The sequence below is a fragment of the Acomys minous genome (genome assembly GCF_964271855.1).
Source record: "Acomys minous genome assembly, chromosome: 2".
Lineage (NCBI taxonomy): Eukaryota > Metazoa > Chordata > Mammalia > Rodentia > Muridae > Acomys > Acomys minous.
Genome location: NC_140484.1, coordinates 85,765,798 through 85,900,095, shown reverse-complemented (window position 1 = coordinate 85,900,095; position 134,298 = coordinate 85,765,798). Strand labels below are relative to the sequence as shown.

The 134,298-nt window shown below is 51.6% G+C and overlaps 7 protein-coding genes and 3 long non-coding RNA genes across 21 annotated transcripts; 6 read left to right on the top strand and 4 right to left on the bottom strand.

Moving 5' to 3' along the window:
• Positions 1–12,004: 12,004 nt before the first annotated feature.
• On the top strand, positions 12,005–15,342 carry LOC311588495. Its single transcript, XR_014776222.1, has 3 exons — positions 12,005–12,193; positions 13,133–13,558; positions 14,824–15,342. It is a non-coding gene; the product is annotated as an uncharacterized lncRNA (long non-coding RNA).
• A 4,608-nt stretch (positions 15,343–19,950) lies between these two features.
• BCAT2 (branched chain amino acid transaminase 2) lies at positions 19,951–34,740 on the bottom strand. 2 transcript variants are annotated; one of them, XM_084765145.1, is made up of 11 exons: positions 34,344–34,740; positions 29,607–29,681; positions 29,132–29,335; positions 24,721–24,831; positions 24,518–24,637; positions 24,212–24,375; positions 21,684–21,826; positions 21,461–21,546; positions 21,121–21,261; positions 20,964–21,038; positions 19,951–20,344 (listed from the first exon to the last, which is right to left on the bottom strand). In XM_084765145.1, exons 1-11 carry the CDS (start codon positions 34,365–34,367, stop codon positions 20,306–20,308), a joined length of 1,182 nt encoding a protein of 393 aa, XP_084621271.1. In that variant the 5' UTR covers positions 34,368–34,740; the 3' UTR covers positions 19,951–20,305. The 2 variants fall into 2 exon arrangements, with proteins under 2 accessions (XP_084621271.1, XP_084621272.1); XM_084765146.1 differs by lacking the exon at positions 34,344–34,740 and adding an exon at positions 34,156–34,337.
• LOC311587903 lies at positions 29,890–34,246 on the top strand. Of its 2 annotated transcripts, XR_014775996.1 has the most exons (4): positions 29,890–29,973; positions 30,937–31,052; positions 33,463–33,753; positions 34,124–34,246. It is a non-coding gene; the product is annotated as an uncharacterized lncRNA (long non-coding RNA). The 2 variants fall into 2 exon arrangements; XR_014775997.1 differs by lacking the exon at positions 29,890–29,973 and having other exon boundaries at positions 29,991–31,052.
• A 1,318-nt stretch (positions 34,741–36,058) lies between the features above and the next one.
• Positions 36,059–49,173, bottom strand: HSD17B14 (hydroxysteroid 17-beta dehydrogenase 14; the record flags this gene model as incomplete). The annotated part of the gene is given in 9 exon segments (XM_084747836.1): positions 36,059–38,953; positions 39,391–39,469; positions 39,471–39,485; positions 39,588–39,655; positions 41,631–41,735; positions 45,867–45,958; positions 47,905–47,986; positions 48,754–48,990; positions 49,153–49,173. Coding segments are annotated over 9 exon segments (873 nt in total). The 3' UTR covers positions 36,059–38,779.
• Positions 49,174–50,755: 1,582 nt separating this feature from the next.
• PLEKHA4 (pleckstrin homology domain containing A4) lies at positions 50,756–74,047 on the bottom strand. Of its 5 annotated transcripts, none has more exons than XM_084758898.1 (20): positions 73,578–74,046; positions 73,016–73,105; positions 71,551–71,658; positions 69,188–69,260; positions 68,990–69,090; positions 68,739–68,848; positions 67,384–67,599; positions 66,769–67,036; positions 66,096–66,179; positions 61,771–61,818; positions 61,367–61,447; positions 61,079–61,228; positions 58,194–58,292; positions 57,483–57,623; positions 55,934–56,033; positions 55,390–55,466; positions 54,494–54,655; positions 51,765–51,814; positions 51,297–51,415; positions 50,756–51,196 (listed from the first exon to the last, which is right to left on the bottom strand). In XM_084758898.1, exons 2-20 carry the CDS (start codon positions 73,097–73,099, stop codon positions 50,934–50,936), a joined length of 2,334 nt encoding a protein of 777 aa, XP_084615024.1. In that variant the 5' UTR covers positions 73,100–73,105; positions 73,578–74,046; the 3' UTR covers positions 50,756–50,933. The 5 variants fall into 5 exon arrangements, 4 of the variants coding, with proteins under 4 accessions (XP_084615024.1, XP_084615023.1, XP_084615025.1 ...); XM_084758897.1 differs by having other exon boundaries at positions 66,757–67,036; positions 73,016–73,189; positions 73,578–74,045; XM_084758899.1 differs by lacking the exon at positions 73,016–73,105 and adding an exon at positions 70,024–70,183 and having other exon boundaries at positions 66,757–67,036; positions 73,578–74,045.
• On the top strand, positions 51,549–55,912 carry LOC311584878. Its single transcript, XR_014775026.1, has 3 exons — positions 51,549–51,831; positions 54,732–54,819; positions 55,332–55,912. It is a non-coding gene; the product is annotated as an uncharacterized lncRNA (long non-coding RNA).
• PPP1R15A (protein phosphatase 1 regulatory subunit 15A) lies at positions 70,210–79,866 on the top strand. Of its 2 annotated transcripts, XM_084759029.1 has the most exons (4): positions 70,210–70,363; positions 76,891–77,180; positions 77,666–79,033; positions 79,449–79,866. In XM_084759029.1, the coding sequence occupies exons 3-4, from the start codon at positions 77,675–77,677 to the stop codon at positions 79,800–79,802; spliced, it is 1,713 nt and encodes a 570-aa protein (XP_084615155.1). In that variant the 5' UTR covers positions 70,210–70,363; positions 76,891–77,180; positions 77,666–77,674; the 3' UTR covers positions 79,803–79,866. The 2 variants fall into 2 exon arrangements, with proteins under 2 accessions (XP_084615155.1, XP_084615154.1); XM_084759028.1 differs by lacking the exon at positions 70,210–70,363 and having other exon boundaries at positions 76,545–77,180.
• Positions 79,867–80,131: 265 nt separating this feature from the next.
• On the bottom strand, positions 80,132–91,389 carry TULP2 (TUB like protein 2). 4 transcript variants are annotated; one of them, XM_084758998.1, is made up of 14 exons: positions 91,278–91,389; positions 90,698–90,730; positions 90,201–90,252; positions 88,792–88,909; positions 87,823–87,960; positions 87,445–87,612; positions 85,732–85,892; positions 84,778–85,140; positions 83,952–84,064; positions 83,073–83,187; positions 82,897–82,995; positions 80,995–81,166; positions 80,633–80,758; positions 80,132–80,545 (listed from the first exon to the last, which is right to left on the bottom strand). In XM_084758998.1, exons 1-14 carry the CDS (start codon positions 91,310–91,312, stop codon positions 80,538–80,540), a joined length of 1,701 nt encoding a protein of 566 aa, XP_084615124.1. In that variant the 5' UTR covers positions 91,313–91,389; the 3' UTR covers positions 80,132–80,537. The 4 variants fall into 4 exon arrangements, with proteins under 4 accessions (XP_084615124.1, XP_084615121.1, XP_084615122.1 ...); XM_084758995.1 differs by having other exon boundaries at positions 80,134–80,545; positions 88,771–88,909; XM_084758996.1 differs by lacking the exon at positions 80,132–80,545 and having other exon boundaries at positions 80,603–80,758; positions 88,771–88,909.
• A 694-nt stretch (positions 91,390–92,083) lies between these two features.
• On the top strand, positions 92,084–113,356 carry NUCB1 (nucleobindin 1). Of its 2 annotated transcripts, none has more exons than XM_084759120.1 (13): positions 92,084–92,207; positions 92,572–92,713; positions 99,266–99,373; positions 100,829–100,961; positions 102,622–102,725; positions 106,900–107,085; positions 107,532–107,622; positions 110,147–110,205; positions 110,417–110,509; positions 110,585–110,677; positions 111,817–111,987; positions 112,330–112,420; positions 112,593–113,356. In XM_084759120.1, the coding sequence occupies exons 2-13, from the start codon at positions 92,582–92,584 to the stop codon at positions 112,703–112,705; spliced, it is 1,374 nt and encodes a 457-aa protein (XP_084615246.1). In that variant the 5' UTR covers positions 92,084–92,207; positions 92,572–92,581; the 3' UTR covers positions 112,706–113,356. The 2 variants fall into 2 exon arrangements, with proteins under 2 accessions (XP_084615246.1, XP_084615245.1); XM_084759119.1 differs by having other exon boundaries at positions 100,829–100,967.
• A 4,446-nt stretch (positions 113,357–117,802) lies between these two features.
• DHDH (dihydrodiol dehydrogenase) lies at positions 117,803–130,362 on the top strand. Its single transcript, XM_084759255.1, has 7 exons — positions 117,803–117,958; positions 118,573–118,684; positions 119,373–119,536; positions 122,337–122,589; positions 125,341–125,465; positions 129,461–129,608; positions 129,753–130,362. Exons 1-7 carry the CDS (start codon positions 117,863–117,865, stop codon positions 129,860–129,862), a joined length of 1,008 nt encoding a protein of 335 aa, XP_084615381.1. The 5' UTR covers positions 117,803–117,862; the 3' UTR covers positions 129,863–130,362.
• Positions 130,363–134,298: the final 3,936 nt, after the last annotated feature.

Sequence of the window (134,298 nt, the reverse complement as noted above, 5' to 3'; positions counted from 1 at the left end):
CTCCCAGAAACCCTTACTTCCTCCCTGTTACAGGGCCCTCCTGAATGGCATGCCCCGCCCCCTACCCTGGACTCTCCAGCCAGGAGGCTGGGCTGCTTTTCCTGATATAGTCAGGCTGGTTTTTTTGTTTGTTTGTTTTGTTTTGTTTTTTGTTTTGTTTTGTTTTATTTTTGGTAAGATTTCTTTGTGTATACAGTGTTCTGCCTACATGTACACATGCCGGCCAGAAGAGGGCACCAGATCACTTTATAGATGGCTGTGAGCCACCATGTGGTTGCTGGGAATTGAACTCAGGACCTCTGGAAGAGCAGTCAGTGTTCTTAACCTCTGAGCCATCTCTCCAGCCCTAGTCCAACCATTTTTGTTACTGCTCTCTCAGTACTTTTGGCCTCCTGGGTGTTGTACCTGCCTCTCCTCTTCCCCCTCCCCCTCCCTCCCCTCCGTCCCCCTCTGAGATTGGAACTACGGCCTTGTTCCTGCTAGGTAAAAGCTAAATCACTGCACTGCACCCCCAGCCTCTCCCTGGGGGATTCTAGGCAGGGCCTCTACCACCAGGCCAAGCACTGAGCTCTTTACTGAGGAACTCCAGGCAAGGCCTCTGTTCGGTCACACCTCAGCTTTCTGCTTTTGCTTTTTATTTTGAGACAGAATCTCACCATGCTCGCCTGGAGCTTGTGGTCCCCCTGCTTCCACCTCCCCAGTGCGTGGGCCACCAGGGTGTGCTCTACAGCAGTCCTGATGGAGCACATATGATGTCATAAAGACAGAGACACACAGACAAAATGACAATGCCATGGAAGACAGTCGGTGCCAGCCAGCCCTGTGGCGCATGATGCCTGGCGCACTGAGAAGCAAGGGTATGCATTCTCACCCAGAGTGCGGTGGTGTACCCAGTACAACCCAATAGCTGTAGCGTATAAATAGTTCTTTATATCATAGGACTGTTAAACTCTATCCTGGCAGATTTTCTCGACGTTGTGATTAAATACATTTCGTATGGCTGGGCACGCTGATGCATGAGTGTGATCCCAGAACTCAGGAAGTAGAGACGGCTGGAACTCTGTGTGTGAGGGTAGCCTGAAGGCGCAGCCACATAGTGCTACATAGTGGGATCTGTAACAAAGGAAAAGAGGAGGAGGAGGAGGGGGAGGAGGGGGAGGAGGAGGAGGGGGAGGAGGGGGAGGAGGGGGAGGAGGGGAAGGAGGGGGAGGAGGAGGGGGGAGAGAGGGAGAAGGAGGGGAAGGAGAAGACAAAAGGAAGGAGAAGGGGAAAGAGAAGGAGGAGAGGGAGAAGGAAGGGGGAGGAGGAGGACAAGAGGGAGGAGGAGGGGGAGGAGGGGGAGGAGGGGGAGCAGGAGGGAAGAAAAGTAATAAAAAGAAACAAAAGAAAGAAAAAACAAAATAGCAACAACAACAAAAACACTTCACATAAAATTCCCCATGTTAACCTTAAGTAGCTAGCACATTCATATTTTGTGTAATCTCTTTGTTTATTTGTTTTGAGGCAGGTTCTCAATAAGTAGTCCAGATGCTGCAGCCTCCTGGGTACTGGGGTTACAACTGTGAACCCCTAAACGGGGCAGACACATATCCCATCTTCAGCACGTTTTTGTCTCTTTTGATTTTGTTCTTTGAGGCAGAATCTTGTCAAATAGCTGACGCTGGCCTTGAACTCAGCGAAATCCTCCTGCCTCGGGACTTTAGAGTGCTAAGGTTACAGACATGTGCTACCACTGAAGGCAAGGACTGGCCTTTTTGGAAAAAGGACACTGTCTGCAGTGTGCTGTTATCTCAATCCCTTTCCTGTAAACTCTGAGCCAGTTTTCCCAATACTGTTTGTTGGAAAGACTGTGGTGAGACTTTTTCATGTCCAACTTACTGTTTTGTGTGTAGATGAGAAAAAAAAAAGCCATGACGATTTGGGATTTTGTTAATGATCAATTAATTTTTAAAGAATTAACTTTTCTGTCAACAGTCCACTGCCAAACTTCCACAACTAAAAATAGCAGTCCAAGACTTTCACAACTTTTATTTTTTTCAAATATTTGACCATTGTAAGTGTAATCAGGAGACCCATGGGCTGGCTCAGCGGACAGTGCTCACCTAGCAAGCACCAAGTACCCTCAGCACAGCTTAAGCTGGGAGCAGTTGCTTCTGGAAGGTAAAGGCCAGGCAAGGGGACATCACTGTCACTGTCTGCTGTGTCATTCAGGGCCAGCCTGAGGAAGGGAGTGGTGTGTTCTTTCTCAGTGTAAAGGTCAGAGGACACCTTGGGGGAGTCAGTTTCCTCCTCCTCCTGTGACCAGACTCGGGTTGTCAGGCTTGGCACAGCACCTAGTTCCACTGAGCCCTACCGCTAGCCCTGGGCATCTCTTACTCTTTGTCTTTGAACAGTTTGTTTCATCTTTATTTATATGTGTGTGTGTGTGCCTATGTGGTTTTGTATACAACTGTGCCTCTGAGGCCAGAAAAAGGTGTGAGATCTCCTGAAGACAGAGTTACAGGTGACTGTGAGCCCTCGACTCTGGTGCCGGGACCTGGACTCACCCTCCTGTTGGGGATGATAAGCCATATGACCAGTGTTCAGCCATCTTGTCCAAGTCTGCACCTTTAAGTCTCTGTCTTTCCCAGAGCTTACCTTTCACCAGAAACTAGCTGACCCTGTTGTGAGTCAGCAGCCAAAGACAGATAGGGATATAGCCACAGTGTGGGAATTGAACTCAGGACCTCTGGAGGAGCAGACAGTGCTCTTAACTGCTGAGCCATCTCTCCAGCCCTGCCTGCCTTTTTTCCTTTCCTTCCTTCCTTCCTTTTTCCCCTTCTTTCCTCTCTCTCTCTCTCTCTCTCTCTCTCTCTTTCTTTCTTTCTTTCTTTTTTTTTTTTTTTTGATATTTTGAAGCAGGGACTCACGCAGCCCAGGCTAGCCTTGAACCTGCTATAGAGCTGAGGATAGCCTTGAATTCCAGATCCCCCTGTGCCCACCTTCCAAATGCTGGGCTAGATTAGAGATGAGCATCACACTAGCCAGGTTTCTATAGTGCTGGGGAAGGAGCCGAGGCTTCATGCATGATAGACAAATGCTCTACCAACTACACTGCATCCATAGGACAAAAGAAACCATGCAGAGCTCCATGACCCTCCCACCAGCTGTGGACAGGAGAAGAGGGCACCCTCAGCAGACTTGGAATCTACTACACTTTGGTCTTCGCTCCCTGGGCCCTCAAAACAGCCCAGGGGATGCAGGGCCTGTTGACAGGGTTCCCTGGGTCTCTGAGGCACTGCGCAATTAGAGGACCACAAAGATTTGCCTTTCAGATATGCTCAGTTTATTCGCACAAACATCCCTCACGATATAACACGCATGTCGATTGTATTGCATCATATCAGAGCTGCCTTGTGGCCTGTTCCTTACATATCAGGGTGAGTTGTTTATGGTTGGATCCTTTCAGACATGCCTAGAGGCTGAGGCAAAAGCATCCGGAGTTGGAGGTCAGCCTAGGCAACTTCTCAAGACCAAGCAAGCAAGGAAAGAGAAAGCCAACCAGCTACCACAAGCTACATGCCATTTTGTGCTTGTTAGCACTTACTGCTGTGTTCTGGATCTGTCTTTAATACTGATTTAGTAAGTTTTTTTTTTTAGTTTTGCAAATCACAACTAGATACACCTGTTTCCTTTTTATTTCTTCTACCTGATCTGTTTCCACCTCTTGTTCTGCCACAGAATACTATAATGAATAAACATAAAATATTTACTGTGGCGGGGCTGTGTTGGCACAAGCCTTAAATCCCAGCTCTTGAGAGGCAACGGCAAGTAGATCTCTGAGTTCGAGGCCAGCCTGGTCTACAGAGTGAGTTCCAGGACAGCCAGGACTACACAGAGAAACACTTGTCTTGAAAAACCAAAAAGTAAGCTGGGTGTGGTGGTGCACGCCTGTAATCCCAGCACTCAGGAGGCAGAATCAGGCAGATATCTGTGAGTTTGAGGCCAGCCTGGTCTACAAAGAGAGTTCTAGAACAGCCAAGACTACTGGAGAACCCCTGTCTTGAAAAACCAAAACCAAAACAAAAAACAAACAAACAAAATAAATACAATAAAACAGACAAACTAACAAAAAAATTTAAAAAGTAATTACTAGGCCAGGTATGGTGGCGCACACCTTTAATCCCAGCACTGGGAGGCAAAGGCCAGCGAATCGATGTGAGTTCGAGGCCAGCCTGGTCTACCAAGTGAGTCCAGGACAGCCAAGGCTACAGAGAGAAACCCTGTCTCAAAGGGAAAAAAAATCCTGTCAGTTTAATCTTTCCTGCAATCCAAGCATTCATTTGCACAGAAAGCATATTACTAGATTTGAGATCTTTACCTATCTGATAAACTGACAATGGCATCGAATGCATTTCTGTCTATAAGTTAGGGTGCCTATTTATTCACAGATATAGAAAACATCTGGGGCTGGGGTGGGTTTCCTCAGAAGTAGAGCCTCTGCCTAGAGTACCCACCCCAAGTGAAAGGCTGGGACCATTGGTCGATAGTAGGGGGTTTGTCTAACATGGTTAAGGCCTTGGTTTCCAATCATAAAAAACAAAACTACCTGTATAAATGTTGTAGTGGCTTGGACAAGAAATGTTCCCCATAGGATCCTGTGTTTGAACACTTGGCTCCTAGTTGGTGGCCCTGTTGAGGGAGGGTGCCTCTGGGAAGTAGAGCATTCCTGTGTGTCCCTGAGCGCAGACTTTAGGACTTCACACCTCTTCCTATTTCCTATGTAAAGCCTGTGTAACCCCGTTTCTGAAAAGGAAACTCCATTTTTCAGCAACGTCTGACTAACTCCACTGTGTTAAAGGGCTACCAGACTCCATTGTGTGACAAAAGACCTCAAACTCTAGCCTAGAAGGAAAGCCCTGGATGAGGTCAACCTAAGAGCCAATGTTTATGTTCTAAGGGAAAAAAATGTTTATACCTCCAGCTCTGGGTAAAAAGCCCCTGCACCAGACTACTTCAACTATAAAACAAACCTGACCTTAACATTCCTTAGGTGCTCACCTAGCAACAGCCAATCAGCTCGCTTTGGGAAAGCACCCAGAGCCCAAATATACTTTCTGCTGGTCAAACTGACCTCAAATGGTCTGGCACATAACAACCACCAATCAGGGACAGACATGTCTGTCTGTTCAAATGTCGTCCAGTCATATACTGTAAAACCCATGTCTTTGTCTAAAACCTATTTTTAAAAACCACACGCTTGGAGCTCTCACTCCCAATTCTCTATGCTGGGAAGGGAGGGAGTCCCTGCCCGGGCTTGAATAAACAACTCTCATGCACTTGCATCGGAAGTAGCTCCTGAGTGGCCTTTGGGGAATCTCACAATCTGGGCATAACATTTGGGGGCTCGTCCGGGATCCCTAAGCGCCCCCTCCCCAAGACCCCCACCTGGAGGGTCCAAACCAGCTAGTAAAAAACTGTGTCTTTGTGTTTGTCTGTGTGCCTATGAAGGCCAGGGCCTGTTTCTGGTAGAACGGGCATTGACCTAAGCGGGTACGCTGGTGGGTTGTCGTTCTAGGGTACCAGAAGATATTCCAGACCCCAATCTGAAGGGGACGGAGTTCCCTAGTCTGAAGTAGATTAGGGGATTGGACGCCACCCCCACTCTGAAGAAGCAAAGTGGGCTACTTCCAAGGGTGTGGCGTGAGCCACCGCGGCTTGGCCTCTGGTTTTGCTTCCATTGGCCAGAAGGACTGAACATTTCTGTATCTGTGTTGTTCATCCTTGTTGTCCTTCTATGTCTCTCTGTAGTCTGTTACCTGACCGAGATGCTGGGACAGACTGTGACAACCCCCCCCCCCTTTTTCCCTCAATGACGGACAATTTTAAGGAAATTTATTTAGTTGATTAAGTGTTGTTTTATGTTTTATATTCTGGGCAGAATCTAAACTGCTACTAATCTACCAGTGAGCTAAAATTAACTACTCTAAACCTCACAGCCTACTACATCCCAATCACTCGACAATCTCTTCCTCCTCTCCACCAACTGTCCACTCCCAACTGTCCACTCCCAACTGTCCACTCCAGCTCCTCCTCCTCTCCTGGAAGCCCCGCCTTCCACTTCCTGTCCTTCTGCCCAGCCGATTAGCTAAACAGCACTTTATTGACAGCTGCTACATCCACTCAAGGCATTCCTCCACATTCTCTGTGTAGCTCTGGCTGGCCTTGAACTCAGAGATTCCCTCTCCTCTGCCTCCCAAGTGCTGGGATTAAAGGCGTGCACATCACACCCATCGCACACTGACTTTATTAACCAGAGCAATTTATACACATCTCAGGCATGGGAAACAAAGCAGAAGGTCACTCTCAAAACATGATGCTGACATTCACACAGGAAAAATGATGTGATCTCAAGAACCTATGTCTTCCTTCCTTGGGTCAAGGACCAATCCACCCTCAACCTAGAGGCCACAGTGTTGTTGAAATATTACCAATAGGGCCTAATAGTTGTTTATTATTAGGCCTATAGTTATTGTTACATCAGTATAATCCGCTAGCAATCAATCAAGACACAGATATCTGTTTTTTTGTTTTTTGTTTTTTTGGTTTTTTTTAAGACAGGGTTTCTCTGTGTAGCCTTGGCTGTCCTGGACTCGCTTTGTAGACCAGGCTGGCCTCGAACTCACAGCGATCCGCCTGCCTCTGCCTCCCGAGTGCTGGGATTAAAGGCGTGCGCCACCACGCCCGGCATATCTGTTATATTTTAAAATAGCCTTAGTTAACCTGGGGCACGGCAGATATCAATCCTGTAAACTACTTCCCGTAGTGGAGCAGGTGTCCCATATCTGCCCCAATCCCACGCCATCTGTTTCTAATAATGTCTATCAACCTACCTGCCATCCATAATCCCAAATACTTGTTAATGTTCTTCATCTGGGCCAAATCTCCATCCATGCTGGCCATGTGCTTCTCTTCCATCTAACCCATGGCAGCCTTCTTCTCTTCCCTTCTCCTGGGGTCTCCTTGTTCGGTCTCTCCTTCCCACCGTTCTCTGTGCCCCAAGCCTGGGAGCCTTAGCTACACCTATCTCATTTGCCCTGCCCAGGTGATGAACTTTTATTGGTCAAAAGGTGGGTCACTGAGACAGCAAGCAGTAGTTAGCATCAAAATATATCAGACCATCCTCCAGCAGCACAGTGTACTTTATCCAAGAGTCAGAGACCTTGACTGTATACTTGGTAGAATATCTTGTATATCACAGTCTCAGCCATTCATACAATTTGTACGCCAGAGCAGAGAGCACAAGAGCCGTCGCTAACAACGGGAGCCTTTGTATATGGCTCCCGACAGGTTGCTTTGTTTTTTGGTGTTTTTCATTTTTGTTTTGTTTTGTTTTGTTTTTCAAGACAGGGTTTCTCTGTGTAGCCCTGGATGTCCTGGACTCCCTTTGTAGACCAGGCTGGCCTGGAACTCACAGACGTCCACCCACCTCAGCCTCCCAAGCTCTGGGATTAAAGGTGAGTGCCACCACATCCAGCTCCTACAGGTTGTTTTAGGTACTAGTATTTTATCACAGAAACAGAAAGTTAATACAGATATTGTGCATATATAATTTATCATACATGTAGACTTCCCTAGGGCCTTGACACAGTCATATAATGTTCAGACACACAATGCTCAGAGCCTCACTCTAGTGTCAAGTGACATACAGGGTATACATAAATCCAAAAACAACCAACATATCTCACATGCTTTGGTGATGTGCAGTTTCAAGTTATCTGGCCTTCACATTTCTGTTATTTGCTGAGGGGAAAAGAGGAACTTGCCACAAAAAAAAAAAAAAAAAAAAAAAAAAGCATGGGCCGGTGCCACCAAATCTTGTGACAAAAATCAAACTTGACTGAGAGGAATGGACACAGGCAAATTGCTGAGTCACAAAATAAGCAGAATGTTGGCAATTTTGTAGCCAAAGAATGTGGCCATGAGGGAACATCAACATTGCACACACAGGCAGGCAGTGGTGTGCTCGTGTTTAATTCCAGAACTTGGGAAGCAGAGACGGGTGGATCTCTGTAAGTTCAAGGCTAGTCTGGTCTACAGAGTGAGTTCCAGGAAAGCCAAGGCTACACGGTGAAACCCTGCCTCAAAAAACCAAAAAAGAAAAGGATTGTGTGGCACTCTGCTTTTTAAGGTTGAAGTCTGGTGTCTCCAGGTAGCCAACTGAGCTCCATCTACTACAGTGGACTCTCCTCTTCTAGCTCATGGGCCTCGCCCTAATGTACTCTAGCCATTCTGGAGAGAGATGGGACCTTTGATCTCAAGATCCGTCTACTCTCATCGGGAAGCAAGCAGCAACTGAACCAAATCACTAATCACGGAACTCAGGCTGCCCTCCGGGCGATGAACCACACACACACACACACACACACACACACACACACACACACACATACACATACACACAAACACACACACATACACACAAACACACACACACATACACACATACACACAAACACACACACATACACACAAACACACACACATACACACAAACACACACACACACACATACACACACACACATACACACAAACACACACACACAAACACACACACACAAACACACACACACATACACACACACAAACACACACACACATACACACAAACACACATACACACAAACACACACACACACAAACACACAAACACACACACACATACACACAAACACACACACACATACACACAAACACACACACATACACACAAACACACACACACACAAACACACACACACACACACAAACACACACACACTAAAATAGCATAGTGGAACGTGGCGGCATATAACATTCCTAATTCTAGCACTCTAGACAGGAGTCCTGGAAACTCAGGAGACAGGAGGATAGCTAATTTGAAGCCAACATAGGATTCACAGAAACAATGGGCCAGTGACCCGGCACGGTTAGTAAACCACGTGTGAAAGTCTGCTGCCCACAATTTGGGACCCAGGGAAGCTGAGAACTAACTCCATAAAGTTGTCTTTGTCCTCCACATTGGTTCCATAGTGCACAAACTTATTTTTTGTCTTTGTTTTGTTTTGTTTTGAAACAGAATCTCATCTGGAGTTTACTATGTAGACTGGGATGGCCTCAGACTCAGAGACATCCGCCTGCTTGGCTCTTCTTCTTCCGGCTGGGACTAAAGGTGCTCACCACCATGCCCAGCCCTTGCATCAGCTTTTTAATTCCACTCTGGAGGGCTCATGAGACATCCTCCTTTTCACCAGACACTGTGGCGCACGCCTTTAATCCCAGCACTCTGGGAAGCAGAGGCAGGAAGATCCCTGTGAGTTCGAGGCCAGCCTGGTCTACAAAGCAAGTTTGGGACAGCCAACACTACACAGAGAAAACCCTGTCTCAGGAGAGGGGAAAAAAAGCCCCTTTTTGAAGTTCCTGGATCTCCCTGCTTTCATTTCAAGATGACATTTTTTGTTGTGTTTTTCTTTTTTGTTAATGATTTTATTTAATTTTTGTTTTATTTTATGTGCACAGGTGTTTTGCCTACACATATGTCTGTGTAAGAGGGCCAGAGCCCCTGGAACTGGAGTTACAGACAATTGTGAGCTGCCATGTGGGTGCAGGTCCTCTGGAAAAGCAGCCATTGCTCTTAACTGCTAAACCATCTTTTCAGGACACGGTTTCTCTGCGTAGCCCTGGCTGTCCCGGAACTTGCTCTGTTCCAGGCTGGCCTCGAACTCAGAGATCCAGCTGCCCCTGCCTCCCTGAGTGCTGGATTAAAGGTGTGTGCCAGCCTCACCTGGATTCCATACGGAAGATTATTGCTACAATGAGGATTGTTAAGCCAACAGCTCTGAGGAGTTCCATGCTGATGAGGTTAACTGAGGTGCGAGGAATCACGCTAACAATGGGCAGCACCATCCTCTGTCCCTGGTCCCGAACCAGACAAAAAGGAGAAAGCCAGCTGAGCATCCATTACTCTCCGCTCCTGACGGCCCACGTGGCGAGCAGCTGCTTCTGTCTCCTGCTTCTGTGACCTCTCTGCACCAATCCACACAGGCTGGCCTGGGACCTATTAGATAGCTGAGAATGACCTTGAACCTTTGACCTTTGCCCCAGGCCCTCAGTGCCCTGCTTTCAGGCATATGCTGTCACATCAGGTTAGGGCGGTGCTGGAGTTGGACCCAGGACTCCATGCACGCGAGGCAAGCGCTATACCAGACCGGGCCACACGTCTGTACTCAAAACATTGCTTTTACCACAGTGTCAACACGGAAGCTTACTGGGTCGCCAGCTGTGACACACACTCTTGAGGGACACTCCCCAGCCTCTGGACCCCCAGTGGTGTCCCCAGAGCTGTACAGTGAAGAGTGGAGGGAACCATTAGAGACTGGTGGGGCGTCCGTGTCTGTGCGCGCTGCGGAGAGGTTGCCTTTGTGCTATTCAAATGCTGGCGCCTGTACCAGCAGAGAGCTGAGTATTTAGTATTGTTATTTTTATGAAGCATCACCTAAATCACTGTTTTGGTTTTTTTTTTTTAATTAATTTCTTTATTTTTTATTTTTTCTTAATTTTTATTTTATGTGCCTTGGTGTTTTGCCTGTATGCATGTCTTGTGAAGGTGTCAGATCTTCGAGTTACAGGCAGTCGTGAGCTGCCATGTGGGTTCTGGGAATTGAACTCAGGTCCTCTGGAAGAGCCATCAGTGCTCTTAACCGCTGAGCCATCTCTCCAGCCCCTGTTTTGAGTTTTTTGTTTTGTTTTGTTTTTGTTTTCAGAGACAGGGTTTCTTTGTGTAGCCTTGGCTGTCCTGGACTTACTTTGTATACACCAGGCTGGCCATGAACTCACAGCGATCTGCCTGCCTCTGCCTCCCGAGTGCCAGGATTAAAGGCGTGCTCCACTCTGCAGGGCCCTAAATCACTGTTTTGTGATTGGTTTAGTAAAGAGCTGAAGGGCCAATAGCTAAGCAGAAGAGAATAGGCAGGGCTTCCGGACAGAGAAAGGAAGTCTTCTCTTCCGGTCCCCCCCCACCCCCCCACCCCCCCCACCCCCCCACCCCCCCCACCCCCGCCTTAGTCCCTATATGGGCTTATCCCATTAGGCTAGGCTGCTTTCTTGCCCTCTTGGTCAGTGGCTCGTCTCTTGCTCTCCCTCGCCGTCTTGTCTTTGCTCTCATGGTCCAGTTTAGTCTGCAGGCCAGGTGAGAAACCAAACAGAAACAATTTACCTGTCAAACTAATGGGAGATCGAAACAGGAAAAAATCTACTTTTATAGGTTAAGAGTTCTGCTCGCAGTTAAGACAGTTAAGAATAAGTACCTGGGCCTGGAGAGATGGCTCAGGGGTTAGGAGCGCTGACTGCTCTTCCAGAGGTCCTGAGTTCAATTCCCAGCAACTGCATGGTGGCTCACAACCATCTATGATGAGATCTGGCGCCCTCTTCTGGCCTGCAGGTGTACATGCAGACAGAGTACTGTATAGAAGATAAGATAGATAGATAGATAGATAGATAGATAGATAGATAGATAATAAATAAATAAAATAACATTCTCTAGTTTCATTTCTCTTGCTGTTCTACAACACCCTGACACAATTAACTCAGAGGAGAAAGGATCGTTCAGCTAACAACGCCAAGTCACAAGCCGCCTTTGTGGAGAAGTCAGGACAGGAACTCGGATAGCTGGGCTCGTCAAGAGCAGAGAGGAACCAATGGATGCGTGCTCTCTTTCTGCTTAGCTCAACTTCCACAGTTTGGGGGCCCCCTGCCTAGAGAATGGTGCCCCCCCCCCCCCGCCCGCAGGCTGCGTGCTTCCCACATCAGTTAACTGAGACTTTGCCCCTCACAGAGCAACCGAATACGTCCGTGGCTGAGATTCTGCCCTGGTGAGTCTGGGCTGTGTCAGGCTGTGAAAGTTAATCATCAAGCAATTCCTGTTTACCCTTTGTTGTTGAGATACTGGGAACCGAAACCCAGGGCTTCTAACATGCTATCTGAATATTCTTCCGTCAAGCCCGGCCATAGGCCCTCCACAGAGGGCTCAGGCAGGGCCTCACCCATTAGGCCACTCCCCCAGCCCCTCCCTGGGGGGGGGGGTGTTCTGACAAGCGGCCGTTTTGCTGAGCTGCATCCCAGCTCTCTGCTAGATTCCGCCTGTGTAAAATAGGTGCATATTCTTGTGCGCACAGGTGAGTTTATGTCGGGGTCAGAGGTCAGGGTTGGGTGCCTTTCTCAATAGTTCTCCATGTAAACGGTTTTTAATTTTTTTTTTCAAAGTCTTGCTTACTATTGTTGGATAATGTGTCTGTATGACAGGTGGGTGTGAGGGTAGGGACAGAGGTGTCCTAAGTGCATGGGCCCCTGAGATCAGACGGCTACTTTCAGCATTCAGTCCTCTCTTTCCAGCATGGTTGCCTGCGGATTGAACTCACACTGTCAGGCTTGCACGGCAAGGGCTGTTGTGTGCCGAATCACCACTCTCATTGGTTTCTCTTGGCTGCCTGACCAACGAGCACCCGGACTCTGCCAGTCTCCGTCCCCAGTGGTGCTGGGGTGACAGGCACTTGCCTCTGTGCCCAATGCTCTACACATGTGGTGGGGATCAGACTCAAGCCTTTGCCTGCATGCCAAGAACTTGACCCAGGGAGCTGTACCTGTAGCCTCACTCCTTTTTTCTTTTTTAAAGATTTATTCGGGGCTGGAGAGATGGCTCAGTGGTTAAGAGCACTGCCTGCTCTTCCAAAGGACCCTGGTTCGATTCCCAGCACCCACATGGCAGCTCACAACTGTCTGTAACTCCAAGATCTGACACCCCCCACACCAATGTACACAAATTAAAATTAAATGAATATTTAAAAAAAAAAATAAAGATTTATTCATTCTATGTAGAGGAGTGTCCTATCTGCATGTACACATGCAGGCCAGAAGAGGGCGCCAGAGCTCATTATAGATGGTTGTGAGCCACCATGTGGTTGCTGGGAATTGAACTCAGGACCTCTGGAAGAACAGACAGTGCTCTTAACCCCTGAGCCATCTCTCCACTTCACTGAGTTTCCCCCGGCTGGCAGGGGACTTGTAATCCGCCTGCTTCCATCAGACCCAGCTAAACGTTCTCTTCTGCCCCGCAGGTCTTGTGAACATGTGTCCTCTGCCTGCAAACACGGGTCTGGTAAGGCTTCTTTGTCCCCGATGCCAGGCATGAACCTTAAGTCTCTGTCCTGGATTCCACCATGGGCTCACCGTCAGCTCCTACACACAGGGGAACAGGCAAAGACTTGGCGTGGACTGTGTCTCTCTGGTCTCTGACGCCTGTCTCCTCTGTAGAGAGGACCTCAGAGTTACCCACGGTCTGTGGTCAAGCCTCACCCGCCTGGACTGTGGCTTCCTCATCTCTGCAGACCTCAGTCACACCTCCAGGAGGCCTTTACAGTGGCGCTCGGAGCCTTCCTCAACTGAGTCACATGGGAGCCTTCCTCAACTGAGTCACATGGGGGGATTGTTTGGCCGTGCTCACGGATGAAGCTGACCATCGCGCCGCCTGCCAAACCACCAAGGTAAACGTCGCCAGGATGCTGGCCTCAGAGCCCACGTTCTCCACCACTGAGCCTGGCTTGCCTCAGCTGAAAGTGCCAGTCACTCTGATCCTTGCTATGTTCATCTGTTGGCTTGGATAGTATTGTGTCCTATCCACAGCCGGGTGTGGCTGTGCACACCTTTAATCCAGCACTCGGGACACAGAGGCAGGCACACCTCTGAGTTCGAGGCCAGCCTGGTCTACAGAGCGAGTTTCAGGACAGAGAAATCCTGTCTCGAAAAACCAAAGCCAGACAAAAACCAAAACTAAATGACAAACAACCATCACTCATCGAACTCACCCCCACATTTTGGGAGTGGGGTGTCATTGTTCTCTTTTGGGGGCCCTAAGAAAATTGGGATAAAGGTCAAGTCCTGGGAGAGCTAGCTGTTTCTCTCACTGTCCAGGATCTGTGTAACCAGAAAGTACAGGGCTTAGCTGAAGTCTGGCTGAAGCAATCTGTGAGGCTGGAACCAACTGGGGTCGGGCGCTTTGAAGCCGTCCTGGAAGCAAGTTGTGATGAAACAGCGCCATGGCAGTCTGTGAGGCTGCAGCTAGCAGGATGCCAGAATAAGTGTCTCAGCATCTTAGTGTGCTTCTCAGCATCCTCGAGGGTGAATCTTGTTGGAGCCGTTTTAACTTCACTGGTTTCTGGCCCTTATATCCTGTAATATACACTTTTGCATAAACATAAGAAAAGGAATGTGCAGTGGACACAATTTAGCTAAAGATGCTTATTGTGGTTGCGAGCCACCATGTGGTTGCTGGGAATTGAACTCAGGACCTCTAGAAGAGCAGCCAATGCTCTGAGCCATCTCTCCAGCCCCTCTTTTTTCTTTTTTTTTAAAGATGTATTTATTATGTATATGGTGTTCTGCCTGCAGGCCACAAGAGGGCATCAGATCCCAGTATAGATAGTTGTGAGCCACCATGTGGTTTCTTTTTTTTTTTTTTTTTTTTTTAAGATTTATTTATTATGTATACAGTGTTCTACCTGCATGTACACCTGCAGGCCAGAAGAGGGCATCAGATCACATTATAGATGGTTGTGAGCCACCATGTGGTTTCTGGGAATTGAACTTAAGACCTCTGGAAGAGCAGTCAGTGCTCTTAACAGCTGAGCCATCTCTCCAGCCAGAGTTTTCCATTTTTTAAATATGGAATAAATTCCTCCAAATTTCTTCTTTTTAATGGAGACTTTATTATTTAAACTTAATCTATCTTCCTATGGCTGTCTATGTTCAGACTAGGACAGCCCGCCGCGCCAAGCTTGGGAGACCCTGTAGCAGCTTTCCACCCTGCCAAGCTTCCGGCCGGAAGAGCGCCAGTGACTTCAGCGATTCCTTTTGCTCTCGGCCTCGCTGCAGTTTGTCCGTTCGTTGAAGATCTTGCAGGCGGCTTTGGTGCGCCGCCGCCACCACCACCACCACCGAGCTTCTAAAGGAGCCGCCTTTTGTTTTCGCCCTCTGCACTGGGCAGGGAGCAGCTGTGCCTGCTGCCCAGCTCTGGGAAGTTTGCACTGCAGCGTAACCCATCGACTTTTCAGTTGCTAGGAAACCGGCTCTGTGTCTCAGAACTTTTGGTCTAATGCCTAAATCTAGTGTATAAGCTTGGGTTCTGTTTAAGTCCTTGCCCCAGTTTCAGTATGCCAAATGCCTATTTAAGGGTTGTTTTTTTTCTATGCCCGCTCTAGCTTCCAAATAATGGGATGGAGACCTGTTGCATTTATTAATTATTAATACTAATTAATAAATTATTAATAAGCTTCAAGCACTATGACTAGGCAGATATTGGTCCATTCTGACCCATCCCATCTCCAGTCACGTGCCTGGCTACCTTTCCCTGGCCACCTCTGCTCCATCGTTGTCCAAAAGTGCGCAGGCCATTTTATAACGAACTTGTGGCCTTCTAAGAGGGTGTGCTATCTTCTAATTTGATTGGGTGGGCTAAGGAGCAATCACAGGGGGCGTAAGCTGCCATATATGATCACCTCAGCGGCTGATTGGCCCAGATCTTTCCTGCAAGGGCTTTCCGGGTCCAGCTAGGATTGGCTGGAGGTGGCCAGTGCCTGCGGGGGCGCCATGACTTCTGCCCTGGCGTCTTGGGCCTTTTAGCGATGTCTGACCCTCTCACCTGGGACCCCGAGACTGGGAATGGAAGTCCCGTCTCCTGTCTCCTCTGCCCAGTCATTGGCGCTTCAGCTTTTTTTTTTTATTAGCCAATCAGAGACAATTGGGGAGTAACCTTTTACACTACATTGAGATAGGAAATTCCTCAATAGCAGTGACCATAGCAGAATCTGCTAGCGTTTAGCTCACTGCCGGCTCAGCACCTAAAGGTCTCATACACAGAGACCACCTTAACACAAAGTGATGAAGGCCACCTCCACACCAGGGCCGGGGGTCGGGTGGGGATAGACAAGAGGACCAGATGTTCAAAGTTATCCTCTGCTACACAGCGGGTTTGGGGCGAGCCTGGAACAAGGAGATGCTCGCTCAGTGGCTAAGAGCACTCGACAGTCAAGCGTGAGGACCTGGGTTAGAGTCCCCTGCACCCATGCAAAAAGCCCAGCGTAGCTGCACATGCGTGTGAGCCTAGGGTGGGTGACAGACAGGGGCTCATCCCAGCTCCCTAGACAGCCAGCCATATGATGAGCCTTCAGTTCAGCGAGAGACCCCATCTTAAGTGAACGTGGCAGTGATAGAGGCAGGCAGTTCATCTCCTGTTCTAGCCCTGCGTAAGAACACCCTCACACTACTGCATGAACATACACAGGAGATGCACACACCTGCACACTCAAGTGCGTGCAACACACACCAACCTCCCCCCAAAACAATCCTCAAAACAAATTCTATATCAGTGTTTTAGGTATACCACATTTTCTTTTATGTATTTGTTTGTTTGTTTTTCGAGACAGGGTTTCTCTGTGTAACTCTGCCTCTCCTGGAACTCACAGAGGTCTGTCTGCCTCTGCCTCCCCGAGTGCTGGGGTTACAGGCATGTGCCACCACACCCGGCTTCTTTCTTTTTTTTTTGCATGTGTCTTTGTTTTTGAGACAAGGTCTCTACATAGGCCTGGCTGTGCTGGAGCTCACTGTCTAGAACGGGCTGGGCTCAAACTCACAGTGATCCACCTACCTCTGCCTCCCAAAAGTTGGCATTGTAGGTGTGTCCCATTACACCTGGTTAACACAATTTTCTGGATTATTACATCTGTTGTTGGACATTTGAGTTGTTCACACATTTTTTCCTATTAACTGCTGTGACCAAAATTTCATTTTTTTCATTGAAATTCTCTTTGGTGTATATGAGAGAGAGAGAGAGAGAGAGAGAGAGAGAGAGAGAGAGAGAGAGCGCAATTTTTTTTCTTCTCACATGTAATTCAGGTCATCAGTATTGGCAGTCAGCATCTGTGCTTTCTGACATTAACATTAAAAATATACATAGCCACCAGGCGTGCAGCTCACATCCAGAGCATTGAAATTACAGTCACGGAAGTACACACATAAAGCTGCTCAAGACAGCCATGGCTATACAGAGAAACCCCATCTAAATAAACAAACAAACAAACAAACAAATAAATAGAAAGTTGCTTGGTCAAAAATCGCTTAAAGTTATTTTTTTCAAAAACCCCTCCCAAAAAATATATACAGTTGTTTTTGGATGCTCCTACAAACTGCCCTTCCTTAATGCCTTTCTTCCCAATAGTGTGCCCCACACTGGCCTCCAGGGGGCACCAGGCATTCCCCCAGGCCTCAGTTACACAGATTTCCTCCCGTTTTAAATCTTTGGTTTGTGGCCAGTGAGATGGCTCAGCAGGTAAAGGTTCCTGACGCCGAGCCTGACAATCTCAGTTCGATCGCCTGAGCCACAGAGTAAAAGAAGAGGGTCGTCTCCTAAAAGGGGTCATCTGACCTCCACGAAAGCAGGTGCATGCACACAATGGATAAACACATGTAACTTCAAAAAGCAAGGAAAATTCCCTTGTTCTCTCTCTCTCTCTCTCTCTCTCTCTCTATATATATATATATATATATATATATATATATATATAGTGTGTATAGTCTATATACATATATAATATATCTATATATACACACATTTATGTACTGTATTATTCATGTATGAGGCCTGTGTAGGCTACATTACAAAATGTTGCTTATAATTTTAAAAAAATGCACTGGGCTGCAGAGGTGGGCTGCACAGCAGCTAAAAGTATTGACTGCTTTTCCAGAGAACCCCAGGTTCAATTCCAAGGAGCAACATGTTGGTTCACAACTACGCATAACTGTAAGTCCAACTCCAGAGACTCTGGCGGGCCTCCCTAAGCACCAGGCCCACGTGTGGTGCAGCTATTCATGTAGGCAAAACAGACATATGCATAAAATAAAAAAAGTTGTTTGTTTTTTTTTAAGCATTAGCCAGGCGTGGTGGTGGGGCACGCCTTTAATCCCAGCCCTTGGGAGGCAGAAGCAAGTGGATCTCTGTGAGTTAAAGGACAGCCTGGTCTACAAAGTGAGTCCAGGACAGCCAGGGTGACACAGAGAAACCCTGCCTAAAAAACAAAACAAAACATGCCTATAGATGCTTATTAAATCAGATTAAAGCATAAAATGAAGAAGACCTCAGTGCATGTAAAAATCAATACTTAACCCGTTTCATGTTTATGTGGTCATGTGTTTCATCAACCTTACCTGCTGCTACGTCAAAATGAATGGCCTTCGAACCCTGAGTTTAAGGGACAGTCGTTAAAGACAGCTTTTATTTTGACTTTTTTTTAAGTCTACCCTCTTTTTTCTTTAAGATTTATTTATTTTATTATTTACACACTATTCTGCCCACATGTGTGCCTGCCTACCAGAAGGGGGCACCAGATCTCATTATAGATGGTTGTAAGCCACCATATGGTTGCTGGGATTTGAACTCTGGAAGAACAGTGTTCTTAACCTCTGAGCCATCTCCACAGCCCTATTTTGACTTTTTTTTTTTTTTTTTTTTTAGTTTTTCGAGACAGGGTTTCTCTGTGTAGCCTTGGCTGTCCTAGACTCGCTTGTAGTCCAGGCTGGCCTCGAACTCACAGTGATCCACCTGCCTCTGCCTCCCGAGTGCTGGGCTTAAAGGCATGTGCGCCACCATGCCCGGCCTATTTTGACTTTTAGATGAACAAACAAGCGCGTCCTCCACCCCTGAAGTGCATGGGATTCCCAGACGACGATGAGAAAGAACTAGTGAAGGGCACAGGATCTGGACTGCAGCACTGAAGAACCAGAAGCCAGAGGGAGGAGGTGATGCTCAGCAGGACGCTTCCGCTCGCCCACCACAAAAAACAAAACAAAACAAAAACGTGTTTCCTTTTTTATTTTTTATTATTTATTTATTTATTTATTTATTTGAGACAGGGTTTCTCTATGTAGCCCTGGCTGTCCTGAACTCACTCTGTAGACCAGGCTGGCCTTGAGCTCACCGTGATCCACCACCCGCCGCTGCCTCTGAGTGCTGCGATTCATGGCATGCGCCACCACCGCCTGGCCAGAAATGAGGAGTTTTACGGAAAGATTGAGTCAGTGGAGGAAGAAAGCTTCCCAGGGGCCTGCAAATTTCCCCTTGGGTCCCCTTGGCCCCTAACCTTTGCTTGAGCAAGAACTGGCAAAAGGGAACGAGGCGTGGCAGTGGTCAGCCTGGGCCCTGAGGAGCTGGAATCCCGATCCCAAGGCTGCTGCCTTGCCCGGGTCACATCTGCCAAACAGTCCTGCAGCCTCTCGCTCATCCCGGCTAATTTGATCAGCAACAAAATGGAAAGCCCAAAATCAAAGCCAGCAGAAAAGAGGCAAGACTTGATCCAGACGTGCAGTTGGGTCTTAATCTCCTTTCTCTTCTGTGGTACGCGTGTGAGGAGGCAAGGGTTGGGGCGCGCAGAATCCCATGCGGGACAACGGGAATAGTGATGTGACCTTTCTAACTGCTGCAGCAATTGGGGCCTCACTCTGTAGGTGGCCTGCCCTGCTCCCAGAGGAGCTCACACCCCCGCGAGGCACAATCATGGAAACTTCCCTTCGACCAGGAAGCCAAAGAGGAAGTCAGGCTGGGGGCGGGGGGGGGGGGGGGGGCGGGTAGGGTGGGGGCGACACAAGAAAGGACAGAGTAGTCAGAGGCTCCAGGAACAGGGCTTGAAGGGAGAGATCCTGAGAGACCTGGTGTGGCCACTGTGAGGCTGTACCCAGGACAGGAACGCTGGGAGACTCCAGTGTATGGGGTTGGATACTGAAGCACAGAAGGAACCCTCAGGCCAGAGGAGCCCCCAGGCCGGGTCCCTCATTGTATGTGCTGACCCCCCAGGGTCCCAGGGTGGCGCTTGGAGCAGGACAGCCAGTGTCTTGTTCTTTGGCATTTTATTTCAAAATTGCAGCAAATACAGAGAGGGAGAGAAAAAAAAAATCACGGAGAGCACCGGGGATCCGGCCTGAGAACGGAGATAGAGAAAAGGCCGGGGGGTTCTCCCTTGAACACCAGAACGCGGAGCAGCTGAGCCCTGAGACGCAAAATTTGAGGCGGGGTCCAAATTGCCTGGGTCCCGCCCTTAAGGCTTTGGAGTGTATGGACCACATGAGGGCGCCAGAGACCGAGCTGTCTGGCCAGACCTTTTCCTATTGCACTTCTTGTGAGTTTCTGGGAGGCAAGGACGCTGGACTGAGGGCGGATCCAACCAGTGAGGGCACAGCCCATAGTGTCACACCGGAAACATCCAATCATGGGCACTGGCTCCGTACTGCGGGAGAACGGAGTTGCCAAATTGAGACAACTGCACTACATCTCCCAGCAAGCCCCGGAGCATCGTGAGCTGAGCTCAGATAGTTTCGCCCCAGTGCCTTACGGGAACTGTAGTCCTTGACCCGGAAGCCCACCACCAACAATTCCATAGGGACATCAAAGCAGGGAGTTGCGGTGCCTTTGAAGGCTCTCAGGAAGCGGCATTTTCAGCTAAGATGTGTAGTGTTAGGTGCCAACATGGGGCCAGGATACCCAGTCACCTCGGGCCCAGCTCATAGGGAAATGAGCCCAGAAGGTCTCTGGAAACGAGCGCTCTTGGCTCACAAGAAAGGGAATGCTCTAGAGGCTCTGTGGGAGGAAGCCTTCCGAAACAGGGAGGGTCAAGGGAGGAAGGCTTGCCAAGCCAAAGGGACCGACCAGAGGCCCAGGGAGTAGTGGGAGGCCTATTTTTGTGGCAATGGCCCAGAGGCTCATGAAAAAGCATTCTGTCTTTAGAACCTAGAGCCATCAGAGACTCTACGCCTCCGGAAGCATAGAAAATTCCCGTGCTTCTGGCCACAGCTATTCAGAGAGAGGATCCCTAATCACAGTTACTGCTCCCGTGCTAATGAGCTCACCTGAATAGCCTTCAACTCCTTCTGGAAGCGAAGGATGAGCTCCGGCCCGTTCTCCATGGTGGGAATGTGGAGTTGCTGAGGAAAGGGGCCATGAGGATGGGGCACAACCCCCCTTTTTCTCTCCCACCTACCCTGGCAGCTCCGCCTCACGTCTCACCTTGTCTTCGTACAGGATCTGATGCACCGGGCAGACCTGACAAGCGGTGCCTGACCCGAAGACTTCCCGAACACGGCCCTCCTCCAGCGCCTGCTTCAGTTCCTTCATGGTGATTTTACGTTCGGCCACCCGGAACTCACCCTGCAGAACATGGGGGCAGCCACACTCCTGTACCCAGACTCCTGCCCTGCTGCAGACCACGATCACTCCCTCCCCAAAGCTGCTGGGGAAGGACAGAGGCTCAAGGGCGGGAGACACCCAGAGGGGATGGCAGTGGGCCCAGCTTCCATCACAGCTCAGACACTACGGTCCCAAGATGCAGGTGCCACAAAGGCCCTACCCAAGTCCTGGCCAGATCCAGCAGGCTTTGTCGAACCACTCCAGGCAGGATGATGCCATCCAGGGGCGGGGTTGCCAGCTCCAGCACTGTCAGGGATGACAGACGGGGTCACTGCCTCCCACCCCTTACATGGTCTCCCCTTTCTTTTAGATGCCACCTTGCAGCCCCGTAGGAATCAGGCAGGACATCATGCGGGGTGTGGGTTGGGTCATGAAAGGCTCACCCCCGTCTTCATGAGTCCAGTAGACAAAGATGTTCATGGTGCCCACCTCAGTGAGCTGGTGGTCTGGCCCGTAGAGCCAGAGGACTTGCTCACAACCTTTCTTCTGGGCTTCTTGTTGTACAGCCACGGTGGGCCCGTAATTCCTGGGGGGGGGGGGGGAGAGCAGCCTGGTCAGACTGGGCAAAGGATCCCCCATACACCCCACAACACAGCCAAGGGGGAGAGTCTTGTTCCCCCAACTGACAGCCTTCCCGTGGCTTGCCACACCTGCAGAGCTAAATTCTTTTTTGATGTTGTTTGTGTGTTTGTTTTTTGTTTTTCGAGACAGGGTTTCTCTGTGTAACAGCTCTGGCTGTCCTGGAACTTGCTCTGTAGACCAGGCTGGCCTCGAACTCACAGAGATCCACCTGCCTCTGCCTTCCCCCTGCTGGGATTAAAGGTGTGCGTCACCACGTGCGGCTCAGGGCTGAATTCTTAACCTAATAGGTCAGGGTTGGCGCCCTTGCCTGCCTCCAGCTCCTCTGCTCTCTACCTTCTGAGATTAAAGTCACAGTGACTGGCTGCTTTTCCTTGCTTTACTCTACTTGTCTTTTTTGGGTTTTTTTTCTTTCTTTCTTTCTTTCTTTTTTTCTTGGTTTTGGCTTTGGTTTTTTGGTCTTTCTGAGACAGGGTTTCTCTGTGGAGCCCTGGCTGTCCTGGACTCACTTTATAGACCAGGCTGGCCTCGAACTCACAGAGATCCACCTGCCTCTGCCTCCCTGAGTGCTGGGGTTACAGGCGTGCGCCACCGTGCTCAGCCGGTTTTGGTATTTTCTGAGACAGGGTTTCTCCGTGCAGCCCTGGCTGTCCTGGAACTCACTCTGTGGACCAGGCTATCTCTGCCTCTGGAACACTAGGATTAAAGCTGGGTTGTTTTTGTTTTGAGTCATGGGCTTTGGTAACAGAGGTTAGCCTCAAAATCACTATGTAGCTGGAGCTAGCCTTCTTGTCCCCACTTCTCAAGTGTTGGAGTTACAGCTATGCACCCCGACCGTGGCTTTCATCCTGTTTTAATCTATAGTGTGTTACTCACACCAGACTTTCCCTCTGACTCCCTCATACAAAGCTCCCGCTGTCCCAGGACAGGATCAAAGCCCATGTTCTGAGCCTTGTGCAAAAACTGGTCTTGTTTGTCTCCCTGTGTAATGGTAATGCTACCCCACCAGCCCACTTAGGACGGCCCAGCATTAGAAAGTGACTGCCAGGCTGGAGAGATGGCTCAGAGGGTAAGAGCACTGCCTGCTCTTCCGAAGGTCCTGAGTTCAATTCCCAGCAACCACACGGTGGCTCACAACCATCTATAGTGAGATCTGGTGCCCTCTTCTGGTGTGCAGGCACACATGCAAGCAAAACACAGTATACTTAATAAATACATAAATCTTTAAAAAAAAAAAGAAAGAAAGAAAGAAAGAAAGTGACTGCCGCCGTTTTTTCTTCTTCCGGTAATGGGTTTTGAACTCAGGATCTTCCACATGCTGGGCTAATATTCTTACCACTGAGCTTTGCCCCAACCCTCACTTGGGGATTCTAGGCCTAAGCTCTACTGCTGACTCGGGCACCTATGTGCGTGAGTGCACACACACACACACACACACACACACACACACACACACACACACACACACACACACACCCTGCTTTCTTGTGTAGTCCTCCTGCCTCAGGCTACTGAGGAGCTATGACCATATGGCATACATGGCTGTGTGCCGCCATGCCTGGCTTCTCTAACTCCCTTTGCAGCCAAGAAGGCACAGGTGAAGTGTTACCGCTTACACGGAGCTTTCACAAGACCCTGTGAACCCTGCTTTGGGGCTCCCAGACCTGAACACTAGGGTGCCCTCCAGCCCAGCTGCCCTGGGGGTCGGGGCTGGCTTGGGTTCATCTGTGTCACCAGCTGCAGCCAACACATGGCCCGACACCCATAAGACCCCATGGATGGGTTCTGAGAGAAAACGGAACAACCTCCCCATGCGGCCACACTTCCTGTTCCAACATGCCAGTGGCTTACACCCGACCTAATCCCAGGAGACTTAGCCACCTCCTCACAACCTATTATGCCAGGGCCTTTGGCAACGGGGAACGGTGGGAAGTCCATGGGGTCAACCTGAGGACTGAGGCCCAAGCAACACAGGGAGCTATGCAGGGAGACAGCGCAGCACAGGTGACCCGGAAGAGAAGGAAGCGCTGAGGGGAGAGCCTCGCTTTCTCAGGTTTCCAGGGGGCTCTGTTTAGTCTTCCCCCATGACCCTCCCATCACAGGGAAAGCGCCCCGCCCTTTCTCTTTGCACCTTTAGTGTCAGGCACCAGGGATAACAAAGGACACAAAGAGTGCGGAGCCAGTGGCAACGGCTTTCCATCCCAGAAGCCAGGCACAGCCCCAACCAAGGTGCACCAAAGCTTGCCCTCTCACAGCATTCCACACACACACACACACACACCCCCACCCCCGGCCAGGGCACAACCACCTGGGGATGAAGAAAGCTACTTACCCGCCCACCTTGTAGTCACCGACCCCACCTATCCAGGCTCTGATGAACGTGGGGTCAGCCAGGAGGGAGACAGGTGTCATGGAGTCCCCGGGGAAGTAGGAGCCCACAGGGCAAAGGATGACGAACAGCAGAGCTTGTGTGACAGCACCGACCCCCAGCGAGGGCTATGATGGGCAGAGGGGCGACATCAGACCAACAAGTCCACACTCCTGGCCTCCTCCCCCTTCAGAACCCCGGGCTCCAGGCTCTGCCTTGGTGTTCCCCCATGGCAGTTCCCCAGGCTAGCATCTCCCGCGGCACGCTCACCTCATTTCCGATCAGCACAGGCCGCACATAGAGGCTCGCGCCATTGCCTTCGGGGACCCAGTCTTTGTCCACTTCAATGAGCCGGCGGATGCACTCTAGTAACTCCTGCTTGTCGAAGCCCTGGGTGGAGCCCACGGGAGTCAGAAGTACAGCCCCGCCCTACCACCCTCCGCCCTCTTTCCTAGGACAGACTGGCCACTCACTGGCAGGCAGAGGCGCCTCGCAGAACGGAGCATCCTGTCCATGTTGAGCCAGGGCCGGAAGAGGCGGACCTGCTGGTCCCTGCCTTTGAATGCTTTCAAGCCCTCGAAGAGCTGCAGGGACAGGCAGGGGAAGGATGCTCAGGGTTGAGGCACACAGCATCAGCATAGCGAGAGACACGCAGATACAGGTGGAGACAGAGAAGGACAGAGTGACAGAGACTCGGGAGGCACAGGGCAAGGCAGGCATGTAGTTCAAGTCTCTTATCTCAGCCACCCAGGGGCGCGGGGAGGACACCATGCCTAGTGAAGGCCAGCCTGAGGGAAGTCCCGCCTCCAGGGTGAGGTCTAATCTCAGAAGCACTCGGTGCAAGACAGAAAGGTCACTTAACACACAAAGTGCTCCCACATGGCTTTGGCTTTTTGTTTGCTTTTGTTTTATATTCTGGTTTCTTTTTGTTTTATATTCCGAGATAGGGTTTCTCTGTGTACCCGTGGCTGTCCTGGACTTGTAGACCAGGCTGGCCTTGAACTCACAGAGATCTGCCTGCCCCCCTGCATCCTGAATGTTGGGATTAAAGGTCTGTACCACCATGCCCCACATTCCTACATCGTTTTTAAAAATCTATGCTAGGGAGGAGTGGCCTAGCGGTTTAGAGCACTGGCTGCTCTGCCAAAGGACCCGGGTTCAATTCCCAGCACTCACAGGGTGACTCACAATCATCTGTAACTCCAGGTCCAAGGGATCTGATGCCCTGTTCTGGCCTCTGCAGGAACTGTACACACAGTAAGTAGTACATACACACATACACACAATCTGTGTATACAATACACATAAAATAAAAACAAAATCTTTTTTAAAAATTCCACCTTTGTGGAAAACACAGCCTGAGAGACAGTTTACCGAAAAGGAAATGTCAATGGGTCTTTTTAAAAAGATGATATATTTTGTAATTCTTTTAAAATGTCATACATAAGTACTTCAATAGATGATATACTTGTCATAAGGACAATATCATTTATTTTACTTGAAATACTTTTAAGATTCATTTCATGAGCCTGGTCTACAAAGTGAGTCCAGGACAGCCAAGGATACACAGAGAAACCCTATCTCGAAAAACAAAAAACAAAAAACAAACAAAAAGATTCATTTTATGCCATTTGTGGTGGTGCACGCCTGTAATCCCAGCACTCCAGAGGCAGAGGCAGGTGGATCTCTGTGAGTTCCAGCCCAGTCTGGTCTACACAGAGAAAGCCTCCACAGAGAAACTGTCTTGAAAAAAAAAAGAGATTCGTTTTGTTTTTAGTTATGTATATGAGTGTGTGTTTGTGTCAGTGGGTGCATATGAGCTAGCGCCCATGGAGGCCAGAGGATCTAGTGTCCTGGAATTGAAGTTACAAGCTGCAAATTGCTTGAACTGGGTGCTAGGAACTGAACTCAGATCTTCTGCAAGAGCAGTGTGTGCTCTTAGCCTCAGTCCCCCAGCATCATTCATAATTGGGGAGAAAATGAAAATGAATGTGGAGACAGTTCAGTTAGTAAAGCAAACGCTGTCCTCACTAGGACCCGAGTTCAGTCTCAGGCGGCACAGCACCCACCTGCAGTCCCAGTGCCCAGGAGGCAGAGGCAGTCGGTCTCCGTGGGTTCGAGGCCAGCCTGGTCTACAGAGCAAGTTCTAAGACAACCAGGGATACATAGAGAAACCCTGTCTTGAAAAACCAAAAAGCAAGCAAGCAAACAAACAAAAAATTCACACCCACATATCAAACCCCAATATGGAGAGCAAGTGAGAAAGACACTCCCTGCTAATCCCTGGCTGTCCTGGACTCACTCTGTAGACCAGGCTGGCCTCAAACTCACAGTGATCCGCCTGCTTCTGCCTCCTGAGTGCTGGGATTAGAGGCGTGTGCATCAGCACTGCCTGGCAACTTTAAGAACATTTAACAACTCTTTGGCTATTGGAACATTTCTCAAAAATTGGCAAGGCTTCTTTCTAGGAAACAGGCTCAGGCAGTGAGTGTGGAAACTGACTCCATCTCTGAAGATAATAATGTATACCTGCCCTTTGACTCCCTAGGGGTAGACACTGGGCAGGGGGCACACTCGCACTAGGGGTAGACACTGGGCACAGGGGCACACTCGACTCCCTAGGGGTAGACACTGGGCAGGGGGCACACTCGACTCCCTAGGGGTAGACACTGGGCAGGGGGCACACTCGACTCCCTAGGGGTAGACACTGGGCAGGGGGCACACTCACACTAGGGGTAGACACTGGGCACAGGGGCACACTCGACTCCCTAGGGGTAGACACTGGGCAGGGGGCACACTCGCACTAGGGGTAGACACTGGGCACAGGGGCACACTCGACTCCCTAGGGGTAGACACTGGGCAGGGGGCACACTCGACTCCCTAGGGGTAGACACTGGGCAGGGGGCACACTCGACTCCCTAGGGGTAGACACTGGGCAGGGGGCACACTCGACTCCCTAGGGGTAGACACTGGGCAGGGGGCACACTCGACTCCCTAGGGGTAGACACTGGGCAGGGGGCACACTCGACTCCCTAGGGGTAGACACTGGGCAGGGGGCACACTCGACTCCCTAGGGGTAGACACTGGGCAGGGGGCACACTCGCACTAGGGGTAGACACTGGGCACAGGGGCACACTCGACTCCCTAGGGGTAGACACTGGGCAGGGGGCACACTCGACTCCCTAGGGGTAGACACTGGGCAGGGGGCACACTCACACTAGGGGTAGACACTGGGCAGGGGGCACACTCGACTCCCTAGGGGTAGACACTGGGCAGGGGGCACACTCGACTCCCTAGGGGTAGACACTGGGCAGGGGGCACACTCGCACTAGGGGTAGACACTGGGCAGGGGCACACTCGCACTAGGGGTAGACACTGGGCAGGGGGCACACTCGACTCCCTAGGGGTAGACACTGGGCAGGGGGCACACTCGACTCCCTAGGGGTAGACACTGGGCAGGGGCACACTCGCACTAGGGGTAGACACTGGGCAGGGGGCACACTCGACTCCCTAGGGGTAGACACTGGGCAGGGGGCACACTCACACTAGGGGTAGACACTGGGCACAGGGGCACACTCGACTCCCTAGGGGTAGACACTGGGCAGGGGGCACACTCGCATGTAGAGGGGTTGAGAAGGGCACCTGGTCTTTACTGCAACCTTCTTTATATCTCACGGGTTAAAAGAACCCAAATGCCCAACAGCAGGGCGCTGCCTACTGAGCTGCACTGTCAGATGTACTATCACGCTGCCAACAAAGATGGTGACTCCGTGAGGACTGTCACAGGCCCTAAGGCTCCAGCTCAGGGCTCTAGTCCTGCCTAGCCTCACCATCTTGCAGTCCCCCTGCCTCAGCGCCCTGACTGCCACAGGGCCCGAGAAGGTCTTACTATATACAGGCAGGCCCTGTCCCCGTTCAGAGTCGCTGAAGCTCCTCATCTCCTCTGCGGCCCTGGTGACATCCTAGGCCTCCTCTGCCACACTGAAACCGCACAGTGTCTGCCACCCTAGCTCTTCTGTCTTCTTAAGCTGCCCCCTCCCTGCGTTCTCATCTTTGACAGGAGGACCCTACCTTCTTTCAGAGTACAGAACTCTAGCAAAGTAAGGTCCGCTCCTCTCAGGAACCGACTGTTACCTGTTTGGTTCCCAGAACACAGGCGGTCTCAGGCAAAGGTGACAGACCCACAGAGAGAGAAAGGCACAAAGCATTCAGAGTGGTGAACTCAGTCAGATGCTAAGCAGAGAGAAGAGGCTGCTGGGTGGGAGAAGCTGAGCCAGGGAGGCTGGGCAGGGGAGGCTGAGCCAGGGAGGCTGGGCAGGGGAGGCTGGGCAGGGGAGGCTGGGCAGGGGAGGCTGAGCCAGGGAGGCTGAGCGGGGGAGGCTGAGCCAGGGAGGCTGGGCAGGGGAGGCTGAGCCAGGGAGGCTGAGTGGGGGAGGCTGAGCCAGGGAGGCTGGGCAGGGGAGGCTGAGCCAGGGAGGCTGGGCAGGGGAGGCTGAGCCAGGGAGGCTGGGCAGGGGAGGCTGAGCCAGGGAGGCTGGGCAGGGGAGGCTGAGCCAGGGAGGCTGGGCAGGGGAGGCTGAGCCAGGGAGGCTGGGCAGGGGAGGCTGAGCCAGGGAGGCTGGGCAGGGGAGGCTGAGCCAGGGAGGCTGGGCAGGGGAGGCTGAGCCAGGGAGGCTGGGCAGGGGAGGCTGAGCCAGGGAGGCTGGGCAGGGGAGGCTGAGCCAGGGAGGCTGAGTGGGGGAGGCTGAGCCAGGGAGGCTGGGCAGGGGAGGCTGAGCCAGGGAGGCTGAGTGGGGGAGGCTGAGCCAGGGAGGCTGGGCAGGGGAGGCTGGGCAGGGGAGGCTGGGGGGGGGAAGGGGGGGAGGCAGAGGCAGCCAGTCCCACCTGCAGGGAGTAGTGCAGGGCAGAGCAGGCGGGGTGCAGCGTGAGGTTCTGGAAGGGCTGGATCCTGGGAGGGCCCCAGCCTGCCTTCCTGGTCCACTCCACCATCAGCATGTGGTCTGTAAATGTCTTGCCAAACAGCAGCGGCTGGCTAGGGGCCGGCTTCTTCTGTGGCTCTCCGGTCACCTGAACCTGGAGGTCTGCGGCCTGAGAGAGGAAACAGCAGCAGCAGCAGCAACAACAACAACAACAACAATAAAAACAACAACCAGCATCCCAGGGGTCTGGAGTCAACAACATGAGAAACTCTCGCATTCATGGGGCCTCAGCTCAGACCCAAGAATACAGTGTTGTCTCCTCACAGTAGACAACCAGCCTCAAAGAGAGGCCTCCGTGCAGGTGCGACCTGTCCCCCCTCACACACAGGGGTCCGTCCAGACTCCTGGCTTCCTGCCTTAGACCCAGGGACTCCTTTTACCTTGAAGTTGGAGGTCACACATCTTCTGGGCCCATGCAGAAGCCAGGGAACAGAAAGAAGCTTCCGGGCCCAGACCTAGGGTTGAGAGAGACGTATGGCCAAAGTCAGAGCCGGAAAGAGCCGCCACTGTCTGCCACCTCTTGCTCAGGAGGGCCCTGAGCCCAGCTCTGGCACAGTTCCAGAACATTCTAGACAGAGCCTGTACTCTGCCCAAGTCTCTATCAGGATGGCTGTCCCTAGAAAGACCTAAGCCAGCTCCGGCCCCTCCGCCACTCAGGGCAGAGTCCACAGGGGCGTGCCTCCCACTAGAGAACTTTGGTCCCAGCTTATAGCCAGCTTAGACAAGACAACCAAGGACACTGAGCAGGTAAGGGGACACTCCTGGCTTGGGGGGCTCAAAACCTGAAGAGAATTAGAAACGAATGGGTCCTGTTTATCTCAGAATTCTGCAGCCCAGACACTAGACCTCCTCCCGACTTCCTTCAGAGCCAAGGGTAAAGGCCCATGTGCGTCTTAATCAAACCCAGAGCTTCAGACTCCAGGCCTCCTTTCTGTTTTTTGGGGTTTTTTGTTTTGTTTTGATTTTTCGAGACAGGGTTTCTCTGTGTAGCCTTGACTGCCCTGGATTCGCTTTGTAGACCAGGCTGGCCTCGAACTCACAGTGATTCGCCTGCTTCTGCCTCCCGAGTGCTTGGGATTACAGGCGTGCACCGCCACCACCCGGCTTAGGCTTCTTCCTTTTGACCCAGCGTTCCTCCTTAACCTTCCTCCCTCAGACACAGGAGACCTAATGCTTAATTTTTTTTTGTTTGTTTGTGTGTTTTTCAAATTTTGTTTTTTGTTTTCAGAGCTGAGGACCGAACCCAGGGCCTTGTGCTTACTAGGCAAGTGCTCTACCACTGAGCTAAATCCCCAACCCCAAAAGTCACATCTGAGTTTATTGGTTAATTTTTGTTTCTTTTTGTTGTTGTTGTTTGTTTGTTTGTTTGTTCTGGTTGTCCTGGACTAGCTTTGTAGAGCAGGCTGGCCTAGAACTCACAGAGATCCATGCGCCTCTGCCTAAGTACTGGCTTGTGTCCACTGCGCCTGGCTCTAACGGTGCTGACTCTTCAGGGAAATTGGTCAGCTGGCTGGCATCACCACAGCCAGCCCAGCCACGCAGCTGGGCACACACAGGGGACACGCACTGCTGCCGCCACAGGCTAGCCATTGTACACGTCCCTGCTGACCGTCCCTGAGGTTAGCGTGGAATTCAGGACCTGCTGTGCACAGGAGGGTGGTCCCTTCCTGTTGACCTTTGCCTTCCTGCTTTCCTCACCAAACCACGCAGAGGCAGCTGGGTTCTGAAATTGAGGAAGATGGGAGAACAGCCTGCTCCTGCTGGGAGAGCCGCTGTGATGGGAGAGTGCAGCAGAGGCCATTAGGAGAGTCTCAGAGGCTGTTTGGGTAAGTCTGGGCCAGGCTTTTTTTAAAAAAATTTTTCTCTTATGTGCATTGGTGTTCTGCCTGTTTGCATGTGTGTGTGAAGGAGTCAGATTTCCCCCGGAACTGGAGTTACAGACAGTTGTGAGCTGCCATGCGGGTGCTGGGAATTGAACTTGGGCCCTTTGGAAGAGCAGCCAGTGTTCTTAACATTGAGCCATCGCTCCAGCCCTAGACATTTTTTGTTTGTTTGTTTGTTTTGTTTTGCTTTTTGAGACAGGGTTTCTCTGTGTAGCCTGGGCTGTCCTGGACTCACTTTGTAGACCAGGCTGGCCTCGAACTCACAGCGATCCACCTGCCTCTGCCTCCCTGAGTGCTGGGATTAAAGGCGTGCGCCACCAACGCCCGGCTAGAATTTTTTTTCTTTTTTCTTTTTTTTTTTTCTTTTTTGGAGGGTAGGGGGATAGAGACAGGGTCTCACTAAGTTGCCCACTGCCCTCAAACACACTCGATCGCCCAGTGCTTGAAGTTAGGCTGTTCCTGCCTCAGACTTTGCATTAGCTGGGATGGCAGGCATGTGCCACCACACTTGGCTCTGAAAAGATGGGGGACGGGCATGCATGCACCATGTGATGGCCCATGTATACATTTGTGCGTGTGCCTATAGAGATCAAATTCAGATGTCATTCCTTGGGTGATTTCCACCCTGGTTTTTGTTTGTTTGCTTTGAGACAGGGTCTTACTATGTAGGCCTGGCTGTCTTGGAGCTCACTTTGTAGACCAGGCTGGCCCTGAACTCAGAGATCCTCCTGCCTTTGCCTCCCTAGTGCTGGGATTAAAGGTCTTTTTTAAAGACCTTGTCTTTAAAAAAAAAAAAAGGAAGGAAGGAAGGAAGTGCTCAGAGGAGTGCTGCCTGCTCTTCCAGAGGTCCTGAGTTCCACTCCCAGCAACTACATGGTGTCTCACAACCATCTATAATAAGATCTGGCACCCTCTTCTGGCCCGCTGGCACACATGCAGGTAGCACACTGTATATATAATAAATAAATAAATCTTAAAAAAAAAAAGAAAGGCCAAGAGATGTCAAAATAGATGATAATTATAAAGAGAAGGCTCCTGAGATGACTTCCTGGGTAAGGACACCTGTCGGCAAGCCTGAGGACCTAAGGCTGCTGCCTAGGACCCACTTCTTCCCGCCAACGAAGGACAGAACTCACCCAAGTTATCCTCTGACCTTCACACAGGCACCATGGCACATGTGGGTCCGCACACACGCACATACAGAATAGATTTTTTTTAAAAAGTTCCAGGTGGAGCTAAAGATATCCAGGAGAAAGGAGGTAGAAGACCATCACACAGCCTTGAGGCACAGAGGAGGCTTACGCCAAGGTCCAGAGATTGCCGCCAAGCCTTGGTGACACTGGAAGGTTCCCTCCTCTCCCTGAGCACTCCTCTAAAACCAGCATGCTCCTCTTGGCTCAGGGAACGCCCAGCCCCTACGGGGATTAAGCTCAAAGGAGGAGCCCAGATGGCAGGTGGGCTAATGAGAGAGCGTATAAAAGAGCAGGAGCAGAGTTAAGAAACTATGGGGTGGGGGCTGGAGAAATGGCTCAGAGGTTAAGAGCACTGGTTGTTCTCCCAAAGGTCCTGAGTTCAATTCCCAGCAACCTCGGTAATGATATCTGGTGCCCTCTTCTGGTGTGCAGGTGTACATAAAGACAGAAGACTGTATAAAATAATAAGTAAAATTTTAAAAATTAAAGGAGAGTGTGCAGAGCCGGGTTCTGTGTGATAGGGTGTTGTCACTTTCACATCCTAGACTCTCTGTCTCTCATGTTTGCTGTGTTTTGTTTTTTCAAGACACAGGGTTTCTCTGTATAGTCTTGGCTGTCCTGGACTTGCTTTGTAGACCAGGCTGGCCTTGAACTCACAGTGATCCACCTGCCTGTGTCCCACCCCCACCCCCAAGTCCTGAGCCACCGTGCCTGGCTAGGCTGCTGAATCTCAACACAGCCCAGGTGTCCATCAAATGTTGGGGTGGCCGTGACAAAGTTCCATTCTCCCATTACAGGTCAGCAGAGTTAGCAGTGCTGTCCCGTCTCAGACAACTGTCCCTACACCATGATTCCCCACTGCTCCTCTCATAACCCCTGGCTGTCCTCATCATAGGATAGACTCTCCATCAGACTTGTAGAAATCCAGTGTTCTCTGTATTACAACCTGTCACCTCAGGGCTGTTTCCTGCCTCATTGCAAACACATGTTCTCCCTCTACAGCCTAGGCTTGTCCTTGGCAACTCTAAGGGTTGTTTTTTCTCACATCCAAGAACTACCACAAAGTCAGTCTAGGCTAGTCCTTGCAAGATATCCTTGACAAGCCCCAGCCAGCAGCAGTCTCCTCTATACCCCAGGCAGCAATCTTCTCTATATTCCAGATTTCTCCATATGGACGGTCACCACTGGGTACTCATAGCTCTGAGGAGGCAAACGTTTCCCCAAGGTTATGTTCAACTCTTTGCACCCTCACTTATAAATCATCTAAAGATCACAGACTCTCAAGCTGAGCAGTGGTGGCACAAGACTAATCCCAGGACCCCGGAGGCAGGGAGATCTCTGAGTTCGAGGCCAGCCTGGTCTACAGAGCGAGTTCCAGGACTGCCAGGGCGACACAGAGAAAACCCTGTCTCGAAAAACCAAAGAAACGCTGCTGCTTAACACCACCACCGGTAAGCTCCGACTGGGGTACTCTTGCGGGGGGGGGGGGCGGGGGGGGTCTTTGTCATTTTGACAGACAGAAGCTTGCCTGAGATTACAAAACCAGGTACAAAGCCTCAGACACTCCACATATCAGTATTTGCTTTTTGTTCCAAGAAATAAGATCTTGGGTCCAATTCCCAGCTAAGACTCTGCCTAGTCAGTCATACAACAAGCCCCAGAGGTCCTGGGCCCCTTGTCAAAAGGAACCCAAGAACTACAGTACCTTAAAAACCCCGCAGGCTGCACGCCCCGGCCACAACTTCCCAGCACCCACTCCACCCAGTGCGTCCCCCACTACAGCCCTCCCCCGTGCTCCCCACTTCCGACCTCTCGTTTCAGGTACCTCCCGCACCCCACTCGCGTCTACCCACTCTGCCGCCCGTTAAAGCCCGGTACTCCTTTCCAAGGGTCCCCATTCGCCTCTGTGTCCCGCTGCGGAACCAGAGGCACCGAGGAATGCCGCCAAGCCGGAAAGGCTGCATGCCAGTGGTCCACCCGGAAGTGCGCCCCCCATCGGGTTCCCCGGAGCCCCCCCAGCGCCGGCCGCTCAGGCACCCACCTGCCCTAGTGCGGTCGCGGCCATGATCCGTGCGGCCCGTAACTGTGCCCGCCTGGGGCGCGGCCTGGTGAAGACATTCCGGCCCCGCCCTGCTCACGCCCCCTCCCGCAGAGCCGAGGGCTGCTCTCTGCGGGCCTGGCTTCTGCCAGGCGATGGGACCTCAGGGACCCAGGCTCTGCTGTGTACAGCACGCGCTGGGACAGCCCAGGACTGTGGTGCACCCTCCCTCCTGACCTCCTCCATGCCCGGCTCTTCTCCAGCCACACCCACGGGCTGCCAAGCATTTACCTTGGCTTTTGTTTTGCTTGAGGGCACTTGGGGACCGAACCTGTGGCCTCATGAATGTTAGGGGAGCGCTCTAACCCCTGAGAAAGCATCTCCAGACCTTAAAAAAAAAATTGTGTGCATACACACACACACACACACACACACACACACACACACACACACACACACACACCGCTGGCCATGGTGGCACACGCTTTTAATCCCAGCGTTTGGGAGGCAGAGACAGGAAGATCTCTACAAGTTCAAAGCCTTCCAGACCTACCTAATGAGTTCCAGGCCAGCCAGGGCTATTTAGTGAGAGCCTGTTTCTTTTTTGTTGTTGTTTCTTTCTTTGTTTGTTTCTTTATTTTTGAGACAGGGTTTCCCTGTGTAGCCTTGGCTATCCTGGACTCACTTTGTAGACCAGGCTGGCCTCAAACTCACAGCGATCCGCCCGCCTCTGCCTACCGAGTGCTGGGATTAAAGGCACGAGCCACCACCGCCCAGTGAGAACCTGTTTCAGAACAAAACAAAACAACAACAACAACAAAGAGTTTGGAAGACTCAACAATGAAAAACACTAGCTGCCTTCCAGAGGACCGAGTTGGATTCCCAGCACCCACATAGCAGGTCACAACTGGCTATAACTCCAGTTCCAAGGGCTCCTATGGCCTCTTCTGAGTTCCACAGGCACTATGAATACACACGGCACACTTACATACATACAAGCAATACACATACACATAAAATAAAACTATTTATTTATTATTTATTTATTTATTCATTTAGAGACAGGATTTCTCTGTGTAGCCCTGGCTGTTCTGAAACTAGCTCTGTCCTTGAACTCACAGAGATCCACCTGCCTCTGCCTTCTGAGTGCTGGAATTAAAGGTGTGCGCCACCTCCGTTGGCTATAAACACACACACACACACACACACACACACACACACACACACTGCATCTTCAGAGGAACTGTGGCCAAAGCAAGGGTCAGAGAGGGGAAGATCACTTTGTATCTCAGTGGGTACAGAGAAATACACTTTAAGCTGGGCCTGGTGGCAACCGCTTGTAATCCCAGCGCTCTGAAAGCTGAGGCAGGAGACTTGCTGCAAGGATGAAAGCATCCTAAGATCCTAAGACCTAGACTCTTGGCTCAGACAAATGAAAAAAAAAAAAAAAGGAAATAGGGCAAACAGGATGATGGGCGTGGGGTAAAGGGCTCCTCACTCGGCACAACGAGTTAACTTTTTCTTTGTAATTCAGTGATCACACTCACACACATATGCACGCACACTCACACACGCTCACATGCACACACTCACACTCTCACACATGCACACTCATACATGTACACACACACACACACACACTCAGAGGATTCATGGGTCCATGGTCGTTGTGCCTCCTTTCCAGTCTCCTAAGACAATAAAGCTCAAAATTTTTCGTACAGAAACTCAGATCAGCCTACAGTGCAGGTGCCCGAGCCGTTCCCCCTTCCTCCCCAGCTTTCCAACTTCAGGGCTTCAGAGGTAGATGGCTGGCCCCACATCAGGAGCTTTCTGCTGCCAGTATTCAATTTATTTCTCTCTCTCTCTCTCTCTCTCTCTCTCTCTCTCTCTCTCTCTCTCTCTCTCTCTCTCTCTCTCTCTCTCTCTCTCTCTCTCTCTCTCATAAAGGGTCTCACTCTGTACTCCAGACAGGCTTCAAACATGTTCCTGTCTCAACTTCACAGGCATAGAGCTTAGGATGTCATGCAGGCCAGATGCACCCCGCAGTTCAGGCCTGTGCCAGTGACGTCCCCACTGTCCCCACTGTGCTTCTTGGTTGTTCACTGTGCCACAGAGATTTTCCCAGTCAGAAGTCACACACACACACACATAAGCGCACGCACGCGCCAAGCTGCTACGTCTATGTAATTCTCCACCTGGTCCCAAATCCCAACACTGCATCACTGCTCTTCAAACTGCCAAGGCCACAGTAACCAAATCACTCGCTCTCCCCGGCAGACTTTGCCTAAGCCCCAGCACCACCCGACCTCCTCCTCTCCCCCTTCTAAGCCCGCCCTCTTCCTACACAGCATCCAAAAACTTCAGGGCGGAACCCACAGCAGCAAACGCCCCCACCGCGGCCAATCAGCGATTGCCGCACACCTCTCCCTTGGCCAATCCACAGCAGCCTTGCAGTTCCACCCCTTTACCTGGGGTGCGGGGAAGCTGCGGCACCCCAAGCCGAACCTAGGGAGTGTCCAGGGCCCCGCTCCTCCCCCAGCGCACCCCCCGCGGTGTCCTTCAACCCCAAACCAAGGAATGCTAGCGCCAGCCTCCTCCCTCTGACCCACACGTCTCAACTCCACGCTGCCTCAGCGCGCTAGATTGTTGGGCCAGCCACCTACCTCGCTATCGCACTGGCAAAGAGAGCAAAACTCCTCTCCCCTGAGGGCCGAGAATAAAGGCAGGCACTTTTGCGTCTCCTTTATTATTTGCCAATTACCACTTAATTTATTCTCCCCAGTAGGCCATTTAATTAGCACCCAGATGAAACAGAACTGTGCTCCCTAGTGACAAGAGGTATCAGGAGTTAGTAGTGCCTCTTGCAGCAGCTGCAAGGCCGATGGGAGATGTAGTTCTTTAGGGTCAGGAATGGAAGCTGGGAAAGAGGCAATGCTAGTGTGGACAACATGTGCAAAGAACAGGCAATAAATGTTTCTACATGCAAGTTGTTTTTATTTTTATTTTGTTTGCTTGTTTCTTCAAGACAGGGTTTCTCTGTGTAGCCCCGGCTGTCCTGGAACTCGTTCTGTAGACCAGGCTAGCCTCGAATCCACAGAGATTTCCCCTGCCTCTGCCTTCCAAGTGCTGGGATTAAAGGTGTGTGCACCACCCCTACTTGGCTGCAAAGTGGGTAGAGAGAGTCTAAGGTGTTGGGGCTAAAGCTGAGAGGCAGATGGTGCAGGTTGGAATTTGGGGTAGGAAATGCTGGGTGAGGGAGGGGGCGGACTTGTGGCTCAGCGGTAGAGCCCTTTGCTTAGAGTCTCACAGCAAGAGGCAGGTCGTGGCTCAGTGGTAGAGCACCTGCCTGGAAGTCCCCAGCGAGGTGCCGGAGGCGTGATTCAGTGATAAAGCCCTTGACTAGAATTCCTCAGTGAGCGACTGGGGACAGTAGTTCATGAATGAAATGACACGACCACCGCAAGGTACGGTGGAGAAGGTTTTTTATTGTAGATAGAAGGCAGAGCACAGCCAGAGGCTGAACTTGGCCGGAACAGGAAAGAAAGAGGAGAGCAACCAAGGAGCAAGAGAGCGCATGTCCAAAATGTCAGGGAGAAGGGAAGCTGCGTCCCTGGGCTAGAGAGGTGAGGTGTGGGGTGTGACCTTCCTTCACGTCTGTATTAACGTGCTCTCTGTGTATTAGGCTGTTAATTGCTGAGCTGGCAATTGTGAGTGAGCTAACCGCTAACAGACTCCGCCATTGTCACTACTATTGTTGTGTAAACGCTTCTCAATGTGTAAAAATTAGTCCCCACTTAGCTCTGATTGGCTAATAGAGAAGCTGAAGAGCCAATGACTGGGCAGAGGAGACAGGAGGCGGGACTTCCATTCCCAGACTGAGGGGGTCCCAGGTAGAGACAGAGACAGAAGGAGGGTGGGGTGGGGTGAGGTGGGGAGGAGGAAGAAGAGGAATAGGGGGAGGAAGAGGAAGGTCGCTAGGCCTTGAGGAGTCACCAGGAGGACAACCAGGGAGAGACTAGACGCCAGGTAGCAGGGGCTCATGGCTGAGAAATTGCCAGGATAGTGGAGACAGATTAGAATAGGTCAAGTGTCTGCCAGCTGCAGCGCTCTAAAGCTAATTAACACATGCACATCGTTACTTGGGAGCTAGAGTGGGCATAGGAAAAAAAACCTTTCATTCCAACAGCGAAGAGGAGGTGTGAGGGAAGCCACAGGAAGGTGCCAGCACTTAGCCAAGTCTCCTGAGTTTCTCTGGGCCCTGACAGTTCAGTGGTAAAGGCCCAGCCTAGAAACCAACCCCCCCCCCCCCAGCGAGGCACTGGGGTGTGAGTCAGTGTTAGAGCCCCAGTCTAGCACGCAAGGGGTCCTAGGCTTAATTAATCTCTAGTTCCACAAAAAAGAAAGGAAGGGAGAGACAAAAGGGTAGGGCATAGCGGAAGTTAGGACGGGAGAGTGGGGACTTGCACGAGGCTGCTCCTGCTGGCTTTGCGTCCATAGCCCAGCTCTGCACCCCCTGTCACAAGAAGTTTGAGCCCCGTGCAGAAGGTGGCTTCTGCGGCCAGGAACAGGGCTGCAGCCTCCACCTCAGCTGGCTGGCCCATGCGGCCCAGGGGCTGGGGAAAGAAGGGAGGAAAAAAATTAACACCAGCTCCGCTCAGGCTTGCTGGTCCACACCTGTCATCTCGGCAAACAAGAAGCCTGGGCAAGAGGTTTGCCCTGAGTTCAAAGCCAGCCTGGGCTACAGGGAGACACAGTCAAGTACTCTCTCTCTCTCTCTCTCTCTCTCTCTCTCTCTCTCTCTCTCTCTCCCTGTATGTGTCTGTCTGTCTGTCTCTCTCTCTCTCTCTCTGTCTCTGTCTCTGTCTCTCTCTCTCCCAGGAAATGGAAACAGGAAAATCAGAAGTTCAAGGTTGCCCCAGCTACATAGCAAGGTCCAAGCCACCATAGATTATATGAAGCCAAGAAGAGGAGGCGGGCAGAGAGACAGAGAGGATGGAGAGGAGAGGGATTCCCAACCTGGCCAGTCTCCACTCGTCCCAACTCCTCCTACCTGGGCTAAGGTGCCTTCGAGGACGGTGGCACTGGGATCTGAAGTTGAGGTTGTGAGTTCTGCCCACAGGGGAGTCCATGTTTCCTGGGGAGATGCTAGGCGAGGGAGCGAGAGGAGGAAGGAGAGACGTGTACGCTAACTCTGCCCCCAGCTGCCCCCAGCTGCCCCAGGGTCTCCGTCCACTTTGATCAGCTCACCAGTTGACACGGACACCATATCTGCTCTCATCCAGGGCCAAAGCTTTCGTCGTGGCGGTCACGGCCCCCTGCAGAGGCAGAGCCCAGAGAGGTGGAGCCCCTGGGGTGGCGTCCCTCCCAGTTCTTCCTGGCAGAGGATAGCAAGCTGAAGGCACCCGGTTCTGTGCACAGTCTGCTGCGGGCTGCTATAGCGCAGGACTAGATGAGGGAGGCAGTGTAGGGCACTCCACTCTTGGGTTTGACACCTATGGCCCCAGAACTTGGGAGCTGAGACAGGTGGATTGCCATGAGTTCAATCCCAACCTAGGCGACAGGGTGTAATTCTGATTCAAACAAAATATCGAAGGGCCTTGGAAGATGGCTCAGCATTAAAGGGGCTTGCTGCCAAGCCCAACAACTTGAGGGGTTTTTTTTTTTTTGTTTTCTTTTGGGTTTTTTTGTTTGTTTGGTTGGTTGGTTGATTTGGTTTTTGGGGAGGGTTGTTTTTTGTTTTTTGGGTTTGTTTTTTTTTTTTTGCTTTGGGGGGGGTTTCAAGACAGGGTTTCTCTGTGTAGCCCTGGCTGTCCTGGACTCACTTTGTACACCAGGCTAGCCTCGAACTCACAGCGATCTACATGCCTCTGCCTCCCAAGTGCTGGGATTAAGGGTGTGCGCCACCACACCTGGCCTGACCACCTGAGTTTAATCCATGGGACCCACATGGTGGAGGGAGACTTGATTCTTCTAAGTTGTCCTAGGACCTACTTACATGTGCTGTGGCATGCGCGCATACACGGAAGTACACAAAGACAAAGACACATATTAAATAAATAGGAACATAATGAGATGGCTCAGAGGTTAGGAGCCTGGGTCTAACAGGCTCAAAACTGAGGCCCAAAGAGCTAGGGAAGGTATAAGGCCCTCAAGGCACAGCGGGTGAGTGGCCAGCAGCCTCCCCTGAGAACCTCCAACTGCCAGGTCGCACCCACAGAAACCTCTAATCACCCTAACAGCCTGCCCGATCTCGGGAGTTGGGATCCCACCAATCCCACCTGGAAAGCGTCATGCATACACCCCCAAGACGCTCTATAGAACCCCCAGGTTCCCCTACCACACCCCAACTCCAAGGTCTTCTGTCCTGTTCCCTGCTGCTAATCACATGAGCAGAGGCACCCACCCACCTGGGTCTGTACCTCCCAATAAATCTCCTTGTGATTTTTGTTGTGCAGTGTGGCTTCTGGGTACTCCTCAGCTCCAGACTGCCAGGGTACCAACTGAGCTGTAACACCACACACACACACACACACACACTGCCAGGGTACCATCTGAGCTGTAACACCACACACACACACACACACACACACTGCCAGGGTACCATCTGAGCTGTAACACCACACACACACACACACACACACACACACACACACTGCCAGGGTACCATCTGAGCTGTAACACCACACACACACACACACACACACACACACACACACACACACACACTGCCAGGGTACCATCTGAGCTGTAACACCACACACACACACACACACACACACACACACACACACTGCCAGGGTACCATCTGAGCTGTAACACCACACACACACACACACACACACACACACTGCCAGGGTATCATTTGAGCTGTAACATCACACACACACACTGCCAGGGTACCATCTGAGCTGTAACACCACACACACACACACACACACACACACACACTGCCAGGGTACCATCTGAGCTGTAACACCACACACACACACACACACACACACACACACACACACACACTGCCAGGGTACCATCTGAGCTGTAACACCACACACACACACACACACACACACACACTGTCAGGGTATCATTTGAGCTGTAACATCACACACACACACTGCCAGGGTACCATCTGAGCTGTAACACCACACACACACACACACACACACACACACACACACACACACACACACTGCCAGGGTACCATCTGAGCTGTAACACTCTGGGGAAGCCTTTCTCCTCAGAGCTGCGACCTTTACCAAAGGACACTAAGGAGGAGAGGTGATGTCCTATCTTGGTGACCACATAGGCAACGGCCTGGCACTGGCCGATGGCTCCGACCAGGCTGGAGATACTGAATATGTTCCCTCTGCTCCTCCCCAGGTGGGGGAGGGTGAGCTGTGGAGACAGATAGGACAGGCATCTGCTCCTGGGGAGCTGCATCTGGGGAGCTGCCATCAGCGTCTTGAGGTGTAGGACTGCATCTGCTGCCCATGTTCACAGTGGACAGCAGTGGCCACAGGCACATGGCAGTGGCATGTCCACGAGGAGGCATTTCTGTGTCTTTCATAGTGAGCTATCTGTGTGTGTGTGTGTGTGTGTGTGTGTCTGTCTGTCTGTCTGTCTGTCTGTCTGTCTGTCTGAGTCTCTCTTCTACTCTGAGTTTTCATCTGCCCTTCAGCCTCCAGCCCTCACGCTAGGAAAACTTAAGTAGCAAGCGGAACCCTGACTGTTCAGCAAGTCCAGGAGGAAATACTTTAGCCCACAGAGGGAGATGGCGTCTCAATTGTACGGAACTCCAGAACGCTGTGGGAAACCTCAGGAGATGTGTCCCGCTGCCTGCGGCCACCTTCTGCAGCTCCCCAGAGCTCCTCCCCTACAAGTGTGCTCTTTCACTCTGACCTTGAAAAGCTCGGCCAGTTCTCTATTGCTGTGGGCACTGGAACTACGGAGGCCCAGCCTGTAGTTTTTTGGGTTTTTTTTTTCCTTTTGAGACAGGGTTTCCCTGTGTAGCCTTGGCTGTCTTGGACTCCCTTTGTAGACCAGGCTGGCCTCGAACTCACTGCGATCCACCTGCCTCTGTCTCCTGAGTGCTGGGATTAAAGGCGTGCGCCACCACCACCTGGCTGCCCGGCCTTTTGACTAAATATGATTGAGCACAACCTAGCACCCGGGAGGCTCCTAAGGGCCCCCCTACTTCTTCACTCCCCCCAATACAGCCTTCTCCCCTTGTTCTGAGTTGTCTTCAAATGCAGCCTGGACACTGTAGCTTCTGCCTGGATGCGACATCCTGAGCAAGCCACACACTTCCCACGGTGATCCCAGCTTGCCCAGGAGCGAGAGGTCCCCAGGGACTGCCCTGGGTTGTCACATGCCCTCTGGTCCTGTAACTGATATTGCAGTGTCACTTCTGTTGTGAGACTGTCCCAAGTAAAAGGGGGATCCTGCCCATGGGGGCCCCTCCTTCCCTCTCAGAGGGTCTGAAGTCTACCTCCCACTGAGACAGCCTCTCTCTCCTCACTCTCCCATCCCACACCTTCCTTACACACTGGAACCATGCTGCAGAAGCCTGCCCCGCCCTCTACCCTTATGTCACCAGCTTCACGTCCTCTCCACTTGCCAGAACGGCAGGTCCTGATAGGTCCCAAATACCTTCCTTGGCCACGCTCCTCCCTGTTCCAGGTGCAGACCTGTCACTCAACAAATATTTGTCCCACTCTCCTGACCCTTTCCTGAGTGTGTCCCACGGTCCCTGGCTTTTACTACCTGCCCAGTGTCTTATTCCAGTTCGCCCCAAATGTTTGTGTTGGGCAAGGGACGTGTGTGTGTGTGTGTGTGTGTGTGTGTGTGTGTGTGCGCGCGCGCGCATCCATGTGAAGGTCAGAGGTTGATGTCAGGTGCTATCCTTGGTCATTCATCTACCTTTTGTTTTGTTTTGTTCTTTAGTTCTTGCTTACTTGCCTCTCCATCTTTATTTTAGTAGATCTGTGCCCCACAGGTATGCAGTACCTGTGGAGTCCAGAAGAGGGCATCAGCTCTCCAGAAACTTAGAGTTATAAGCTGCTATGCAGGTGCTGAGAATTGAACCTGGGTCCTTATTTCATTTTATTTATTTATTTATTTATTTATTTATTTAGGTTGGTTTTTTTGGTTTGTTTGCTTTTTCGAGACAGGGTCTCTCTGTGTAGCCTTGGTCGTCCCGGACTTGCTTTGTAAACCAGGCTGGCCTCAAACTCACAGTGATCCGACTGCCTCTGCCTCCCAAGTGCTGGGATTAAAGGCGTGCTTTTTTTTTTTTCAAGTCAGGTTTCTCTTGTAGTCCTGGCTGTCCTGGCCTCTCGTTGTACACTAGGCTGGCCTTGAATTCAGAGAGTTCTGCCTGCCTCTGCCTCCTGAGTGTTGGGATTACAGGCATGCGCTACCATGCCCAGCTCAAACCCACATACTCTTGAAGTGCAGCCAATGGTCTTAATCTAGTGAGCCCTCTCTGCAGGCCCATCCACCACATTTTTTTACGATAAGGTCTCTCACTGAACTGGAGCTGGTCAATTCTGGTAGGCTGGCTGGCAGTTTCTGCCGCCCTGGCACTGGCTGAGATTACAAGCACAGATGCTGGAGACCCAAGCATGCACAGCCAGGACTTGAACCATCTTCCAGCCCTCCAGGTAGGGGACACTTGGGCCACTCACACCAGCAGCTTTTAAAGAGACTGTGGATCGCCAGGCGTGGTGGCACACGCCTTTAATGCCAGCACGCAGGAGACAGAGGCAGGTGGATTTCTGTGAGTTTGAGGCCAGCCTGGTCTACAAAGAGAGTCCATGACAGCCAGGGCTACACAGAGAAACCCTGTCTTAGGGGAGAGAGAGAGAGAGAGAGAGAGAGAGAGAGAGAGAGAGAGAGAGAGAAAGAGAGAGAGAGACAGACAGACAGACAGACAGAGACAGACAGACAGACAGGCAGGCAGACAGACAGGCAGGCAGACAGACAGACACACTGTGGATCTTGATCTCCACCCATGAGATTCTAGTCCACTGTGTTCTTCGCAAGCTATTCCTGCTGTTCTACCCCACCCCACCAAAGAACTCTGTCCTCCTCCAGGGCATTTACTGTACCAATCTGCTAAAGTCTCTCACCCTCTCTCCCGCCTTCGTTTCCTCAGCATCCTTTTGAAGCGCCTACTCCATGCGAGGGACACAGGCGGAGTAATCTGCAATTAGTACTCATAGGAGCCCAGCCCTTCCTTTCTCAAATCTCTTACCCACCCCCTTCTGTTGTGTTTTTGAGACACAGTCTCACTATGTAGCCCTGGCTGTCCTGGAACTCACTACGTAGACCAGGCTGGCCTTGAACTCGTGAGAACCACTTCTTTCTCCCTGCCTCCTCTGAGTGCTGGGATTTAAGGGGTGAGCCACCGCTGCCCAACTCCATGGCTCAGAGAAACAAGTCAAAAGGAGAGATGCCTGTCCTCATGGGGGCTGACACAGCTCGGCGGCAGGCTGACCAGTGAGTGCAGTATGGAACATTCTAGAAGATGACTAAGAAACTCACACCACTTTCTTGCTCAACCATCTTCCGTGGTTCCCTACTGTTTCTGCAATGAAGACCGGATTTGCCAGCAGGGCCTTTAGACACTAATACTGTCCACCAGCAGCACCAGCAGCAGCAGCAGCAGCAGCAAATATTCTCACTGACCTTTCGCAGACCCATCTCTAGGCCATGAGTACCCCATCTGTCTCCTTCCTGGCTTGTTTTTTGGGAACAGACACTGTGTAGCCGAGACTGCCCGCCAACCCCTGACTCTCCTGCCTCCGCCTCCTAAGTGCCGCCATCACAGCTCAGGTCCCTTGCTTGTTTTCCGTGGTGCTGGGGAGCCAAGCTACATGCTGAGCCCAGCCAGCCCCGGCTTTGGCTTCTTCTCATCCTCGTTGCCACCTCCAAGCAGGCCTGGACACCCCAGGTGGACGCAGATCTGTGCCTTTTTTTTTTCTACATAGAACAGAGTCTGTCTAGATCCTGGATCTCACCATCCTAATGCTGCAACCCTTCAATATGGCTCCTCATGTGTGGCTGAGCCCCCAGCCATAAAATTATTTTCATTGCTACTTCATAACTGTAATTTTGCTACTGTTATAAATCATAATATAAATATCTGTCCATCCGTTTCCCCACTCCAATGGTCTTGGGCGACCCCTGTAAGACGGCTGTTGACCGCCAGGGGGGTCGCGACCCACAAGTTGAGAACCACTGTTCTAGACTAAGGACCGGACCGAGCCAGGCAAGGTAAGGCACACTCCTGTAATGCCAGCACTCAGGAGGCAGAGGCAGGCAGGTCTCTGGTGAGTTCAAGGCCAGGCTGATCTACAAAGCGAGTCCAGGACAGCCAGGGCTACACAGCCAAGGCAGAGGCTGTCTTGGGGTGGGGGTGGGGGGTGGGGAAGATTGCATACAATAAGGACAGGATGCCAAGAGGCACAAAGCAATGTGCCCATGATGAAACAAGGGACACAGTTGTGGCTGGGCCTGTCTCTCCTTGATCAAGGTGTACGTCCCCAGGAGGTTCAGCCCCAGCAGCTGGCGGAAGCCATGGGCAGAGTTCTCCTCAGGCCATTGCGCAGGTGGGTCTGAAGGGAAGGAGAGAACAAGAGCAGGACGGAAGGTAGGAGGGAGAGAGGAAAGGGGTGACAGGTCAGAGAAGAGGCGAAGGGCTGGGGCTCAAGCCAAGGGAGGGGGCGGCATGCTGCCGGAGCCAGCGGCGGTCTCTGCAGAGCAGCGCAGGCTAGCCCTTGTCTGTCATTTCAGGACTCAAGGGGGATTCTGGGTAGGAGCTCTGCCTCTGAGCCAAGCCCCAGCGCCCATGTGCTCTCCTCACTGTGGAATGTGACTTTCTCTGCTTAGACACTACTCCCCACCGTGGAATTTGGCATGTGGCAGGTGTTGAGTAAATGTGACACAGATACGGATGAGCTTTGGGCAACTTATGATGTAAAGAAAGCAGCTAAGACAGGTGGGGAGGGGGGATGGGGGGATGGGGGGGAGGCAGGGGCTGGACGGACATCTCTGGAGGGGATGCAGGAGGGCCTGGGTGCTCCCGGAGCCTTTATCACCATGGCGACACATGTGTAGCTGCTGAGTGGAGGGGAATTTTCCAAAGTACCACACTACCTAGAATCTGATAAAGTGTGCCTGGGGTGTCCTTGTCACCAGCAAGGCCCTGGGCCAACTGCCTTCAGCAACCCAGGCTCTGGGACAAGAGTGACCTCTTTTAGTGACTACAACACCCCCAATGGGAATGGTGATGCTTTTTTTTTTTTTTACGCACACTGGCATTTTGCCTGCACATATGTCTGTGTGAAGGTGTCAGATCTTAGAGTTACAGACAGACAGTTGTGAGCTGCCACATGGGTGCTGGGAATTGAACTGGATCCTCTGGAAGAGCAGTCAGTGCTCTTAACTGCTGAGCCATCTCTCCATCCTTAATACAAAGCTGTAGCCTCAGATCCTGCCTGGGGTTCAATTCCCAGCACCCACATAGTGGTTCAGAGCTGTCTATAACTCCGGGTTCAGTGGATCCAACTCTTCCTCCTGGCCTCTGTGGCACCAGACGTGCAAGTGGTAAACAGACATACATGCAAGTAAAAATACGAACACACACACACACACACACACACACACACACACACACACACCACACACACACACACACACATATGGGAGAGGGCTGTGGCCTGAGGGAGGGGAAACAGAGGTTTAGAGGAGGAATTGGGGCTGTTGAGATGGCTCAGCTGTGCCTTTTCACTTCCTTTTCTTTTCTTTTTTTTTTTTTTAGGTTTTTTGAGACAGGGCTTCTCTGTGTAGCTTGGCTGTCCTGGACTAACTTTGTAGACCAGGCTGGCCTTGAACTCACAGCGATCTGCCTGCCTCTGCCTCCCAAGTGCTGGGATTAAAGGCGAGCGCCACCATGCCCGGCTTGCTTTTATACTTCCTGCCAAGCCTGACAACCTGAGCTCAGTCTCAGGAGAGACCAGTTCCCTCCAGTTGTGCTCTAAACGCCACACAAGCACTGTACATAGTGTGTGTTTGCTTGCTTGCGCATATACACATGCATATCCACACGCAAATAAAGAAGTAAATGTATTTATTTATTTTTTTTTTTTGGTTTTTCGAGACAAGGTTTCTCTGTGTAGCCTTGGCTGTCCTGGACTCACTTTGTAGACCAGGCTGGCCTCGAACTCACAGCGATCCGCCCGCCTCTGCCTCCCGAGTGCTGGGATTAAAGGCGTGCGCCACCACGCCCGGCTTAAAGAAGTAAATGTAATAACTTTTGTTTGTTTTTCGTTTTTAGGTTTGGTTTGGCTTGGTTTTGGTTTTTTCAGGACAGGGTTTCTCTGTGTAGCCGTGGCTGTCCTGGACTCGCTTTGTAGACCAGGCTGGCCTCGAACTCACAGAGATCCGCCTGCCTCTGCCTCCCGAGTGCTGGGATTAAAGGCGCGCGCCACCACGCCTGGCAAATGTACTAATTTTGAAGAGGAAGGAATGGGGAATAGGCTATAAGCAGACATCAGGGGACACCAGCCCCAAGCCACATGCCTGGCATTATTCACCACACAGTCCAGGCGGCCAAATCGAGAGACAGTCTCAGAAACCAGAGTCTGGGGAGAAAAGAAACAACAGGCGATAACCAGTGAGGCCACCATGGCCTTGGAAAAGCCGTGAGGCCCCAAGTCAGGATGGGCTCGGATAAGGAAGATGGGGGGAGGGAGGAGGGAGGGGGGAAGGGGCACCAGGGTCACAGGGTAGCTCTAGAAAAAGGGGAGGCAGTAAGCCAGGGATCCAGACCAAAGGGCTGAGCAATATGGTGCGGTTGCCATTTGTCCCAGGGTTCCTATTGCTGTGACGAAACCCCATGACCAAAAGCAGCGCAGGGTGAAAAGGGTTAATTTCGGCCTAGGGCTCAGGAAGTTGGCACTGAAACTCAAAGCTGGGCCCCACCCATATCAAATGCTAACTATGAAAATGAACCCAGGCCTGCCCACGGGCCAAGTAGGTGGGGCCCTTCCCTCCCTCCTCCACCGTCCCAAAAGGACTCTGCCTGGGTGTCAAGTCTATCAAATATTAACCAGCTCACCATCTTGGAAAGAAGACTGTACCTCCTCAAGAGGGTCTGCAGACCCAGAGCAGGGCGTGGGGAGGTGGGGGAGTAAGCAGACAGACAGAAGCAGAGACACACAGACAGAGGTCCAGATCGAGGGGTGACCTGGGGACATTCTGAGCGCCCCGTTAGTCAGAAACTGTTTCAGGAGGCAGGGGTTACAAGTTCTGTTCCTTCCTAAAGACCCAAGGGGCGGGTGTATGTGGCAGAGGGGACCTATGTGCACTCAGCTGACAGGGCATGGAGGGTGGACAGAAACACACTTACCTGCAAACCTCCTTCCTGAGGCATGTCATGGGGGATGAAGACGGTACCCAAGAGTTCCTGCTCCAGAGTCCGCCCCCCCCCCACCCCCCACCTCTGCAAGAGAGAGACTGTGGGTCTGAGGTGGGAGAGTTGGGGCTTGAACACCAGGGGCTGGGGAGGAGCCCTGGGTCTGAGGGAAGAAGGCACAGGCTTGGAGTCCTTCCCAGGTCTTAGGGGTGGGAGTCTGAGGGCACAGGGCTAGGGCTGGACCCTGCGCTGATGGGTCACAGATGTCACAGAAAATCACTTGAGCCCCACTGGCCACTGGCAACAGAAAGAGAAAAAGTTAGGGAGCCTGCAGACTTGGGGCAGTGCCTCTGCTGCCCTCTAGTGGCCACCCAGAGCACGGGGCTCTCTGGCCGCTCTCGTGATCCGTCTCATGATGCCCTCTCACAAGGCACAATCCTGAGACAAATTCCTCTTTCTCATAAAGCCACTGCTTGGCTCCTGGATTCTAGAAGAAGGAGGAGGAGGAGGAGGAGGAGGAGGAGGAGGAGGAGGAGGAGGAGAAGAAAAACCCAAACCTAAAAGAAATACACTCCTCAAACCTGTTGTTTGTAGCTAAACCCATCATGATAATTTTGATTTCTTTTTTGCTGTTGTTGTTTTCCTTTTTTGGACTTTTGGATTTTTTCAAGAGAGGGTTTCTCTGTGTAGCTGTGGCTGTCTCAGAACTCGCTCTGTAGACCAGGCTGGCCTCCAACTCAAAGACCCGCCTGTCTCTGCCTCCCGAGTGCTGGGACTAGAGGCGTATGCCACCTCTGCCCAGCCATTGGAAGAACTTTTAATGACCATCCTATCAGCAAAGGCCTGAGCCATCACTACACACGGTTGCCTAACAGTCCAAACGATTCATGGAAGAAGAAAGCTGAGAGACTGGAGAGGTGGCTCAGCAGCTAATGGCTCTGGCTGCTCTTCCAGAGGACCCAGGTTCAATTCCCAGGACCCACACAGCAGATCACAACGGTTGGTCACTCCAGGTCCAGGGGATCCAACCTCAGACAGACACAACAGCAATGTACAAGAGAAAAATGAAATAAATTAAGAATAAACAAATAAGGCGGGGCATGGTGGCCTTAATCCCAGCACTCGGGGAGGCAGAGGCAGGCGGATCATCGTGAGTTCAAGGCCAGCCTGGTCTACAAGGTGAGTTCAGGACAGTCAGGGCTGCACAGAGAAACCTCTTCTTGAGGGAGGGGAAGAAAGGGAATAATTTTTTAAAAATGAAACTCAGGTCTCTTCCTCCCACTCCGTGAACCCTGCCCACCCCCCCCACCCCCCCACCCCACCCCCCCACCCCCCCACCCCCCCACCCCCATCACCACCATCACCTTCTGGAAGGGTCTGTCTCCCACACCCTCAGGGCCTCTTTCCACCTCCAAAGTCCAGGGAAGCAGTGAGAAGGAACCAGCTCTAACAGGCTGGGGCACTGAAGGCTGGCCTGGGAGGCGGTGTTCCCAGGAAGACCACATGCCTGGGAGACCTGAGGGCTCTCCTTAGGCCTGGAGATTCCTTCTCACACGCAGGGGTCCCCACCCCAAGAATTGTCCTTCAGATTCAGGGGGTCCCAACACCAGCCTTCTCCTCCCAGACTCACTCAAACCCTCCTCCATTTGCCTTAAAAACCAGCACTAAGGCGGGCGTATGTGGTGCATGCCTTAAGTCCCAGCACTTGGGAGGCAGAGGCAGGGGGATCTCTGTGAGCTCAAGGCCAGCCTGGTCTACAAACAAGGACAGCCAGGGCTACAAAGAGAGAAACTGTCTCAAAAACAAACAAACAAACAAAAACAAAAAACCAACAACAACAACAAAAACAAGACCAGCACCACTTCCTCTGACTTGGTTTTCAGGATCCAGCCTCCTCCCTCAGACCCAATATTTTAACATCTAGATCCCAACTTCCTCATACCTGTGGATCTAAGGCTCCGACTCTTGTTTGCCAGAACACAATGTGACAACCACAGAGAGAATAAAGCTATTTTATTGACTAAGAGTTCAAAGCTTTAATCCAAGTTTGGACAGGGTTGGGATAATCGCTCTTGGATCACAGTGGCCCAGGCCCTCCTAGATGACGCGGGAATGGATGGTCCTGTGGTCCTGAATGGTGCCACCCCCTCAAGGCGTCACATGGGAGTGGCCAGTCAAAAGCTGGACTGCAGGAGAGTGACTCTCAGAGGCCAAGCTTCCTCGTCCTGGGGCAGAGCGGGAGGGGCGTTCCCAGGGTCCCAGCTGGGCTCCCACTGGGCCAGGCCTTGCCCACTCCCTTGGCATGAGAACCCCGTGGTAACAGAGTTAGCCTTGTGAGAGGGCGGGGACAAAGTGACCTGAGGCAGTTCTTCACTGGGGGGCTGTGGGCCTGACGGGAGACAGTCTCCCCTGGACTCCGAACTTCCCCCTGGAGAGGCTAAGTGGAGAATGAGAACCGTTAGCTTAGGCGTCTGAGCTCCGCGGCGTTTCCAGGCCTCCTCCCTCAGACACAGGGCTCCAGAGCTTGGGTACCTCACCTGTCATCAGCCTGTGCCACTGGGAAGCCTCTGTGGCCAGAGCTTGGGAGAGGCTGAGGACTCGCTCGCGGTGGCCTCCAGATGTCAGCGGGGGCGTGTAGGTTGTAGAGTGCCTGGGACTACAGAAAATAAGGTCACGGTGTCAAACGGGCCACTGAGGCTTGCTGGGAGTTCTTCCTCATTTGTATTTGGAAGACTTAAAGCATAGGCCCCGCGCGCGGTGCAGGCAGCCAGCAGTAAGGCTACCATTGCCGCATGAACCAACCAGTGGGGTCTGCAGTTTCCGATGGGGGATGGGGGAGGGGGGGGTGGGGGGAGCAATGAGGGACTTCCTGGCTTTTTTGTAGATGCCACAGGAACTCGAAGGGCTGTGGAGTGAGTTTGGGGGACTAGGGCATGCCACTGCCTCCCAGTCTGCATCCAAACCCTGCCCCCTCCCCCACTCCACTCAGCGCACTAGGTCCATACCTACTCCAGGACCCAGAACTCCTGAGCCATTTCGCAGCTCCCACCACAGGCTGGAAAGGAATTAGAGGTTAGAATTCTTGCCCTGGAGGATGGTCGCAAGTTCAAGGCCAGCCTGATCTGAGTACTGGGTGAGATTGTATCCAAATGGCAAGAAGGGGGGGGGGGGTAGAGACAAGGAGGAGAGGGCAAGAAAAGAAAGGAAAGGGGGGTTGAGAAAGAGAAGGAAGAAAAAGACTGAAGCCCTTGCTTTCTCTCCCCCCTCCCCACCTCTCCCTCCCTTTCTCCTCAGTCCTCTGCCCTGACACCTACATGCAGGTACCAGGAAGGTCAGAGGTCAAGCTGGGGTGTCCCTCCTCTGACCTTCCACTTTTGGTCGAGATAAGCTCTCTCACTGGCCCCGAAGCTCAGCAAGTTGGCATCTGCCACCTGCACCTCCCATCTCCGTGCTATGGGGACTATAGGTCAGATGCTCAGTGCTGCTGGCCCAGGCTGTATACATGTCAATCACTGAGCCACCTCCCCCCCCCCCCGGGGCCCCTCGCTCTTTAGCCAGGTTCTTAGGAAGTTCAGATTAACCTCCAACCTGTTACATAGATGAGGGTGGCCTTGAACTCCTGACCCTCTGTCTCCATCTCCTGGGGGAGCAGCAGCTCCACAGGGCTCCCACGGCTTATTTTTATGGTGATGCTGAAGATGGGGGAGGGGGGTGGGGGGGAGGGGGGTGGGGGGGAGGGGGGGAGGGTGGCTCAGAGTGAAGTGGCCCCAAGACACAGTATCTGAATTCACTGTCCTCTGGCAGAACCAGAACACCGGGGCTCTGAGGTCACACCCACCCCCATGGTGGGTTTCACCCTTTCCCACCAAAGCGTTGTTGTTGTTTTTAACTATCTGTATTATTAGTATGCCTGGCTAGCTATCGATCAACACACACACACTTGTTATATTTTAAAATACCTTAGTTAACCTGGGGCAGGGCAGACATTAGTCCTCTAAACTACTTCCCACAGTGGGGTAGCCATGGGATTCCTGCCTCAATCCCATGCCATCTGCTTCTAATAACTTCTATTAAGCTACCTCCCATCCATAATCCCAAATACTGTCTAATGTTCTTCATCTGGGCCAAATCTTCCATCCACGCCGGCCATGTGCTTCTCTTCCATCTAACCCATGGCGGCCTTCCTCTCCTCCTTGGGTCTCTCTCCTTCCTCCTCATGGCGGTCTTTCTTCTTTCTTTTCTTTCTTCTTCTTCCCAGAATTCCCCTCCCTCCTTCTTGGGACCCTTAGCCACACATATTTCATCTGCCCTGCCCAGGTGGGATGGCTTTTTCTTTTTATTTATTTTTGTTTGTTTGTTTGGTTGGTTGGTTTTTCGAGACAGGGTTTCTCTGTGTAGCCTTGACTGTCCTGGACTCGCATTGTAGACCAGGCTGGCCTCGAACTCACAGGAATCCACCTGCCTCGGCCTCTCGAGTGCTGGGATTAAAGGCGTGCGTCACCACGTCCCGGCAGCGATGGCTTTTTATTAATTAGTACCAAAAGACATCAGACCATCCCCCCAACAAAGCTTCTCTGATTTGGATATGAATGTCCCTAACGGTTTATGTGTCACGAGGCTTGGTCCCAAGCCTTCAGTGCTGTCCAGATGTGACTGGACTGTGAGAGTGTTCACCTGACCGATGAACTCATCCACAGATGGATGACAGAGCATAGGCCTGTTGTAGGTTAGGCCTGAGGCCACAGCCCGCGTCAGGCCACGCCTCCCAGAAGTTTGCAATCAAAGTAGTCCGAGCTGACTCGACAGCTTACAATCCATGGTGCCTGGCTCCTCCCTGTCACACAGGCTGAATGGAACTAAATCACATGATGTGGGACGTCCCATAGCCTCTTCACAGCTGTAGAATGTCAGGCCTTTGCTAGGTTGGGACCTGCTCAGGGAGGTAGGTGCTTTGAAGGCTGCTCTCTGACAGGCTTCTCCCACCATTCCTCGGGGTGGAGGGGTGGGGGTGCCTCTCTCTCTCACACCATCATCATGGTTAGGTCTCCATACATGGCGTTGCTTCTGTCAGTGCCACCCCCAGCTCTTTCATTATAATCTTCACTGATGGGATTTTATGTCGGCTTCCCTTAGGACCAACTGTCTTCTCTCTTGTCGGAACAAGAGTTTACAGCTAGTTGTGCTCTTAGGAAGCAGGGTGCGTGTACACACACACACACACACACACACACTCACACACACACTCACACACACACTCAGTCTGTCTCCGCCTCTCTCTCCCTCAGACCATGTGATTTCGTCGGACAGAGCATGTGCACCAAGGAACATGGATGGAAGACAGAGCTACTGGGAGGGAGGCAGAGCCTCTTTCCTAGCACGTGGCAACTAAGAGAGCCTCGTCATCATGGCACGAGGGAGCAGAGGCAGGAGGGTCCCGAGTTCAAGGCCAGCCTTGGCTATGTAGCTAGCTTGCTGCTACCCTGGGATATGAGACCCTGCCTCAAAAAGAAGAAACAGGAGAGAGAGACAGAGACAGAGAGAGAGACAGAGACAGACAGAGATGGGGGGGGGAGAGACAGAGAGAGAGAGAGAGACAGAGACAGAGAGAGACAGAGAGAGAGAGACAGAGAGAGAGAGAATATGAGATGAGTCCATCTAGGAGCAGAAGGCCCTCTCCCATGATGCTCCCCAGTCCTAGATTACCACCCTCCCACCCCCCACCTGGTCTCCTCACCCTCTGCTCCACGTCAGGCTGGCGTCCAGCTGGGGACAGTGCCCTCCCCAGAGTCAGGAGCCTCGGGGACACAGGGCGAGGAAGAGGGAGCCCACTCGCTTGGTTCCTACGCATGCGCTCCAGCTGCTCCTGCGCGCTCATGCGAGGCCGCGCCGTCGGGGCCTGGGGAGGGAGAAACCCAGACTCTAACCTTGGGCTTCCTCGTTTTTTTTTTTCCTGCCCCCTTCTCACTTTACAGAGCAATCGTCACAGATTCCGAGGGGACCGCTGTATACCAGGGGCCGCTTCATCCCTTCCCTGCCCCTGGATACTACATGCACCAGCTGGTGAGGACAAACCCCATGTGGCCTGACCCCTCCCCCCCGCCCCCCGGAAGCATCACGCTTCTTGCGCATGTCAGCGTCTACTAATGACATTAAGTTCAGCCGGACATGGTGGCGCGCCTTTAATCCCAGCACTCAGGAGGCAGAGGCAGGAGAGGATCGCTGTGAGTTCCAGGCCAGCCTGGTCTACAAAGCCAAGGCTACACAGAGAGACCCTGTCTCCAAAACAAAAAAACCAACAACTAGCTCTTTTACCTAGAGAAATGCCAGGCAGAGGCTTCACTGCTGAGCCACACCCCCAGCCCCTCACTGGGGGATTCTACGCAGGGCTCTACCGCTAAGCCTCGCCCCTGTTTATTTTGTTTTAAATCTCATGTCTTCGTGGTAAGCAAGCCTATCAGTGCCGTTACAAAGATGAGAAACACGGAGAGTCAGCGGGGTTTAGTAATTACCCCAAATGACAGTTACATCTAGTGCTTGAGATAAACCCTTGTCTGCTTTGGTGTGACCTTCAGAGGTGTACGGAGCGCAGAGTCACCAGGCTGACTTAAGGTATCTCAGAGATGGTCCTACCTTCGTTCTCAGCGGCGGGGACGAGCGTTGACGAGATTCAGGGCTGGATGCCCGGGACACCCTTGGAGACCCAACACCTTGAAGGACAGAAGGGGATTTAATCAGAACAAGAACACAGTGCAAGGGCTGGAGAGCTGGCTCAGAGGGTAAGCCTGTTCTTCAAAGGTCCTGAGTTCAATTCCCAACAACTACATGGAGGCTCACAATCATCTATAATGAGATCTGGTGCCCTCTTCTGGCCTGCACATGTACATGCAGGCAGGCAGGCAGAACACTACATACATAATAAATAAATCTTTAAAAAAAAAAAAAAGCTGGACGTGGCAGCGTACAACTTTAGTCCCAGCACTTGGGAGGCTGAGGCCAGTGGATCACTGTGAGTTCAAGACCAGACTGGTCTACAAAGCGAGTCCAGGACAGCCAAGGCTACACAGAAAAACCCTGTCTCGAAAAACAAACACACAAAAAAAACCCAACCTCCCCCCAAAAAATAATAATAAAAACAAAAAACACAATGCTAGTCCCTCCCTACCAAGGCGCTCACCTGGGTGAGGACTGCTGAGGGCTCTGTCACCTCCTGGGGGACGACCCCAGTCCACCTCAGGGGACTGAGAGGAGCTAAACTCCAATGACTCCGGAAGGCTCTGGTAGGAAAGAATATAATCTAACACTGTCATTCTTATTATTCCTCTTACCACAATTTCTCACGTATTCAGCAACTGAGGCACAGACCTAGACTGAGCCAGGCATACTGGCTTTGTGACTTTGAACACGCGGCAGAACCTCTCTTGACCTCTCAACTAAAGGAGTTGCTTAACTGCAAAAGCTTTCCACCCTTTGATATGTAAGGCAGTTAGAAGAGTGAGTGAGAGGCTGGAGAGATGGCGCAGAGGTTAAGAGCACTGGCTGCTCTTCCAAAGGTCGTGAGTTCAATTCCCAGCAACCGCATGGTGACTCACAGCCATCTATAATGAGATCTGGTGCCCTCTTCTGGCCTGCAGGCGTACATGCGGGCAGAGCATTGTATACATAATAAATAAATCTTTAAAAAAAGGGGGGGGGGGGCCAGAGAGATGGCTCAGAGGGTAAGAGCACACTGACTGCTCTTCCAAAGGTCATGAGTTCAATTCTCAGCAACTGTGTTGGCTCACAACCATCTATAATGAAATCTGTATACATAATAAATAAATAAATCTTTAAAAAAAATAAGAGTGAGTGAACACTGACACAGGGTGAGCCTTCCAATGAGCACACATCCGGTGCCACGCTGCGGTGCTGACAGGCTGATATGGGTTTCTCTGAGGAGCCCTGGCTGTGCTAGAACTCCTTCTGTCGACCAGGCTGGCCTGGAGCTCAGAGATCAACCTGTCTCTGACTGGGATGAAAGGCGTGCGCCAGCACCGCCCCAGCTGATACGGTGGCCTTTGAGGGGCTTCCCAGTGAAGCGGTGCCTTTGAGTCACACTTGCGTGCTCCCCTAGACACTCAGTGCTTTCCTAAAGCAGGCCTTTCTGCCTGGGGTGGTTGGAAAAGGCAGGCGACAGATCAATAACAAATAACAATATATTTATTAAATTAGGGGCTGCTGAGATCTCTTCACAGACAGGGGTGCTTGCCACCAAGTGTGACGATTTAGGTTCCATCCCCAGGTGCTACGTAGTGGAAGGAGAGAACTTATTCCCACGAACTATCCCCGACCTCCACACGAACATTGTGACTTTAGCACACACACACACACACACACACACACACACACACACACACACACACACAGTTATGGTGGAGGACTGTCCACATTATATTCCTCGTTATAGGAAGAACCAGCTTGAAGTGGGAGGCAATACTGCCTGGGGTTGGGTCCTGGAGGTGAACAGAAAAGAAGGATGGTACTGAAGGGATGGCCCAGTGGTTAGAGCACTTGTCCTCGCACAGGACCCAGATTCAAGTCCCAGCACCTATGTGATGGTTGATAACTATCGTAAACCAGCCCTGGGGGATTCTGGCCTCGGTGGGATTGGGCGAGTGACCCAGGGGAGGGACGCCCTGGGTTGGGAGAGCTGATACAGGAAACTGGGGAGGAGCTGGTAATCTCACCTCCCGCTCTGAGGACTCCTCTCCTTGGGGAGCAGGGGATGGAGACTCGGGTTCGGTGTGTGTGGGCTGTTTCTGGGGGCCACCTAGACCTGCCAGTGTGTCCTCCACCATCCATAGCTGCTGCTGAGCAGATGCTCGATCCTGGGGGAAGGAAAGGGGTTTGTTTAAGATGAGAAAAATACAATGGAGCCAGCAGATGGCCCCACCCAGGAGGCTCTAAAATCCAGTCAGCTGGAAGCTGTCCTGTCCTCTCTGACCTTTGCACACTCCATTGGGTTTTTGTTTTTGTTTTGTTGGTTTCTCGAGACAGGGTTTCTCTGTGTAGCCTTGGCTGTCCTGGAATCGCTTTGTAGACCAGGCTGGCCTCGAACTCACAGAGATCCACCTGCCTCTGCCTCCCGAGTGCTGGGATTAAAGGCGTGTGCGGCCGCCACCGCCACCACCACTGGGCTGCCTCTCTGCATCTTGATCCCCTGAGACTGGAGAAGCCCCAGCCTCTACTCCTGCCACTGCGAACTCCACCTTCCCTTCCCCACTGTGAAGAACTGTACCCTCGGTCCCTGGACCAAAACACAGCCTAACATAACACACTCTTCTCTTAATTGCCTCTTGTCAAGTCTCATCAAGAAAAAAACAACTCATCCAGTGGGTGGGGCTCTGGTTCCCGGGGCTCCCAGGTGGAACTTAGGGATGGCAAGGTCGAGGGTGTACCTGGGGAGACCCAAGGTGCAGCAGGTACTCAAGTGTCTCTCTTAAGGTGCCCAGGTCCTGCTCCAGGCTCCTGTATGTGTCCCAAACCTGCTCTCGCTCCTAAAGTCCCAGAAAAGATGGAGATACAAGATTAGTCCCTCAAACCACCAGTTCAAACCCCAGAGGGAGGCTCCCTCCCGGTAGTTTCACTCCAGATGGACTTCAACTCCCATGATCCTCTTTGCCATATGCCCCATGATCAGAGCCATGCACCCCAGCAGCCTACAGATAACTTTTAACTATCTACCTGTTCATTTCCATATTATAACACGATCCTCACAAGGACCATATGGCATGGACACAATTTTTCTTTTCTCTTTAAAATATTTTTTTCTAATTTATTTTATAGGTGTGAGGGTTTTGCCTGCATGTATGTACATGCACCATGCGCACACCTGGTGTACATGGAATCCCCTGGAACTGGAGTATTGGACAGCTATGAACCAATATATGGGTGCTGGGAATTGAACCCATGTTCTCTGGAAGAGCATCACTGCTGAGCCATCTCTCCAGTACTGTTTTTCTCTTTTTTGGCTTTTTTTTATTTTTTATTTATTTGTTGTTGTTGTTGTTGTTGTTGTTGTTGTTTTTCAAGACAGAGTTTTTCTGTGTAGCCTTGGTTGTCCTGGACTCAATTTACAGACCAAGCTGGCCTTGAACTTACAGTGATTCACCTGCCTCTGCCTCCCTGAGTGCTGGGATTATGGGTGTGTGCCACCACTGTGCCTAATTCTTTTTTTTTTTTTTTTGAGATTGGGTTTCACTATGTAACTCTAGCTGTCCTGGAACTCACTATGTAGACCAGGCAGGCTGACCTCAAACTCACAGCGATCCCCCGCCTTTTCCGATACTCTATTTTTCTTTTTTCTTTCCTTTTTTTTTTTTTTAAGATTTATTTATTTATTATGTATACAACGCTCTGTCTGCATGTACACCTGCAGGCCAGAAGAGGGCATCAAGATCACATCATAGATGGTTGTGAGCCACCATGTGGTTGCTGGGAATTGAACTTAGGACCTCTGGAAGAGCAGACAGTGCCTTAACTGCTGAGCCATCTCTCCAGCCCCCCAATACTCTATTTTTCTTACCTAGAAAAATGCCCCAAGCCAGGCGTGGTGGCGCATGCCTTTAGAGGCAGGCACATGGCTGTGAGTTCGAGGCCAGCCTGGTCTACAAAGCGAGTCCAGGACAGCCAAGGCTACACAGAGAAACCCTGTCTTGAAAAACCAAAATAAATAAATAAATAAATAAATAAATAAATGCCCCAAGTGTTTAAATAACTTTTTTTCAGGTGACATAGTAACCTTGAGGGAGAATATATTCAAAGCCAGAATCCCTATGTCAAAATTGCCTCAGGAGAAGGGTGAGAAAGCTCCGCAGGAAGAGGTGCCTAAGAGCAGCCTTCCATCCCCAGAGCCCACGCGGTGCGGAAGAGGGAACCAACTCCTGTCAGTTATTGCACACAAACAACTTTTTGTTTGTTCGTTTATTTGCTTTTTGAGACAAGGTTTCTCTGTGTCGCCCGGGCTGTCCTGGACTCGCTCCCTCGGTAGACCAGGCTGGCCTGGAACTCACAGCGCTCCGCCTGCCTCTGCCTCCCGAGGGCTGGGGTTACAGGCGTGCGCCACCACGCCCGGTACACAACTTATTTTGTGTGTGCAAGTGCCGATGCAAGCTTGGTGAAGCCAGGGTAGGAAAGAACGGCTTTTGGGAGTTGTTTCTCTTCATCTGCCCTGTGGGTCTGAGATTCAGGCCCTGAGGCTTGGAGGCAAGTTCCCCCATCTGCTGAGACTCTCATCAGGCCAACAGAATAAGTAATAATAATGACAATAAATTATCCTGTTGGGGGCTGGAGAGATGGCTCAGAGGTTAAGGGCACTGGCTGCTCTTCCAAAGGTCTTGAGTTCAATTCCCAGCAACCACATGGTGGCTCACAACCATCTATAGTGAGATCTGATGACCTCTTCTGGGGGGCAGGTGTACATGCAGGCAAACCATTATATGACTTTTTCTAAGGCATAGTTTCCAAGAGTCTAATCTTAAACCAGGCATGGTGGTGTATGCCTTAATCCCAGCACTCAGGAGGCAAGGCAGGTAGGTTATTGTGAGTTCGAGGCCAGCCTGGTCTACAAAGCAAGTCCAGGACAACCAGGGCTACACAGAGAAACCTGTCTCGAAAAGCCAAAACAAAAACAAAAAGATTTCTCTGGTAAAGGCACTTGCTGCCAAGTCTGATGACCTGAGTTTGGTCCCCCAGGACCAACAGGGTAGAAGAAGAGACTGACTCCTTCAACTTGTCCTCTGACCCTCAGATGTGTGCCATGGGATACACATATGCATGCTCACACAAGCACACATATACAATCTGGAATAAGAACAGGTTTTAAAGCCAGGCAGTGGTGGCGCACACCTTTAATCCCAGCACCTGGGAGGTAGAGGCAGGCGGATCGCTGTGAATTTGAGGCCAGCCTGGTCTACAAAGTGAGTCCTGGATAGTCAAAGCTATACAGAGAAACCTTGTCTCAAAAAAAATAAATAAATAAATAAAAATAAAAAAAGAACAAGTTTTTAAAAGATTATAGATTTACCTGGCCGTGGTGGTGCACACCTGTAATCCCAGCACTCAGGAGGCAGAGGCAGGTGGATTGCTGTGAGTTAGAGGCCAGCCTGGTCTCTAGAGTGAGTTCCAGGACAGCCAGGACTATAAGAGAAACTCTGTCTCAAGAAACAAACAAACACAAAAAGATTATAGATTTAAAATTGCAAGTGGGCTGATGGCTCAGGAACAAGTGTGCAGAGGCTCCATAGCAGCCTGCAGAATAAGCCTGCTCTTCCCAGAAGCTCACCTGAGCCAGGTGACACAGAGCAGCCCTCACGTTCACCAGCCGGTCCTGCAGAAGGCGCTGGTGACCCCATGCCTTCCCAGAAGCCGCAGCCTCCCTGGTCACTTGACCCAGCTGCTGCCGGGTCAGCTCCAAGGCTGCCTCCAGCTGCTCCTGCACAGAGAACAGGTGGTCAGGCATCGGAAGCCAGTCCCTCCCCAAGAAAGCGGAAGTGCTCCCTCCCCAAGCCCTCCAGCAGCGCTGTCTTGATTGTCACGCCTGGGGAGTGGGTAAGGCCCACCCTTTCTGCACCTTCTCCTCCTGCCTCTTGTCCAGATCCTCCTGTAATCGCCTCAGGAGCCGGTCCTGGCCGCACAGCTTGGTCAGCAGAGTCTGCGGAAGTTGAGACGGAAGTGTTTCTGGACCTCATCTGGTTTTTCCCCTCCCAGCCCCATCTACAACAGTGGTCTCAACCTTCCTGAATGCTGCCACCCTTTGTTACACTTCCTCTTATTGTGGTGAGCCCCAACCCTAAATTTGTTTGGTCGCTGCTTTTCATAACTGTAATTTTGACATGAGTCATAATGTCATTATCTGCTAGGCAGGACAGCTGATATACGGCTCCAAAGGGGTCCCGAACCACAGGTTGAGAACTGCCTGCCTAGACCCTTCTCAACTCTGAGAATTGGCCAAGGTTCGGATCTGGGAAAACTTACATCTGTTTCCAAGTTCTGATGCAAAGCTGAGTCCACCGGGGGACCTGGCTAAGAAGGAAAAAAGTCCAGGGTCAAAGGAGCCTGGCAGGGTCACACTGTCTGTGCTGAGCCAAAGCCTCCTTCCATGGACAGACAGACACACTAACAGACAACCATCTCCTACTTGCCCTCCTTCCGAGCCTTAGAGACCTCTGGAACCAACCACAGGAACCTCGGCTTCAGAAAGATTGCCACGGGCTTAGTCCTCAACTGACCACAGAAAATGCAGTTGATGGGAGCACCGTCCCACAATCCACACTCTTAACATGAGGAAAACTGCCAAGCTGGGCATGGAGGTGCACACTTCCCATCCCAGCACTGGGACTGAGACCAGAGGATCAGAGCTTCCAGGTCAGGGCTGGAGAGGTGGCTCAGCAGTTAAGAGCACCTGTTGCTCTTCCAGAGGACCAGGGTTCAGTTCCCAGCACCCACATGGTGGCTCACAGCTGTCTGCAATTCCAGGTTGAGGGGATCCAACACCTCTTTCCGATTTCCCTGAGCACCAGGCATGTATAAGGTACACTAATATATGTGCAGGTAAAACATTCATGCACATGAAATAAAGAAGAGGGCATGAGAGATGGCTCAGTGGTTAAGAACATGGTCTGCTCTTCCAAAGGCCCTGAGTTCAATTCCCAGCAACCACATGGTGGCTCACAGCCATCTATACTGGGATCCGACTCCCTCTTCTGGCCTGCAGGCATATACATTCTGGCAGAATACCATATAAATAATAAGTTAATCTTTTTTCTTTTACATGGTGGGTTTGGGCTGGAGAGATGGCTCAGCGGTTAAGAGCACTGGCTACTCTTCCAAAGGACCCGGCTTCAATTCCCAGCACCCATATGGCAGCTCACAACTGTCTGTAACTCCAAGATCTGACACCCTCACACAGACATACATGCAGGCAAAACACCAACGCATATATATGAGTTCCAGGACAGCCAAGGTTCACAAAGAAACCCTGTCTCAGGCTGGAGAGATGGCTCAGAAGGTTAAGAGCACTGACTGTTCTTCCAAAGGTCCTGAGTTCAATTCCCAGCAACCACATGGTGGCTCACAACCATCTATAATAAGATCTGGTGCCCTCTTCTGGCCTGTAGGCAGAATACTGTATACATAGTAAATAGATTTTAAAAAAGAAAGAAAGAAAGAAACTCTGTCTCAAACAAAGCAAACAAACAAACAAACAAACAAAAAAAACCCTAAAAGGTAGGTGGGTTGGCTCTCTGAGTAAAAGTGCTTATTGCCCAATCTGTCCACCTAAGTTCAATCCTCAGAACTCGGTGGACAGAGGGAGGAAGGAGAGGAGCCACTGACTAACAAAGCTGTCCCCTGACCTCCACCTCACTCACATGTATACAAAGACAGCAATAATAAACTTTCAAAGGCAAAGCCAGGCAGATTTCCGCCAGCCTGACCTACAACGTGAGTTCTAAGACAGCCAGGGCTACAGAGAGAAACCCTGTCTTGAAAATAAGATGTAGGGGGCTGGAGAGATGGCTCAGTGGTTAAGAGCATTGCCTGCTCTTCCAAAGGACCCGGGTTCAATTCCCAGCACCCACATGGCAGCTCACAACTGTCTGTAACTCCAAGATCTGACATCCCTACACCAATGCACATAAATTAAAATTAAATAAAAAATATTTTTAAAAAAAGAAAAGAAAATGTAGTAGTAGTAGTAGTAGTAGTAGTAGTAGTAATAATAATAATAATAATAATAATAATAATAATAATAATAATAATAATAATAATAATAGAAAATAAACTAAGGCCATTAAAATGGTTAAGCTACATTACCCAGGCTGGTCTTGAACGTGCTATGTAGCCTGAGGATGACCTTAACCTTTTAAAAGATTTTAAATATGTGCGAGTGACAGTGGCAGAAGCAGCCATCAGACCCCCGGGGAGCTGGAATTACAGGCTTTTGTGAGCCACCTGAAGTAGCTGCCACGAGGGTCTTAGCCACGGAGCTACCTCTCCAACCCAGTCCGGCATCTCTCATCCTCCTGCATCACACCTCTAGGGCTGGGATTACAGGCACGAGCGCACCAGCCTGGCCAGAGGGGCTGTGGGTGCAGGGGATGGAGCCCAAGGGTTTGTGTATGGTGGACAAGCACCCTTCCCACAGAGCCACGTCTCCAGCCCCGAAATGTCCTTCTTTCCCGGAAGTTCCCAGGACATCGCACTGAGATTCTTACACGGAGAGATTCAGACACATGACAAATGCGCATGACAGAAGATGCTCCTGTACCGGGGTGGTTGGGAAGAGGACAGCAAGGGTTCTGCCAACAGGAAGCCCAGGTGAGATGAGAAAGCACCTCACCTCTTGCCCTGGTGACACCTCAACACCAGACCCCTGCCTTCAGAGTGTGGGAATGGGACGGCCAGCTCTGACTCGATGGCGCTGTGTTATTGGCTGCCCGGGAAGAAACCTGTCTGTCTATCCCAGTCACTAATGACACTTTCCCAGGGTGGTCTGGTCTGTGATAATTTACACAGGACTCCTCTGTGATGGCACCCCTTAGGGCCACTGACCTGTACCCCGAAATACCTGAGTTACTAAGGCCAATGATCCTAGCAGCCCGCAGGGGTTATTTCCTGCTGTGAGATAATGGCGGTGCACCCCTTTAATCCCAGCACGCTGCAGACAGTGGCAGGCAGACCTCTCGGGCCAGCCTGGTCTACACAGTGAGTTCCAGGACAGTAAGTGCTACCAAGGCTGCACAGAGAGACCCTGCCCCAAAAGGGGGGATGGAAGAGGATAGGGTAACGGTGCTGTGAGGTAATCAATCACTGAGTAACCGTGCTGTGAGGTAATCAATCACTGAGTAACCGTGCTGTGAGGTAATCAATCACTGGTCTCTGCCTCCTCAGTGCTGGGATTAAAGGCGGGCACCACCACCCACCCACAAGACGGCCATTTTATTGACACCCGGAAAGAGAAACAACTGAGGGGGCATGAAGCAGTTTTCTGAGCCAGCTGTGGAGTCTGTAAAGCATGAGATGATTGTGGTGCCCACCTTTGATGTCCATTTCTATAAACCCTTCTTTTAGCCCCCACTGGCATGGTATGCTTTGGGCTCTCAGACTGTTGTCCTTTCTGCTAGCAGTAAGAATAAGATTCATGGGGCTGGAGAGATGGCTCAGCGGTTAAGAGCACTGTCTGCTCTTCCAGAGGTCCCGAGTTCAATTCCCAGCAACCACATGGTGGCTCATAATGATCTATAATGAGATCTGGTGCCCTCTTCTGGTGGGCAGGTGTATATGCAGGCAGAACACTGTATACATAATAAATGAATCTTAAAAAAAAAGAGTAAGCTTTATTAAACCCGGCCAGGCGGTGGTGGTGCACGCCTTTAATCCCAGCACTCGGGAGGCAGAGGCAGGCGGATCGCTGTGAGTTCAAGGCCAGCCTGGTCTACAAAGTGAGTCCAGGACAGCCAAGGCTACACAGAGAAATCCTGTCTCGAAAAACCAAAAAAAAAAAAAAAGATTCATTAAACCCAAATTTGAATTGAGTCTAAGTCTTTGGCCTTCCCCGGTGGGTTACATCACCACAGCAAGAACAATAGGGAAACAAACGGCCATCTAAGGTGCCTGTCTAACTTATCAAAGAGGACGCTGGCTCCTCTTGCCAAGAGTCCTGGCTCCTCTCAGGACTTTCCTCACCCCACCCCTACCCTGAACCTCACTTCCTTCCCCCAGCTTCTCTGATTCTTATATAATCTCGGCCATGTTGGCCCTTTTTTTGTTTGTTTGTTTGTTTGATTGGTTTGGGGTTTTTGTTTGTTTGTTTGTTTGTTTTTGTTTTGTTTTGGTTTTCAAGACAGTAGCCTTAACTGTCCTTGACTCACTTTGTATGGCAGGCTGGCCTCGAACTCACAAAGATCTGCCTGCTGGGACTAAAGGCATGTGCCACCATGTTTGGCTCTTACACTTCTTTGTTCCCTCCCTTTTCTCTTCCCCCCTCTCTCTCTCTGCCCAGCTCCCTTTGTTCCCCCTCTGGCCTGGTTCAGTCTGGACCCTTCCAGATACCTCTGGCTGTTGCCTTCATCTTTTCTACAATAACAAACCTTCTCCTGGACCACACTTAGGAGAGGTCACTATATATACACATACATACATATCTTGTTCCCTCCGCCATGGGAAAATAACAAGAGCACCCAGCCCGGGATCCTGAATGGCCGTTCCAGGGCTGTTTGGCCAGCAGACAAGCATCACCTTCCATGCAGGTTAAGCACGAGAGGGATTCTAGTGGATTCCTGGTGCTGCAGGAAACCTACCAGCAAAATCATGGAGGCCCTGGTCCCGGGGGGTCTTGGAGGCAGCTGGAGATAGGTGGACGAACCAGAAGAGGCCTGGGTAGACTGAAATAGAAATGCGTAAAATCATCTCGTTAGGCCTAGGTTACAGAGTGAGGTTAAGGACAGCCTGGACAACTTAGGGAGACCTCGTCTCAAAATAAGACATGAAAATGAGGATCAGTGAGTAGGTCAGAGTAGAATGCTTGTCTACTATGAGTGGGCTCTGGGTTCGGGGCGCACACACACATCCTCCACTGTACTGGCTCCACAAACACAGGCTATTATTAAGTGGACTAGCCTGGGAAAGCCGCTAAGGGCTGCTGGAAGTTAGCTACAGATATACTAGCTATGAGACATTATCAGGAAGCTGGCTATCTTGAAACAATAGCTAGAAACCAAACTCTGGTTAGCCCTCACAGTTTAGTGGACTACAATACCCACAAAGCACGGAGCAAGGGCACAAAAATAATCTAGAGGCTTGACGGGACATGGATTTTGGGGGGTGGGGTGGGGGTGGGGAGATGGTCAGTTGCATTGTGAACTATAATCCCCATAATGCCTGGGAGGCATGACCCAATCCCTGGCCTGGAAAGCGAGTTTTGATGCCTGATGGGAATTGTAGTCCGCTCTCTCTGTGCACCTGTGTTCTTGCCTCTTGTCGCTTGGGTTGCGGACTCCTGGGTGGCCGGCCTCCGCCAGCTTCGGAGGAGGGTCCTCGGCGTGGAGTGGGAGGTCGGGAGAGGGTCTGTCTTTGAGGTCCCCAATCCAGAGGAGGTCGGACATCGATGCGACTCAAAGGAGTGTGAGGTCGGGCAGGAAAAGAAACGTCTCCTGCTGAGAGAGGGGGTCGCCGCGCGGGAGCCGACCGTGGACGGGGAAGGCTCAGAGGGGAGGGCGGGCGGGAGAGGGGTGAGAACAGCCTGTGGAAAGGAGAGAATCGGGAAACTGAGTTAGGCTGAGCCCGTGCTCCCAGTCCACCTCACAAAGTGGACTGGCTTCCCTGAGGCGCACTGCCCCTCTCTGCTGGACAGATTCTGGGTGAGTTCCCTTTGGGAGCATCTGTATCGACTTGTGTGCAAAGGACCGAGACATCTCCAGCACCGTCCTTCCATTAAGCCTCTAACTGGCTCCCTCTTTCCTTAGACCTCCAACCTAACTGGTCCAATCACCCACTTCAGCTGTTCCTTCCTCCACGCCACGCCCTCAACCTGTGATGATTGGGCTCTGCTCTACCTTTAGGCCAAGCCCCCAAAGTGTCCCTTCTTACTCCGGGCTCCTGGTTCTCCGGCTCCAGGTGCCAGGCTGCAGGTCAGCTGTAGGGCTGGGAGTGTGCCTTCCGTGCCTGCCACGACCTCTGGCGAGCCGAGCTACCTCCGGTGATTCTGAGATGCGCCCCTCTTCCCTTCTGCTTACTTCTGGGGGCCCTCCGGGGCCTCCGGGACCTTCCCCAGGCTGGGGACGTGCAGGTGACCTAGGTACTCCACTAGCAAGTGGACACATGGAGGGACATTTTCCTCACTCTTGCCACTGGGTCTACTGGCACAGGGCCCAGTGTCCTGAGGTCCAGGGATTGGGGCAGGATGGGAAAGTGCCTGAGATAATTTGTCCCACAAAAGGCAAACAGTCAGGGCAAGGTGGTACACACTTTTAATCCCAGCCCCAGGGAGGCAGAGGCAGGTGGATCTGAGTTCCAGGCCAACCGGGGTTATACAGTGAGTGCCTGTCTCAAAGACCAAAACTAACAAAAGAACAGCTAGGAGAATTAATATCCAAGGAAACTGGGGACCTGAGAAAGTCAGACCCTGAGAGCTTGTGGGCCAGCCAGCCTAGCTAATACAACGAGCTTCCGGCTCAGTGAGAGACCCTGCTCATAGCAATAAGGCGGAGGGAAGTAGAGAAAGGCACCTGAGGTCCAGCTCACGCCTCCACGGGCACTGACCCAGGTGCCTGTCCACTCACAGGTCTCTCTCTCTCTCTCTCTCTCTCTCTCTCTCTCTCTCTCTCTCTCTCTCTCTCTCTCCCTCTCATTTTATTTTATTTTATTTTTTGGTTTTTCGAGACAGGGTTTCTCTGTGTAGCCTTGGCCATCCTGGACTCACTTTGTAGACCAGGCTGGCCTCGAACTCACAGTGATCCACCTGCCTCTGCCTCCCGAGTGCTGGGATTAAAGGCGTGCGCCACCACGCCTGGCTCTCTCTCTCATTTTAAAAATAAGGCTGGAGAGGTAGCTCAGTGCTAGGCAGCTTACTTAAAGTATAAAACCCTAGCTTCAATCCCCAGTAAATTAAAAGAACTGGAGAAAAAGCCGGGAGGTGGTGGCGCACGCCTTTAATCCCAGCACCTGGAAGGCAGAGGCAGGCAGATCACTGTGAGTTCAAGGCCAGGCTGATCTATTTAGTCAGTCCAGGACGGCCAAGGCTACACAGAGAAACCCTGTCTCAAAAAAAAAAAAAAGAAAGAAAGAAAGAAAGAAAAAAAATCTTTTTGCTATTGGAGGAAGTTCCTTGGGGGGAGGAGTCTTTGTGGGTGGAGCTACTTAGGAGATAGTAATCACTAATTTAAATGACTGCCCTACAAAAGGAGGGGCTCTCCAGGGAGGGCATGCCCGGGGCTTTCACTCACCAGTCGTCCCCCTCTGCACGAGAGGCCCTTCCCAGAGCCCGAAGCCAACCTCTCAGGTCCTCCAGTGTGTCAGCTGCCAGGACATAGGTCCTCATGCCTGGGTGCTCCGCCTGCAAGGGACAGCGGCTTGGGACCAGGACTCAGAGGAATCATGGTGCGACCTCACATGTCCAGATGTGGAAACCCCAGTGCATGGTCACCTCGCATTCCCGCCTACCACCTCCCTAGAATCCACACACACACACACTCACTGTAAAGGTGAAACGCCGGCCACGCGGGACTCCCGGCCCGTCTGGCCTGACGCTGTAGCTGGGTAACAGTACGCTGCCCAGGACACTCTCCTCTCTGCTGTCTGCAGAGAGAGGATGGGGTCAGAGGTCAGGAAGGTGTCAGGGGACCTGGAGGCCCCAGGGGGAAAGTGGTGGGGCGGGGCGAGCAGGGACACTGACCCTTGTAGTAGAAGAGACAGTGGCCTGAGAGGACGAACCAACGGCGTTTCCACAGCCGGAGGCCTGAGCTGTCCTAGGGAGAGAGACGAGAAAGAGGCTGAACAGAAGGCAGGGGAGGAACTACATGGAGGAAGTGACCCAGGGTGACAGAGGGACTGAGGCTGGGGAAAGAGAGAGAAAGACAGAAATAGAGGGACCTAGAGAGACCCAAGGAAAGAGAGATGGGGGCAGAGACCCAGAGACGGTGGAGGGGCTGGGGTAGCCAGCAGCTACTGTGTTGATAAGACGGGTGCCATGACTGAGCGACAGCACTTCTGGCTCTAAGCTTGGCCACTCCCCTTACCTCCAAGACAGGGTTTCTCTGTGTAGCCCTGGCTGTTCGAAACATACTCTATAGACCAGGCTGGCCTCCAACTCAGAGAGATCCACCTGCCTCTGCCTCCCGAGTGCTGGGATTAAAGGTATACACCACCACGCCCAGCTTAAATTTAGACTCTTGTAAACTATGCCTTAGAAAAAATCATACAGGCCGGGTATGGTCGCGCACGCCTTTAATCCCAGCACTCGGGAGGCAGAGGCAGGCAGATGTCTGAGTTCGAGGCCAGCCTGGTCTACAAAGTGAATCTAGGACAGTCAAGGTACACAGAGAAACCTTGCTTCAAAAAACCAAAAAGAAAGCCGGGCGTGGTGGCGCACGCCTTTAATCCCAGCACTCGGGAGGCAGAGGCAGGCGGATCGCTGTGAGTTCGAGGCCAGCCTGGTCTAAAAAGCAAGTCCAGGACAGCCAAGGCTACACAAAAAAAGAAAGAAAGAAAGAAAGAAAGAAAAAGCCATACTTCCACAAGGAGCCTCAAGACTTCCCATCTGAGCCGGGCGTGGTGGTGCACGCCTTTAATCCCAGCACTCGGGAGGCAGAGGCAGGTGGATCACTGTGAGTTCGAGACCAGCCTGGTCTACAAAGCGAGTCCAGGACAGCCAAGGCTACACAGAGAAACTCTGTCTCGAAAAAACCAAAAAAAAAAAAAAAAAAAAAAGACTTCCCATCTGCCCTTTGAGGCATGAGAAGATGCTGGAAAGTTTGGCTGAGGTGATGCACCTCGGAGGTTTCATATTCAGGGTCCGGGTGAAGTGCTGAAGTCTGAGATGTCGAGGGTCCCTATCTCCCAGCAGCCAAAGGTTTGTGGGTCTTCTTTGATTCAACACTAGGTCTTAAATAGCCCAGGCTGCCCGTGAATTTGCTCTATAGCCAAGGCTAGCCTTGATGATCCCCCTGCCTCTTCCTCCTTAGCACCGTTATAGGCCTGTCCATTACCCAATTCCTGCCCTACCCTGCCTGATCACCATCTTGTTTTCTTTTGATTTGGGTCAGTATTTGCAGACAGGGTCTCTCTATGTTGTCTTAGCTGTCCTGAAACTTGCTTTTGTAGACCATGCCTGCCTCACTGAGATCTGCCTGTCTCTGCCTCAGGAGTGCTGCAATTACAGGCATACACCAACATGATCTGCATTTCACCTTAATGATCTTCTTCTCTTCTCTCTCTCTCTTTCTCTGTCTCTGTCTCTGTCTGTCTGTCTGTCTGTCTGTCTCTCTCTCTCTCTCTCTCTTTTGGTTTTTGGAGATAGGGTTTCTCTGTGTAGTCTTGGCTACTTTGGACTCGCTTTGTAGACCAAGCTGGCCTCGAACCACCTGCCTCTGCCTCCCGAGTGCTAGGATTAAAAGCATGTGCCACCACGCCCGGCCTCTTTTGTTTTTTTTATGATTTATTTAGAATCTCGGGGGAAAAAATTATTTATTTAGAAAAAGAAAAAAAGAGCCAGGCATCAAATCCCAGCACTTGAGAGGCAGTGGCAAGTGGATGTCTGTGAGTTCAAGGCCAGCCTGATCTAAAAATCAAGTCCATGACAGCCAAGGCTACACAGAGAAACCTTGTCTTGAAAACAAACAAAAAGAAAGAAAAAAGATGTATTTATTATGTATACAGTGTTCTGCTTGCATGTACATCTGCAGGCCAGAAGAGGGCACCAGACCTCATTATAGATGGCTGTGAGCCACCATGTGGTTGCTGGGAATTGAACTCAGGACCTCTAGGAAGAGCAGCAGTCAGTGCTCTTAACCACTGAGCCATCTCTCCAGCCCACCTTAATGATCTCAAGTATGGCACAGATGCTCGTTCATCTAATGTGTATAACCTGTGTCCTGGGGCCAGGAACATGAAATGTTCTAACCACAGTCAGGGAATGAATGATTCAAGTACGCAAGGGCAGGGCAGACAGGGAGGCGGAAGCAGCAGGTGTTGGCAACGTGGAAGGAAAGTCAGTAGCCGGTCACAGCGTCCAGGGACCTCAGCCTTGTCCAACCTCACCTGCTTATGCAGCCAGCCGCGGATGTGCACGGGAAGGTTGGGGTCTCGCCGAAGGGCATGGTTCCTTTTCCCAAAGGCGTGGACCTTGTGTACTGCCCGGGTAGGCTTCTGAGGGGCAAAGGGAGCACAGGTGAATGAGGGCCGCTCTTGGGACTGGCGCCCAAGTGGATTTCCCTTAGAAGGCAGGCAAGGGGCCAAACATGGTGGCACCCGGCTGTAAAACCAGCACTTGGGATAGGATCTCAAGATCATTCTCACAAACAGAGCGAGTGCCAGGACAGTGTGTGCCATGTGAGACCATGTCACAAAACAAATGAAACGTGACAAGGGTCTTAGCTGGGCTGCTACAGTGCTTCCTTAGGCATGAAGCATGTGGTCAAGTCCCAGCGCTGTGTAAACCGAGGGTGCCTGCCTGTTCACCCTGTCGGCCCATCATCCTGGAGGCAGAGGAAGGATTAGAGATTTAAAATTAAAGGCACACACCTTTAAACTCAGCCCTCGGGAGGCAGAGGCAGGCGGATCGATGTGAGTTCAAGGCCAGCCTGGTCTACAGAGGGAGTCCAGGACAGCCAGGGGTACGCAGAGAAACCCTGTCTCAAAAAACAAACAAAAGGTATGTACCACCATACCTGGCTTGGTGTGTGTGTGTGTGTGTGTGTGTGTGTGTGTGTGTGTGTGTGTGTTGTTTGTTCACTTTTGTTTTTCAAGACAGGGTCTCACTACGTAGCTCCAGCTGTCCTAGAACTCACGATGTAGACAAGGCTGGTCTCAAACTCACTGAGACTCAGTCTGTCTGCCTCTGGCCCTGCACTGGCTCTGACTTGGATGTCTGTTGGCTTCTGTGAGACAAAGTTTCACCTAGCCTCTAATTTGCCATGTAGCCAGGGATAACCTTCAACTTTGGGTGTTCCAGCTTCCATCTGCCCAGTGCTGGGTTTCAGCTGTGAGCCAGCAGGCCTGGTTATAAGTGCGGTCCGAGGCCGCCCGCGCAGTGGTGGCGCACGCCTTTAAGCCCAGCACTCAGGAGGCAGAGGCAGCCGGATTACTGTGAGTTCGAGGCCAGCCTGGTCTACAAAGCGAGCCCAGGATAGCCAAGGCTACACAGAGAAACCCTGTCTCGAAACCACCCCACCCCCCAAAGAAGCGCAGTCCGATGGTTATGGACCGGAGGAGAAAGTGCCCTAGTCCAGTCAAGAGTAGCCACCTCCGCTCAGTCTAGGCTTGTTTGTTCTTTTGGCTTAGAATTAGGAAGACTGAGAGGGGTGGGACCGAGCCGGGAATGTCTCCAAATTCCTGGCTGCAGCTGATGCTCAACTTGGGACCAGTCTGGCAGCCCCAGTCACTAAGGATCCCCGTTCTCCACAATTGGCATCCCTGTGATGGCACAGAACCCACAGCTAGGAAATGGGGCAGGACAGCCCAGAAGGCCCCTTCCTCCCGATCCCGTCCCAAAGGACAGAAGGACCTTGGTGCTCAGGCTGCTCAGAGAAGAAACCGTCGAAGCGCTGCTGGCCAGGCTGAGGCTGCTCCGGGGTCGACCCTGCTCCATCGAGAGCTTGGGGAGAAAGAGAAAGGGGCTGTGTCTCTCCACTGTTGGGGGCTGAGGAGAGTTGGGTCAGGGCTCGAAGGTCAGAGGAGGCTGAGGAGAAAGAAACTGTTGTTTGGGGACTGAGGGGCTGGGGGAGGCCATGGCCAGGGATCACATACCAAGAGCCGTGCCAGGAGAGGTGGGCGGCTCTGGCAGCTGCGGGGAGGGGGGCAGCTGTCTGCAGCCAGGCCAACAGAATAGGGGTGCCTTTATTCCTGCCCCTGAATTCAGGCCAGGAATGTGACCCCCCCCCCCCTCTATGCATAAGGACCCTGTTCCCTGCCTCCTTCGGGGTACCCTGGACTACCTGTCTCTGTCTTCCCTCAGGAATTTCCCTCCCCCACTCCCCAAAGCATCTTTGCCCACTTCCCAAGACAAGTCCTAAGATACCAGAAATGGCATCCCAGGCAAATCCCTCCCAGCCCAGCCAGGGACTTACCCAGCTCTGGTGTCCCAGTGACTAGGATCTGTCACCTTCTTAGTGCCTCAGACACTGGCTTCTCAGTGTTGGTCTCTCTCCTCTCCTCACCTGATGCTTGCTTTCTTTTCTTCTCTGTCTTGTTTGTGAGCCTCCCTTCCCCTCTCTCTCTCTCTCTCTCTCTCTCTCTCTCTCTCTCTCTCTCCCCTTGTCTGCCTGGGTTACCTCTGTCCCACTGCCTTTCCTTACCTTTCCGCTCCTGTCTAAACCCCTCCCCTGCTCCCTCCAGGGTCAGCCCACTCCCCTCCTACTTCCTCCCTCCACACTCAATCTCTTCCTCTTTCTCCCTGACCAGACACATCTGTTTCCTTTCTCTTTTTCACGTTCTCTTCCTCACTTTCTCTCCTCCTCCCTCTTCCCGGTCTCTCTTTCCTCTCCGCTGGGCTTTCCCTCCCTCTGGCCGCCGCCCACGCGGCTGTCTTCCCCTCCCAATCCTGGCTGTCCCCGCCTCTCCTGGCCTCCCCACTACAACCTGACCCCTGGCTTCAGCTGCCCCCACGGCAAGGGGAGGGGTTGTGCTCCCCCAACTCCCGACTCCCCTAAGCTGTAGCTGGTACTCTGTCTGTTTGGAGCAGAGGCTGGGACCCCAGGGTTTGTTGTTACTGGGGTTTGAGGCCCTGGCACCTTCAGGAGAATTGTCCTGCGTCTTTCAAGGAATGGGATCTCCAACTCCTGAAACCTTGTAAAGTTGGGACTTAGCCTGGCTGCTGGGTGCCTGGGGAGATATGAGTAAAGAGTCAGGACTCAGGAGCGCCCACCCTTGGTCCACAAGTGTGGCCTTGACCAAATGACTCATTAATGGGCCTGGAAGGAGAGAAGATAGCCCCAGAGTGCTGGCTTCTGGCAAGGACAGAGTTAAGTGGCCATTTTGAAATGGCTCCTTCACATCTGACTGATAAGCCGTTAGGAGGCGGGTATGGTGCCTCCAGACATACGGAGGAATAAAGGCAGGGTTCAGCGTGCAGTTCCAGGAGAGCATTGCTCAGTGTGTATGAAGCCCTGGGAGTCAACGCACCACACACCTATACACACACACACATGCACACATGCACACACATACACCACACATGCGCACACACCAGAAAGAGAGGGGGGAGGAGGCTGGAGCTGGGTCTCTGGAATAGAACCACACCCCCACCAGAGTACAACCCAATTAGAATTTCAAATTACACAAGCAGAACCTTTGTATAAATTTTTTTCTTTTTTTTTTCTTTTTGGTTTTTCGAGACAGGGTAGCCTTGGCTGTCCTGGACTCACTCTGTAGACCAGGTTGGCCTCGAACTCACAGCGATCCTCCTGCCTCTGCCTCCCGAGTGCTGGGATTAAAGGCATGAGCTGGGATTAAAGGCGTGCGCCACCACTGCCTGGCGTATAAATTTTTAAAATGCAGGTGCCTGCCTGTGAAGGCAAAGGAATTTGTCTACCAGTGCCCTTTGTTCTCTATTTATTTATTTATTTTTTGGTTTTTCGAGACAGGGTTTCTCTGGGTAGCCTTTTCATTCTGTAGACCTGCCTGCCTCTGTCTCCCAGAGTGCTGGGATTACAGGCGTGCTCTACGTAGCCTCTATTTATTTGAGGTCACATTGTAGCCCCTATACTAGAAAGGCTGAGGTCGGACTGCCGAGATCCCCAGGGCAGCCTGGGCTACAGAGGTCGAATTCAGCCCAGGTTGCTTAGTAAGTTCCAGGCCGACCTGGAATACAATATGGGTCCCTGTCAAAAGACAAAAACAAAACAAAGGAAATGGAAATAAATGGGTTTTGTTTTGGTTTTGGGTTTTCTTTTGTTTTTAAAGAAGTGAAAGAAGAGGGCTCCGTGAAAGCAGGCGGTGGGCCTCGGTCACCGCTCCTCTGTGTACAGTCGGAGGATTGCCCAAAGATTAAGGTTGGCCTGAGCTTACCCGGTGAGCTCCAGAACAGCCAGGGTCCGAAAACAAAGCAAAAGAAAAACCAGACAGACACACACACCACAAACAACCAAGGGACTAGAAAGATGTCTCAGGGTTTAAGCACTTGCTGCTCTTGCAGAGGACCCAAACTTATTTCCCAGAACCCACATGGAGGCTCACAATCATCATCTCTAACTCCAGTTCCAGGAGATCTGATGGCATCTTCTGGCCTCCAAAGCACCGTACACAGACTTGATGTATGTTGGGGGATGGTCTGAAACAATAGATGTACATATTTATACAGGCAGGGAAAACACATACATAAAATAAATATGAAAAAAAGGGTTAAAAACAATTTATTTAAAAAAACAATTTATTTATTCTATGTGCACCAATGTCTGTGAGAGGGTGTCAGATCTTCTGGAACTGGATATTACAGACAGTTGTGAGCCACCATGTGGTTGCTGGGAATTGAACTCAGGACCTCTGGAAGAGCAGCCAGGGTTCTTAACCACTGAGCCATCTCTCCAGCACCCTGTTTTGTTTGTTTGTTTTTGCTTTGTTTTTCGAGACAGGGTTTCTCTGTGTAGCCTTGGCTGTCCTAGACTCACTCTGTAGACCAGGCTGGCTTCGAACTCACAGAGATCCGCCTGCCTCTGCCTCCTGAGTGCTGGGATTAAATGGGTGTGCCGCCACTGCCCAGCCACAGCTGGCTTTTTTTTTTTTAAGTTTTTTTTTTTTCTTTAAATAGTAAATACAGCTGGGCGTAATGGCATGCCTTTAATCCTATCATCTCGAGGCAGTGGCAAATGGATCTCAGTAAATTCGAGGCCAGAGCGGTTTATAGAGTTCAGGACAGCTAGGGATAATCAGAGAAATCCAGTTTCGAATAACAAAACAAAACAAATCACCCTTGCCTGGAGGCAAAAACCGGGCGTGGTGGTTCACGCCCTTAATCCTTGCATTCTGGAGACAGCAGCAGGATATTTGAGTTGGAGGCCAGTCCCTGTCTCTTAAAAAAAGAAAAAAGAGCCGGGCGGTGGTGGCGCAAGCCTTTAATCTCAGCACTCGGGAGGCAGAGCAGGCCGATCTCTGTGAGTTCGAGGCCAGCCTGGTCTACAAAGCGAGTCCAGGATAGCCAGGGCTACACAGAGAAACCCTGTCTCGAAAAACAAGAAAACAAAAAAAGAAAAAGAAAAAGAAAGAAAGAAAAGAAACTAATTGGGGTGTGCCTGGCTGAGGAAATTCCTTGCTTGCTCAGAAATTACGTGATCAACAGCTCGCTCGGTTCGAGCCAAGGACACGCCTGGAAAACTGCGTGACGTCACAGAGGCCGGACTCTCCGCGAGAAGTTCGGTGTTGTTTTCCTCCTCCCACCTTTCCCAGGGACTTCCGAGACCCCGCCTTCCCGTGACGTCACTAGGCGTCAGGGTATAAAAGCGGCGCGGATGTTGTTGGCGCAGATTGCAGCCAGCTCTCAACCTGTGGAAGATTACATGCGAGACCCCGCGCGATCCCGCACCCCTTTGTCGGGACAGCCTGTGAGACTTCGCGTCCCCGAGCCCCACGCCTGAGGGCGACATGAACGCGTTGGCTTTGCGACCAGTCCGGACCCGCGACCGCTTCTGGCAGCCCGAACCGGCGCTCTTTCCTCCGGGGTGACGTGCAGCCCGCCGGTGCGTCGGGCCTGGGGCCTGGGGAGGGGTCCGGGGTCCGAGGTGGCGGGAGGTGGGGGGGGGACCTGGGGAGGAAAGGCGATTAAAGGGGAAGGGGGCCTGCATGCTAGAACTGCCGTACCTGTGTGAGCCGAATAAAGGGCTGGACTCCAAGCAGGAGGGGTGCCCGGGGCCGAGGGGTGAGGGGAGCAGGGTGCTTAGAGGGCACACTCTTGGCGGGCCGAGGAGGGCTGGGCAGGGATCAGGGATCGATGGCCGGGTTGAAGAAAGGGTTTAGCTGGGCTGGGCTCTGCGTCCTCACGACTTCTGTAGAACTCTCGGGGTATTGAGGGAGGCGAACCAGGCGCTGGATCCGGCTGTGAGCTGTGCTCTTAGGAATCCGAGGCAGCGACTCACGTGCTGCCCCGTGACGAGTATGTTACCATGACTCAGGGCTATGGCCTGTTTCCAGAGTGGCTTCTAAACAATTTATCTCCCTTTTCCAGCCCAGACACATGGCTCCAAGCCCAAGACCCCAACATACCATCCTGCACTGGAGGGATGCCCACGCCTTCTACCTCCTGTCTCCGCTGATGGGCTTCCTCAGCCGGGCCTGGAGCCGCCTGAGGGGCCCAGAAGTCCCAGAGCCCTGGCTGGCAGAAACACTAACAGGTGCAGGTCAGAGAAAGGCTGCGCTGACACCTCCTCCCCCTGTCCCTGGGAACCACCTCCCTCACGGGAAGGCTGAAGAAAATGGAGGCCCTGGACAGAGTGAAGCAGCCCAGGGGCCCTGTCACGATGTGGAAGCCAGCAGTTCCCTTCCTAAAACTTGGGGACTTTCAGATGACGAATTGGATGAAAAGCAGCACGCGCCCCCAGCTGGCCTGCCCGGACTCCTGTCCCCGGACCTGCAAGAAGCTGATAAGAGCCTTGGGGAGGTGGTGGCTAAAAAGGGTGTGACTGGGCTGCCTTATCCCACACCACACTGGGAGGGTTGCCCAGCCGAGGATGGACAACCTGTGAAGGCAGCTTTCCAAGGCTCTGCTGCTTACCTGTCTCCAGGAAACAAACCCAGCACTGCTGTGTATCACCCGGGGGAGGCCGGACAGCAAGCCACGGAGGAAAAAAGAACAGGAAATAAAGCTGGCCCCCTCACCTCTCACTCCAGAGCCTGGGACCACCGCTGCCCTCAAGAGGGGCCCAAGCAGGAGGGACAAGCCAACGCAGAGCCACACAGGGCAGGGCAGGGTCAGCCTTTTCAGAATGCAGAAACCGACGAAGAGAGAAAAGCTGAGGCTTCGTCCTTGTCTGTCTGTGCTGGGAGTGCCTTCCTGAAGGCGTGGGTGTATCGCCCGGGAGAGGACACGGAGGAGGAGGAGGATGGTGGTGATGATTGGGGGTCTGAGGAGGAAGATGTAGCTCACACCTGTGCCACCCCCCATACAAGTGCCCTCCTCAAGGCCTGGGTCTCCTGCCCAGGGGAGGACACGGAGGAGGAAGACAGTGACTCGCCATCAGCTGAGGAAACTGTAGCCCAGGCCTGCGACACCCCCCATACAAGTGCCCTCCTCAAGGCCTGGGTCTCCTGCCCAGGGGAGGACACGGAGGAGGAAGATGACTGTGACAGTGTGGCCCCAGATAATTCAGAAATGGCTGACTTGGGCAGAAGCTCCAGCTTTCAGGCCCAGGAGGAGACAGAGAGCAGTGAGGAAGCAGAGCGCTCTCCATTCCGCGTGGCCTTCTATTTACCTGGAGAGACGCCAGCACCGCCTTGGGCTGCTCCTAAGCTGCCCCTTCGACTGCAAAGGAGGCTCAGATTGTTCAAAGCCCCCGCCCAGGATCAGGACCCTGAGACTCCACCAAAGGCCAGAAAGGTGAGTTAGAGATTTAGAGTCCTAATGCAAATGGGATTACAATAGGATGCCACACTGACCTTTTTTTTTTTCTTCTTTTTACTATATAATTTAAACAAAGGGCCTAGGTTTTGAGTCAGGAGGAAGAGGGGCCTGGGACCTGAAAATCCCTAGGGAAGTGTGTTGGAGGTGGGGACTCCAGGGAGCTCTGGGTTGCAACCTCTTGCATGGGAACTCTGTTGGGAAGTCTGTGTTCACCCTGTTGCAATCTCATGTAAGCGGCAGGAAGAGCAGTGGCAGTTGTGGCTCATGGTAGCCATGACATCTGTGTCTTGAGTCAGAGGACAGTCAGGATAGCAAGCGGGTGAGTAGTCGACTACCAAGCATTTTTGCATGACTAATTTTTATTTCCCGGCCTCTGCCCATCTGTCCCCAGGTGCACTTTTCTGAGAAAGTCACAGTCCGTGTCCTTGCTGTCTGGGCAGGAGCAGCCCAGGCCGCCCGTCGGGGTCCCTGGGAGCAGTTCGCACGAGACCGGAGCCGGTTTGCCCGCCGCATTGCTCAGGCAGAGGAGACACTGGGTCCTTATCTTACCCCTCCCTTTCGGGCCAGAGCGTGGGCACGCCTTAGGAACCCCCCACTTCCTCTGGCCTACCCCCCAGCTCTTCCAAAGCCTGGGCCGTGCTGTCCCTCTAAGGCCACGCCCTTGAGCCAGGCGGTGGCCACACCCTCTCCCCTTCCTGCTGACGCCCCTTCTCCCAGCCTGGACTTTGGGGGGAGGCGTGGCTAAACCCAAGGACTTTCCTGTTATTTATTTTTTTTAATACGAAATAAAGCCTTTTGATTTGTAGTGATTTGTCTGTGTGTATTGACAGCATCAAGGGGGGCTAAAAATGATTTCTCTGTCCAAACTGATGTTTAAGACCAGCCTGAACACAGCCTGAAACACAGAATGATGCTTCTACACTGAGTCCTGGGAAGCCAAGGCTGGACTGGCTTGAGTTCCAAGGCAAGCATAACATAAAAGTGATGCTGAAGCCGGGCATAGTGGCGCACGCCTTTTATCCCAGCGCTTGGGAGGCAGAGGCAGGCGGATCGCTGTGAGTTCGAGGCCAGCCTGGTCTACAAAGCCGAACAAAAAGAGTGAGGCTGTCTCAAAAATTAGAAGGGACGCGCTGGAGAGATGGCATGGTGGTTAAGAGCACTGTCTGAGTTCAACTCGCAGCAACCACATGCGGATACGCAGGTGGACATGCAGATAGGGCGTCCGTACCCTAAATAAATCTTCACGTAAGGGACAAGGGAGCATGGTAGATACAAGCAAGGGACGGCGACACATATGGACCATTATTTTGTACGCTAACTAAAGAAAAAAATTAATTAAAAGATTTATTATTAAAAGGCAAGGCCAGGCACGAGCGTGTGCATGCTTGCTTGTCATCCCAGTACCTTGGAGGCGGAAGCAGGAGAATCGGATGTTCGAGGCCAGCCTAAGCTATATAGTTGTTGGAGCCCAGACTGAGTATCAGAAAACTAAAAAAGAAAGGAGACATGGAGTGAACCTTTCTCCAAAGCACAGGACAGAGTCGGTGAGGGATGGTATTTTATTCAGCTACTCACACGCCAGTTTCCCATCAAAACTGGATAAGCAGATGGCAAAAGCTTGGAGCGGGCAAAGAGGATACCGGAAATCCATAGTGAATATGTTTGGGGCCACGCGGCCGAACTGGAGCACCAGGTGGTCCGCTGTGGAGCAAACCGGGAACCAGGACTTAGTCAAACTCTGTCCTTTTTATGCTGCCGCATGGCTGTCCCTTACCAAGCTAGGAAACTGAAGGAGCCCAATAAACTACATCTCCCAAGAGGCCTTGCGACAGCGAGGTGCCCACCCCGCATCCATCCGTCCCCGTCCCCCCCCCGCTAAAACAAAACAAAAACAAAAAACAAAAACCACCCAGGTCTTCGGGTTGCTAGGAGCTCACGTTCATCCGGGTGCACAATCTGGAAGTTCTTGACCGAAGCCCGAGTGACACGACCGTGAAAATTGAGTACGTATGCGCCGCTCTCGTCGCTCCATGATGGGGCCTTGTTCTGCAGGAGGAGCAGCCCATGTCTGGCGCCCTTTTGTAAGCGACTCAGTATGGAATCCTGATCCTTGAAGAGACAGTAGGGGCATCATTCGTTACCCCGCCCCCCGCAGCCTGATTTATAGTCCAGATGCAGATATTGCTTGTTTCCTTGTTTTAGACTCAGGTGTCCTTAGATTGCCCGGTTTACCTTGTTTGCTTTGTTTTAAAGATTTATTTATTATGTATATTGTTCTACCTGCAGGCCAGGAGAGGGCATCAGATCATCTATGGATGGCTGTGAGCCATCACGTGGCTGCTGGGAATTGAACTCAGGACCTCTGGCAGAGCAGGCAGTGCTCTTAACCTCTGAGCCATCTCTTTTGCCCTGTTGGTTTTGCTTGTTTGGGTTTTTGTTTTGTTTTGTTTTTGGAGACAGGGTTTCTCTGTAAATCAGGCTGGCCTTGAACTCACAGAGATCCTGCCTATCTCTATTTCCCAAGTGCTGATTTTTTTTTAATTTAATTAATTAATTAATTTATTTATTTATTTTTTTGGAGACAGGGTTTTTCTGTGTAACCTTGCTGTTCTCGGCTTGTTTTGTAGACTAGGCTGGCCCCAAACTCGCAGCAATCCGCCTGCCTTTGCCTCCCCAGTGCAGCAACATGCCCACCTTTTTTTTTTAATCTTTTTTTAAATTAAAAATATTTTATTTTTTACATAGATGTTTATATTATTAACACATATATACAATAAACTACCTATAGCAAGAACCATGACACAAGCCGGGCGTGGTGGCGCACGCCTTTAATCCCAGCACTCGGGAGGCAGAGGCGGGCGGATCGCTGTGAGTTCGAGGCCAGCCTGGGCTACAAAGTGAGTCCAGGACAGCCAAGGCTACACAGAGAAACCTTGTCTCGAAAAACCAAAAAAAAAAAAAAAAACCAAAAAAAAAAAAAAAAAAAAAAAAAAGAACCATGACACAATCAGCAATTATATAAATGTTACATTCTTAGTGTTTTGGCTATTTGTATTTGACAGCCTTGAAGAAAACATCTTTCCTATCTTGGTGGGTCTAAAATTTTGAATGTATATCAATATCTATCATATCTCACCTTTTTTTTTTTTTTAAGAGTTATTATTGGGCCGGACGTGGTGTGGCACACCTTTAATCCCAGCACTTGGGAGGCAGAGGCAGGTGGATCACTGTGAGTTTGAGGCCAGTCCTGGCTGTCCTGGACTACACAGAGAAACCCTGTCTCAAAAAACAAAAACAAAAACAAAAACAAAAACAAAACAAAACAAAAGTAATTATTAGTATACAATGCTCTGCCTGCACATACACCTGCAGGCCAGAAGAGGGCACCAGATCTCATTATAGATGGTTGTGAGCCACTATGTGGTTGCTGGGAATTGAACTCAGGACCTCTGGAAAAGCAGTCAGTGCTCTTAACCTCTGACCCATCTTCTCCAGTCTCCCCCCTCCCCCATACCCCCTTTTTTATAAAGACAAGGTCTTACTATGTAGCCCTGGCTGGCCTGGAACTTGATATTTAGATGGAGCTAGCCTCCAGCTCATGAGGTTGGCCTTTACTCTCCCTCGGGCAGAGTAACTCATGCTCTGCTAATGGCTGAGCCATCTCTCCATCCCTCGTCCCAGAATTTTTGAGTCTCTTGTTCTTTACTTCCTGAGACGGGACTCTGGCAAAGTCACTCAACCTTCGCATGCGACCTCTGCCGCACCCCGAGATCTGCGTCGGGGCTCTCTAACCCAGTCTCCTCTCTCAGCGCTGAGATTTCCCAACCTTAAAGACTCACACTTTGTGGCTGGACTCTCATCCTCTGCTTCTGGTCGTCCATCCCTGGAAGGATCACGGTCATTTTCCGAGGCCCCCGGAAGCCCAGGACGTTGGTCTCCTAGGAGGAACACGTGGGTGACACCCCAGCCGGCCTATCGGCACCCCCATTCAGCTCCGCGCCGCCAGGATGCTTACGTAGCATACAACTCCCAGCTCCTCTCTGATCCGGGAACTGTCTGGAATCCAGTAGCTGCGGTCAGGGTTCACCCCATTATCAAAGATGGTGAACTTCGTGCCCAAGACGTTGGATCTGCCCCAGGGCGGCAGTGGACAGAGTAATAACTATCATAGCAAGCATCTCTAAGTGTTTTCTCACACCCATCCTCTTTAAGGAAAAAAAAAATCACATTTCTTTGGTGTTATTCTAGCCTCCTGCATTGACTCGTTAGGAACCCTCTTCCAGTTAGGAACTCACATACTCTAGACCCTCAAAACAGCTATACATCTTTGTCTCAAAAAAAAACAAAAACAAAAAAACCAGAGACTCTGTCTCAAAACAAAACAAAACAAAAAGAGTCTCCCTGTGTTAGCCTTGGCTGTCCTGGACTCACTTTGTAGACCAGGCTGGCCTTGAACTCACAGTGATCCGCCTGCCTCTGCCTCCCGAGTGCTGGAATATAAAGGCACGCGCCACCACGCCCAGCAAGAGCCAGACATCTTAAATGCTGGCCTGTGTTCATGGCATCTAAAGCTTTCATCCTTTTCCTCCACAACTATGGAACTCTACCATCAGGTTTTAGTGCAGGGGCTGTGTTGTGCCCAAGGCCTGTTGGGAGATGTAGTCCATTTATTTGCCTATTTCCTGGCTTCCTGCTACCTGTTGCCTCACCACATACTAGCAGCACCGTGGTGCACACCTTTAATCCTAGCACTCAGGGAGGCAGAGGCAGGCGGATCTCTGTGAGTTTGAGGCCAGCCTGATCTACAGAGTGAGTTCCTGGACAGCCAATGCTACACGGAGGAAACCATGTCTCTCAAAAAAACAAAAACGAAACAAACAAAAGCTTTACCCACCTAACTTTGCCTACAAAGTTGCTCCCATTGCGAGACATGTCTTTGGGGTCCAGGGAGATGAGGTAATTCGAGGTTTTGCTTCTTTTCCTTTTCCGCCCAGCGAGAAGGAAATGCTGCAGATCAGAGGGACAGACCTCGGGATTGATTTCTGATACCCGCCTAGAGCCAGGGACCTGAACACAGCTCTGAATTCGGGGAAAGGCTCTTTCTGGAGGAGTTGGAGGCCACACCGGGAGGAGGCTGGTCAGAGGGGTGTGGCCTGATTATAGAAGGGAATGGTTTTGAGGGGCATGGTTTATGCCAGGATTTTGGCGGGCGGGGGGGGGGGGGAGGAAGGTAAGGGGGAAGGAGAGCAAAGGGACCCATATATATCAAGGGGACGGCGGGAGGTGTGGCAGATGTGGGTGAGGTGGGAAGGACCTAAGCCACCATGCTCTAAAAAGTCTGAAGTACCTAGTGGGCAAGGCTTGGAGCTGACAAGTCCTATCTACGTGACACAGGCCTGAGTTTGGAAAAAATCTTTCTATTGAAAGGGTCTCATGTTGTTACCCTGGCTGGCCTGGAACTCGATGTTTAGACAGGGCCGGCTCCTAGCTCAGAGGGCCACCTTTCCTCTGCTTACCAAGAGCAGGGTTAGGTTAAAGGTGTGCACCACCACCTGGCTCTTTTTTTTGGTTTTTTTGAAGCAGGGTCTCATGTTAGCTCAGGACACTGGCCTTGAACGCCTTTACAGCCAAGGCCTTATCTGAAAGGGGGGGGGCTTGTTCCTGGAAGTTGGGGCTCGTGTCCGCCCTTATCTATTCCCCCCAGTGTGAGGCCTACCCACCCCCAAGGGGCTGGAGCGTACTGCCACACCATCCTCCGCCTCCAGGTAGAGGTAGTAGGACGGAAACATGCCCTTGTCCACTCCATGTTTGTTCCGGACGATGCGGCACTGCACCATGTGTTCCTGGGCTGCGGGGAGCAGCACGTAGGCCTCCATATCCTCCCCGAGGCGAGGCCCTGGAGTGCGCGGCGGCGGTGGCGGCGGCGGCGGTGGCGGTGGTGGCGGCGGCGGCGGCGGAGGGCAGGTCGCGTTCCAAGTATTGTGGTTGCTGGTGTCACCGTTGCCTTGCAAGACCTTGGATGCCACTGGGGTGTTGTTTACCCCTGTAGACTCTGTGGCCTCTCTCTTCTCTGAGTCTTTATCCTAGGTCAAGTGCAAATCAAAAGTTGATGGGCAGGCCGGCTCGGCCTTGCAGAATGATTGGCTATTCCTGCTCACGGGTAACCTTTGAAGACCTACGGCTTCTTGTCAGTCAAGCCTGTCGCCTAACGCACCCAACCCGGCTGGGCGCATGTGTTGAGTGGTCAAGCTTGCAACTTCATCGACTCTACAGGCTCATTGGACAACCTGTGTGAGATCATTACCCTAGGACATATGAATGCAGAGTCCCTGGTAAAACATGGGGAGGTTGGGACATTGTGGGCAGTGGCATCACTACCCAGAATCCCCCCCCCCCCAGGGGCTCAAGTATGGCTGGCGAGCATGAAGCCACATTGACTACCAAATGCCCCTTCCAAATAATGCTTAGTAGTCTCTGTAAGTCTCAGTCTGTCCATGGGGTATATTTTTAGGAGAGAGAGCCTCCCTCTGTAGCCCAGGTTAGCCTTGAACTCAGTCCCTCTGTCTGCCTCCTGACTGTTAGATACACAAACATGTCCCACGGCGCCACAGGCTTTCACCTTGCTTGTTGCTACGTCACTCAAACTGGGCTACATAGTCTTAGGACCACCCTACCCCAATGCCAGAGGCTGGTCTTCCTGTCTCTATGTTATTTTTCGCTGTGCCTCCTTCCATGTTGCAGGACGCCACATCTCCATGAGGTTTGTCAGAGTTCACTATTGGGGCTGGGTCCGGACTGGGTGGCTTGGGTTCCACATCTTCCTCTTCGCTGATCCCTAAGAGGTAGAAGCAGCTGCAGGTCAGGACCCCTGGGTCCCCGTTAGGAGGGTCATCACTGTCAGGTAGCTAAGACTTGACTTCCCAGCCGCCTGACCTGGCTCTTCCACTGACGACATTCTCCACACTTCCTGTGCACAGGGGAGCCACAAGGACTAAAACCTACTTCCTGGTCTCCCTGAGGACCCATAGGGAGAGGCCAGAGTCGTCCCTCTCCCTGTGTAGCCCTGGCTAGCCTGAAACTAGACTTGTAGACTGGGCTGGCTTTGAACTCAGATCCACCTGCCTTTGCCTCCCCAGTGCTGGAATTAAAGGTGTGTGTCACAATTCCCGCGACCACCTCCAAAAAAAAAAAAAGCTTTAAAAAAGCAAATGAGGGGCTGGAGAGATGGCTCAGAGGTTAAGACCACTGTCTGCTCTTCCAGGAGTCCTGAGTTCAATTCCCAGCAACCACATGGTGGCTCACAACCATCTATAATGAGATCTGGTGCCCTCTTCTGGCCTGCAGGTGTACATGTAGGCAGCGCACTGTATATGTAATAATAAATAAATAAATAAACATATACTTTTTAAAGCAAATGAATTGAAGGGCTGGAGAGAGAGAGAGAGATGAACAGTCAAGGGTGTATATTGCTCTCTTAGAGAATCTGAGTTTTGCTCCCAGCACTCAACTTTGATGGCTCTCAATGCCTGTAACTCCAGCTCTGGTGGGTCTGACTCCTCCTTCTGGTCTCTGTGAGTACTGCACTCACATTCACACACACACACACATACACACACACACACACACATACACACACACACACACATGAACACACACACACAGATGCACATACATATAACTAAAAAGGAATTAAAAGAAACAATCTGGGTGTGATGCAACACCCCTTTAATCCCAGCACACAAGGAGGCAGAGACCAGAGGATCTCTGGAGTTCAAGTTGAGCAGAGGTTATATAGACAAAAACCCTCATCCCACCTAAAATTAATTAAAATAAATAATTTTTTCTTTCTTTTCTTTTTTTTCTTTTTATTTATTTATTTATTTATTTTTGGTTTTTTTTTTTTTTTTTTTTTTTTTTTTTTTTTTTTTTTTTTTTGGTTTTTCGAGACAGAGTCTCTCTGTGTAGCCTTGGCTGTCCTGGACTCACTTTGTAGACCAGGCTGGCCTCGAACTCACAGCGATCTGCCTGCCTCTGCCTCCCGAGTGCTGGGATTAAAGGCGTGCGCCACCACGCCCGGCTTTATTTTTGGTTTTTCGATACAGGGTTTCTCTGTGTAGCCTTGGCTGTCCTGGACTCACTTTGTAGTCCAGGCTGGCCTCGAACTCACAGCGATCCACCTGCCTCTGCCTCCCGAGTGCTGGGATTAAAGGCGTGCGCCACCATGCCCAGCTAAAGTAAATACATTTGGTATGATGGTTTTATATTTGAATACACTGTAACTCGACAGATGAATTGTGAGATTTCATGTACAGTTTTTAGCCAGATCAAGGAATGCAGCTTGTCCTGTGAACCAGGAGCCAGATTTCATTCCCCGTCCCTGAAATTACCAGGCCCTGGGGAGGCTAACCAGCCCCTCCGTCGGTTTGCCAGATGCGCCTTGGGAGGTCGGGAGATGACAGGAATGTCCTCCATGGTCACTTCCTCCACGTCCGAATCTGAGCTGTCTGGGAGCCAGCATAGATGACGCACCGCAGGGCCGTTGCCCCGAGTGGATGCTGGAGAAAGAAGTTTCCAAATTTGATATCCTTTGGTGCGAGAAGAGGCGGCTCAGTACCTGACAGCAACGTGCGGGGAGGGGAGGGGGGCGGGGGGCGGGGGAGAGGGGCGGGGGGCGGGGGAGGGGAGGGGGGCGGGGGGGGGAGAGGGGGGCTGGAATCCTGAACTGCTAAGGGCGCATGTTCCAAGTATCAGTGGCCTAAGGTTACCGGCTCCTCTGGGTGACAGTAGTGGGGCCCGTTCGCCACTGCCATCTCCGACGTAGCTCATGGTGACCAGGGGACTGTGTGCCCCGGAGGGCAGATGCGCCTGTGGTACGTTCTCCTGAAGGAAAGGGCTCCCAGCGCCTGGCAGAAAGTGCAGAGAGGCCCATTTTAAAAGGATCTACAGAGTAAGGCAGAAAGACCGCTTCAAATCCTGCACTACGTAGCAAGTTCCCGGATAGGCACCCCTACCCCCCCCCCCAACTCCAACCGAAAACAACGTAGTAGGGTACTCAGCACTGACTGGGTGTCATCCTAGGTTTGATTCTTATTACCACAGAAAGAAAACACTGAGTCCCTGCTTTACTAGCAGGATTTTTCTGGATAGTCCCAGGTCCCTCAGACTTTACTAGGTTCTCACAAACCCAGGCACCGGATTCTCTGGTGTTTGGCCCTCTAGTTGCTCTGGGTACTGTCACAGGGCTGGATAATCTTAAGGGCCTAGCTTTATAGACATGTCTTCTAAGAAACCCAATCAATCCTCTTGCCCTGGGACCCAGGAAGCCTTGTTCCCTTATAAAGCCCCACACTCAAGTAAGCCCCGCCCCTATCCTCTGCCATAAGCTCCCCCGCCCCCATGATGCACTTAGGCCCCGCCCTGACATTATAAACCAGTCTAACGGCCCCTCCCCCTACCTACTCCTGGCCCTAAGCTCCACCCCTATGAATCCATTAGGCCACGACCTTATACTGTCATAGACTTGACCCTCAGCCCTATCCCGGGCCTCAAAGAAGATCCCTTATAGGTTCCCCGTCGCCCTTAGCCTATAGGACACTTCTTGACATCTCAGAGGCCAGTCCGTCCAGCAGCCAGCATCATTCCTGCCCTGGGCCTCACTAGGCTCCACCCTCCAGTTTCGCTCGGTTCTGTCCCCAGCACCCGTTAACCCAGACCAGGTCCCCAGCCGCAGTCACTCTGGAAGCGCTCGTCCCCACGCCTCGGTCGCCGGTGCCTCAGGGAAGCATCAGGATTGGCCTGAACCATGAGAGGCTCCTGGCGCTTCCTGCGCTGCTTCTTCTCAAATAGCTGTCGCTGCAGAGGCAAGAGGGGCCGTGTAGTGGGATCAGAAACCAGACAGAGGTGCGGTTGGCCTAGGAGAGTTACGGGTACCTTCCTCGATGGGAGTCCTAGGTACCCAGTCCCTCAAAACTGACCTACCTCCCTCAAAGAACTCTAGAACTGTTTTTCTTTTTAAAAAAAAAATTTTTTTTTTTTAATGTGCATTGGTGCAAAGATGTAGAGCCATTGGAACTGAGTTACAGACAGTTGTGAGCTTCCATGTGGGTGCTGGAAACTGAACCCGGGTCCTTTGGAAGAGCAGACACTGCTCTCAAACACTGAACCATCTCTCTAGCCCGAACTTTTGTTTCTTACCATTTTCCTCGGCCTGGGTTGCCATAATGGCAGAGGTATAAGGATTGGAATTTCTAGGCCTGCCTAGACAACTTAGTGAATGCCTGTTTCAAAATACAAAGGCAGGTAGGTGTACACATCTGCAGTAAGTCGAGTTTTGGGGAAACAGAAGAGGATGGGAGCAAATTCAAGGTCAGCACAGGCGACACAGGGAGGCCATCTAAGAACAAAACAGAAGCCGGGCAGTGCTGGCACTTGGAAGGCAGAGGCAGGTGAATCTCTGTGAGTTCCAGGCCAGCCTGGTCTAGTAAATGAGTCCAGGACAGCCAAGGCTACACAGAGAAACCCTGTCTCAAGAAGAAAAAGGAAAAAAAAAAAAAGATACAAGTTTGAGACCAGCCTGAGCCCTGCAGCAAGGCCCTATCTCAAAACAAAACAAAAGCGACAAATTGGGACCTGAGAGATGGCTCGGTGGGTAAAGATGCTTGCCATCCTACCAAGGCGGACAAGCTCAGTCGAGCCCTAGCACCTACGCTGTCAAAGGTGAGAACTCACTCCCACAAGTTTCTCCACATACATGCCAGGGTGCTGGTGTACCCTACCCCAAATATATGTAAAAAACAAACACAAAACAAACAAACAAGAGCATGGGGGCTCACAACTGTAATTCCAGCACCCAAGTTTTAGCCGGGCAGCAGTGGCGCAGGCCTTTAATCCTAGCACTTAGGAGGCAGAGGCAGGCAGATTGCTATGAGTTCGAGGCCAGCCTGGTCTAGTAAGTAAGTGCAGGAAAAAAAAAAAGATACAAGTTTGAGACCAGCCTGAACCCTGCAGCAAGGTCCTATCTCAAAGCTGAATTCCTATTTATCTCATTTCCTAATATGAAGTTCAGAGAAAACATGGAATTGGGGACTCTGAGGAGCCTTCTGGAAAGATTGGGAAGATGAGAGAGTAGGATTTCTGGCCATACCTGTTGTTCCAGCTTCTGCAGCCTCACACCAGAGAATTCATCCTCCAAGGTCCTGAGAGAAACACAGGCTGGTTGCCACAGCCAGCCGAGCAGCTTGTCTGTTCAAGAGCCCCTCCCCTTGACCACTTTGGAGGGGGTGTCTTAGCGCCTGTGACGTCACAGTAGGCACCGCGGGACCTGAGCTTTCTAGGTCAGTTATGATGCTCTTTCTCCCAGGATCTCCCAGGATCCACCCAAGCCGTGGTGACCCCAAGATCTTGCTGTCTCCGGAGACTCAGAGGTCCAGATCCTTTCACAGACCTAAGCATCTTCCCTTGTACCCCTTTCAAAATCACGCGAGAGTCCAGGTCCCGTCACCAGCCCCCCCCCCCCCCCCCCCCCCCGCGCGTTCCTTACAAAGTTGACGGTGGTGAGCCTGAAGACTGAGTGTGAGCGAGCGGAAAGCTGAGCGCAGTCAAGTTCTCCCTCCCACGCCCCATTAGGTGTTCCCCACTCACTCTTTCTTCCATGGTTCATTTTCCTGAGACGTTCTAGAGGATTAGGAAGGCGTAATCAAGATTTAGGTCCCACATCTCAATGGAGTCCGCACTCTGACACCTGACCTCGGCCTTCCTTTTTGTTTGGAACCCTGGCAACCCAAATCCCAATTCTTTCTTTTTTCCCGTAGCCTTGGCTGTCCTGGACTCACTTTGTAGACCAGGCTGGCCTCGAACTCACAGCGATCTGCCTGCCTCTGCCTCCCGAGTGCTGGGATTAAAGGTGTGCGCCACCACACACGGCCCAAATCCCAATTCTTGCCTGACTCTTAGTAGCCTGTATTGAGCTTTAAGCACTCCTGGGAGCACAGAAGCCCAGTTCTCTCTACCAAGAACCTAAAGCTTGTCCTGCTTCTAAGTCCTGGGACTCGAGGCTCAGGGTCACAAATCCCAAACCCTCCCCATTCGCCTGTCTGGAATCCCACAGGTGCCCACCTGTCCCTAACGCCAGCTTGGGGAGCTCACAGCCTTGCCACAAAGCAGGAACTCTCTAGACACATCCCGACGCTTCCTCAGGAAGGGGATTCCTATGGGTACTTGCCTTCGTTTTGGCCCTCTTGGCCCCTCACGGTCCATGTCCAACAGAGTTATGCCCCCAAACCACTGAGGCAGACAGATCCCTTGTTCTAGGAGTTCTAAATTGGAACCGCAAGTCAACGTTCCTTAAAGGGACCGGAGAGTGTCTGCCTAGCAACACAGTCCTACATATAGAGTATTTATGAAATATATAAGGTCAAGGTTTATGGTAATTTTAGCACTTGGGAAGTGGAGACAAAAATGCTGGGAGTTCAAAGCATTCCTCCCCTACATTGCTCCTCTTTGATGTCAGCTTGGGATACACAAAAGCATTTTTCAAAATAAGTAAATAAATAAATAAATAAAATAAAAAGAGGGGCTGGGAGTCACGGTATCTGCTATTAAACTCAGCACTTCGGAGTCAGAGACTCCCACAGAAGGATATCTGTGACCTCGAGGCCAGCCTGGGCTACATAGAGTTCTATTTGGGGCTACATAGTGAGACCCTGTCTAAAATACGATAGTATACTATGCAGTCGCCTATCACTAAAGCGCTAACTTGCAGGAATTTATGCGGCGAAAATAAATTTTAAAAACTACAACTCCCAGGAGACACAGCGGCAAGATGTCCGCAAAAGTTGCCCCCCTTCCCCCCCCCCCCGTCCCATCTGTGGGCATTTAGGGCTTTGAGTTTTATTTGAAAACGACGTAGGAAATATTGCTTTGAAGAGCATTAGTTTCCGAGAAAGCAGAGGGGAGATTTTCTAAAATAGGGGAACCTCTTCGGAAAGGGACAGGTCGCTAACTCGAACGGAAGCTCGGAGCCAGCGTGGGCCAATCAGTATTCTGGGGGCGGGCCTTCTGCGGGTGGAGAAGTGGGCGTGACTTAGGAGGGAAATCTCTAGAAACCCGGCGGAGGTCCTGGGCTGAGAAAACGCCCTGGGCGCTGGGGGCGGTGAGGGGCGTTGGGAAGAGAGGGCAGAGGCCTGATACTCGGGGTACTCGCTGGGTGTCCGGTCTCGGCGGCCCCGTGATTAGGGGAAGGGAGGGGCCTTGGATCTCGGTCCTGGGGAGGAGTCCCTACTTAGTGGAAACCAGGATGAGGGTCTGGGGATTGCGCTTCAGGAAAGGGAGGCTGGAGGCCTGACATCCAGGGTTCATTTTTGCAAATGGGGTGGCACTGAGGGTGGCGTGCACACCCGTTTACCCAACCGGATACGGGGTTGGGACATCCTTAGGCAGGGACAGTAGTACACGCCTGCAATTCCAGCGCTTGGGAGGGAGAGGCAGAAAAACTCATTTTCCATCTCTCCTCACAGACCAGCCACGATGCCTACTTCTGTGCCCGGCAGGACCCTTTTCCTTCTCCTCCCGCCACTACTGATGCTGTCTGCTGTGCTGGCATTGCCCGTGGATCGTGCGGCACCTCATCAAGAGGACAGCCAGGCCACTGAGAGCCCGGTGAGTATCCCTGCCCTGTGCCCGGGCCTGTGTGTTTGCCGTCTCCAGGGCCCTGGTGAAAACTCCAGGGATCCCCTGTTTAACAGGCGGAGGCTTGTGGTTTACCTGCCTTCCTTTGCAGTAATGAGTTGACGAAACAGAGGCAGACCTGGGGCTCCAGCCTTTGAGATGTGGAAATCAAGACAGGTCTCAAATGAAAACTCGCATCCCTCCCTCATCTGAACCCCTCTGATCCTTAAGACCCTCCTTAAAAAGCAATGTAGAAAACCAAAAGAAAAACTACATTTCCCAGTAGCACCATAGCCAGTTGGATGCTACTACCTAGCGGGGCATTCCTGCGCATAGAGCTTGCGGAAGATTTAGTTTAAATGGAAAAATGGCTCAGAACTGCTGATCTACTCATTCCAACTAATGTCTATTGAACCCCGTGACTTCTATAACAGTGGGAAAGTTCAGATTCCAGGTATCTGATATTTATGGCCTGATTTTTCTTTTTCTTTTTCTTTCTTTCTTTTTTTTTCTTTTTTTCTTTTTCTTTTTTTTTTTTTTTTTTTTTGAGACAGGGATTCTCTGTGTAGCCTTAACTGTCCTGGACTCGCCTTGTAGACCAGGCTAGCCTCGAACTCACAGCAATCCGCCTGCCTCTGCCTCCCAAGTGCTGGGATTAATGGCGTGCATCACTACCACCCGGCTGGCCTGAGGCTTCCTAGAGTTCTTGCTAGCAATGTAAGTGGTCACGCGCCTGTGTTGGTAGGGCCTCATGTGAGGAGTTTGTACTTTAGTCTGTGAAATCATGAAGCCTGAATAATATTTTATTAGCGTTTCAGAGAAAAAAAAAATAATAGGGCAGACAAGTTGTGAGTCTTTGCAGGCTACTGGGGTGGGGGGTGGGGCGGACAGAAGAGAAAGCTGGGTGTTTTGAGATAGGGTAGAAGAAAGCAGACAGGTTGAGCAGTGTAGGTCATTAAACAGCAGCTTACCCAGGAGTGGTTCTGAGAACTGAGAGTGCTGTGAGAGTTGGGACAAGCACGCTTAGGATTTTGCCTGATACCCAGAGAAGGGAGAGAAGGAAGCATTATGCTTTTGAGTGAAAATACTGAAAAGTGGCAGGATCAGCAGTGAAAACCTGCCAGAAGCTGTCCCTGAGGAGTAGCTTCCAAACCTGGAAGTACATTACCTCAAGAAGATGCCCATGGGGGGCTGGAGAGATGGCTCAGAGGTTAGGAACACTACCTGCTCTTCCAGAGGTTCTGAGTTCAGTTCCCAGCAATCACATGGTGGCTCACAACCATCTGTAATGAGATCTGATGCCCTCTTCTGGTATTCATGAAGACAGAGCACTCATGTACATAAAATACATAACTAGATCTTAAAAAAAAAGATGGAGCCAGGTGGTGATAACACATGCCCTATTCCCAGCTTTAGGGAGGCAGAGGCAGGTGGATCACTGTGAGTTCGAGGCTAGACTGGTCTACAGAGTGAGTCCAGGACAGCCAAGGCTACACAAACCCTGTCTCAAAAAACAAAAAAGAAGGTGGAAGTGGTGGTGCACTCCTTCAATCCCAGCCAATTCAATCCCTCTTAGGGAGGCAGAGGCTGATGGATCGTTGTGTGTTCGAGGTCAGCCTGGTCTACAAAGTGAGTGCAGGACTGCCTGGGTTACACAGAGAAACCCTGTCTTGAAAAACCAAAACCAACCAAACAAACAAAAAAATAAAGATTAAGGTAGCAGCTCCGTATAAAATATCCAAAGGTTAATAGGATTGCCCTAGACTGTAATAGGCACAAGTCATTTCTGCCATGAAGATCCATAGATTTCTTTGCAGAGCTGCTTGCCATAATCGTGGTGGGCTGGTGAGGTGGCTCAGTAGGTTAAAGGCCCTGGCTTGCCAAGCGGGGCTGCGTTTAGTCCCTGGGACCCGCATGGAGGAAGGAGGGAACCGAGCCCTGCAAGGTGTCCTCTGACCTCCACACAGGCACTGACACACACTCTGGGAATCTGAGGCAGGAGGATCTCTGTGAGTTTGAGGTCAGTCTGGTCTACGTAGTGAGTCCCAGACCAACCAGGGCTACATAGCGAGACCTTGTCTTAAAGGGGGAAAAAGGCATGGCTGTGTCTGGCCTATTCTCAGTCTGATTTTGTAGGTCTCGGAAAGCAAAGGCGAGGTAGGCGGAATTACCTAAAGGCATCGCGCCCACAGTTAGGGAAAGCATGCTGGCTACAGGATGCTGACTGCGTGGTGGGTCAATAGCGCATGCGTCACAGCGGGGCCTGTGAGACCTAGCGCGTTCCTGGTCCCATCCTCAAGGCTAGTCTAGTCTGGTTCACTTTGTTTTCTGTTGTCACCTTGACATTTTGCTTTGGCTGTAATTTCCTGCTGGGTCTTTCAGACTGTGTGGTTTGTCAAAAGTTAGCCATTTTCCTTCTGACAGAGGTCATGTGAGACTGCTTTAGCCATTTTCCTTCTGACGGAGAAGGTCATGTGAGGCTACTTGAGCTTTCCTTTGCCGTCTGCTGGCATGGGTCAGGATCTCTCTGGCCTGGGGCTTTGCTCCACAGTGCCGAGGCCATGTCCCTCTGTGCTGACCTTGCTCTTGGTGGACTGTATACTAGTTAGAATCCAACTCCTGCCTCTTCATAGTCTCCCTGTTCAGGAAGTTGGGCCACACCCTGGATCTGAAGGACCCTTTGTGGGGTGTCCTGTCATTCTCTGCAACCCAGCTAACCTTGGCTGTCTGCTTAGCCCCTGTTCTGGCTTCATTTCTTTCTTTGTTTTTTCTTTTTCTTCCTTTTTTTACTTTCTGTTTGTTTTGTCTTGTTTTGTTTTGTTTTTCGAGATAGGGTTTCTCTTGTAGTCCTGGCTGTTCTGGACTTGCTTTGTAAAGCAGGCTGGCCGCGAACTCACAGTGATCCACCTGCCACTGTCTCCCATGAGCTGGGATTAAAGGCACATGCCACCACACCTGGCTCTTGGCTTTATTTCTAATGCTGGAACAAATACTCTGACCAAAAGCAGCAACGTCTCAGCTTATAGTTCTAGATCATCCTCCATCACTGGGAGCAGTCAGTGTAGGAACCTGAAGGCAGGCCTGCTTGCTCTTCTGCACAGTGTGACCTCCCACCTAGGAGCTCACTTCTCATCCAAGAAGTCCATGGGAACCATGGAGGAGGATGCTGGCTGGCTGGATCCTGCTCGACCAGCTTTCTTTCTTTCTTTCTTTCTTTCTTTCTTTCTCTCTCTCTCTCTTTTTTTTTTTTTTTTTTTTTTTTTGGTTTTTTGAGACAGGGTCTCTCTGTGTAGCCTTGGACTTGCTTTGTAGACCAGGCTGGCCTGGAACTCACAGCGATCCCCCTGCCTCTGCCTCCCAAGTGCTGGGATTACAGGCATGCACCACCATACCTGGCCCTCAGCCAGCTTTCTTTTTTTTTTTTTTTTTTAATATTTATTTATTATGTATACAGTGTTCTGCTTGTATGTACACCTGCAGGCCAGTAGAGGGCACCAGATCACATTGTGGATGGCTGTGAGCCACCATGTGGTTGCTGGGGATTGAACTCAGGACCTCTAGAAGAGCACTCAGTGCTCTTAACCACTGAGCCATCTCTCCAGCCCCTCAGCCAGCTTTCTTATGCAGTCCAGGACACCTGCTGGACCCTTCTGAGTCAGTTAACAATCAGTTAACTGGTCAGTCTGATGGAGGGCTGCTCAGTTGAGGTTATCCTAGGCTGTGTGGGTTTGACATTAGAAGTTTACCAGGACATCCCTATATGCTCGTTGGCCTTGGTTCCCAACTTTGGTTGTTGAACAGCCAGAAAGCCAGTTACATCACTGGACATAGTACACAGATGACTGTTTTTTGCCTTTTACAAAACAAATCTAGTTGGGGGATGGTATTACAACTTAAATTGGGTAGGAGACAGGGCTTAGTGGTTAAGAACACTGGCTACTCCTCCAGAGAGCCTGGGTTTGGTTCCCAGCACTCACAGCTCTCTGTAACTCCTTTAAGTGGGGTTGGTTAGGTTTTTGGTTGCTTTCTTGGGCTATAGTGTATATTGTCATTAAAAGGTATGGAGATAGGGGTTGTAAATAAAGAAAGGGGAGTATAGAGATATGTAGGGATGATAGTAGATTATTGAGTCTACTTTTCTTTTTTTATTTTATTTTATTATTATTTAATTTTATTTTATTATTATTTTTTTTCTACTTTTCAATTTAAGGCCTTAATTGTTACTCACAAATAGGGTTAATTTTGATTCATTGATATAGAATTTTGTATATTGATACAAAGTAGGTTCAATTTTGATACATTGAGATAGAATTCAAATTTAATATCTTCACACATTATATTTCTACTTTAATATGAGGTATCGTACATATACAACTCAATTCATACATGGCTGCTATTGTAGGCTGTTTAGGATGATTAAGTCAATTGTTGATCTGTTCCTAATCTTGTCAAGTATAAAATACACATGCCTGGTTTAACAGATAGGATTCTGTAGATAGATGTGGTAAAAATAGATAAGGTCTTCAAAACCCTCAGAGACCTACAGAATATGGCATTTAAAAATAGTTTTACTATTTGAAGGGTTCTTTGACAATAAGACAGGTTAACTCCTGGCAGTACCCAGCCTAACACAAAGAAGATGATGAGCATTGAAGAACCTCCTTGTGTGCCAGGCGTGGTGGCGCACGCCTTTAATCCCAGCACTCGGGAGGCAGAGGCAGGCGGATCTCTGTGAGTTTGAGGCCAGCCTGGTCTACAAAGTGAGTCCAGGATAGCCAAGGCTACACAGAGAAACCCTGCCTCAAAAAGAAGAAGAAGAAGAAGAAGACGAAGAAGAAGAAGAAGAAGAAGAAGAAGAAGAAGAAGAAGAAGAAGAAGAAGAAGAAGAAGAAGAAGAAGAAGAAGAAGAAGAAGAAGAAGAAGAAGAAGAACCTCCTTGTGGAGATGGCTTTGAGTGTGACAAAAACAGCCACTGGACAAAAATGTCCTTGTTTCTCTCACAGACATAGTTTTGCCTAAAAATGGGCACGCTTGGATACAGGCAGAGTCGATGGCCAGACTCTGGCAAGACAGGGAAGGCAAGTCCTCAATAGGTCCTGCCTCACAAATATGTCTGTCAGATATACTGGGCCAGAAGGCCGAAGATGATGCTCCAATGATACAGAGAGTATTGGGTGTCTGTTCAGACAGTAAACTGTCTCTGTCATTTTTTCATTTTGGAAGCTGCTAACCTGCACCTCCTGTTTACTCAGGTAATTAAATTTATTCCTTCTCAAGTCTCTGATGGGGTTGAAAACCAATTAGTTAATTTTAAAATTAAGTTTAGTTGTTTAAGAGTTAAAAAGATACTTTTAAGTCTAGATAGATACTTGTAGGCTGATAGGTTTGAGCTTTAATAGATGTTAATTTAGGTTCAAAACTTTAGGTTTACCAAGATAAAATAGATAATATTTTCTACAAGGTTGCCAAATACATTTTGATTAAAAATTATGTGTGTAAGTCTTACTTACTGGTTTTTATAATTTTTCATAATTGTACTTACTGTATATAAAAATGGTCTTTTTTATTTAGATAGAAAAGGGGAGATGTTGGGGGATGGTCTGATGTATTTGATGCTAATTACTGCTTGCTGTCTGACCCACCTTTTGCTTAATTAAAAGCCATCCCACCTGGGCAGGAGACAAGTGGGGCTAGGAGAGAGAGGAATTCTGGGAAAAAGAAAGACTGCCATAAGGAGAGGAGAGGAAGGCCGCCATGGCTTAGCTGGAGGAGAAGCACATGGCCGGCGTGGATGGAGAATCCGGCCCAGATGAAGAACATGAGCAAGTATTTGGGATTATGGATGGGAGGTAGCTTGATAGAAGTTACTAGAAACAGATGGCATGGGATTGGGGCAGGAATCCCATGGCTGCCCCACTATGGGAAGTAGTTTAGAGGATTGATATCTGCCCTGCCCCAGGTTAACTAAGGCTAGTTTAAAATATAACAGGTGTCTGTGTCTTGATTGCTAGCCAGGCCTACAGATAATACAGATAATTTAAAAACAATACTTGGGTCCTGTGCGAGAGCAGCAGCAATTCTTATCTCCTAAGTCATCTCTTCAATTCATGCCTGACTGCCCCCCTCCCCGCCCTGTTCCCCAAATCAAGGCTTCTCTGTGTAGCCTTGGCTGTCCTGGACTCACTCTGTAGACCAGGCTGGCCTCGAACTCACAGCGATCCGCCTGCCTCTGCCTCCCGAGTGCTGGGATTAAAGGTGTGCACCACTGTGCCTGGCTCACCTCACTCTTTCTAAGTGGATTCTGGGACTCCAACTCAGGTCTTCATGCGGATGCAGAAAGCCTTCTGCCCCTCACCCGTCTCTTGGGCTCTCCCATGAGTCTCAGTACTTGTGCGCCATAGAACCTTCCAGGAAGTGACCACGGGCAGAAGGTCAGGATTGGAAGCTGCCCTGACTGCCTCTGGACTACTCAGCCAGTAATGCCGGCCTCCCGCTGTGGGTGGAGGGTATGTCAGCTGTGCCATGTCCTCCCCTGTCCCTCAGGACACCGGCCTGTATTACCACCGGTACCTCCAGGAGGTCATCAATGTGCTAGAGACAGACGGCCACTTCCGGGAGAAGCTGCAAGCTGCCAACGCTGAGGACATTAAGGTGCGTGGCATGGGCTTCTTAGGGTCCCAGCTGGGAAGGAGTGTGGGTACCCCCAAAGGTATGCTTAACCATGGACACTGATCAGCTATGGAACCTCAATTCGCTGTGCCTCAGTTTCCCATCTGTTAAAATGTAGTCCTGGTCCCTCCTTGACTTCTTGTTTTGTTTTTCGAGACAGGGTTTCTCTATGTAGCCCTGGCTGTCCTAGACTTGTTTTGTAGACCAGTCTGGCTTCGAACTCTTCAAACTCACAACGATTCACCTGCCTCTGCCTCTCAAGTGCTGGGATTAAAGGTGTGCGCCACCATGCCCAGCCCTCCTTGACTTCTTACCTGCTTTACCTAATTGGCTTCTGTCTCAGTTATTTTTTCCTGTGACAGAAACCTTGTTCTCAGTTCAAGGGCACAGTCTGTCTTAGACAGATTTTGCAGGGAGGGCTGAGGCAGCTGGCTGTTTGTCCACAGCCACAGACGTCGGTAAATGCCATGCCCACCTGCCTTTCTCCCTTTTATTCAGTTCTGGAGCCCAGCTCATGGGAGAAGCTCTTCCTACCATAATTATCCAGGTCTAGAAACCCCTTAGTCATGCTCAGACATTTGTCCCCTGGATCATTCTAGATGCCATCAAGTTGACAGTCTTCACCACCACCAGGAGTGTCCATGATGGGGGCGTGTGCAGGGGGCGGGCATCCCAGTGACAGGTCTGGGAGTGTGTGCAGGGGGCGGGCGTCCACTGACAGGTTTAGGATGCCTTGGTGCCTTCAGGCATTTGCTGGCAGCCCCTTGGGACTGATGGGCAGGCAGCCTCCCAGAGGCTTGTACCTAGCAGAGACACCGAAGAGCCTGGAAGTGTTGTGAGCAGGAGAGGCCAGAGCCAGCTGTGATGGAGGAACACAGAGTCAGGATGCTATCAGGCGTAGGCCATAGGACTTGGCATCTGTGTGGGTGGGTGAAGGCGCTGCCTGGAGACCCTTCCTAAGGGACATGTGTCATCTCTCTTGAGTATTGAGAGAGAATTGATTGGAAAGAGTGGTGAGTGTTGGCACCCCAGTCAGCGCTGCTGGGTTTGGGGTAAGCAGGGCGGTTCTGCAAAGCGCAAGCTGTTTCCTGGTCCTGTGGGCTTCCAGCTACCGGGGCAGGCTGCAGGGGCCGGGGCAGGCTGCAGGGGCCGGGGCAGGCTGCAGGGGCCGGGGCAGGCTGCAGGGGCCGGGGCAGGCTGCAGGGGCCGGGGCAGGCTGCAGGGGCCGGGGCAGGCTGCAGGGGCCGGGGCAGGCTGCAGGGGCCGGGGCAGGCTGCAGGGGCCGGGGCAGGCTGCAAGCAGCAAAGACATGAGTGCTAAGGAGCTAAGGGGCTTCTAGAGCGCCGGGCTTGGCGGTCTGAGGTGTGGCATGGAGCTGCCCGGCACGGCGCTCATGGCGCCAGCCTGACTGGGTTACCCCCTTCTCTGTGCTTGAAGAGTGGAAAGCTGAGTCGAGAGCTGGACTTTGTCAGCCACCATGTCCGCACCAAGCTGGATGAGCTCAAGCGGCAGGAGGTATCAAGGCTGCGGATGCTGCTCAAGGCCAAGATGGACGCAAAGCAGGAGCCCAGTGAGCGTGCGTGCACGGGTGGACGGATGGGGTGCGGGGGTGCTGTGCTGCCTGCTGGCACTGCGGGCTCCTGGGAAAGCAGCTGGCAGGTTACTCAGGGTTTTCTTCTTTCACACTGACATTATTCTCTCTGCCCCCCCCCCCACCGCCTTATGTGGTGTGTGTGTGTGTATGTGTGTGTCTGTGTGTCTGTGTGTCTGTGTGTCTGTGTGTCTGTGTGTGTAGAGTTTGCCTTCCTGAGGCAGGGTCTCATGTAGCCAGGCTAGCTAAGGATGACCTTGAGAGCCTGATCTGATCCCTCATGTAACTCTTGAGTGCTAGTGTAGGCCACCATGTGTGGCTGCTTTTTCTTTTCCTTTCTTTTTCCTTTCTGGTCTCAAGGCAGGGTTTCTCTGTGTAGTCCTGGCTGTCCTGGTCTTGCTTTGTAGACCAGGCTGGCCTCGAACTCACAGAGATCTGCCTGCCTCTACCTCCCAAGTGCTGGTCTTGTAATATCTTAGTTGACCTATGCTTGGAGCCTGCAAAATGGGCAAAGGCACTTGTCCCCAAGCCTGATGACCTGAGTTTGATCCCTGAGCCACATACACTGCGGAGGAGAGAACCTGCTCCATAAAGTTGACCTCTGACCTTCACACGAATGCTGTGTACCTGTACACCATGCACACACACACACATACACAAACACACACAGATAAAATAAGCAACAGTGTGCTGCTGCGTCACAGCACCAGCCTCTCAGGAGATTCTAGGCAGGTACCCTCTTTTTAAACTCACTCTGCACCCCGAGACAAGCCTGGAACACACGGTGCACCTGCTGTGGCCTGTACCACAGTGCCCACCTACGTGAAACATTTTCTTATGCCTGGCACTGGAGAGACCTGTCGTAGCAGACAGCACAGTGTCCCACAGCGCTGTAATGAAACTGCACAGTGGCTGAGGCGGCGATGGTTCGAATGTCTACCAGCGCTGGCTGGATAATGAAATGTGATCCATGTGCACATGGAACATTAGTCAGCGCTCGAAAGGTCTGAGGAACTAGCCTGCAGGACAGTAGAAATTAGCCTCAGAAGTAGGGTGCTGTCAGACGCCAGGCACGGGGCTGCAAAGCGCACGGAATGCCTCAGGGGGCGAGTCCACAGACATGGGGCATGGATGGGTGGCTGCTGCCAGCTGTGGAGGGAAGAGGGTAAGGGACTGGGCATGGCTCTGTGGGGGAGGACCGCAGTGTCCTAAAAGCCACGGTGATGGTGTCTGAATGTGAACATACTAAAACCTCCAATTGTAGGCTTTAAATGAGTGGCTGGGAGCTTAGCAAGATGGCTCAGACTGTAAGGCACTTGTTGCCAAGCTCCGGAAGCAAGAGACACACTTGAACCAGACAGACACACACCCACCACTACAGCCACAAGCTAAGCAGGACCAGCCATGGGGCCCATGTTGCTGGGCTGCAGTGGTAAGGCAGGGACTTGTATTTAGTGTCTATTAAGAGCAGGGCCTGGCATCTCTGTCGTCATGGTTACCATTATTTTAAGCATGAGACTCAGTGGAGGCTGGCCTCCTCACATGTGCCATCCTCTTTGCACTCCAGCCCCGCCCGAGTCAGGGGTTGTGACAGAACAGCTGTGATGGGTGTTGCTTCCTTTGACTTTGCCTTACCCAGACTTGCAAGTGGACCACCTGAGCCTCCTGAAGCAGTTTGAGCATCTGGACCCGCAGAACCAGCACACATTTGAGGCGCGGGACCTGGAGCTGCTAATCCAGACGGTAGGTGAGGGCGAGGTCTGGCTGAGGTGCTTGGCAGGGCTGGAAGGAACTGAGTCAGAGAGGCAGCCTGCCTCCTACCTCCTGCCTCCTGCCTCCGCCTCCTGCCTCTGCCTCCTGCCTCTGCCTCCTACCTCTGCCTCCTACCTCTGCCTCCTGCCTCTGCCTCCTACCTCTGCCTCCTACCTCTGCCTCCTACCTCTGCCTCCTGCCTCCTGCCTCCTGCCTCTGCCTCTGCCTCTGCCTCCTACCTCTGCCTCCTACCTCTGCCTCCTGCCTCCTGCCTCTGCCTCTGCCTCCTGCCTCTGCCTCCTACCTCTGCCTCCTGCCTCTGCCTCTGCCTCCTACCTCCTACCTCTGCCTCCTGCCTCCTGCCTCCTGCCTCTGCCTCTGCCTCCTGCCTCCTGCCTCTGCCTCCTACCTCTGCCTCCTACCTCTGCCTCCTACCTCTGCCTCCTGCCTCTGCCTCTGCCTCTGCCTCCTGCCTCTGCCTCCTGCCTCCTGCCTCCTGCCTCCTGCCTCCTGCCTCTGCCTCCTGCCTCTGCCTCCTACCTCTGCCTCCTACCTCTGCCTCCTACCTCTGCCTCCTGCCTCTGCCTCCTACCTCTGCCTCCTGCCTCTGCCTCTGCCTCCTACCTCTGCCTCCTGCCTCTCCCTCCTACCTCTGCCTCCTGCCTCTGCCTCTGCCTCCTGCCTCCTGCCTCTGCCTCTGCCTCTGCCTCCTGCCTCTCCCTCCTACCTCTGCCTCCTGCCTCTGCCTCTGCCTCCTGCCTCTGCCTCCTACCTCTGCCTCCTGCCTCTGCCTCTGCCTCTGCCTCCTGCCTCTGCCTCCTACCTCTGCCTCCTGCCTCTGCCTCCTACCTCTGCCTCTGCCTCTGCCTCCTACCTCTGCCTCTGCCTCCTGCCTCTGCCTCTGCCTCTGCCTCCTACCTCTGCCTCCTGCCTCTGCCTCGTGCCTCTGGCTCCTACCTCTGCCTCCTGCCTCTGCCTCTGCCTCTGCCTCGTGCCTCTGGCTCCTACCTCTGCCTCCTGCCTCTGCCTCCTGCCTCTGCCTCCTACCTCTGCCTCCTGCCTCTGCCTCCTGCCTCTGCCTCCTACCTCTGCCTCCTGCCTCTGCCTCTGCCTCCTACCTCTGCCTCTGCCTCTGCCTCCTACCTCTGCCTCTGCCTCTGCCTCCTACCTCTGCCTCCTGCCTCTGCCTCCTGCCTCTGCTTCCTGCCTCTGCCTCCTGCCTCTGCCTCCTACCTCTGCCTCCTGCCTCTGCCGCCTACCTCTGCCTCCTGCCTCTGCCTCCTGCCTCTGCCTCCTACCTCTGCCTCTGCATCCTGCCTCTGCCTCTGCCTCTGCCTCTGCCTCCTACCTCTGCCTCCTGCCTCTGCCTCTGCCTCCTACCTCTGCCTCTGCCTCTGCCTCCTACCTCTGCCTCTGCCTCTGCCTCCTTCCTCTGCCTCCTGCCTCTGCCTCCTACCTCTGCCTCTGCCTCCTGCCTCTGCCTCCTACCTCTGCCTCTGCCTCCTGCCTCTGCCTCCTACCTCTGCCTCTGCCTCTGCCTCCTACCTCTGCCTCTGCCTCTGCCTCCTACCTCTGCCTCCTACCTCTGCCTCCTGCCTCTGCCTCCTGCCTCTGCCTCCTACCTCTGCCTCCTGCCTCTGCCTCCTGCCTCTGCCTCTGCCTCCTACCTCTGCCTCCTACCTCTGCCTCCTGCCTCTGCCTCCTGCCTCTGCCTCCTACCTCTGCCTCCTGCCTCTGCTTCTGCCTCTGCCTCTGCCTCCTGCCTCTGCCTCCTGCCTCTGCCTCCTGCCTCTGCCTCCTGCCTCTGCCTCCTACCTCTGCCTCTGCCTCCTACCTCTGCCTCCTACCTCTGCCTCCTACCTCTGCCTCTGCCTCTGCCTCCTGCCTCTGCCTCCTGCCTCTGCCTCCTACGTCTGCCTCTGCCTCTGCCTCCTGCCTCTGCCTCCTGCCTCTGCCTCCTACCTCTGCCTCCTACCTCTGCCTCCTACCTCTGCCTCCTCCCTGTGCCTCCTACCTCTGCCTCCTACCTCTGCCTCCTACCTCTGCCTCCTACCTCTGCCTCTGCCTCTGCCTCCTACCTCTGCCTCCTGCCTCTGCCTCCTACCTCTGCCTCTGCCTCCTACCTCTGCCTCTGCCTCTGCCTCCTGCCTCTGCCTCCTACCTCTGCCTCTGCCTCTGCCTCCTACCTCTGCCTCCTGCCTCTGCCTCTGCCTCTGCCTCCTACCTCTGCCTCTGCCTCTGCCTCCTACCTCTGCCTCTGCCTCCTACCTCTGCCTCCTACCTCTGCCTCTGCCTCCTACCTCTGCCTCCTGCCTCTGCCTCCTACCTCTGCCTCTTGCCTCTGCCTCTGCCTCCTACCTCTGCCTCTGCCTCCTGCCTCTGCCTCCTACCTCTGCCTCTGCCTCCTACCTCTGCCTCCTGCCTCTGCCTCCTACCTCTGCCTCTTGCCTCTGCCTCTGCCTCCTGCCTCTGCCTCCTGCCTCTGCCTCTGCCTCTGCCTCCTGCCTCTGCCTCCTACCTCTGCCTCCTGCCTCTGCCTCCTACCTCTGCCTCTGCCTCCTGCCTCTGCCTCCTACCTCTGCCTCTGCCTCCTACCTCTGCCTCCTGCCTCTGCCTCCTACCTCTGCCTCTTGCCTCTGCCTCTGCCTCCTGCCTCTGCCTCCTGCCTCTGCCTCTGCCTCTGCCTCCTGCCTCTGCCTCCTACCTCTGCCTCCTGCCTCTGCCTCCTACCTCTGCCTCTGCCTCTGCCTCTGCCTCTGCCTCCTGCCTCTGCCTCTGCCTCCTACCTCTGCCTCCTGCCTCTGCCTCCTGCCTCTGCCTCCTGCCTCTGCCTCCTACCTCTGCCTCTGCCTCTGCCTCCTACCTCTGCCTCTGCCTCTGCCTCCTACCTCTGCCTCTGCCTCTGCCTCCTGCCTCTGCCTCCCACCTCTGCCTCTGCCTCTGCCTCCTGCCTCTGCCTCCTACCTCTGCCTCCTGCCTCTGCCTCCTGCCTCTGCCTCCTACCTCTGCCTCCTACCTCTGCCTCTGCCTCTGCCTCTGCCTCCTGCCTCTGCCTCCTACCTCTGCCTCCTACCTCTGCCTCTGCCTCCTACCTCTTCCTCCTGCCTCTGCCTCCTACCTCTGCCTCCTACCTCTGCCTCCTACCTCTGCCTCCTACCTCTGCCTCTGCCTCTGCCTCCTGCCTCTGCCTCTGCCTCCTGCCTCTGCCTCTGCCTCTGCCTCCTACCTCTGCCTCCTACCTCTGCCTCTGCCTCTGCCTCCTACCTCTGCCTCTGCCTCCTACCTCTGCCTCTGCCTCTGCCTCCTACCTCTGCCTCCTACCTCTGCCTCCTACCTCTGCCTCTGCCTCTGCCTCCTACCTCTGCCTCCTGCCTCTGCCTCCTACCTCTGCCTCCTACCTCTGCCTCCTACCTCTGCCTCTGCCTCTGCCTCTGCCTCTGCCTCTGCCTCTGCCTCCTACCTCTGCCTCTGCCTCTGCCTCCTACCTCTGCCTCTGCCTCCTGCCTCTGCCTCCTACCTCTGCCTCTGCCTCCTGCCTCTGCCTCCTGCCTCTGCCTCTGCCTCCTACCTCTGCCTCTGCCTCTGCCTCCTACCTCTGCCTCTGCCTCCTGCCTCTGCCTCCTACCTCTGCCTCTGCCTCCTGCCTCTGCCTCCTGCCTCTGCCTCCTACCTCTGCCTCTGCCTCCTGCCTCTGCCTCTGCCTCCTACTTCTGCCTCCTGCCTCTGCCTCCTACCTCTGCTTCTGCCTCTGCCTCTGCCTCCTGCCTCCTGCCTCTCCCTCTGCCTCCTACCTCTGCCTCTGCCTCTGCCTCCTGCCTCTGCCTCTGCCTCTGCCTCCTACCTCTGCCTCCTACCTCTGCCTCCTGCCTCTGCCTCCTGCCTCTGCCTCTGCCTCCTAGCATTGCTCATTGGCTCCTTGCTGATATGCTCCTGGCTGCCCAGGCTGTGCTACTTTCCATATTAAGCCCGCCTCACATGCTATCCCACTTACTCCTGAAATGCTGGGCTTGTGGGGGACTTAGAAAAGTCACATCAAGCTGCAGCTGCACAAACATCACCGCTTCAGGAAAGCACTATGGACAGGGCCAGCCATGGAGACCAAGAAACTGAGGTCATGCCAGGTGTCTGAAAGACAGCAGCCCTGTGACCTCCTGCCTCTCCGCAGGCCACCCGAGACCTCGCGCAGTATGACGCTGCGCATCATGAGGAGTTCAAACGCTATGAGATGCTCAAGGAACACGAGAGAAGACGGTACCTGGAGTCTCTGGGCGAGGAGCAGCGGAAGGAAGCCGAGCGGAAGCTCCAGGAGCAGCAGCGCAGACACCAGGAACACCCCAAAGTCAATGTCCCCGTAAGGACCGCTGCACGTGCTTTGCCATGTCTAACTTTTTTTTTTTTTTTAGTTTTTTGAGACAGGGTTTCTCTGTGTAGCCTTGCCTGTCCTGGATTCGCTTTGTAGACCAGGCTGGTCTCGAGCTCACAGCGATCCACCTGCCTCTGCCTCCCGAGTGCTGGGATTAAAGGAGTGCACCACCACTCCAGGCTCATCTGTGTCTAACTCTTGAGCAGAAAAAAAAAGAAAGAAAGAAAAGAACATAGGATCAGAATTATAACTCCCAAGAGTCCCTGAGGCAAAAAATTCATCTATGTATATGAAACTGCTCTATGGGTTGCTGGGAATTGTAGTTCTGGCCTGAGGGGACAAAAGTTGATTGGATGGGCACATAGGACTGACTATGTGACCTGACACAGTGGCTTTCAGACTCATTGTTGACACGCTCCTGGTGTTCTCCACAGGGCAGCCAAGCCCAGCTGAAGGAGGTGTGGGAGGAGCTGGATGGATTGGACCCCAACAGGTTCAACCCTAAGACCTTCTTCATACTGCATGGTAAGTAGGGAGGGTGTGGCCGACCCAGGCTGACATGAGAGGGTCTGAGGGTCTGAGGCCTGAATGGCCTGGGAGATGTCTCCTCCCCATGGGGCTTTGTGAGCCTGAGCCCCTCCAGGCCTCCCTCATGTCCTGAGTGGCCAAAGTCCCTGCCCCTCCCTTTTGCTAGACTCCTTTTCCTGGAGTCTTCCATGAAGGGCAGGCCGAGTCTTTCTCCTCGATATTTTCTTCTTCTGTATTCATGTCCTCCAGCTGAGCTGGCTAGGCTTAAGAGTACATAAAGAACTGCAACTCCCAAGCGCCATGGAGACAAAAGTCTCAGTGGCTATGTGACACTGCTGTGAGAGGTAGGGGGCCTGGGGTGATGGCTGCTCTTCCAGAGGACCCCAGCACTCACATGGCTCTCACAGCCGTCTAATGCCGGTTCCAGCTGACCCAGTACCCTCTAGGCCTCTGACAGCAGTAGGCGCACACAGGATACACATGCATGCAAAGTACCCGTACATGTTACTTTTTTTTTTTTTCCAAGACACAGTTTCTCTGTGTAGCCTTGACTATCCTGGACTTGCTTTGTAGACCAGGCTGGCCTCAAACTCACAGTGATCCACCTGTCTCTGCCTCCCAAGTGCTGGGATTACAGGCGTGCGCTACCACCGCCCTGCTAACTTTTTTTTTAAGATTTATTTATTAGCCAGGTGTGGTGGTGCACAACTTTAATCCCATCATTCAGGAGGCAGAGGCAGGTGGATCACTGTGAGTTCGAAGCCAGCCTGGTTTACAAAGTGAGTCTAGGACAGCCAAGGCTACACAGAGAAACCCTGTCTTGACAAAAACCACAAAGATTTATTTATCATGTATAGTGTTCTGCTTGCATATATGCCTGTGCGCCAGAAGAGGGCACCAGATCTCATTATAGATGGTTGTGAGCCACCATGGGTTGTTCGGAATTGAACTCTGGACCTTTGGAAGAGGAGCCAGTACCCTTAACCTCTGAGCCGTCTCTCTAGCCCCATATCACAGTTTTTAAAGATAAAACTGTCACCAGATTGTCATAGTTGGAGATTTTAGGATTGAAGGAATAAAGTTTGTTGGCTGTGCCACAGGCTGGCAAACCTGAGTTTGGTTTGTAGAACACACATGAGGGAAGAAGAGAACCAATTCCCGCTGTTGACCTCTGACTTCATGCCTGAGCTGTGTAACAGGCACACCCACACCCTGGCATACATGCACACAATTTAAGCAAATTAACTTTTTCCCCCCCTTTCTTTTCTTTTCTTTTTTTTTTTAACTCTTTTTTTTTTTTTAAGATTTATTTATTATGTATACAGTGTCGTCTGCTTGTAGGCCAGAAGAGGGCATCAGGTTACATTATAGTTGGTTGTGAGCCACCATGTGGTTGCTGGGAATTGAACTCAGGACCTTTGGAAGAGCAGGCGGTGCTCTTAACCACTGAGCCATCTCTCCAGCCCCAGCCCCCCTTTATTTTCAAGACAGTGTTTCTCTTGTGTAGCCCTGGCTGTCCTGGACTCACTTTGAGACCAGGCTGGCCTCAAACTCACAGAGATCCCCCTGCCTCTGCCTCCCAGTGCTGACATTAAAGGCGTGCACCACCATGTCCAGTTTATAATTTTTTTTGCAACATAGGGACTACAGAAATGGATCAGTTGATAAAGCAACTTCAAAAAACTGAGTTTAGATCCCCAAAAACTCACATAAACAAGGAGAGATAGTGTCTAGGCCAATTGTTCAATCCTAGTGAGAAAACCTCTGTGAAAGAACATGAGGACACACATGTGAGGTTTCCTTCTGCCCACATGGCCGTGCTGTGCATGCCTGGACACACACATACACACACACACACACACACACACACACACACACACACACACACACAGACAGGTGAGGTTTCCTTCTGCCCACATGGCCCCACAGAGGGTTAGGGGCAGACAGTCCCCTTGGGGGGTTGGCAGGATCTATCTGGACCATTCTAGACCGTCAGGCAAGGGCCAGGCCAGGAGCCTTGTGAGAGGCGAGAAATGCAGTGGCTGGTTCACAAGAAGGACACAAGAGAGGGTCAGGCATAGGCAAGGACTGTAGCCCATGTGCATGCACCTCCCTGGCCACTGGAACTGACGTGGGCCTGGTTCTCTGAGGGGCAGGGGTCACTGGCCTCCGGACTCCATTCTTAGGAGCCTGTTGGCTAAAGAATCGGTTCTGGTTTGTTGTTGCCCTGGCTGTCCTGGACGCACTCTGTAGACGATAGAACTCTGTTCTCAAGCTCAAGCCATCCACCTGGCTCCACTTCAGGGATGCTGGGATTGAAGGCGTGTGCCACCACACCCAGCCAAATGGGCTCTTAGAGCAACAGCTCCTGCAGGATATTGAAGCCTGTTGGCCATGGCCACTGTTGTCTGTCCTTTGCTAAGAGACCTCACACCCACCCACAATTCCTTCACTAGCTCAGCCCTTGGGGACCAGCCTCATCCCACCCTCCGTCCCTAATACACCTTATCTGATTCCCCAGACGTCAACAGCGATGGTGTCCTGGATGAGCAAGAACTGGAAGCTCTCTTTACCAAAGAGGTGAGTGTAATGGAAGCTTCCTGGGCTAGACATTCTTTAGCCTTATGCACCCCAAGGGATCCTCTAGTTCCCTGTCGGTGAGAGTGTAGAAAAACTACAACTCCCAGCAGCCCCTGGAGACAAAGCTCTTGGAGGCCCCAAGGTGCTCTGAGAGGCGAAGTGATGGTGTCCTGAGCTCTCAGTCCTTCATGCTTCTCCCTTAACCCTGCAGCTGGAGAAAGTATATGACCCAAAGAACGAGGAGGATGACATGAGAGAGATGGAGGAAGAACGGCTTCGTATGCGGGAGCACGTGATGAAGAATGTGAGAGAAGCCATGCTGCGGGTGGGCAGTGGGCACCAGGCTCAGACGGTCCCTAACCTTTACCTGGCTCCCCAGGTGGACACCAACCAGGACCGCCTTGTGACCCTGGAGGAATTCCTAGCATCCACACAGAGGAAGGAGTATGGCGACACTGCGGAAGGATGGAAGGTGACTGCTTGTTGCTGGTTATAGGCAGCACCGCCAAGATGCCAAGCCTTCATTTCCTGAGGAGCGGAGGGGTTCAGCTTTCCTGGAAAACACTAACACCCAGATAGCTCACTCCAGTTCCTTTCTTTTCCTTTTTATTTAATTTTTATTTTTTATTTTTTTTTCTGGGGGAAGCTGGCAGTGGTGGGCAGGTGGGGGTTGGGGAGGAGTCAAGACAGGGTCTCTCTGTGTAGCCTTGGCTGTCCTGAAACTCACTCTGTAAGACCAGGCTGGCCTGGAACTCACCAAGATCCGCCTGCCTCTGCCTCCCTGAGTGCGGGGTTACAGGCGTGCTCCACCATGCCCAGCTCCCTCCAGTTACTTTATTCAAACGTATTCAAGGTCAATTGCGGCTGGAAAGGTTCCAACTACCAAAGTTACCTCGCCCTTGCTGCCTGTGAGAGCAGACAACCCCCACGAATCTCAGTCCCTTTGACCATGGCTAGCCGTAATCAAAAGTAAGAACCCAGGCTTGCCAGGAGTGCCTTACGAGCAAGGCCAGCGCAGCTGTGAGCGCTCACGAAGCACCGAGTGCAAATTCTCAAGAAACAACACTTCTTCAAGGTTCACATGGTCCCAAAACAATTTCTCAAGCTGGGCGTGGTGGTGCACGCCTGTAATCCCAGCACTCAGGAGGCAGAGGCAGGTGGATCTTGGTGAGTTCCAGGCCAGCCTGGTCTACAGAGTGAGTCCAGGACAGCCACAAGGGAAACTCTGTCTAGAAAAACCAAAACAAGCAAACAAAGAAACCAAAACAAAAACCAACCCAATCTCTCAGCCTCTACTGACGCAAACAGAGCAGAGGCTTTGGGGAAACATTGCACTCAAGGCCACACACACAGGCCTCACCGTGCGCACAGACCTTAGCGTCTCCCAGTTCCAGCTTTCCCTTCAGCGCCTCTGGCCGGTTCTTGATCTGCTTGGGTCTCTGTCCCTTTTGTGGTCCCCTGTCCCCCATCTGCTCTGCCCTAGTCTTGTATCTAACACTCCACTTCCATCCTGATCACTGGTGTGTGCACGCCAGCCTCCCGCCCTGCGCCCACCTCAGGGAGGCTGGCCTTGCCCTATCGCTCACCTGACCCTAGCCTGTGCCCTCCCAGACAGTGGAGATGTCCCCAGCTTACACAGAGGAGGAACTGAGGCATTTTGAGGAGGAGCTTGCTGCCCGGGAGGCTGAACTAAATGCCAAGGCTCAGCGCCTGAGCCAGGAGACAGAGGCGCTGGGGCGTTCGCAGGACCGCCTGGAGGCTCAGAAGAGAGAGCTGCAGCAGGTGACCAGCTGGGGCATCTGGGCCTGTTATCTGGAACTCCTAGCACCTTACTCTTTATCCAGATAGGTGTCTTCTGGGTGGGATGGCCTGTCGCTGCCAACATTAGTAAGGGCAGAGGATTTTCCATGTCTGCTACAGCAGCCATTTTACATGAGGGCATTTTACATGAGGCCCAGGAGGGGAGGATGATGGTTCAGAGCCATAAAGGAGAGGACTCAATCCTGGCTAGAGTGAAACCTAGCTCAGTGACAGAGGAGACAAGGCCATGGGGAAGAAAAAGGACTGTGGCCACCTGGCAGTCTTCCTGGGCCATAACCTCTTGTCTGCATCCGCCTCCTGCAGGCTGTTCTACAAATGGAGCAGAGGAAGCTGCAGGAGCAGAACGCCCCGCCCCCGCAGCCTGATGGGCAGCTTCAGTTCCGCGCAGAAACAGGTACTGGCTCTGTCCCCTGGCCATAGGGTCTGACCGAGAAGGACCAGGGCCCAGCCCTTGTCAGAGGCAAAAGGGTTGGTGGCTCTGATAGTCTGAGGGAGGAGGTTTGGGAATCTCTTTCCTATGTTCAGGAAGTTTCATGTCTAACATCATTCTCCTCTTTACTGTGCAGATGATGTTCCTGTCCCAGCTCCAGCAGGTGACCAGAAAGATGCACCCGTTTCTGAAAAGAAGGTCCCAGAACAGCCCCCTGTGCTGGCCCAGCTGGATTCCCAGCACTTATGACCCCTCAAGTGACCCCAACCCTCAAGTTCCCACAGACAGCGATGGAAGCTGGATGAAGTGTCCTTGCAGCCTCTCCAGAGGCCAGAGCCCGCACGGCCTCCTGGGGTGGTGGTGGTGGTGGGGAGAACAGGGCTGCTCTGCTCCTCAGAAGCGCTTCTGCTCAGCGCTCACAGCCTCTGGGTCCTGTTTCCAACCTTCCGTCTCCTGGCTTTTCTTTATTCTGTCAGGGACTCACTGTAGGAACTGAAGTAACAGAGCCCCCCATCCTTCCTGGTTTGCTCTTAGCTGTTCCAGGTTCAGCCACTTCGCTTCCTATACCTAGTGTCGTGGTCACAGGAGCTTGGCTTGGTCCCTCTGACTCTCCACCTCTGTGAGGCAAATGATTCCTGTCAGTGGCTGGAGGCTCAGGACATGGGGTGTCCTTTAAGTAACTGTCAGTTACAGTTGCCTGGACCCCTGGCTTCCACCACCACCTCACCAGCCTTATCCTGACCTCCTGGCCCCAGAAGGTACCCAGATAGGGCTACACCCCTAGCTGAGGGTCAGCTTCTTGTGGTGTGCCCACTTCCTGGCTTCATGCCACGCTGCTGTGTCCCGCTCTGTGCCCCAGTTCCATCCCCTGGCACTAATAAACATTAGCGTGTCTGTGGATGTGCTGCCCTCTTGCCTGCCACCTGCTCGGCTCCTCCGTTTCCTGCAGCACTTTATACTTCAGTTCCGAGAGGCTCGGCAGGGTGCCTTTCTGTCTGCTCTGGATGGACCGGCCTCACATTGCATCATTTTTGCCGTGGGGACAGAAAACCCAAACCTGAGGCTGAACAAAATTTTATTGGCTTAAATAATTAAAAATATGTATCATTAAGGGGCTGTGGATTGGTTGGTATAATCCTTGCCTCATTCATGAGGTTCTGTCCCACCCCTGAGCCACCCTGGGCTATATGAAGTCTGTGTCCAAAGACAACACACACACAGCACACCCTGGCCAAAAAAAAAAGCGAGGCGTGATGGTGTGCCCCTTTGCTCTGTCAGCACTGGGAAGGCAGGGTGAAGCAGCACCCTGAGTTCATACACACCGAGAGCTGCCCAGAACAAGACAGAGACAATAGACATGGGGCCACTGAAATGCGCTGTGAAACACGAGGACCTCTGGCTCCTCGGCACCCGTGTATAAGACACCTGCAAGCCCAGCAGTGAGGAGGCAGAGGCTCCCTGGGGTCCCCTGTCCACATCTGAGTTCAGCAGGCTCCAAACCACAGACAGACTCTGTCGATAAAGGAGCAGCGTGTTGTGCACGTCCTGCATGGCTCTTTGGCCTGCACACACGCATGTCTACAGCGCGGTAGCGTCAGGTTATGCGGGGCTCTCTGGTCTACCTGCTGTGTCGGTGGGGGATGTGCTCCCCGGCACTCGTGTCCCACTGGTCCTGAGGACACCGGGATGGTGGCTTTGTCCTCGTCTTGGATAGAGACGTTCTCTGATGAATTGGTGTGTGGAAAGAGGACAAGGGCCATCATCTACATTAAGAGCATTGGCCTGGTGGCGCACACCTTGAAGCCCAGCATTTGGGAGGCAGAGGCAGGTAGATTGTGATGAGTTCAAGGCCAGCCTGGTCTACAAAGCAAGTCCAGGACAGCCAAGGTTCCACAGAGAAACCATGTCTTGGAAAAAAAAATAGCATTGGCCCCCAAACAGCTGTGCCACCACCATGTCCCACCACATCCCAGATGACAACTTTGCAGGCGCCTCATTGGAGAACCTCTCAGTTAAGCCTCCACTGTCCATACACGAAGCTGGGGTTGTGTTTTTCCTCTCTTCCATCCACCAGGAAGTGTCTGTCAGTAGTTCCGTTACAGTAGACCCGCTACCACTGGTTACAGCCATGGCTTCTAGGTGAGCGTATTCTGTTCTGAGATGGCACCGCGTACGGGATTAAGGCAGAAAGCACCATACAAGACGATAGCTACAAAGCTGTGAAAATAGAGATCCTCAAAAGAGGGGTGAGGCCTTGTGGGCGCCTCCCGCACCAAGGGCTTTATTTTGATTTGGTTTTGTGTTGTTTTACTATGCAGTTGTGTAAACCAGGCTGGCCTTCAATTCACAGAGCTCCATCTGCCCCTGCATCTTGAGTTCTGGGATTAAAGATGTGTGTCACCAAGTCCTGCATAAGGCCTTTAAAATCTTTTTTTTTTTAATTGAAGCTGGGTAGAGTGGCGCATGCCTGTATCCCAGCACTTGGGGAGGCAGAGGCAGGCAGATCACCATGAGTTCAAGGCCAGCCTGGCTACACAAGAGAAACTGTCTTCAAAAACAAAAACAAAGCAATTTTTAGCTCAGTGTGTGTGTGTGTGTGTGTGTGTGTGCGCCACAGGAGTGCAGGAGCCACAGAATTCAGAGAGGGCGTCAGATCCCCAGAAGTTGGAGTTACAGGTGACCAAAAGCAGTGCCTGCTCTTAGCCCCCAGGTGCCAACGTCTTACATAACTGTCTGCAAGGCAAGGGAAATGTGATACTGTCTTGCTGAAGGTGGGCTTGGCCAACCGGTTGAGAATAATTACATAATAGTCCACAGAGCCCGGTTAATCCTCTTTAAGAATTTCCTGCAAATAGAAGCTTTCCAGAACAGTAAAGTAACCCCCAGAGAGGTCCAGCCTTGAGCCAGGACCAAACGCAGAGGGACATGGAAGAGGGCTCTGGCCTTAACTCTAGGGGACATAAGAAGCAGGACCAGGAGCTGGAGAGGTGGCTCAGCTGTTGGGAGCACTGACTGCTCTGTCAGAGAACCAGGGTTCCATTCCCAGCACCCACATGGCAGATCACAGTTGTCTGTAACGCTAAGATCTGACACCCTTACACAGATGTACAGGCAGGCAATACACCAACGCACATAAAAATAAATAAATAAATAAATAAAAAAGAAAGAAAAAGAAGGCAGGGCATGGTGGCACGCGTCTTTAATCCCTGAACTTGGGAGACAGAGGTAGGGGGATCACTGAGTTTGAGGCCAGCCTGGTCTACAAAGCAAGTCCAGGAGAGCCAAGGCTACACAGAGAAACCCTGTCGCAAAAAAAAAAAACAAAAAACAAAACAATAAAAAACAAAGGGAGTCCAGGACAGCCGGGACTACAAGAGAAACCCCACCTCAAAAAAAAAAAAAAAAAAACTAATAAAGAAGGCAAGGGCTGAAGAATGGCTCAGTGGTTAAAAGCACCATCTCTTCTTCTAGAGGTCCTGAGTTCAATTCCCAGCAACCATATGGTGGCTCACAACCATCTATAATGTGATCTGATGCCCTCTTCTGACATGCAGACATACATGCAGACAGAGCATTTGTATATATAAAGTAAATTAGAAAAAAAAAGAAAGAAAAAGAAAGAAAGAAAGAAAGCAGGCCGTCTGTGAGGCCTGTCATCCTAGCTGCTCCGGAAGCTGAGGCTCCAGCGTCGGGAAATGACCCGTGTGGCCTGCCCTTTCTGTCAAAGGCTCACATGGAAACGGGGGTGGTGGGGGGGGAGAAGAGCTACCTCTGTCCCAGGAATCAGGGTTACAGTGAAATGTTGCATAACCCATTAGTTCATGATTAATGAAAGCCGTGATAAAGGACAAAATCTCTGCGGCTTAGCAAACACGTGGCTCGTGAACACGTAGGCGCAGTCAGACAGCGCCAAGTGAATCTGAAGAGAAGAGTAAAACTTTTATATACGAGAATAAGATAACGATGGATACAAGGGACCAGATGTTATGTTATGTGAGGTTTATTAAATAAGCATGGGGGGGGGAGGAAAGGGGGGAGGGGTACCCCAGAGAGAAGGAGGAGAGAGAGGAGAGGGGGGAGGAGAGGGGGGAGGGGGTAGAGAGAGATCTCCAGGAGCTCCGGGAGCAGGAGCATCTGTTCTTTCATAAGGCCCTGGGCAGGACCACGCCCTGTGGCAGGTGGGGACTGAAGCAGAATCCGAACAGAAACCGTGTTATAAAGGAGGAAGGACTTGGGGCGGGGTATGAGATGCATTTTCTTTTCTCTCCAAATGTTAAGTGAGATAAATGAAGTCTCATTGTTAAAGACACCTGTTAAAAAAACAAACAAACAAACCCGCAATCTGCGGCTTGAGTGGGCTCGGCCAGCTGTTCGGAGCACTCACTGTCCCTGCAGAGGACCCAGGTTGGGTTCCCAGCTCCCACGAATGGCTCGCAGGCATCTGTGATTCGAGCTCCAGGGGACTCTAACACCCTCTTGTGTGTTTTGGGGAGCTTCGTTTTTCTTTTTTTCTGTGTCTGAGTGTCGGCCTATATGCATGTCTCTGCACCACCTGCATACCTGGCGCCCAGAGAGGACAGGAGAGGCACTGGATCTCCCGGAACAGGAGTTAAAGATGGTTGTGAACAGCCACGTGGAGCTGAACTTGGGCCTCTGGGAGAGCAGCCAATGCCCGTAACTGCTGAGCCATCTCTCTAGACACCGAAACACCCCCTTCTAACCTCTGAGAGCACTAGACACGCGCATGGGGCATGTGTATACATGCAGGCAAGACACACACGCACGCACACTTAATAACAAAGCAAACTCAGTGAGTCCCTGCTGGGTGTGCGTGCCTGCGGCCTTTTGCCGAAGTAAATCTTTCTGCCTTGCCAGGAATATTTCGGATCCTATGGTCATTTTGTTGAGACCCTAGACCAATTTCTAACAATATCAAGACCTTGTCTCCAAATAAAAAGTAAAAAGACACCTGAGAGAAAAGCAAGATGGTGTATACCTTATAATTCCTGTACTCAAGGAGCTGAGGCAGGAGGATTGCCCTGAGTTTGAGGTCAGCAGCTGGGGTTATTTTGTGGAGTCCAGGCCAGCCTGGGCAACAGAGTAAGGCATAGAAAGACAGAGACAGAGACAGAGGCAGCCGCAGATACACACACACACACACACACACACACACACACACACACGAGTGTGCCCACACACTGAGAGAGACAGACCGATAGAAAAGCAGACATTTCTCCAATTTCCCTTAGGTTGTGTCCCTAAGGGTCAAAGGCTCAGAAAGCAAAGCCCTGCAGGCCCTCTGAGAGAGTTAAGCCAAGAAGAGCAAGGATCCGGTTGGCTCCGCCCCCCGCCCTGCGGGCCCAGGCTGCCCTGCCCTGCCTGCGGAGGTCGTCCTGCCCTGTGAAGATGGCGCTGCCGCTGCGCTGGGGAATTGTGTCAGCTGGCTTAATCGCCAACGATTTTACCACCGTGCTGAACTCACTGCCTCCCTCGGAGCACCAGGTGCACCTCCCTTGGAAGACCCTGGGTCTCGAGGGAAGAGGGGAGCCTTGGCTAGAGAGGAGAGGTGACAGTATGAGAAATGGGGGAGTCCTGAGTCTGAGGGAGGACAGCCCCTAGGTCTGAGACAGGAGGTGACCCTGAGAAGGGAAGGGGACCCTACTTCCGGTCTTCAAAGCCACAGGAGACTTATTTTTAGCTTGTTCCTCCTCTTCACACCCCCCCCCCCTTGTAAACCGGAGGAGCTTGAGGTTTGCGGGGGGGGGGGGGGGTGGGGGGGTGGGGGGGGGATCTTAGCTGCTGCGCTGAGGGACTATTGTGCAGTCAGAGACTGGGTCTTCGGTTCACTAACACCCCCCCCCCCTTTCCTTTTTCATTCAGTCTTTGCCATGTCCCCCGGGGATGTTCTTGAACTTGTTAATAGCCTAGGCTGGCCTGGCGCCCAGGCACAGCATGAGTCTGGCTTTCTGCCGTCCATCCCCTACCACCCCCCCCATCTTCCCTAGACATCTCGGAGAAGCCCCTTTATTGTAACCCCCTCCATCGCTTGCCCTCCCCCCCCCAACTACCTTACCCTCCACAATGGCCCCACCTTCACCCTTGGAATCGCTCAGCAGGTGGTAGCAGTGGCTGCGAGGGACTTGAACCGGGCGAAGGAGTTTGCACAGAAACATAACATTCCCAAGGCCTACGGCTCCTACAAGGAGTTGGCCAAGGACCCAAACGTGGGTGAGTGGCCGCGATGATGGAGGTGGGGGACAGCTAGGCACAGTCCGTGCTGTGCTAAATGTGTGACTCCCGGGGCTGGGCTTTGGGCTCAGCTGGGGTAGGAGGCAGGGTTAATGGGAGCGCACTTGGCCAGAGTCTGGCCGAACAGTATTCAACTCAGCTTAGAGGCCAGGCCTCTGCAGCTAAGGCTAGGTTCAAAGACTCTTGCAAGGCTACGGAATCTGGTAAGGGGTTATGTGCTTGTTTATTCTCCAGCATTGGGGATGGAACTCAGGGCCTCTCACACTTTAGGCAAAGGCTCCACCAAGGTGTAGCCCAACACTTTTTTTTTTTATTTTGAGAGAGGGTCTCACTATGTAGCCCTGGCTGGCCTAAAAGTTACTATGGAGAACAGGCTGGCCTCGAACTCACAAAGATCGACCTGCCTTGTTTTCCCGTTTCCAAGGGCTAGGATTAAAGATGTGGGCTACTATGCCTGGGCCCTTGGGTTTTTGATACAGACCTCACTATGCAGCTCAGGCTGGTCTCAAATGGGTTATCCTCCTGCCTCAGGCTCTCAAGAGCCTGGTAGTCTCATCCTAATGAAAAGATTAGGGTTGTGTCCGCTGATTTGTCCTTGAACATTATCGGCCAGGCCTCTCTTCCTGTGGGCAGTGCTGCTGACCTGATCGCCTTTCTCCTACCCTAGAGGTGGCCTACGTCGCCACCCAGCACCCCCAGCACAAGGCGGCGGTGAGCCTCTGCCTGGCAGCGGGCAAGGCTGTCCTCTGTGAGAAGCCCATGGGCGTGAACGCAGCAGAAGTGCGGGACATGGTTGCAGAGGCCCGTTCTCGCGGCCTCTTCCTTATGGAGGTAAGCCTGGAGAGGCCCCTCTGTTGTTTTTTGATCACATGTATTGTCAGTATGCTTGGCTAGCGATCAATTAAGACACAGACACCTGTTATATTTTAAAATAGCCTTAGTTAACCTGGGGCAGGACAGATATCAATCCTCTAAACTACCTTCCATAGTGGGACAGGCATGGGATCCCTGTCTCAATCTCATGTCATCTGTTTTTAATAATAACTTTTATCAAGCTACCTCCCCTTTATAATCTCAAATATTTGTTAATGTTTTTTATCTGAGCTGGATTCTCCACTCACGCCGCTGTGTGTTTTTTTCCATCTAACCCATAGCAACCTTTTTTTTTTCCTCTTTCTTTTTGGCAGTTTTTTTTTTCTCTCTCTCTCCTTGTGGTGGTTCTTTCTTTCTTTCTTTCTTTCTTTCTTTCTTTCTTTCTTTCTTTCTTTCTTTCTTTCTTTCTTTTCCAGAATTCCTCTCCCTCCTAGCCCCACCTATCTCTCTTGTCCTGTCCAGGTGGGATGGCTTTTTATTAAACAAAAGGTGGGTCAGACAGCAAGCAGTAATTAGCATCAAAATACATCAGATTATGCCCCCAACACTGCCATGCCAGTGGTGAACATGGCTGCCCACAGTCAAAATGTTGCTCCCTCATACCCTCCCCCCACAAGGATCAGATTCCCTGTGCTGGCCAGGATGTAACGGAATCTAGCTGCTATTGAAGCCACAAACTCAAGTTCCTTTCTCCCCACTTGAAGGAAAGGTATTTATTTGGAAAGCAAGGAAACCGAAGAAGACAGAGGCCATCTTGCTTAGGGGTTGTGGGTGCAAGACTTACCCAGGGAGTCACGGGGACGTGTGTCACGCAGACTGGCCCTCAGGAGAGTCCCACAGCATGCTTGAGCTCAGCTTTCCAGATGCACACACTGCTCTCATCTGCGAGTCACTGCTTGCTCAACGAACCTAAGAAAACCACGGATAAGGGCGGTGACTTTGTAACTTCTTTTCCCAGGAAAAGCTAAAATGCTGGCCCACAACAGCTCCTTTCTCCTGGAGAACAGGAGATAAGGAAAGGCTACTTTCTCAGAATTCCACCCCAACACGGAGGAGGGAACGTTCAAGACAGGATGCCACGTCCTCTATGGCAAAGCTAGTGGGAGACCAAGAATTTACCATCAAACTGTGCAACTTCCAAATCAGTTAATTAAGAAAGAAAAAAAAAACTTTAGTTATTTTATTTACTATGCCATGTGTACATGTGGTGCCCACAGAGGTTAGAAGATGGTTTCAGATCTCCAGAGCTGAAGGGGCCGTGTGGCCAGCAGGAAGCAGCCTGGATCACTCAAACAACAAGTGAGCCGGCTCTCCAGCCCCTGAAATCCACCAAGAAGAGATCAGGTGTTAGGCGGGCGTGGTGGCACACGCCAGTAACCCCAGCACTCGGGATGGGAGGCAGAGGCAGCCGGTCCCCGTGAGTTCGAGTCCAGCCTGCTCCACACAGTAAATCTCCAGCGAGCTAGAGCCACGCACTGAAACCTTGTCTCAGGAAGGAAAGCAGGAGGTACCGAAGAGATGCAGGAAGCCCAGGGTTCCATCCTCAGCACTGGAAAGGAGGCAGAGGCAGGAGGATAGAAGTTCAAGGCTGCCCAGCATGGTAGTGCACATTGTAAAAAAAAAATCTTTTCTTAATATTTTATTTATTGGGGGCTAGAGAGATGGCTCAGAGGTTAAGAGCACTGTCTGCTCTTCCAGAGGTCTTGAGTTCAATTCCCAGCAACCACATGGTGGCTTACAACCATCTATAATTAGATCTGATGCCCTCTTCTGGCCTGCAGGTATACATGCAGATAGAGTTTTCATATACATAAGCATAAATAAAATCTTTTTTAAAGATTTATTTATATATTTATTTATTATATTATATTCTGCCTGCAGAACACTGTATACATAATAATAAATAAATATTTAAAAAAAGATTTTATTTATGCTTATGTATATGAAAACTATCTGCATGTACCCCTGCAGTCCAGAAGAGGGCACCAGATCACACTATAGATGGTTGTGAGCCACCATGTGGTTGGTGGGAATTGAACTCAGGACCTCTGGAAGAGAAGTCAGTGCTCCAAACCACGGAGCCATCTCTCCAGCCCTGAAAACAATTTCGGGTTTTTTGTTGTTTGTTTTTGTTTTTTGAGACAGGGTTTCTCTGTGTAGCCTTGGCTGTCCTGGACTCACTTGGTAGACCAGGCTGGCCTCGAGCTCACAGCGATCCGAACTCACAGCAATCTGCCTGCCTCTGCCTCCCGAGTGTTGGGATTAAAGGTATGAGCCACCACGCTGGGCCGCCTCAAAATTAGAGTTTCTTAAAGGGCTAGAGATACTATCTCAGTGGTTACTGTTTTTCCCTCACCCAAGGCTCCGGGTTCAGGCCCACCTGCCCAAAGAATAGTGCTGCTCAAGGTGGGCTGGTCGGCCTACGGCAGTTAAAAATCTAGACACTACCCCACAGGCCAGTCTGTCGTAGGCAGCTCCTCCACTGGGACTCACCTGTCTGCCACACAACGAAATTTGAAGCCAGCCTGGGCAACATTATACCCTATCTAAAAAAAGAAAAAAAAAGCTAAAAAAAACCGTGTGTATGGGACCAGAACCAGCCGGAACAGGAAAAGTGGGGTGACAGGGGGAAGGCCAAGAAAGGACCTTGTGTTTGGGGCTATGCTCTCTGGAAAAATAAGGGTGTGTTTTGGGGAGGGGGAGCAGATTAGGATCCCGCGGGAGGTGTGGCTGAGTACCTCACCTCTCTGGTCTGCAGGGCATCTGGAGCCGGTTTTTTCCTGCCATGGAGGCTCTGCGGGAAGTTTTGGTCCAAGGAACTATCGGGGAGCCTCGAATGGCCCGGGCAGAATTTGGGGCGGATTTAAGCGTTTTTCCCCGGGCAACAGACTGGAGCCAGGCCGGCGGCGGCCTGCTGGACCTAGGCATCTACTGCGTTCAATTCCTCTCCTGGGTCTTTGGTGCCCAGAAGCCAGAGAAGATTTCAGCCATGGCAAGGATCCACGAAACAGGTACTGCATACCCTCGCCGGGATGGCGGTAGGGATGGCGGTAGGAGGCATTCTCTCTCAAGTCTCCGGGCCCCGAGAGAAATCAAGTTAGACAGCTGGAGGGACTTGCTTGCTTAGGCATATAAAGTACCATTTCCAGACCTGAGTATGTACACAGGATTTAAGCAAGTGGCTCCCCCATGGCCTTCTGGGAAATGTAGTTCACGAACTACATGGGTGGGGGGCCCAACGTCTCTTTCAGAATCTTGTTCCGATTCAGGTCTGCTCTCCACTGGCTGTGCCCTGACAATTTACCACGTGATCTGAGACTGCGTGGCTGAATCTTTTTTACTTGTTTTTTGTAGTTACGGTTCTGGTTTTTCAAGACGGGGTTTCAATGTTTAACAGGGCCCCGGCTCTACTGGATTCATTTTGTAGACTAGGCTGGCCTCGAACTCATAGAGATCTGCGTGCCTCTGCTCCAAGTGCTAGGATTAAAGGTGTGCACCATCTACCCTGGCGCAGGCTGAATCTTAATTATTTGACTAGTCAAATGTTAATAATTAGGGTGCTGTGGGAGTTAATGAAGAATTAAAGTAAATGGTTAGCAGTTAAATATAAGCAGCGGGGCGTGGTGGCGCATGCCTTTAATCCCAGCACTCGGGAGGCAGAGGCAGGTGGATCTCTGTGAGTTCGAGGCCAACCTGGTCAATAAAGTGAGTCTTTACTCCTAGGCTACACAAAAAAACCGTGTCTCGAAAAACCAAAACTAAAAACAAAAAACAAAAAACAAAAACAAAGAGAGAGAGAGAGAGAGAGAGAGAGAGAGAGAGAGAGAGAGAGAGAGAGAAATATAAGCAATTGGTTCCAGAAAATGGTGGTGCACACCTTTAATCCCAGCACTTGGGGAGGCAGAGGCAGGTGGATCTCTGTGAGTTGGGAGCCAGCCTGGTCTACCGTGCAAGTTCCAGGACAGCCAAGGCTACACATAGAAAACCTGTCTCAAAAAAACAAAAAAGGGGGGCTGGAGAGATGGCTCAGTGGGTAAGAGTGCTGCCTGTTCTTCCAAAGGTCCGAAGTTCAATCCCCAGCAACCACATGGTGGCTCATAACCATCTGTACTGTGATGTGATGCCCTCTTCTGGCCTGCAGATGTACATGCAGGCAGAACACTGTATACATAATAATAAATAAATAACTCTAAAAAAAAAAAACAAAAAAAACAAAAAGGGCTGGAGAGATGGCTCAGCGGTTAAGAGCACTGGCTGCTCTTCCGAAGGTCCTGAGTTCAATTCCCAGCAACCACATGGTGGCTCACAGCCATCTGTAATGAGATCTGGTGCCGCCTTCTGGCCAGCAGGTGTATATGCATAATAAATAAATCTTTAAAAAACAAAAACAAAAAATAAAATAAAGCAAAATAAATAAAAACAAAGGTTATTGGCTTCAAGCTTCCAGAGCTCTGTCTCCCCAAGTGCTAGAATTAAGGGTCTGTGTCTCCATGCTTAGCATTGTGGGTTGGGGTTTTTGTTTGTTTGTTTGGGGGTGAGAGGGGCAGTTCCTGTGCAGTCCTAGCTGTCCTAGGCTCCCTTTGTAGACCAGGCTGGCCTCAAATTCATGTGGATCCACCTGAGTCTGCTTCCTGAGTGCTTTGATTAAAGCAGTGTACCACCACCACTTCCCTGCCAGGGTTAAAAAATATATATTTATTTTACATTCGTATGTATGTATGTATGTATGTATATGTCCGTATGTATGAACACATGCTATGTGACTGCAGAGGTCCCAAGATAGACTGAAACCCCTGAAAGTGGAGTTACGGACAGTTGAGAACTGCCATGTGGGTGCCGGGAGCTGCACCCACACACTCTGCAGGAGCAGCAAAGGCTCTTACCAGCTAAACCATCTCCCCTGAGAGATAATGTAAACATCATACAATTACTCAAAGTACATCACTGATTCAGGGCCTTGTGGCTCTTGCCGGTTACCCCAGTCCCCTGGGAGAAGGAGGCAGGAAGATTCCATGAGTTCAAAGCCAGCCTGGATTACACAGTGAGGCCCTGTTTGATTAAAACAACAACAACAACAACAACAACAACAACAACAACACAACAACAAAGCAGGGGCCAGGAGAGTTAGCTCAGCAGATAGATCAAAGGTGTGTACCATGGAAGCCCCAAGGCCAGAGTTTGATACCCATAATTCAGGGAAAGATAGAAAGAGACAATTTTTGAACTTCTAACTTTGGCCCTTGCCCCTCCCTCCGCATGTACACCCTACACATATGCACACTAGTTAAAAACTGAATTGCCAATTACGTTTTTGCTAATTAAGAACGTAAAAGTCAAAACTGTTCAGCCGCGCACGGCTGTGTCTGCCTGTAATTCCAGCGCACAGGAAGTGGAGGCAAAAGGATCGGGAGATGATTGTCTGATACATAGGAAGTTTGGGCCGGGCACTGTGGCGCACGCCTTTAATCCCAGCACTCAGGAGGCAGAGGCAGGCGGATCGCTGTGAGTTCAAGGCCAGCCTGGTCTGCAAAGGGAGTCCAGGACAGCCAAGGCTACACAGAGAAACCCTGTCTCGAAAAACAAAACAAAACAAAAACATAGAAAGTTTGGGTTGAGCCTGCGCACCTGGAGGTTCTGCCTCAAACAGATAAAACCCAGCAAGGAACACAAAATGTAACAAACGAGAGACAACACCGCACAGGCTGCGAGTCTCGGCCACAGTTGGCGGTGTCTGCCCTGAGCTGACTGTGCTTTCCTTGCAGGTGTCGACGACACTGTGAGCGTGCTACTTCAGTACCCAGGAGGGGTCCTTGGTAGCTTCTCCTGCAGCATCACCTCCGAACTCCCCAACACAGCGTATGTGAGCGGCACCAAGGGCGTGGCCCAGGTGAGATGTCGTCACACCGCCAAGTGCTGGGAACCCTCCCTCAGACAGGGTGCCTAGCGCTGACGGAACCGTTTTCTCGTCCTGCTTCTGAGATGTTCACACTCCTTGACAACCACACCACAGGAACAGCAGGGTGAGGGAAAGATAGGGCCTCGGTAAACACGTGCTTGCGCTCTCCCGATTACTAGGAAGGGAGGAAGGGGCACGTGTGCAGTTAGAATTTTCTGGGCTTGCTCAACACATCTGCCTCTCTACGATGAGGCCTGAGATTTTCTTTTTCTTTTTCTTTTTGTTTGTTTGTTTTTCTTTTCTTTTTTCTTTTTTTTTTTCTTTTTTTTTTTTTTGAGACAGGGTTTCTCTGTGTAGCCTTGGCTGTCCTGGACTCGCTTTGTAGACCAGGCTGGCCTCAAACTGACAGCGATCCACCTGCCTCTGCCTCCCGAGTGCTGGGATTAAAGGTGTGCACCACCACACTCGGCCTTTTCTTTTTCTTTTTAATATTTATTTATTATTCATACAGTATGCTGCCCTCAAGTGTGCCTACTCATCACAAGAGGGCACCAGATCTCATTATAGATGGCTGTGAGCCGCCATGTAGTTGCTGGGAATTGAACTCATAACCTGTGGAAGAGCAGCCAGTGCTCTTAACCTCGGAGCCGTCTCTCCAGACCTTCTTTTTCTTTTTTCTTTTTTCAAGATTTATTTATTTATTATGTATACAGTGCTCTGCCTGCATGCGTGCCTGCCCGCCAGAAGAGGGCACTAGATCACATTATAAATGGTTGTGAGCCATCATGTGGTTGATGGAAATTGAACTCAGGGCCTCTGTCAGTGCTCTTAATCTCTGAGCCATCTGTCCAGCCCCGAGGCCTGACTTTTCAAAGTCATAAAGAAAGCCGTGAGCCAGGCATTGTGGCACAGGGCCTTAAATCCCATCGCTTGGGACGCAGAGGCAGGTGGATCTCTGTGAGTTCAAGGCCAGCCTGGTCTACAAAGAGAGTCCAGAACAGCCACAAGAGAAACTCTGTCTGGAAAGACCAAAAAAGGAAAAAGAAAAAAGTCGAGCATGGTGGCGCACGCCTTTAATCCCAGCACTCAGGAGACAGAGGCAGGTGGATCGCTGAGTTCGAGGCCAGCCTGGTCTACAAAGTGAGTCCAGCACAGCCAAGACTACACAGAGAGACCCTGTCTTGGAAAACAAAAAAGAAAAAGGAAAAGGAAAAAAGAAAGAAAGAAAGAAAGAAAGAAAGAAAGAAAGAAAAGCCTTTCCAGTTGTTTCCAGACACCATCCATGTCTCAGGAGAGATTAGGATTTCGTGGATTCTTGGAATGCCATTGCTAGGAAAAAAAAATCCTAGTGTGACTCAGTGGAAGACATGGCTAGCACTGTCTCCTACTTGATACCTGCTGCCAAAGAAAGATCATCCTGCTGGGCCTAGAGGTGCACGGCCATCCTGGGCTACAGCATGATGTCAAGGACAGTTTGGAATACTCAGCAAGACCTTCAAAAATAAGAAGTACGAAGAGGCCAAGCATGGTGGCGCACACCTTTAGTCCCAACACTGGGGAGGCAGAGGCAGGCGGATCGCTGTGAGTTCGAGGCCAGCCTGGTCTACACAGCAAGTCCAGGACAGCCAAGGCTAACACAGAGAGATCCTGTCTTGAAAAGCCAAATAAATAAATAAAATAAAATAAAAAATAAAAAAGTAAGAAGAGAATCTGCAGACATAAGGCAATGATCTAGCACCTGCCTAGAATCCTTGAGGGATGGAATAGAGCACTTTCTTAGTGTGCACCCAATAGTGTGTTTGATCCTTAAGACTTCAACTAAAAAAAAAAAATCTAGCCTGGCAGTGGTGGTGCTCACCTTTAATGCCAGCACTTGGGAGGCAGAGGCAGGTGAATTGCTGTGAGTTTAAGGCCAGCCTGGTCTCAAAAGCGAGTTCAGGACAGTCTAGGCTACACAGAGAAAACCCTGTCTTGAAAGACAAAAAATAAAATAAAATAAAATAAAAAATAAAGAAAGAAAGAAAGAAAGAAAGAAAGAACTTAAGCCAAGTGCAGTGGCTCAAATCTCAGCACTCAAGTCAAACTATAAAGTAATTTGAGCCTTTTCCTGTTAGTGGTAGCTTTAAAGTTGTGTTGCAGTTTCTCTCTTAACCCAGCTAACACACAAATAATTGAGGCAGAGTATGTTATTTATTTAATATGCGTTACAGCACAACAACTGAGCAGTTATTACCTATTTTAATCCTCTAAGCTAGTCTGACTTTTTCCCTTTGCCAAAGTCCCCCAAGATAATTGCACTTTTTTCCAAGATATATATTATTTTATTAATTTGTTCTTGTTACATCTCAATGGTTATCCCATCCCCTGTGTCCTCCCATTCTTCCCTCCCTCCCATTTTTCCCTTATTCCCCTCCCCTATGACAGTTCCTGAGGGGGATTTCCTCCCCCTGTATATGCTCATAGGGTATCAAGTCTCTTCTTGGTAACCTGCTGTCCTTAAAAATATGGAACGCTTCACGAATTTGCGTGTCATCCTTGTGCAGGGGCCATGCTAATCTTCTCTGTATTGTTCGAATTGTAGTATATGTGCTGCCGAAGCGAGCACGATAATTGCACTTTATGGCTTTTCCTGTTCAGCTGCTGTCTCCTAAGGTCTCCTGGACCTGCGGCTGAGGCTGAATCCCCTACTTCCTCCTCTCGCTCCCCCTCCCTGAGCTGACAGAAGCTCATCCTGTTCTCATCAATTGGCTGTAAGATGCTTTATTGGCCTCACAGGGGACAACTGGGCAGCAGTGTTTACACAACATTGGGACAGGAGATTCTCAGGACAAGGATTGTCTTGAAAGAGACAGGGTCTCTCTGTGTAGCCCTGGCTGTCCTGGACTCCCTCTATAGACCAGGCTGGCCTCGAACTCACAGCGATCTGCCTGCCTCTGCCTCCTGAGTGCTGGGATTAAAGGCGTGCGCCACCACACGCAGCCGCATTTGTGCTGATGTGTGCATATGTGTGATGTGACATCACACATCACGCCTACATTTCCTATCCAGGCCTCATCTCCCATTTCCGTCTTTCTGTCCTGTCCTGCAGGTGGTGGGCAGCTAGGTTTGCTTCCAGGTCTTCTACCAGATAAGGAAGGCTTTGCCGGGTGTGGTGGCGCACACCTTTCATCCCAGCACTCTTAGCCTGGTCTACAAAGTGAGTCCAGGACAGCCAGTGCTCCATAGAAAACGCCCTGTCTCTAGAAACCAAGAAGAAGAAGAGGAAGAGGAAGAGGAAGAGGAAGAAGAAGAAGGAGAAGAAGAAGAAGAAGAAGAAGAAGAAAGAGTTGCCTGGTGTGGTGGAGCACGCCTTTAATCCCAGCACTCGGGAAGCAGAGGCAGGTGGATCTCTGTGAGTTTGAGGCCAGCCTGGTCTACAAAGTGAGTCCAGGACAGCCAGGGCTACACAGAGAAACCCTGTCTCGAAAAACCAAATCAAAAAAAAAAAAAAAAGAAAAAAGAAAGAAAGAGAAGAAGAAGAAGAAGAAGGAAGGAGGAGGAGGAAGGCCTTGTATGGAAACCAGGTGTGGTGGCGCACACACTTGTAATCTCCAGCAGAAGAATCAGAAGTCCAAGGTCAACATCACCCTAGGCTACATGAGACCCTGTCAAAAACAAACAAACAACAACAACAAAGTGTGGAAGCCAAGAGTGATGGTACTAACTGTGGTTCGAACACCCTAGAGACTGTGGCAGTAAACCCTCGCCACTCTGCTAAAGGAGCACCTCGTCCTTAAATCCAAGATCATTTTTATTCTGGGGAGACAAGAGACAAGTCTTAGTATGGCAGGACCATTGCTAAAGAGTAAACTCTCCAATCCCAATTCAGGCAGAAGGCGGCCTGACCCTCACAGATCGAGTGGGAGCAAAGGCGGAGCTCTCAGGTGCAGAGAGCTACTCCATGTTGTCTGGAGTAAAGCCCTCAAAGCTTTGTTTTCTTCCTCCAGATTGGCAAAACGTGGTGCCCATTGGAGCTGGTGGTGAATGGCAACCATAAACAGTTCCCTCCACCTGTCCTTGAGAAAAAGTTCAATTTTGTAAATGGAGCATGCATGAGTTACGAAGCCAACCACGTCCGCGAGTGTCTGCGTAAAGGTGAGGAGTGGAGGACTGCAACCTGGGACCAGGCCTGAGGGAAATGTGTTCCATCCTATGCCGTGTGTACTTCTGGGAATTGTAGTCTTCCTGGTGGCAGGTGTGTGGATTTTAGACAAGTTGTCCTGTGCTCTGTCCTCCCAGGTCTTAAGGAAAGTCCTGTAGTTCCTCTGGCAGAGAGTGAGCTCTTGGCTGAGATCCTTGAGGAGGTGAGGAAAGCCATTGGAGTCACCTTCCCACAGGATAAACAGTGATGCGCCTCCTGGGGTGGACATGACAAGCAATTATTTTCCAAGGGCGAGGGTGGGCGGGGGTGAGGGGGAGCTCGCTAGCTTGACCCTGTTGTAGGAAGGTCCAACTGTGTTTTCTTTCTTTCTTTCTTTCTTTCTTTCTCTCTCTCTCTCTCTCTCTCTCTCTCTCTCTCTCTCTCTCTCTCTCTCCCTTTCTTTTAGTTTCTTGAGACAGGGTTTCTCTGTGTAGCCTTGGCTGTCCTGGACTCACTTTGTAGACCAGGCTGGCCTCGAACTCACAGCGATCCACCTGCCTCTGCCTCCCGAGTGCTGGGATTAAAGGTGTGCGCCACCACGCTTTGCCCACAACTATGTTTTCCAATGCTGGTTTTGGTGCCTTCAGATCTGGGTACCGCCCCACCATGGGCATTGTGATAAATGTTGAACTATGTCTTGTAACTATGTGATGATAAGGAATGCTCTCCAGTTATCCCTGATTGTCTAAATAAAGATGCTGAAGCCTATGACTGCGTAGAAGAGAGGAAGGTGGTGTTTTAGGTTCCTGGGTTTGGGTTAGAGAATTGAGAAGACAGCGAGGAAGGCGGAGAGGAGTCGCCATGAGGCAAGACCGCGATGAGCAGGTGGCTGTAAGGATAAACTGATGGAACAGAAGCTTCCTGGAATCATTAGACTGGCAAGCGATTGGCGTTCATGTGGGTATTGAAAGTACCAGGGGGCGGAAGGGCTGGAGAGATGGCTCAGTGGTTAAGAGCACTGCCTGCTCTTCCAGAGGTCCTGAGTTCAATTCTCAGCAACCATGTGGTGGCTCACAACCATCTATAATGTAATCTGATATTCTCTTCTGCAGATAAATCACTCATATGCAAAATATAAATATAAAATAAATAAATCTTTAAAAAAAAAAAAAGAAAGTACCAGGGTTGGAATAGCTCAGAATCTGCCCAGCATAATGTGTGGGAAGAATTGTAAGCTTTGTCACAGGTGAAAGCAGTCTTGGCAGGCTTTGCCCTTGGACACACCATGGATACTCCCTGAGATTAACCTTGAGATAGACTGGGAGGAGCCATCCTGGGCCTGGAATTCAGGAAGGGGACCTGGGGACTCCACCTGGACTTTTGTGTTTCTAATCGACCCTCGATGGGAGAGAGAGACCGCCCCTTGCACATGAGAGACAGGCAGGTGGAGACAGAGGAGCAGCAGGTTCAGACTGGGCCTGAGCGCATGTGGATTGGGAAGAGGATCAGCGAACATGCCGGACCAGCACACAGGCCAGAGACACCTAAGGACCCATCCTGTGGAACAGATACCGGAAGGTTCACTCTTGTTTCCCTTTAACCTTTTTTCCCTTTTGTGTAAGCTAGTTGGGTTGTATAATAAAGTTTAATTGTTAAGAAACAGAGCAAATAAGTGGCACCCAAAGTGGGGCCCGATGGCTTCCACAGTCCCTAATGGTATGAGGGAAGATTCAGAATTCAAAGGTACAAAAATGCTGTTTCAGTCTATCAGCAAAGTCGCAACTGCCACTCAAAATAGACTTGTTCCCCTCAATAAAGCCGGGTTGGAGTCAGAGTGTGACAGTAGAAGGTGGCGATGTTCCGGGTCTGTAGACGTCTTCCATGAGAATGGAAAAAACAGGGCTGTGACCCCACAAACAGCTGCTTCCACTATTCCACATCAGAGATGAAGCCCACTGTGCCTCACCTGTGGGGCTTGTGTAGGCTGAGGCTCCAACAGTTGAGTCCACAGACCTGCTCTCTGCATTGCTGTTAAATCCCTCAACTCAGCCCCTCATCCCAAGCCACACACACAACACCAGATCAGAATGGAGTCACAAAACGTTGTCACTCACTTACTTGCTGAAAAAGTCACAGTCAATAGGGGCAGAGTCGTATGAAACAACAAATCCATTTCTATACATGTTGCTTTCTTTACAGGTGGGAACAGCACAGTTCTCACATCAGTCACAGCAGATGCTCTTGTCAGAAGGCCTTCTGCAGAAATGTGCCTGTACCCCAAATGTCCCTCTGCAGACACAACCCCGGGCACAAGGTATCCCTCTGCAGACACAGCAAGAGGAACAAGATGTCCCTCTACAGACACAGCCCCAGGCACCAGACCCTGGCACCGGATGTCCCTCTGCAGACACACCCTTGGGCACCAGATGTCCCTCTGCAGACACAACCCCGGCCACAACATATCCCATTACAGACCCAGGCCTGGACACAAGATGTCCCTCTGCAGACACAGCTCTGGGCACCAGATGTCCCTCTGCACACACAGCCCTGGGCACCAGATGTCCCTCTGCACACACAGCCCTGGGCACCAGATGTCCCTCTGCACACACAGCCCTGGGCACCAGATGTCCCTCTGCAGACACAGCAAGAGGAACAAGATGTCCCTCTGCAGACACAGCCCCAGGCACCAGACCCTGGCACCGGATGTCCCTCTGCAGACACAGCCCTGGACACCAGCTGTCCCTCTGCAGACACAGCCCTGGACACAAGATGTCCCTCTGCAGACACAGCCCTGGGCACCAGATGTCCATCTTCAGACACAGCCCTGGGCACCAGATGTCCCTCTGCACACACAGCCCTGGGCACCAGATGTCCCTCTGCAGACACAGCCCTGGGTACCAGATGTCCCTCTGCAGACACAGCCCTGGGCACCAGATGTCCATCTGCAGATAGAGCACTGGACACCAGATGTCCCTCTGCAGACACAGCCCTGGGCACCAGATGTCCCTCTGCAGACACAGCCCTGGGCACCAGATGTCCATCTGCAGATAGAGCACTGGACACCAGATGTCCCTCTGCAGACACAGCCCTGGGCACCAGATGTCCCTCTGCAGACACAGCCCTGGGCACCAGATGTCCATCTGCAGATAGAGCACTGGACACCAGATGTCCCTCTGCAGACACAGCCCTGGGCACCAGATGTCCATCTGCAGACACAGCCCTGGGCACCAGATGTCCCTCTGCAGACACAGCCCTGGGCACCAGATGTCCATCTTCAGACACAGCCCTGGGCACCAGATGTCCCTCTGCACACACAGCCCTGGGCACCAGATGTCCCTCTGCAGACACAGCCCTGGGCACCAGATGTCCATCTGCAGACACAGCCCTGGGCACCAGATGTCCCTCTGCACACACAGCCCTGGGCACCAGATGTCCATCTTCAGACACAGCCCTGGGCACCAGATGTCCCTCTGCAGACACAGCCCTGGGCATCAGATGTCCCTCTGCACACACAGCCCTGGGCACAAGATGTCCCTCTGCAGACACAGCCCTGGGCACCAGATGTCCATCTTCAGACACAGCCCTGGGCACCAGATGTCCCTCTGCACACACAGCCCTGGGCACCAGATGTCCCTCTGCAGACACAGCCCTGGGCACCAGATGTCCCTCTGCAGACACAGCCCTGGGCACCAGATGTCCCTCTGCAGACACAGCCCTGGGCACCAGATGTCCCTCTGCACACACAGCCCTGGGCACCAGATGTCCCTCTGCACACACAGCCCTGGGCACCAGATGTCCCTCTGCAGACACAGCCCTGGGCACACTTGGAGCACCTCAAAAAGGAGCTTCAGCGTGAGAAAGAAGAGGTGGGAGGAAGGCATGTAACGCTTACCCCTCCAGACCTCCCAGCAAAGAAATGTTTGTTGTTTATATATTTATGAACAGCGTCTGACAGGTTATTTTGGCCTTGAACTCATGATGCCCTGCCTCTGCCTCCCAAGTGCTGATACGTCCTGTGAACTGCTCCATGCTTTTATGAGGTGACATTTAAATAATGACTTTGGCTCTGTCTGTCTTGGGAGCCCTGTTATGAACTTAGGGGTCGAGTCCCAGTAGAGACAGGCCACCTCATATTGATAGGGACATCACTATCATGCAGAAATCCTGGAGTGGGAGCAGAATGGTCCTCAGGGATTTAGAGGGCAGCCAGTGTTCCTAGAGTTACGTACTCTGTGCTTAGGGTCAATTCTTTAACAGTCCTTTATGAGCTGTGCTTCCTGCTGCCTGTTCTGGTTTTGTTGGTTTGTTTGTTTGGTTGGTTGGTTTTTTGAGACAAGGTCTCTCTGTGTAGCCTTGGCTGTCCTGGAGTCACTTTGTAGACTAGGTTGGCCTCGAACTCACAGTGATCCGCCTGCCTCTGCCTCCTGAGTGCTGGGATTACAGGCGTGCGCCACCACGCCCGGCATGCTGCCTGTTCTGACATGTGTGCCATAGTAAAGCCAAAAACCCAGCTTTGCTGGAGTGCAAGCCATAAGTGAGGAAGGGAACTGCCCGGGCTACACATCTGGAGTGCTCAAATAATCCAGAGCTTTGTATGGCAACAACAAAGACGCAAAACTGTCAAGGAAGAAGGACCTTCACAACATACTAGGTTATGTGACTCCAACAATGGATAATCATAATATTTTAGGAAAGATGAGACAG

Excerpts from the sequence above, each read along its gene's own strand:
- BCAT2 (XM_084765146.1), bottom strand. The coding sequence starts at position 34,266 with ATGCAGCCTTTCCGGCTTGGCGGCATTCCTCGGTGCCTCTGGTTCCGC. Across the intron at positions 29,682-34,155 it reads GGGCTTTAACGGGCGGCAGA|GTCTGGGCCCGGAAGCTTCT; the intron begins GTGGGTAGACGC and ends TCTCAACCCTAG. Across the intron at positions 20,345-20,963 it reads AGGAGTTGAAGGCTATTCAG|TACGGAGCCAGTGCCCATGA; the intron begins GTGAGCTCATTA and ends GTTCTCCCGCAG.
- PLEKHA4 (XM_084758897.1), bottom strand. The coding sequence starts at position 73,099 with ATGGAGCAGGGTCGACCCCGGAGCAGCCTCAGCCTGGCCAGCAGCGCT. Across the intron at positions 67,600-68,738 it reads CGTGCAGAGGGGGACGACTG|TGGAGTACCTAGGTCACCTG; the intron begins GTGAGTGAAAGC and ends TCCACTTGCTAG. Across the intron at positions 55,467-55,933 it reads CCTCAGCAGTCCTCACCCAG|GTGTTGGGTCTCCAAGGGTG; the intron begins GTGAGCGCCTTG and ends CTGTCCTTCAAG.
- PPP1R15A (XM_084759029.1), top strand. The coding sequence starts at position 77,675 with ATGGCTCCAAGCCCAAGACCCCAACATACCATCCTGCACTGGAGGGAT. Across the intron at positions 79,034-79,448 it reads CTCCACCAAAGGCCAGAAAG|GTGCACTTTTCTGAGAAAGT; the intron begins GTGAGTTAGAGA and ends ATCTGTCCCCAG.
- TULP2 (XM_084758995.1), bottom strand. The coding sequence starts at position 91,312 with ATGGACCGTGAGGGGCCAAGAGGGCCAAAACGAAG. Across the intron at positions 87,613-87,822 it reads ACTGTCACCCAGAGGAGCCG|CATCCACTCGGGGCAACGGC; the intron begins GTAACCTTAGGC and ends TTCTTTCTCCAG. Across the intron at positions 81,167-82,896 it reads TGAGAGTCCAGCCACAAAGT|GATCAGGATTCCATACTGAG; the intron begins GTGAGTCTTTAA and ends TGTCTCTTCAAG.
- NUCB1 (XM_084759119.1), top strand. The coding sequence starts at position 92,582 with ATGCCTACTTCTGTGCCCGGCAGGACCCTTTTCCTTCTCCTCCCGCCA. Across the intron at positions 110,678-111,816 it reads ACACTGCGGAAGGATGGAAG|ACAGTGGAGATGTCCCCAGC; the intron begins GTGACTGCTTGT and ends GTGCCCTCCCAG. Across the intron at positions 111,988-112,329 it reads AGAAGAGAGAGCTGCAGCAG|GCTGTTCTACAAATGGAGCA; the intron begins GTGACCAGCTGG and ends CGCCTCCTGCAG.
- DHDH (XM_084759255.1), top strand. The coding sequence starts at position 117,863 with ATGGCGCTGCCGCTGCGCTGGGGAATTGTGTCAGCTGGCTTAATCGCC. Across the intron at positions 118,685-119,372 it reads GGCCAAGGACCCAAACGTGG|AGGTGGCCTACGTCGCCACC; the intron begins GTGAGTGGCCGC and ends CTCCTACCCTAG. Across the intron at positions 122,590-125,340 it reads GGCAAGGATCCACGAAACAG|GTGTCGACGACACTGTGAGC; the intron begins GTACTGCATACC and ends CTTTCCTTGCAG.